Here is a 126528-nt window from a genome sequence, read left to right as displayed (position 1 = left end):
TCAAGTGATCCTCCTGTCTCAGCCTCCCAAGTAGCTGGGATTACAGGCATGTGCCACCTGTCCAGCTACTTTTTTGTATTTTTAATAGAGACGGGGTTTCACCATACTGGCCAGGGTGGTCTCAATCTCTTGACTTCATGATCCACCCACCTCAGCCTCCCAAAGTGCTGGGATTACAGGCGAGAGCCACTGCACCCGACTCTAGTCTGCTGATTTCTAAAAGCAGGTATGATGAGGTTGGTTAGACTAAGCAGAGAGTTGACTGTTGAATAATTCAGTCCGTAACTAGCTCCCAGGTTAGCCGTGGGCCCATTTCATTAACAGAAGTGGCAATGTTGACAAGGAAAAGCAGGATTTATGTTCTGAGTGTGAACCAGAAATAAATCGTCATTGGTCTGAATAGATATTAATTCAGTTTCAAGTCAGTTATACTTTTTTTCTAGTGATATTGTCATTTTTGTTTTTGTTTTCTTTGAATGGTGCCTCTCACAGAGCCAAGAGTTGGATTAGGCATTGGTGCCTGCTGCTTGGCTCTAGAAAACAGTCCTCCGGGCATCTACATTCACAGCCTTGCTCCAGGATCAGTGGCCAAGATGGAGAGCAACCTGAGGTTTGTTGTTTGCCTGACAGTGTAAGGTTCTGGAGTGTTATAAATATGAAATACACACACCTGTGATATTTGCCCTATTACTTTCCTTTGAGGGCTGGTTCAGCTTTGAATTCTTTCCAAGAGTGTAGCCAAGACTACAATTAAGAGCATCTCCAAAAATGTAAATGCTAATATACATGAAATTTGGTTGAATTTGAGAACTCTGGATCTAGGCTTCCCTACTTATTTTGTTCTATTTGGTCTCAGAGGTCCAGTTTCAGAAACTTGACAAGATACAACTCCGCAGATATCTATGGTTAGCTCAATATTTTCTTTCATTTTATGTTCTCATATGTAATATGCCTATGAAATACTGGAACTGCTCAAATGGTTCAGAATCCACTTGATGCCAAACAGTCCTGAAATCGTCCCCTTGAACTGGAGGCATTTCTTATTACGAATTCTCTCAAACTTTTTCTGTCATTTTCATTCCTTGTTGAATGGCCATGTCTAGGTGCCTATTTTCTGAAATCACTGAGTGTCTGATTTCTTAATCCAGATAGTTGAGTTGTAACATGGGCATTTTGTTCACGTAAGAAATAATCTAGGCATTCTATTATATAGTAATTGCAGTGGGTCAGTGCCTACATAAATGTCACAAGAACGTACATGTATTGCACAAAGCACTTTGTGCAAACAGTATCATCTTTCTCCCCTGTAAACCTCTAAGTCCTTTAGTGGTTAAGGGATTGTCAAAATGACATTCGTGGAGGTTCTCATTTTGGGGCCCTGTTAATAGCTTCTGTTATGTTTTTAGTTAATCATTAGAGTAAATTTCCATATGAAAAAAAAATTTAGCAAATCATCCAAAGTACATTAAAGAAAATATACTTTTAGAACCCAAGAAAAAAATCCTTTAATGACATCCCAAGATGATATTTGTTTCTTGAATGATTCCATGTGTCTGCTGCCTGCCAAATGAACGTTCTTCAAATCCCATATAAAGAGTCTTTGTTCTGTCCTACTGACATCTCTCCCTATAATTTCCAGTCAAAATGGGCAGCTTGTCCCCAATTTCTCATTTGTTCAAATTTGAAACGTTTTTACAAATTCTTGGGTAACCTTTGAGCTTCAGCTATTTCCTCCTTCGGTTATAGTAATCATTTCAAGATGGTAGGAAGAGAGATCTGCTGGTGGTCAGGGGGCTCTGTCGTGTGATGGTTGGGAGTCAGACAGATCCGAGTTATTTCAACAGTGTGTGACATCTGGGTGACCTCTCTGCGCCTGTGTTCCTATCTGCGTAATGGAAATAACTGTACTTACTCAAAGCATTGTTTTACAGCATGCTTCGTATAGTGCGTGGCATACAGCATATGCCCAAGAAATGATAGGTTTCATTGTTGTCTTTATTAATTTTATTTGACTTGGCTATTTCTGAAAATGCCAGTAAATATGCATAATGACCTTTGCCCACTTAAAATGGAACGTGTTTATATGTATGTGTTGCATTTTTACATGTATGCCAAGGGGAAGAAAGGATGTCATGTGCTGCTTTAAAGTAAAGAAAACGTTTCATGTAATAACCTCTCCCAGAAGGAAAGGTTTTTTTAGCTTTTAAGCAGCTGGCTGCTAACACAGAGTGTGGATTCTGTTGCCCTCCCTAGCCGTGGAGATCAAATCCTGGAAGTGAACTCCGTCAACGTCCGCCATGCTGCTTTAAGCAAAGTCCACGCCATCTTGAGCAAATGCCCTCCAGGACCTGTTCGCCTTGTCATCGGCCGGCACCCTAATCCAAAGGTGAGGTGGTTCACCCTGTTCTGAGCATGGGAAGATGATATACCTTCCTAGGATATTGTATACTCTTTGATGAGGTGGTTTTCCCAGCTGGGGATAGGCAGGCAGCCTACAGCTGATTCATGTGGGAAATGAACCTTTAATCTGGATTTCATCTTCTCAGCCTTAGAAAATCTTACTAGAAAGTTTTGACAATGTTATTTAGTAAATTTGAAACTTGTCTGGTGGGAGGTAAGAATGCTGAGTCCTGAGTAGTGGCTCTTTGCATTTTTGCAGCAAGAGAATCTGAGAGGCTTGGACTGGACATCTCTATGACCATGTCAGTTTCAAAATAAGAAGGCTTTTCTTACCACATCTTTTGCCTGGCCATATGTTGGGAATTCTCTCATCTTTAAGTTTAATGCTGAGTAATTAATTTATTTTTAAAACAGTTTCAGTGAATTTTAAACTTTCTTTGATTAAGAAATGAGGGCTGGTTGTGGTGACTCACACCTGTAATCCTAGCACCTTGGGACGCCGAGGCAGGAGAATCACTTGAGCTCAGAAATTTGACACCAGCCTGGGCAACACAGTGAGACTTTGTCTCTGTTTTTTAAAAATAAAAAATATGGGCCAGGCACAGTGGCTCATGCCTGTAATCCCAGCACTCTGGGAGGCCGACGCGGGCGGATCACGAGGTCAAGAGATAGAGACCATCCTAGCCAACATGGTGAAACCTCGTCTCTACTAAAAATAATACAAAAAAGAGATGTGGTGGTGTGTGCCTGTAGTTCCAGCTACTCGGGAGGCTGAGGTAGGAGAATTGCTTGAACCAGGGAGGCAGAGGTTACAGTGAGCCAAGATAGCATCATTGCACTCTAGTCTGCTGCCTGGCGACTGAGTGAGACTCTGTCTCAAAAAATAAATAAATAATAAATAAAATTCTTGATCAGATGGTGGAAGATTAAAAAAAAAGAATAAAAATTAAAAAAAGAAATGAGAAAGTGCCATAATTAAAATAGTATAAAAATTTTTCATAATAGTTGGAAAGATAACTAGAATTAACTTAAACTCAGGTAATATACTTAATTCACTTAAACTGTTTCTGCATTTCTATAGGATTTCTAGAGTACAAAGTTGTTCAGTTTACTTTAAAAAAAAAAAATTTACTTATTTTGAGACCGAGTTTTGCTCTTGTTGTCCAGGCTACAGTGCAATGGCACAATCTCGGCTCACTGCAACCTCTGCCTTCCGGATTCAAGCGATTCCCCCGCCTCGGCCTCCTGAGTAGCTGGGATTACAGGCATGCACCGCCATGCCCGGCTGCTTTTGTATTTTTAGTAGAGACAAGTTTTCTCCATGTTGGTCAGGCTGGTCTTGCACTCCTGATCTCAGGTGATCCCCCCTGCTGCCTCAGCCTCCCAAAAAGTGCTGGGATTACAGGTGTGAGCCACCATGCCGGGCCTAAAAAAATCTTAAAATAGAGATGGAGTCTTGCTGTGTTGCCCAGGCTGGTCTCAAACTCCTGTGCTCAAACAACCCACCTGCCTCAGGCTCCCAAAATGCTAGGATCACAGGTGTGAGCCACCACGCCCCATGTTAGATACTTTTAAAGGACAAATAAATGTCTTCAGATTTGTGGAGGAATGTTTCCTTCTTAATGTTCATTTAACTGTTGAGTCAGAAAAATACCTATTTATCTTATCAAATGATTATCTTGGAATTTAAATAAGTGAAAATAAGATGAAATCTGGCTTTGCAGACCAATTGCTTATTTGCAAATGTTACTTTGTATATTTTGCTTCCATCAAAGTTGAGGGAAATAATAAAGCCCAGCATTTCAAATAAACTATAATGGAAAAGTTATTTGTTAAGTTCATTCAAAATTATGAAGGATACTATTTTTCTGTCTGATAGATCAAGTCCTCAAGACTAAAAAAAATTTTTTTTTTTTGAGAGAGGGTCTCACTCTGTCACCCAGGCTGGAGTGCAGTGGCACAGTCATGGCTCACTGCAGCCTCAACTTTCTGGGTTCCAGCGATCCTCCCACCTCAGCCTCCTGAGTAGCTGGGACGATAGGCCTGTGCCATCACGCCTGACTAATTTTTGTATTTTTAGTAGAGACAGGGTTTCACCATGTTGCCCAGGCTGGTCTCAAACTCTTGAGGTCAAGGCATCCACCCACCTTGGCCTCCCAAAGTGCTGTGATTGAATTTTTAAGTTCATCCCAGGATCATTTTCATTAACTACTCTGTGCAAACAGTGTCTCACACAATTGTTCTGGAATCTACGTAAGCACCATAAATATGTATTAAAATTCTCCTGACCATAACATTTAACATATATTCGCATTTTCCAGTACTGATTTTGCTTGCTCTGCTAAAGACACATTCTGAAAGTGGGAGTTCTTTCTTGGTTTATCTAATAGATGGCGCCATGGGAGAGAAGAGGAACCACGTGGGACCTTGAGCCAATGGGACATAGCATATCACTGCAGCTCCTTACATTTTGTCTTTGTAAAGATACCCATATAGTCTTCCATTAAGAATGAATAATAATAATAATAATAACAATTATTATTATTATTACTGAGACAGAGTCTTGCTCTGTGACCCAGGTTGGAGTGCAATGGTGTGATCTCCACTCACTGCAACCTCTGCATCTTGGGTTTAAGCAATTCTTCTGCCTCAGCCTCCCAGGTAGCTGGGATTACAGGTGTGTGCCACCACACCTGGCTAATTTTTGTATTTTTAGTAGAGATGGGGGTTTTTCACCATGTTGGTTGGCCAGATTTGTCTGGAACTCCTGACCTCAAATGATCTGCCTATCTTGGCCTCCTAAGATGCTGGGCTTACATTTTAGGAGGTGTAATCCACTGTGCCCGGCCTGAGAATGAATTATTAAATGACCTTTTCTTACTTACAAATTGTACTTGGGAGTAGAGAGGGAAGATCCTTCAAGTCTAATGTTAGCTGCTCAGCCTAACCACCAGTCCACATGAACCTGGTACTGAACAGGAGGCAGAGGCGCCAAGGAGGCCCAGGGGGTGAACTGGGGTGTGTGTGGAGGTTGTGAAGCAGGCAGGCAGGCAGGCTGCCAGGCATCGACAGAGCGACTCTCCTTCCCTGTCTCCCTCCAGCCAGGGTGATTCAGATAATCAGTTCTCATCCTATATCATATTCATTACCTGAACATTTATTGAGCTTCCACTGGGTGCCAGGCGATGTCAGGGCTACATGAATGGAATGTATCTCAAGAAATTCACAGCCTACTCTGACCCTGAAGTTCATGGGACCCTTACCAGGACATTACAAACTACACAAATTTGTGAATATATTTGCAATGGTGGATGGAATCAATAGCTTATATCAAATTCTCAGTCATTCATGACCCCAAGAACATTAACCACCTTGTTAGGGTGAGGATATTGCTGTTGTTAGACGGATGAAAGACAAGAGCCGGTTTAAAGAGTGGCTTCTCCTCTGTCTAAACCAGCTGTGCCCTGAGCAGAACACTTCTGTAACTAACGCCTAAGAGCCCACTCGCGTTTTCTCAGCACCAGTGTCACACTTGACACGTACTGAGCTTGCAGATAATCAAAATCCCTACGTTGCTGGTCTTCACTGTTACTTGCTTATATCCCCTATATTGTACAGTTGTCTTTAATTTTTTGAAGCTAACCATAGGACACTTCAGCAAGTTTGTCTCATTCAACTCAACCCAATATTTTTTGTTTTTTGACATGCATGAGAAAGGAAGGAACCAGCTCAATTCACCTTTTTTTTTTTTCTTTTTTTCTTTTTTTTTTTTTTTTTTTTTTGAGACAGAGTCTCTCTCTGTCACCCAGGCTGGAGTGCAGTGGTGCAATCTCGGCTCACTGCAACTTCCACCTCCCAGGTTCAAGTGATTCTCCTGCCCCAGCCTCCTGAGTAGCTGGGATTATAGGCAGTGCTGCCATGCTCAATTAATTTTTTGTACTTTTCTAGAGATGTGGTTTCACCATGTTGTCCAGGCTAGTCTCAAACTCCTAACTTCAAGTGATCCTCCTGCCTCGGCCTCCCAAAGCAGTGGGATTATAGGTATGAGCCACCACGCCCGGCTTCAATCCACTTTTAACACTATTTTTTGTTATTTTGAGTACTTATTGTAAAAGTCTTTTTAAATTAGCTTATCTCTTATGTTGTGATTAAGTTGTATTTAACAAAATTCAGCCTTTCCTTTCAACAACTCAAAATATTCATTAAGGGCGGGTGTGGTGGTTTACTATCTGTAATCCCAGCACTTTGGGAGGCCAAAGTGGGTGGATCACTTGAGGTCAGGAGTTTGAGACCAGCCTGGCCAACATAGCAAAACCATGTCTTTACCAAAAATACAAAAATTAGCTGAGTGTGCTGGCTTCTGCCTGTAATCCCAGGTACTTTGGAGGAGGCTGTGGCATGAGAATCACTTGAACCCAGGAGGTAGAGATTGCAGTGAGCTGAGATTGCACCACTGCACTCTAGCCTGGACAAAAGAGCAAGGCTCTGTCTTAAGTCAGTCAGTCAATCAATCAATCCAATCAGACCAACCAACTCCTGCTTCCAGCTTTTTCTGTTTTTTCCTCCTTGTCACTTCCCTTTTTTTTTCTCCTTTCTATTCTGTGGTTCTGATACCTTCACTTAAAATCTGTTCTCTTTTGTTTCACTGCTGGCTTTCTTTGCCTGATGGTTGCATCTAAAGTGGTTCTCAGCTCCTTCTGCTGGAATCTCCAATTGGATTCTACCACCCACATCCCCTCCTTTCACCTTGGGGAGCAGTCCTGTCACCTGTGGCTGCCCTAATACATCCCTCAGCAATGTTACGGAAAACAAAAGTTTTCAGTGGTTTGCAGTCATTGGCTTCAAGGCATGTCTGACTTCAAAATAACAGCATAACATGGGTCATGATTTGTTCAGCGGTGCAGTTCATCTCAGCCCCAAACCCCCTGCCTGTTTTGCCAATACAATCAAACATCCAAATGGCATTTCAGGGCAAAGCATAGACTGGTGGCTGTGATCCCATTGACCATGCAGGTTCATCTGTGTTTCTAGCCACAGTAAAACGGTCTTCTATGATAGTCTTGGAGATAGGTCCAGCAAAACCAAATGCCAGTGCTTGTTTGACTGGATTTCACGTTTCTTCCTAGGTAAACATGGTGTTCTTAGTTGTAACCTCATGCTGTATTTTTCTTTTGGTCAAGATTCCATTTTATGTTGAATGTATTTTCGTACCACTTAGCCCAGCATTTCATGCCAATAGTACATTTTGATACTGAATGTATGTGCTTGCTTAGTTTTCTTGTCGTTCCAAGAGAAATACCACAGGGTTTCTTTTCTTCTGTTTCTCATAATGTCTGGAGCAGTGGCTGCCCAGTAGGGATATTTAAGCCTTCCAGGTCTAGTCAGCCTGAGATTTGGACTTGCTGGGACAGCAGCTCCTAGCTTATGTTAAATGGAAGAAAGTAATAGAAGTCCATTTTTCTCGTAGTCAAAAAAGAATTGCAAATATTGAAAGTCGAGTATTAAGAGAAACAGCAACCACTGTTTAAGCTGATATTTTCCCTAACTCATTTATAAAAAATTATTCTTTACCGTGTGGAGGGTGGTGTTTAAGTATATATGCCTGTGTGTGTGTAGGTGTACATATTTTCCTTTCCTGTAAAGCCTACCATAAAGCATTACATAAAGGCCACAATGTCATTATGATTTACCTGTGATGTTAAAATGTAATGCTGAATTCTATATAGAAATATTTATTAAGACATTGCTGTGCTTATTCAAACATTGCTTATGCCAAATATTATTTTAATACATAAAATTACCATTTTAAGTTTTAACCCCTCTTACCTTTAAAAAATAAACTCCACATTTTCTTTTTTTTGAGATGGAGTCTTGCTCTCTCACCAGGCTGGAGTGCAGTAGTGTGATCTCAGCTCACTGCAACCTCCGCCTCCTGGGTTCAAGTGATTCTCCTGCCTTGGCCTTCCAATTAGCTGGGGTTACAGGTGCACAGCACCACACCCAACTGATTTTTGTATTTTTAGTAGAGATGAGGTTTCACCATGTTGGCCAGGCTGGTCTCGAACTCCTGACCTCATGATCCGCCTGCCTTGGCCTCTCAAAGTGCTGGGATTACAGGTGTGAGCCACCGTGCCCGACCACAACATTTTCTTACCTTTTTTTTTTTTTTTTCCCTGAGACAGAGTCTCACTGTGTTGCCCAGGACAGAGTGTAGTAGTGCAATGTCAGCTCACTGCAACCTCCGCCTACTGGGTTCAAGCAATTCTCCTGCCTCATCCTCCTGAGTTAGCTGGACTACAGGCATGCACCACCACACCCTGCTAATTTGTATTGTTAGTAGAGATGGGGTTTCACCATGTTGGTCAGGCTGGTCTCAAACTCCTGACCTCGTGATCCGCTCACCTCATCCTCCCAGAGTGCTGGGATTACAGGCATGGGCCACTGCACCTGGCCCATTTTCTTACTGTTTTAATCAATATATTTCTCTATATGTCAGGCCTTTTAAAAGAAATCCTCCCATGAATAATGACAGTTAATGGATAGCACCTGAGAAAAACATTCATGAATCTGCCTTGATACTAATAAATATAGAGGGATTAGAAAATTTAAAGAGGCACTGTTTTGAAAGCTTCATAGTAATAATTGATTTAAGCAATAATAGTCAATGATGCTAAAACCATGGGGTAAAAATATATTGGAGAGTGGGATATTTACATAGTCTCAAACTATTTCTTCACAGATTACTCATTAATGACTGAAAAAATTCCAATGGAGAAATCTGGCAGATTCTATCCTAATCAAGAGATCAAAGTTATCGCCGATTCTAAGTCCCATTGACTCTTAATGCCTCTGAATGCACTGAGAAGCAGATCATTTTTGTACTTTCCCTGTCAAAAAAAAAAATTAGTAATCTGAATCTAAGCATGAGGAAACTATCAGACAGATTCTAATTGAAGGTTTGAATTGGCCTGGTTTCTTCCCAAAGTATCAGTGCCATGAAAGACCAAGGAGGGTTCGGGAGCTGTTTCAGATTAAAGGAGACTAAAGACATTACAACAACTAGATCCTAGATTGCCAAAAAAAATTTTTTTTTTTTTGAGATGGAGTTTTGCTCTGTTGCCCAGGCTGGAATGCAGCTGTGCGATCTCAACTCACTGCAACCTCCACGTCTCGGGTTCAAGAGATTCTCCTGCCTCAGCCTCCTGAGTAGCTACAGGCACACGCCACCACGCCTGGCCAATTTTTTGTATTTTTAGTAGAGATGTGATTTCATCTTGTTGGCCAGGATGGTCTTGATCTCCTGACCTCGTGATCCACCCTCCTCAGCTTCCCAAAGTGCTGGGATTACAGGCATGAGCCACTGCTCCTGGTCCACAATTTTTTTTTTTTTTTTTTTTTTTTTTTTTTTTTACAAAGCATCACTATGCAAAGATGTTGATCCATGCCAGTCTGCCTCAGGTCTGCAGCAAGATGTACTTGCACCAAAATGTAAACACTATCACTGTGCACACTATTATATAGTTGAGCTGACATTTTTTCCTTAGCATGATGTTGATGAAGGAAGCCGTATGCTACTTTGCATTCTGTAGTAAAGTTCTTATCTCATAACAGGCTGGCATTAAACTTTCTGTGAGTCCAGTCTACAGGCACACTTTGAGTAGTACTTGTAAAGAACAGTATTAGAAAAATACTTTGATATTCAGTATTTAGTCAAACTGGAATATGAAATGTATGATACGCAATTGTGAACGTTGCATTTCCTGCATTTGATAATAGTGTCATGGTTAGTTAAAAGAATGTTTTTGTTAGGGCTGGGCGTGGTGGCTCATGTCTGTAATCCCAGCACTTTGGGAGGCCGAGGCGGGTGGATCACGAGGTCAGGAGATCGAGACCATCCTGGTCAACATGGTGAAACCCCGTCTCTACTAAAAATACAAAAAATTAGCTGGGCATGGTGGCGCGTGCCTGTAATCCCAGTTACTCAGGAGGCTGAGGCAGGAGAATTGCCTGAACCCAGGAGGCAGAGGTTGCGGTGAGCCGAGATCGCGCCATTGCACTCCAGCCTGGGTAACGAGCGAAACTCCATCTCAAAAAAAACAAAAAAGAATGTATTTGTTTCTAAAAGATGCATGCTAAAATGTTTACGGGTTAAGGGTCATGATGTATGCAATTTAGTTGCAAATGGTTTAGCAAAAAGCTGTAATTTTGTGTGTGTGTGTGTGTAGGAAAGACATGCATGTAAATGTTGCAAAATGTTAAAAATTAGTGATTCTAGGTGAAGAATATACTACTCTTGCACTACTCTTACATGTTTTATGTAGGTTTAAAATTGTTTAAAGATTTTAAAAAAAGAAAGCCTGGGTGAAATGGATTATGCCTGTAATCCCAGCACTTTGGGAGGCCAAGGTGTGTGAATCACGAGGTCAGGAGTTCAAGACCAGCCTGACCAATATGTTGAAACCCTGTCTGTACTAAAAATACAAAAATTAGCCAGGTGTGGACTAAAAATACAAAAATTCGCCAGGTGTGGACTAAAAATACAAAAATTAGCCAGGCGTGGTAGTACATGCCCATAGTCCTAGCTACTCGGGAGGCTGAGGCAGGAGAATCACTTGAACCCGGGAGGTGCAGGTTGCAGTGAGCCGAGATCATACCACTGCATTCCAGCCTGGGCAACAGAGTGAGACTCCGTCTCAAAAAATAAAATTAGAAATGAATTTTCAATAAAAAAAATAAAAAACGAAAAAAAAAAGAAGTGAGTTTTCTAGAGAGGCAAATATTAGCCCTGTTGTTGGCAATCGTAGCACTGAATGCTTTGCTTAATGAACTTGGGTACCAGTTGAAAGTCTTGTTATGTGTGTGTTGCTGGACTTCTTACATGCTCTGAGTTACTGCTTCAGAGGATGGTCATAATCTTTGGCCCTGTGGTTTGCCTCTTTAACTACACTTGACTCTAACTGTGGTCCTAGGTACTTTTACTGGGAGAAATAAATAAGTAAATGAAGCCATCTAATCTTTGCTTTCTGCTGAAAATCAGGTTTCCGAGCAGGAAATGGATGAAGTGATAGCACGCAGCACTTATCAGGAGAGCAAAGAGGCCAATTCCTCTCCTGGCTTAGGTACTGTAATCACACATTTTCATTCAGCGTTCAGAAGAGTTTCTCATTAAGTTCACCCTGACGCACTCCCCAGTGTTGTATTATTGGATTCTTTGTAATTATCAGATTTGGCAAAAGTAGCTGTCAAAGACAGTCTGTGCTTTCTCTTAGCTGCTACTTTTGATTTCTGCAGTTATTTAATGTGCTTCGTTAAAGATCTAATTATGCATGCTTCTTATACTACTTTCAAATAATTTGCAAAGGTGAGTTAGAAGCATTTCATGTGTTTGTGCTTGATTCATCTGAAATACTAAAGATGAAAGGAAAACGATAACCAAAATGTCAGTAGTTTGGTAGATGCAGAGTATTCTCTACCAAAAAGCCTGAGATTTCTTTACATGAATTTAAAAGTTTTCATTCAAAGAGGGTAATAGAGGTAGCAAAAATCTTGATTTGTCTCTTAAGCGGAAAAATTCAGATAGAGAAGGCTTGAGATAGTAGGAATTTCATATAAATTTAAAATATGAAGCATTGTATCAAGTTTTAAAAGTAATGTTTCCTTTAGCATGGAAGCCTAAAGGGACTCTTCACACATTTCAGAGTTTGGGATTATACTGATGTTCAGATTGCTACCTGGGAGGAAAAAGAACTGAGACTTAAATTATTAGTTGTCAGAGGAAAAGGAAAGCATAGGATTTTTTTTGGCAATCATGAAATACCCTGGTTATTTACATTTGTAATTAACATATTTAAAGTGGACACTGCCATCATAGGCACTTTATGCAACCAGTTCATCATCCCGACCTGCCCGAAAGCTGTGCTGTCATGATTCTAGCATTTCCACTTGATCATTTATAAAAGAGTTTATGAAGCCATAATCCTCATGCCCAAAGTTCCTTCTGCTTCATGGCATATAGTTTAAATCCTGAGCGTTTTCACCCTGCAGTTAAAAACTAAAATAGATATTCAGTCCTCTCCTCAGTTCTTTCCTGGGTTTCTTGGGTGATGTTCATTTGTTCATTCATCCTTCAATCCATTCAGCAATTTATTACCAAAAACTTAATAGATACGAAGTACAGTGTCCAGCTCCATGGGATCAGACCAGTCAACATTTTTGCTTTGTAGATTGAAGGAGAGAGAGAAGACACATCTACTCATACATGATATGATGTGTATGAAAGTTGATGTGTGGGTAGGATACAACACTGGAAATTCAGAAGAAATTTGAAGTGGGATCATTATGCAGGCAGTAGCATCTGAGATAGGGCTTGAAGCTTCCTGGCAGATGGGCTGGGTGTGAGGATTGGATACCCAGGTAGACTGCATGCATGCCTACACCTGTGCATGGAGCCCATCGCCGGCAAAGGGAGTTTTGTTGACTGTGTTTGCCCCCTCCTTTTCTAGTTTAGGATGTGAGCCTATTTGTGACTTGAGCTTTATTGTTTTGTCAATATGTGAATTTTCTCTCCAACAGGTACCCCCTTGAAGAGTCCCTCTCTTGCAAAAAAGGTGAGTCAAGGTGCACTGCTGCCTACCTCTCTGAGCTGGACCACAAGCTAGTTCCTGGAGCCCACAAGTCAAGCCTGAAGGCCCAGTCCCTGTTCCTGCCCATGAGTCGTGTTTGCCGCTTTATACATGAAATCACAACAATGCTCACTTGAGAACAGAGGCCAAAAATGTGTGTTTCTTTTGTTAAACACTTATCCAGGAAAAGAATAGAGCAACAAAATAAAATAACTAGGTTTTTTTTTGCTTTTTTTTTTTTTTTTTTTTTTTGAGATGCAGCTTAGCTCTTGTTGCCCAGGCTGGAGTGCAATGGCATGATCTCGGCCCACTGCAACCTCTGCCTCCCGGGTTCAAGTGATTCTCCTGCCTCAGCCTCCTGAGTACTGGGGACTACAGGTGCCTGCCATCACGCCTGGATAATTTTTGTATATTTGGTAGAGATGGGGTTTCACTGTGTTGGCCAGGCTGGTCTCTAACTCCTGACCTCATGATCTGCCCACCTCGGCCTCCCTAAGTACGGAGATTACAGGCGTGAGCCACAACGCCTGGCCTTACAGTTTTCAACATAACTTTTCAAACTGCTCTATAATAAAGCAGGCTGAGCCGGGACTCGGGACTTTAAGGAGGATGTGGAATCATCCTCAGCCAGGCTCTTGCGGAGTCTCAGTACATTGGGGTGCAGGATTCAGACTCCCCTGATTTTTGTTCACCACTTGGCTAGACTGGTTGGCTTGAATCACATTTGGCTTTCCCATTGCATCCCCGCAGTGTTTTTCCTGGGATGCTGGATATTCTGCTGCTGTGGCTTTTCTGATCATTGCCAAAAATTTAGCCGAAAACAACAAAAAGTCTCTAAATACGTTGTCTGGCGTCAGTCACCTTTTTATTCATTAGTTGTCAATTTTGCCGTCCTGAAGTAAATGGAAGTTGATGTTTACTATCACAGCTGTTTCAAATGGCCGTGGATTAGAACGAAGTGTTCTTGGAAAGATAAGACGTAATTACCCTTTAAAATCTGCTTCTGGTGCATTTTCTTGGTCATTGGCCGTTTCCTTCTTCAACAGGACTCCCTGATTTCTGAATCTGAACTCTCGCAGTACTTTGTTCACGATGTTCCTGGCCCCTTGTCGGACTTCATGGTGGCCGGCTCTGAGGACGAGGATCACCCAGGAAGTGGCTGCAGCACATCAGAGGATGGCAGCCTGCCTCCCAGCACCTCCAGTAAGCAGGGGCACCCCAGGGGCTGGGCTCTGCATTCCAGGCAGCAGTGACTGCTTTCCACTTCTGTGCCGGCGGCTACAGTGGTTTAACTACCCTGCTGCTGTGATAAGAGAAAAGAGCTGGAGACCAGGCTGGGCGCGGTGGCTCATGCCTGTAATCCCAGCACTTTGGGAGGCCGAGGCGGGTGGATTACCTGCGGTCAGGAGTTTGAGACCAGCCTGGCTAACATGGCGAAACTTCATCTCTACTAAAAATACAAAAATTAGCCGGGCATGCGCTTGTAATCCCAGCTACTTGAGAGGCTGAGGCAGTAGAATCGTCTGAACCCAGGAGGCGGAGGTTGCAGTGAGCTGAGGTCGCGCCATTGCACTCTAGCCCGGGTGACAAAAATGAAATTTCGTCTCAAAAAAAAAAAAAAGAACTGGAGACAATGCTGTCCCCTGAGAGTTTACTCTTGGAAAATGCAGCCACTGTTAGCGACTGGCCACTGAGTTACTCACTAAACAGGTTGGATGCATGTTCTGTAGCAGGGGTGGGTGGTGGCTAAACCAGACCTGCTTTCACTGCCATTTACATAACGTATTCTTGAATTTTATGGCATCAAATCAGGATGGGCAACCTGATGTCCTTACATTTTTACATTTTAGGGAATCCAGCCCAATTCCAGGTCCCTTCCTTCACTAGCCCTAGCTTCATTCTTTATAGGAGGCAGTGAATTAAAGATTGAGAACTGATAAGAGACATATCATCAAAAGTTTTTTTTTAATCTCATTGGTACAGCTATCCAAGATAATATGATAATCTGATGTGATTCATACCAGTTTCTCAGACTTCTTTCTGCTGGTGAGGTTTCCTGTTAATTTCTGACATCTGAAGAACATCCCCATGTTTTAGGAGAGGCAGGCAATGGTCACTCTATTTGGAGCTATTGACAAGCTTGCTCTGTTCTTATAGAAACATTTCAGGCCGGGCGCGGTGGCTCACACCTGTAATCCCAGCACTTTGGGAGGCCGAGGCGGGTGGATCACGAGGTCAGGAAATCGAGACCATCCTGGTCAACATGGTGAAACCCCGTCTCTACTAAAAATACAAAAATTAGCTGGGCATGGTGGCGCGTGCCTGTAATCCCAGCTACTCAGGAGGCTGAGGCAGGAGAATTGCCTGAACCCGGGAGGCGGAGGTTGCGGTGAGCCGAGATCGTGCCATTGCACTCCAGCCTGGGTAACAAGAGCGAAACTCCGTCTCAAAAAAAAACAATGCCGGATGTAAAAAAAAGAAACATTTCAAGGTGCAAACACATACCATTTTTTCACTACATTTAGCAAGATATAAAAACTTTGCAGATTTAGGTTGGCATTGTTCTAGAGTACCTTTGAGACATAGGACGGTTCAGGCTTTGCTGTACCGCACTACAAGCTCTCATGTGCCTGTCAATCAAGCGTCCCTTTCTGCAGATAAAGGAAAGACCTCAAGGGGCTAAGAAGGCAGCCCAGGTGTGTGGGACATTCCGTCAGTCCTCGGGAGGACTTCTACAGAGGAATTCTCAGCAGCATTTAGGTTGAACCCTAACAATGTGTTAGATATCATGGAGGTGGAAGAATTAAGCTTCTGTCTTCTGACAGCACATGTCTGAGTTAATCCATAGGTTGGCGTTTAAGAAAAAAAGGGGCTGGGTAGGTCAGTAGGGAAAAGAGAAAGGCAGGCTATCCACTCGGTATAGCCTCCAGGAAACCGTGTTGCCTAAGCTTTGTATCCAGTGGCTGGAGGTTGTGTGTCTGGTGGTTTTTGTTTGTTTTTGAGACAGAGTCTTGCTCTGTTGCCAGGCTGGAGTGCAGTGGCGCGATCACAGCTCACTGCAACCTCTGTCTCCCAGGTTAAAGCGATTTTCCTGCCTCAGCTTCCCAAGTAGCTGGAACTTCAGGTGTGCCCCACCACACCTGGCTAATTTTTGTATTTTTAGTAAAGACAGGGTTTCTCCATGTTGGCCAGGATGGTCTCGATCTCTTGACCTCATGATCCACCCACCTCGGCCTCCCAAAGTGCCGGATTACAGGCATGAGCCACTGCACCCGCCTGTATGTCTGGTGTTAGCAAATGTGGAAATGCTTACGTGTTAATGAAGGGGTCAGATGATAAGACAGGGCCAAGTGGGAAGCTCAGTTTCACTTGACTTTTCTGTGCCCACCTCCAACAGCTCACAAGGAGCCTGGAAAAGCCAGAGCCAACAGCCTTGTGACTCTTGGGAGCCAGCGGACCTCTGGGCTTTTCCACAAGCAGGTGACAGTGGCCAGACAAGCCAGTCTCCCCGGAAGCCCGCAGGCCCTCCGCAACCCTCTCCTCCGCCAGAGGAAGGTAGGCTGCTACGATGCCAACGATGCCAGTGATGAGGAAGAGTTTGACGGAGAAGGGGACTGCATTTCACTCCCAGGGGCCCTCCTGGGTCCCAGCAGGCCTCTGGCAGAGGATGACTCGAGGTGTGTCTTGATCTCTTCCAAGGGCGTGGACATCATCAACCAAGAGGAACGACCCCAGAAAACACTGGTCAGCAAAGCTGTCTCAGCGCCTCTTCTTGGCAGCTCAGTGGACTTAGAGGAGAGTGTCCCAGAGGGCATGGTGGTTGCTCCTTCCCATGCAGCCAACCTCACAGACTCTGCAGAGGCCCCGAAGGGGAGCCCTGGAAGCTGGTGGAGGAAGGAACTGCCAGGATCAAGTAGTGCACCCAAATTGGAATACACAGTCCATACAGACACCCAGAGTCCAGTGAACACTGGGAGCCCCAGTTCCCCCCAGCAGAAGAATGAAGGCCTGGCCTCCAAGCACAGACCAGTGGCCAGGGTCAGCCCGCAGTGCAAGAGATCCGAGGCTGAGGTCAGGCCCAGTGGCTCAGAGACAGTGAACCTGACTGGCAGAGCCAGTGATCCACACGACCTGGACTCGGGAGTCCAGGCCACTTGCATCAAAGTGACTGTCACTGGCTTTCGGCCAGGTGGAGCTGTGGAGAAGGTAACTGATTTTTTCTTAGGTTACTTGGTGTGGAAGTGCATGCATATGTGTGAGTGACGATGGAGTCTGTTGGAAAGCATGGGTAAGCTGCCAGTGGGAAAGGATGACGGCTGGAGAATTTTCTTCAACAGGGTCATTCACTTAAATACCTGGACTGCTTGGGAGGCTTTTTTTGTTGTTGTTGTTTTGTTTTTGAGATGGAGTCTCCCTCTATCACCCAGTGGAGTGCAGTGGCGCGATCTCAGCACACTGCAATCTGTGCCTCCCAGCTTCAAGCGATTCTCCTGTCTCAGCTTCCCAAGTAGCTGGGACTTAGGCACACACCACCATGCCCAGCTAATTGTTGTACTTTTTAGTAGAGACAGGGTTTCACCACATTGGTCAGGCTGGTCTCGAACTCCTGACCTCAGGTGATCCACTTGCTTCGGCCTCCCAAAGTGCTAGGATTACAAATGTGAGCTGAGGGAGCTTATTAATACATCAGCAGGTTGTGAGTCATGAGATAATTTGGCTAAAAGATATTATAGAATCGCTACCTTACCTGTATATAGGGCCTATGGCTGACAATGGCAAGGCAGTGTAGCACAGGGATAGTAAAACCCTGGGCCTGGCATGGGCTTCACCGCTGACTAGTTGGCACTGGTCAAGTGACAACTTGGGCAAGTTATTGAACATTTTGGAGCTTAGTTCTCTGGGCTGGTGCTCTCTGCCTTGGTCATCTCCCAGAGTTTGTGGTGGGGGAGGGCATCAAATATTTGTTAACAGTGATTCCCTCCAGCTGATAAGGTTATGAGTGATACTTATGTTTTCCCAAATTTGTACAGTGGTTATATATCATTATGGCCACTCATAACCTTGCTGTGGTATCATATGAAATAACTGGAGTGCATTCACTTAGAAATTTATAATGCACCACATTAAATGCACGTCAGTATTGTTTATGTTACTACGTGGTTACAAGTATGTTAGAATTATCAAATGGTTCATTTTTTAAATATTTCAATACACCTCTACTTCAGCAAGGAGAAAGTACGAGAAATCAATGTTGTTTATAATCTCAACATAAATAACCTCTCTGTCTCTGAGCAAAGAATCTAAGATGACTTATAAGGCCATATTTTTAAAGATGTGTGTTCAAGTGGTTTATATAAAAATATATGTAAATAGACCCAGAAAGTGTTAAGTCATAAAAACTATACCAGGCAAAAGTCTTTTTTTAAGCTTAATTTTTCATAAGTAGAAATGCACATCTTTCTTTCTCCTCCAAAATCATATTTTACCTGCAACCACTACCTGTGTTTTAAAATATAATGTTTGGCCAATGGGTAAATTCTACTTTTAAACAGTATCAGCTGGTCACAGTGGCTCATGCCTATAATCTCAGCATTTTGGGAGGCCGAGGCGGGGGGATCATCTGAGGTCAGGAGTTCAAGACCAGCCTGGTCAACATGGCAAAACCCCATCTCTACTAAAAAATACAAAAATCAGCCAGGTGTGGTGGTGTGCACCAGTAATCCCAGCTACTCGATGGGCTGAGGCAGGAGAATTGCTTGAACCCAGAAGATGGAGGTTGCACTGAGCTGAGATCGTGCCACTGCACTCCAGCCTGGGTGACAGAGCAAGACTCCATCTCAAAAAAAAAAAAGTATCAACAAGTTTTGGATAACTGTATAAAGCCAAATTAGGATTTTTATTCATAATAATTTATATTTATTAAGAGCTTTTGTAGTTCTGAATTCATACTCAGAAATTTTGAGCAGCATTTAAAACTTGTACACAAGACTAATGTTTCTCATAAAAATTTTAGTTACAAAATTTGATTTTACTTACATCTGAGAAAGAAAATAGAATGGATTGCTATAAAGTATATATCCTCAAATATTGGAAGAAAAGAACTTTCCTCTTTTGGTAAGTGGGTTATATTCTACTGTTTTTATTTACTACTTGATTTAAATTGAGGTGAAATTCATATAACATGAAATTAATCATTTTGAAATGTACAACTCAATGGCACTTAGTACATTCACAATGTAATGTGACCCACTGCCTCTGTCTAGTTCTGAAATTCCTCTACTGTTTTATGTTATATTTGTGTTATTAATAAATAGAAAATTAACTGAGTTAAACCCTGAGTAGGTTTCTCTCAGCGGGCAACTGATATTTTATGAAATGATTTCTTACCAAAGCTGCTGAAAAATACGTCATCCCTTTCACTTCTGTGCTCTGCTGCCACCTTTGGGCGACTTTATGACTCTCAATGGATAAATTTCACATGAATCTGATTGAACTATTAAAGTTTTAGAATTTCATTGCATTGGATGTTAGATAGAAGAAAGGAAGAGAAAGTAATGGACACTTAGCCAAAGTGAAGTCTTGAAATATGAAATGTCAATTTCCTGTATCCAGGTTCATTCATTCCCTCACTACCAAACTAATGAGTTAGTTTTATAGTCTTGAATATCTCTGTGCAGTATAATAACAATATCTTACATCTGTTTAGCCTTTTATGTGCTGTTTTTGTAACTGTTCTCTTTTAATCATCTTTTAAACTCTATGAGTAAGACTGAGAATGTTTTATCCTCCTCATTTTAGAGTTGAAAAAATGGAGGCTTGGGGAAGAATGATGAGCCCATTCAATTCCTAGCAGACCTTAAACCCACAGTCTGGATCTGCTGGCTTCTAGTCCAGGGCTCTTCTGACTTTTCCCAAACTAGCTCTGCTCTCTCTATATGATCTTGTCGTACGATGTGGAAAGCCTGAAATCTATTTCAACTGGCTTGTGGTTGTCATTGTGCCAGGAATCTCTGGGAAAGCTGACCACTGGAGATGCTTATGTCCCTACCGACTGTGAACTAGCCAGTGCTCTGTCCCACCCAGATGCCAGCCACCTCATAGAGAACCTGCCCAAAGCTGCACCAGAGCTGGGGCAACAACTCATGACTGGTAAGATTATTTTATCATTTGTTAAACTTAAAGATAGATCGGGAATACCCTAATAAAAGCATTATACAGGCCAGGCACAGTGGCTCATGCCTGTAATCCCAGCACTCTGGGAGGCCAAGGCGGGCGGATCACTTGAGGTCAGGAGTTTGAGACCAGGCTTGCCAACATGGTGAAACCCCATCTCTACTAAAAATACAAACATTAGCTGGGCGTGGTGGTGGGTGCCTGTAATCCCAGCTACTTGGCGGCTGAGGCAGGAGATTTGCTTGAACCGGGGAGGCAAATGATGCAGTGAGCCAAGATGGTGCCATTGCACTCCAGCCTGGGCAAAAAGAGCAAGACTCAATATTTTAAAAAAAAAAAAAAAAAAAAAAAAGCATTATATATGGATCATTTTGCAGGGAAAAATCTTTTATGCAAATTAATATGGAAATACTGCCTGCATTTAGCACCTTCACGAGATCATTGTGCCTGATTCAACTCAGAGTTTTCATGCCGGGCTGAATACATCCATTCTCAGTCAGTTGACCCTTTCTACCCTTTTGAGACACCAACAAGACGCAAGATGAATCAAAAGGATTTCCCACCCATCATAATCTCAGCACTCTGCTTATGGAAATCAAATGCACTGAGAAATGGCAGCGAAAACCTCCATCAAGGACAAGTGAAATAAAAGTGAAAAACTACACATAAGTGTTGATGAGAGATTAAGTAACATCATGAAGGCAGAAATCATCTCAGTATTTATTGAGGGGCCAGGCACAGTGGCTCGTGCCTGTAATCCCAGCACTTTGGAAGGCCAAGGCAAGAAGATTGCTTGAGGCCAGGAGTTCAAGACCAATCTGGGCAATGTAGTTAGACCGTATCCCTACTCAAAAAAGCAAATTGGCCAGGTGCAGTGGCTAATGCCTCTCATCCCAGCACTTTGGGAGTCTGAGGCAGGTGGATCAATAGGTCAGGAGTTTGAGACCAGCCAGGCCAACATGATGAAACTCCGTCTCTACTAAAAATACAAAAAAAATTAGCCAGGTATGGTGGTATGCACTTGTAATTCAAGCTATTCGAGAGGCTGAAGCTGGAGAATCGCTCAAACCCAGGAAGTGGAGGTTGCAGTGAGCCAAAATCATACCATTGCACTCTAGCCTGGGCAACAGAGCAAGATTCCATCTCCAAAAAAGAAAAAGGAAGTTAGGTGTGGTAGCATGTGCCTGTAATTGGTGGCTAAGACAGGATGGTTGCCTGAACCTAGGAGTTTGAGACTGCAGTGAGCTAGGATTATGCCACTACACTCCAGCCTGGGTGACAGATCTAGACCCTATCTCTAAGGAAAAAAAAATGTGTGTGTGTATGCGTGCGTGTGTGTGCGCGTGTGCGTCTGCGTGTGTGTGCAAGCGCATGCATGCATGTGTGTGTGTGTGTGTAGAGAGATATAAAATTTGACTACCCATCATCTAGTAGTTGTGCAAAATAATGCTGTAAAACATGATTTCTTAAAATCAAGCGGAATTAAGTGACTTTGCTTCCTTGTTAGTGGAGACCTTTATTGAAATTTTGAATTGGTCGGGCACGGTGGCTCATGCCTGTAAGCTCAGCACTTTGGGATACCAAAGTGGGCATATCACTTGAGGTCAGGAGTTCAAGACCAGCTTGGCCAAAATAGTGAAACCTCGCCTCTATGAAACATAAAAAAAATTAGCAGGTGTGGTGGCACGTGCCTGTAATCCTAGCTACTCAGGAGGTTGAGACATGAGAATTGGCTGAACCCGGAAGGCTGAGGTTGGTCCAGCTTGGGGGACAGAGTGAGACTCAAAAAAAGAGAGAAGGAAAATTCTATTCTAAATTTGCACTCTGTGGTTAGGGGACACTTTCTCAGTGGCTGGTGGTGACTGTGGTCCCACTTGTCGAGCTCTGTGGGCGTCCCGGCAGTCCTCCGCAGCTGTCAGCTGGTGGTTACTGTCACAGCACCTGCCTTCTGATTGGTTAGCAAACTACGTTGCTACGGAGAAACGAGATAGCCTCACTTGATAGGGCTGTCCTATAAAATAAAAAGGTGAAACCCCAGAATATCTACCCCATACCTGGATGGTTGCTCACAGAAAAAATACAGGCCCCTGATGTCTTTGTTCTGCTATCCGAGGCTCTTTGTTCCTCGGTCAGTGATGAGGCTGTTACCTGTACTGTGGTTTCTGATTTGTCTTTCGGGTTCAGGTTCACTTGCTGAACAAACACAAGTATTTTTTGGTTAGCAATTTGACTTTACTGCAAAGTGCATTAAAAAGGGTTTTATTTGAGGGAGATGAAGTTACATTGAGGCAGTCTTCAGTGTCACCTTTCAAAGTAAGGCTCCATTTGAGGCCAGCATCTTCATACATTTGAAGAGTGCTTGCTCTACATAATGGGCCTCCGGGAGTTTTCTTGGAATCCAGATTTGCTTTGGAATGGAAGAGGGACAGCACAGGGTTGGTTTTTGTTCACTAAGACCAATGTTTCCTGTTTGCAACCTCATGCAGAAAATTCTTTCCTTTCTTGCCTCTGAGGAATTTCTTATTCTAGGTAGGCCAGGTTTTGTCAATACTGCGAGGTTCATCAATGACAGAAAATGTGGTACATGTGCCAGGCGTGGTGGCTTACGCCTGTAATCCCAGCACTTTGGAAGGCCGAGGCAGGTGGATCACCTGAGGTCAGGAGCTCAAGATATCCTAGCCAACATGGTAAAACCCCATCTCTAAAGTTAGCTGGTTGTGGTGGCGAGCACCTGTAGCCCCAGCTATTCAGGAGGCTGAGGCAGGAGAATCGATTGAACCTGGGAGGCGGAGGTTGCAGTAAGCTGAGATTGCACCAGTGCATTCCAGCCTGTGTGCCAAAGTGAGACTCTGTCTCAAAGAAAGAAAGAAAATATGGCACATACCCACCATGGAATACTATGCAGCCATAAAAAGAAATGAGATCCTGTCCTTTGCAGGGACAAGGATGGAGCTGGAAGCCATTCTCCTCAGCAAACTAACAGAGGAACAGAAAACCAAACACTGCATGTTCTTACTTATAAGTGGAAGCTAAACAATGAGAACACATGGCCACAGGGAAAGGAACAACACACACTGGAGCCTGTTGGGAGTGAGGTAGTGGGGGAAGGGAGAGCATCAGGATAAATAGCAAATGCATGCCAGGCTTAATACCTAGGTGATGGGTTGATAGGTACAGCAAACCACCATGGCACACATTTACCTATGCAACAAACCTGCGCATCCTGCACGTGTGTCTTAGAACTTAAAAAATATATATATACTGAGGGTTTATACCTTAAGTAAGTGGGTTTCTACCTTAAGTAAGTGGGTTTCTGCATGTAAGTTTCTCTTGTGTTCTAGTTAGTGTGGAGATAATTTCATCTCCCAGCCTGTGCTCCCTGGAGCTTTGTGCACCTCTGTGACTGTACTGACCCCAGTGGGTGCTGGTGGGTGCTTTTCTGCCTTGCCTTCTCTGGATTTCCCGCAGATAATGAGCCTTGAGAAAGGTGCAACTGTGTGTCCCTTACACCCACTCAGCAGCCAGGGAGTGCTAGACCAGGAATTGATTATACTTAACAGGTAATAATAGATGAGCTGTATTTAATTAGCATGTTGAAACATAATGTATTAGTTACCATTTAATTCTTTAAGGGTCATCAGAATTGATGGCGTTACAGTGACACACTGGTGCCCTCTAGGGCTTTTGAGATGTATCTGAAATATTCAATTACCTGATCTTTAAGAGTTTACAGCTTCTGTCTCCTTTTTGGAGACAGACTATTTGGTAGATATTTCTCTCTCTATCCCAATAAAAGGCTGTCTGTGACCAGTTGGTCCTGCTGAGTACTTGAGTGCTGGTAGCAGCTCTTCTTCCAATGTTGTTAGAAATAGCTACTTTCCAATATGTAAGAAGGATGTTCTTCAAAACATATCTTTTTTTTTTTCCCTTGAGACAGAGTCTTCCTCTTTCACTGAGGCTGGAGTGCAGTGGCGCAATCTCAGCTCACTGCAACCTCTGCCTCCAGTGTTCAAGCGATTCTCCTGCCACAGCCTCCTGAGTAGCTGGGATTACAGGCGCCTGCCACCATGCCCGGCCAATCTTCGTGTGTGTGTGTGTGTGTGTGTGTGTGTGTGCATTTTTTTTTTTTAAGGTGGAGTCTTGCTGTTGTTGCCAGGCTGGTCCCGAACTCCTGACCTCAAGTGATCTGCCCACCTCGGCCTCCCAAAGTGCAAAACATATCTTTTTAAATTGAAATATCCAAAAATGCATAAGTGATAAAAAAAAAAGAATACCTTATCATTAAAGAAAAAAAATCCAACCTGAGGAAGCTGAAAAAAAAAAAACAACAAAAAAAAGGAAAATCCTCTTTAATATTCCAAAATGACCCATACACCACACGGTGGTTAAGCACACGGGTGCACACACAGGCTGCCGGGGCTCAGATCTGAGCTCCAACATCTGACCAGGGAAGGGACCTTGGATTTGTCACTGTTGTCCTAAGTTACTCACCTCATGGGGTTGTTGAGGAAGAATCAGTGACATTTTCATGTGTAGTATTTGGAAGACAATTCACTACCTAATATGTTGAATAACTTATATTATGTGTGTATGTGATTTTCCTTAGAGAAACACATATGCATGTCTATATTTTCCTAGTTTATAATACGCATTCAGTAAGATGTGTGTGTGTGTGTATATATATGTGTGTGTGTGTGTATACCTACACACATGATTTTCCTAAGAAAGTTTTAGAAAGGAATACAAATCGACTTGCTGTTTACACAGGAACAAATGGCCGACCAAGACGTGTTGACTGTGAGGTCTGATTTTTACAGCCTGTTCAGCTTCCTGGCAGCAACTGACTCTGTCTGTTAAAGGGTGGCTCTTGGAAACCAGGACGAGAGGAGGTGGGAGCTGTTGGAAAAGCTGTCAAAGCTGTTGTGAGAGACTGAAGCAGTGTGGGGAATCCAGGGCCCTTGTTTGTCACTAAATGTTTCACTCTGTTATGAAAGGGATACACGTTTATTCTAGAAATGTAAGAAACTGTAAGTGAGAGCAAAGTTTTGAAAGATGGCATAAAAATCACCTAAGCCCAAGAGAAAACCTCTATTAACATTTTGGCCTGTATTATTTGAGTCTTGCGTGTATATGAGTGTATAGAATAAGTACATCAGTCCTGTGGTTTTTTAAATCTTTTTGCCAAAAAAAAAAAAAAAAAGACTGTGGTTGGTAGTCACCAGTAAGTACCTAACAACCTTTTTAAACTCATACATCCACAGAAAATAATATTTGAGCAGCCTGCTGGGGTCAGCGAGACTGCTGCTCAGCCCGTGTGCCTGCCCTAGCAGACTGTCCCTTGCATTGACAATGATGGTGTCAGCACACCTGTAGCCTGCTCTAGGAAACCACACAGCAATCCTGCAGGCCCTTCCACACCCAGCATCATGTGGAGAGGCTGCTGGGCCTTCCAGCCCACAGATGTGCCATAACGGAGTCAACTTACCTCCTATGACTGGGCATTTTGAAGGTGTTTCCAGAGGAAAGGTGGTTTTGAAAGGTGACAACCAAAGGCTGCCTCAGTGTGACCTCATCTCCCTTAAATAAAGGCGTTTTAAGTTACAGACTTTGCAATAAAGTCCAATTGCTAACATGAATTGCCTGTTCAGGTTTATTCAGTGAACAAATAGGAATTTTATTTATTTGTTTATTTATTTTTAAGATGGAGTCTCCCTCTGTCACCAGGCCGGAGTGCAGTGGCTCGATCTCAGCTCACTACAACCTCTGCCTCCCAGGTTGAGGCGATTCTCATGCCTCGGCCTCCCAAGCGGCTGGGATTACAGGCGTGCACCATCACACCAGGCTAATTTTTGTGTTTTTAGTAGAGATGGGATTTCATCATGTTGGCCAGGCCGGTTTCGAACTCCTGACCTCAAGTGATCCGCCTGCCCCAGCTGATTACAGGCATGAGCCACCGCCCCCGGCCTGAATACGAAATTTAAAAACAGACTTTAAATTCCCTCCTTTTGTGTCATTGCTACTGCCCCCAGTCCCCTGCCACCACTCATATTTGGTATCAGCAGAAGGAGGACCATTATGCTTAAGGGGGAGTTCAAAAAAGATTGAGCAGAGAAGGAAAAGAGCACGTGGGTTTGAGTCTTGGCAGGCCCCTGGCCTTCTGCAGGGGGCTGGAAAGCAGGTACAGTCTCCATGGGGATGGGGGTGTCTCGATGATCCAACCTTGTTATGGCCAAGGGCTCTCCACGCAGAGGCCAGAAAGTCAGGGTTTAGGCAGAAGCATTCACTGTGGAACAGGCTTCCTGGGGCAACCGCTGGCCCTGCCACCTGTGAACTCTGTGACCTCAGACACACTGCTTAACCATGCTGTTCCTGTGTCCTCATCCTTCTGATGCAGATGGTCACAGGACATACCTCAATGTCAGGAGGAAAATTAAACGTATGCAAAACTCAGCACAGTGGTAGTTCCTTAATTATTGGAAAATCTCTTAGCACAGTGCTGAGTCCTAATAATTAGTTTTTAATTATTCACATAGCAACTTCGGGAGGTAAAAAAAAAAAATCAGATAAGATGATTTAATGTGAGAGATGTGAAAGGAACATAATATTTGGGGTAGAGTGGGTTTGACTTCTCAAACCACGAGCTTTCATGGAACTTCATTTTTCAATCCAACCTCAGACCCATCGTTCCTAAGAAAATAGCTTTGTTCTTTTTGATGCCAGATTTTTTTCCCTCTTGGAGATGCTGTGTGTCTGAGGTGGAAGATTAGCCCAAAACTATGCAGGGCCTTACAAAAAGGCACTTTCAGGAGTGAGTGGCTCTTGGAACCCACCTTTTAGATGACTTCCCACTGTCTGCTGGCACACAACCCTTGCCCTGCCACCTCCAAGATTTTTTTTTTTTTTTTTTCTTGAGACAGAGTTTCGCTCTTGTTACCCAGGCTGGAGTGCAATGGCGCGATCTCGGCTCACCGCAACCTCCGCCTCCTGGGTTCAGGCAATTCTCCTGCCTCAGCCTCCTGAGTAGCTGGGATTACAGGCACGTGCCATCATGCCCAGCTAATTTTTTGTATTTTTAGTAGAGACGGGGTTTCACCATGTTGACCAGGATGGTCTCGATCTCTTGACCTCATGATCCACCCGCGTCGGCCTCCCAAAGCGCTGGGATTACAGGCGTGAGCCACCGCGCCCAGCCCCCACCTCCAAGATTTCATGGTCTTTCTTGCCTCTCTGCTTTTCATTCTGTTGCTTTTATTTATTTATTTATTTTTTTGAGATGGAGTCTTCCTCACCTTCCTCCTCCTCACTCTCTGGCCGAACTCCCCTTGTCAACCCCACTCAAGCACCCACCTCCTCTGTGAAGGCTTCTCAGGGTAATCTGGCTTCTCCCACTCCTCTGAATTCATCAAGACAGCCAAAGCTCCATGTAGACCTGCATCCTGGCTTTTGTGTTCTGTGTGTTTTCCCCAGTTAGCCTCATCCCTGCACTAAAAAGGAAGCCTCTTGAGTTCAGCACTTAAGACTGTTTTACAGTGAGGTACATCATTCACATCCCCCAGTGTGAGCCAGACCCACACACGATTGGCCATAGAGAGAGCCATGAGGGCCCTGCGGCATCGGTACAGAAGGGTAGGGAACCAGCTAGAACAGCAGCTCACGTCTGTGGCTTTGCCATCAGAGGCTGAATGGTGTAGAGAGACCAAGCGAGGGATATCTGGTGTCTGCCGTCATAGAAATAACCAAAAGAGAGAAAAATGGGCAGATGCAAACGTTTCTTCTGCTGGCTAGTCTGACTTCTCTTACAGCATCTAAAGCGGGGTGTTTTTTGTTAGATGTGAGTACTCCATGATTTTAGAGACAAAACGAGAAAGACAAGAAGGGCCTCCATTCAGGCTACAGAATGCCTTTATTTTAGTATTTTTTTCTTTTTGAGACAGGGTTTCTCTCTTTCTGCCCAGGCTGGAGTGCAATGGGGCGATCTTGGCTCACTGCAAGCTCCACCTCCTGGGTTCAAGCGATTCCCCTGCCTCAGCCTCCTAAGTAGCTGGGATTATAGGCATCCACCACCATACCACCATACCTGGCTAATTTTTTTGCGATGTATTATTTTACCTTTTTTTTTTTTTGTGGAGGCAAGATTTCACCATGTTGGCCAGGCTGGTTTCAAACTCCTGACCTCGAGTGCTGCCCACCTCAGCCTCCCAAAGTGCTGGGATTACAGGCGTGAGCCACCCCCTGCCTGGCTTTCTGAAAAAGAAGAAAATATTTGAGATAGTTTCCAGTTTTTAACAATTGAGAGGCTGCTTTCTCATATTTTCCCTTTTATCTCCTCTACAACGTCTCTTGTGAACCTTCTGTTTACATTCTCTACACAGGACTGGACAGCAGCTCAGACCTCATCCCTTCCCCAGGGAAGAAGGGGGCCACTCATCCTGACCCCGGCAAGACCTCTGTAGACACAGGGCGAGTCAGTCGGCCCGAGACCCCCAGCCAGCCTGCATTGCCCAGGGTCTCCGAGCGCAAGGCCAGGTCTCCAGTCAGGCTCCCCCATGAGGGCAGCCACTCCCAGGGGGAGAAGGCAGCAGCTCCCACCGACTGCAGTAAGACCCGATCAGCATCAGAAGCCAGCACACCTCTCAATATCATGAGGGTGGCTGCCCTGAGGGGAGCGGGGCCCGGGGCAGACGGAGCGACACCAGCTGGTGCTGTCCTGCCACGAGACTGCCTCGCATCCCAGGAGCAGAGACAAGGAGCTCCAGGGAACCACAGCAAGGCTTTGGAAATGACAGGAACCCACACACCTGAGAGCTCCTGGGAGCCTTCCCTGTTGGAGGGAACAGATTCTGTGTCCTCAAGGGCACCTCAGGCCAGCCTCTCCCTGCTGCCATCCACTGACAACACCAAAGAAGCATGTGGCAGTGTCGCAGGGCACTGCTGCCCATCGGGGAGTAGAGAGAGCCCTGTGACGGACATTGACAGCTTCATTAAGGAGCTGGATGCTTCTGCAGTGAAGTCTCCGTCTTCCCAGATGGGGGACAGTAGCTGTCAGGAGGGCAGCGCTCAAGGCCACCCGCCAGCCAGGGCTGGAGGTGGGAGCTCCCGCCGTGCTGAACCAGTCCCGGGGGGTCAGACCTCCTCCCCGAGGAGGACCTGGGCTGCTGGTGCTCCCCCTCACCCACAGTGGACCTCCCAGCCTTCGGTTTTAGATTCCATTAATCCTGACAAACATTTTACTGTGAACAAAAACTTCCTGAGCAACTACTCTAGAAATTTTAGCAGTTTTCATGAAGACAGCACCTCCCTATCAGGCCTGGGCGACAGCACGGAGCCATCTCTGTCATCCATGTATGGCGATGCTGAGGATTCGTCTTCTGAACCTGAGTCACTCACTGAACCCCCACGAGCCTCCACCAGGGACAGCTGGTCCCCTCCTCGTTCCCAGGGGTCTTTGCACAAGGAAGATCCTTTGGAGTCAGAGGAGGAGCAGATTGAAATTTGTTCCACAAATGGCTGCCCCGATCCACCCTCAAGTCCTGCTCATCTTCCCAGCCAGGCTGCCATCTGTCCTGCCCCGGCCAATGTTCTGCCATTAAAATATGGCACTCTGAGCGGGTCAGTGGCTGGTCCCCGTGAGAAGGCCGCTGGCCTGCCAGACTCATGCAGTCCAGGCCCAAACTCTTCCCAGCCGTCTTCACTCTTGGATATGAGCTCTCAGGAGCCTGAAACTCAAGCGGACTTAAGCACTTCCCAGAACCACAGGCCCTTGTGTGCAGAAGAAACTACGGAAGTCACCAGCGCTAGCTCAGCCATGGAAAAGAGTCAGACTTCTAAAGTGGCTAGGCATTTTCACAGCCCACCCATCATTCTTCGCTCCCCTCACATGGTAAATGGTTTGGAACATGACCTGCTAGATGACCAAACGCTGAATAAATACGAAACAAACCTTACTGTGGCTGCAAATCTGTCCTTAAGTGTGGACGTCCCTAAGAATGGAGAATCTGTATTGGAAAACCTACACATCTCTGAAAGTCAAGACCTGGATGACTTGCTACAGAAACCAAAAGTGATCACCAGGAGGCCCATCATGGCCTGGTTTAAAGAAATAAACAAGCATAACCAAGGCACCCATTTGCAGAGCAAAACCGAGAAGGAGCACTCCCTGATGCCTGCCGGAAGTCCCCACTCCAAGATTCAGATGGCAAGTTCAAGCCAAAAAAAAAAGGGTGTTGCTATGCCCCATAGCCCTCCGCCGCCCAAAACAAATCTGGAAAATAAGGACCCGTCTAAGAAGAGTCCAGCGGAAATGATTCTGACTAATGGTCAGAAGCCAAAGTGTGGTCCAAAGCTGAAGAGGCTCAGCCTCAAGGGCAAGGCCAAAGTCAGCTACGAGGTTCCTGGTGCAAATGCCGTGAAGGCCGGGGGGTTGGACCACAGGAAACCCTTGATCTCACCCCAGACCTCCCACAAAACACTCTCTAAGGTGGTATCACAGCGGCTCCACGTAGCGGAGTGCGAGGAGCCCGACAGAAACCCCACAGCCCCTGCCAGACCCCCCCAGGGTGTACTGGAGACCAAGCCACCTCTTGCCACCTCCGGGCCACTGAAGCCCTCGGTGTCTGACACGAGCATCAGGACATTCGTCTCGCCCCTGACCTTCCCCAAGTCTCTTCCGGAGCAAGGCACGTGGAGCAGGTTCCACGTGGCTGTCCTCTCCGAGCCTGACAGAGGTAGCCCAGCCCCCCCTAAGTCTCCTAAGTGTGGAGCGGACGGCAAGGTGCCCCGGGCTGACTCTGGGCGGGCGAGTCCTGCGGCATCCAGGAACAGTGTGTCCGTGGTAGGGAACAGACAGAGCGAGCAGTGCCTGACCAGCCATGTAGATTCGGCGGCAGGCATAGCCCAACCCAGGCTGACAGGCGAAAAAGGAGGCAGCATCATGGCCAGAGATCGCCTCGAAATAACAAACCAGCTGAGAATTGTGGAGATTTCTGCTGAAGCGGTGCCAAGGACTGCATGTGGAAACAAGCCAGGTGAAAGTGACAGATGGGGAGGGTCCTCGGCCCAGGGCAACTGTCAGGAGAAGAGTGAAATCAGCCTGTGTCACCCGATCGTGGAATCGTCCACAAGTCATCTGTCCTCAGTCCCGTCTCATGCCTCCCAGGTGGAGCAGGAAATGCCAGGATCATTTAGCATGGCCAAGCTGGCGTCCTCCTCCTCCTCCCCTCAACTGCCCGTTAGAAAGGCAGATTCCTCACAGGGAAAGTCAAGTCTGATGTCAGACTCCCTAGGGGTGCCCAGAAACGGCACTCCAGGGGGTCCCTCGGGGAAGGACCATCCCTATTTCACCCCAAGGCCAGCGACCCGGACCTACTCCATGCCAGCCCAGTTCTCAAGCCATTTTGGGCGGGAGGCTCACTCCCCATACAGCCTGGGTCGCTCTCCTCGGGACAGCCAGGTCCCTGTGACAAGCAGTAATGTCACCGAGGCAAAGGCATCCAGGGCGGGTCCTCCTGGCCTGGCTACCGGACAGGGCATATATAGTGTCAAGCCGCTGGTGGAATCATTGAGGAATCTTCCAGCCACAGATGAAGGGGATCTCATTTCAGTCCAGGAGACGAGCCGCCTAGTCACAGACAAAATCAAAGTCACCAGAAGACACTACTGCTATGAGCAGAACTGGCCCCACGAATCTACCTCATTTTTCTCTGTGAAGCAGCGGATCAAGTCTTTCGAGAACCTGGCCAATGCTGACCGGCCGGTAGCCAAGTCTGGGGCTTCCCCGTTTTTGTCAGTGAGCTCCAAGCCTCCCATCGGGAGGCGGTCTTCCGGCAGCATTGTTTCAGGGAGCCCAGGCCACCCAGGTGATGCCGCTGTGAGGTTGTTGAGACGCAGCTTGAGTTCCTGCAGCGAAAGCCAAAGTGAAGCTGGTGTCCTCCTCCCCCAGATGGCCAAGTCTCCCTCGAGCATGACACTGACCATCTCCCGGCAGAACCCTCCAGAGACCAGTACCAAGGGCTCTGATTCGGACCTTAAGAAATCACTTGGTTCTTTGGGAATCCCCACCCCAGTGATGACCCCAGCCTCTCCCGTTAAGAGGAACAAGTCCTCGGTGCGTCACGTGCAGCCCTCGCCCGTGTCCCGCTCCAAGCTCCAGGAGCTGAGAGCCTTGAGCATGCCTGACCTTGACAAGCTCTGCAGCGAGGATTACTCGGCGGGCCCAAACACCGTGCTCTTCAAAACCGAGCTGGAGATCACCCCCAGGAGGTCACCAAGCTCCCCTGCTGGAGGCATTTCGGGTCCCGAGAAGGGCGGGAACAGGGCCTGTCCAGGAGGAAGTGGCCCTAAAACCAGTGCTTCTGAGACACCCAGTTCAGCCAGTGATGTGGGCGAAATTGCTCAGGATCTGCCTTTTAGGAAAAGCTGGTCAGTTAAGTAAGTATCTGCTCCCAACTTTTATCTCAGATAAACTTGTTTTGTTTTGGAATCGTTTCATATTTATAGAAAAGTTACAGAGATAATGCAGAGTTCCCACTTACTTCTTACCCACTCTTCCTGATGTTCACATCTCTCATACCACAGTCCGTGGGTCAAAAGTTAGAAATTAATGTTAATTTCTTACTTTAACAGAATAATACCATTCGCTAAACTACAGACTTTTTCCTTCAGATTTTGCTGAATAAATTCTGCTAATATCCTTTTTCTGTTCCAGGATCCGGGATCCCACATTGCATTTTAGCCCCTTGGTTTGCAGGGAAATGTGTTTACCAAAGAGTTGCTCTGCGGAGAGGCTGCTAAAGGACACGGCACTTAAGCAAAAGCAACATAAGAGGGGTGTGGGGGGAAGAGAGAGTGCAGCGCAGGGGGGACTTTGGGCCTTTGCAGGTGGCTGGAGTTAAAATGGAGAATTTCTAACATATTTTTAAATATTTCACTTGAGGCCAGGCATGGTGACTCACACCTGTAATCCCAGCAGTTTGGGAGGCTGAGGTGGGCAGATCACTTGAGGTGAGGAGTTCAAAACCAGCCTGGCCAACATGGTGAGACCCTGTCTCTACTGAAAATACAAAAATTGGCTGGACGTGGTGGCAGGTGCCTGTTATCCCAGCTACTCAGGAGGCTGAGGCAGGAGAATCGCTTGAAACCGCAAGATGAAGGTTGCAGTGAGCTGAGATTGCACCACTGCACTCCAACCTGGGCAACAGAGCTGGACTCCATCTCAAAAACAATAGAAATTTAAAAATTCACTTGAACCTATGTATTGAATATTTTTAAATATGTCAGAAGTGTCCAATTAAGCTCTGGCATGGGTCCCACAACTTCTTTGGGGATCTCTGAATTCATAGCAATTCCCCTTCCCATTGGCAGTGAATGACATTCCGGTTCAGCACTCAGGATTTATTCTTCCATTAGTTTGGAAGTTGTGACCAAAAGAGAGTATGATGATCAGAAAATACCTGCAATATAGTAGAATGGAGATCATTTTAAATGCATCCTTATAAAATGAAGAAATTGCTTTTTTCTTTAGTGTTCTTTAAATATGTTTATGTTATTTAGTTTGGATCAACTTCTGGTCTCTGCGGGGGACCAGCAAAGATTACAGACTGTTTTATCGTCAGTGGGGTCGAAGTCTACCATCCTAACTCTCATTCAGGAAGCGAAAGCACAATCAGAGGTGAGTGAAACACAGAAAGCTCTGGAACATGAACTGCGGCCACGTGAGTGCCCAGGTGTATGTCCCCCACCCCAAGTCCTGGAGAAGGAAGACTGCTTTGGGTTGCGAGTTTCACAGCTCAGTCTGACTTGGGCCTCACATGCCACTAGCCAGCTTCAGAAGCTAGACTTTACCATGGATGTCCAGGTGCCAGATGGGTGTCACTGCTGTTTTAATCCCCCAGTAGCAACTAGTTACCATTCTCCCAACTCCTACGTTTGGGGTTTGTTCGCAGAGAGTCCTCAAAGCAGAGCTAGGCATCTCGGAAGTATTGCAGAATGACCTCAAGTACCTCTGTCCACCTAATTGTGGATGTAAACTAGTCAAGGGAGCCCCCTGCTGGTGAGAGAAGAGTTACATTGCTGTAGTCCTGCCCTTTTCCTGAAATAACATGAAGGTAGGGGCACTGACCTTGCAGTCGAAAATCTGCGTATAAGTTTTAACTCCCTATAGAACTTAACTACTAACAACCTACTGTTGACTGGAAGCCTTACTGATAACATAAACAGTCAATTAACATATCATATACTGTCAGTATATCATATATATCGTATCATATCATATATACTGTCAGTATATCATATACTGACTTCTTACAACAACGTAAGTTAGAGATAATAGAATGTTATTAAGAAAATCCTAAGAGGCCAGGTGCAGTGGCTCACACCTGTGATCTCTTTGGGAGGCTGAGGTGGGCAGATCACTTGAGGTCAGGAGTTCAAAACCAGCCTGGCCAAGATGGTGAAACCCTGTCTTTACTAAAAATACAAAAATTAGCTGGGCATGGTGGTGGGTAGTAGGTACTACAGGTACATGCCTGTACTCCCAGCTACTCAGGAGGCTAAGGCAAGAGGATTGCTTGAACTTGGGAGGCGGAGGTTGCTGTGATCTGAGATTGCACCACTGCACTTCAGCCTGGGCGGCAGGCTTCCTTCACTAATATATGTTCACAGTTAGGTTATTTTATTTTTTTTTTAATTGAAAAAAGAACTGCACACACACAGAAAAAGATTAAATTTAAAAAGTTAGCCAGGAGTGATTTTTTTTTTCAATTAAGAGAGTATGATTTTTAATTGAAAAAAATAAGAGAGTATATTTACTATTTATTAAGTGGAAACAGCTCGTGATAAAGGGCTTCATCCTCATCTTCACATTGAGTAGGCTGAGAAGGGGGGAGGGTTGGTCTTGCTGTCTCAAGGATGACAGAGGCAGAAGAAACCCCCAGTGTGAGTGGACCTGTGCAGTTTGAGCCCATATTGTTCAAAGGTCACCTGTAGAAGAGCATCTGAACCCTGGAGTACAAGGAATTATAAATAAAATCTTTCAGTAAATCAGTTATGACAGTAAACACTGACAGAAGAAACCACAGGTTCACGTCTAAGATACTAATCTGAAGATTAATTTCTCGGGCTCTATATAGAGATTTGAACCTTAATAAATGAATATTTTCTATTTAGAGAAATAAATATGAAAAATGTTTCTTTAATGGTAGTATACCTGGGTCACTAAGTCATCTAAGAATGCTGTTCCATAAATTCAGATATTACCCAGAGGGGCTGTGTGGTTTCTCAGCCAATGACCAGCCTTGACACCTAGTAAGGAATTGGCTGGGAGGTAAGGAGAGAGGTTGGAATAAAGGAGACCATTCCCTTCAGCTTCCACTTCCTTCTGATTCTCAGCCGCTGGTTTGGGTCTGTGCAGTTAAAAAAATGCCTTGACAGGAGGATCATTTGAGGCCAGGAGTTTGAGACCAGCCTCGTCAACACAGTGAGACCCCTGTGTCAACAACAACAACAAAGATTAAAAATTTAGCCAGGTTCGGTGGCATATGCCTTTAGTCCTAGCTTCGTGGGAGTCTGAAGCAGGAGAATCACCTGGGCCCAGTAGTTTGAGGCTCAGTGAGCTATGATCGCGCCACCGCACTCCAGCCAGGGTGACAGAGCAAGACCCTCTCTCTAGAATAAAAACAAAACGCCTTGAGATGCTAAGCACTTTCGATTTCAGTAAAAGAGGATAGCCCCTTGTCTCCCTTCCACCTCCCACTTGTTATTACGATAAGGAAGGGGTTTCACATGTGAAAGTCTCACTCTGAGACCACCAGTCAGCGGGGCACAGGTGGGGTCACACTTTGCCAGGCCCCCTTTGCTCCAGAAATTTTACAGTGTGAAATGAAATGTCACAGGAGAAGACCAGACTGTCCAACCAACCACGAGCAAGATGTACATCTTCAGGGACCTCAAGGCACTGTGGATGGCATGCCGAGCGTGCCCTTGGGGGCACATTCTGGGGCCTCCCTCACCTCCCTCCTCACGTTCGCCACGAGGCAGGGGATGTGGTTTGGTGTGAAGATCATTCCTACTTTCATCAGAACCCAGCATTCTTTTCCCTTTCTTATTTGCTCACTGTCTTCAGAGGAGCAGTGAGCAAGGCTTCCTCTGCCATCTTCAGTCTAGAAGCTTCCTGCCTTGCTTTTCCCAAGGAGTATGGTTTGCAGGTACTAAGAATAGAACTGCACAAAACTATTTTCTGTGGCCTTGGCAGTGCTGTGAGAGATTAGAGGCTGAAAACAAACCCTGATCTCCTGCCTTCAACTCACCCAAGCCTTGGAGAGCTCCTGATAGTTGATCTGGCCGCCCTGAGACTGCACTGAGGCTCTCAGAGGCAAAATTTGGCCTGATGATCAGCTTCTAGCATATCTATATCTTTAAATACTGCTGCAAAAAATGTGAATACATTGAAAATTTTGTGATTTAACTTGTCCTGGAATGCAGGAGGGCCTCATTTTCAAATATTGTCTCTTTGCTCCAGTAAGACATTTAATATCTGAGAAGTGGGCTGGGTGTGGTGGCTCACGACTGTAATCCCAGCACTTTGGAAGGCCAAGGCGGGCCACTCATGAGGTCAGGAGTTCAAGAGGCTGGCCAACATGGTGAAACACTGTCTCTACTAAAAATACAAAAAATTATCTGGGTGTGGTGGTGTGCGCCTGTAATTCCAACTACTCGGGAGGCTGAGGCAGGAGAATCATGTGAACCTGGGAGGTGGAGGTTGCAGTGGGCCAGCATCGTGCCATTGTACTCCTGCCTGGGCGACAGTGCGAGATTGTCTCAAAAATAATAATCTGAGAAGTGTTTCTATTTTCAGCATCAGCGTTACCTCCCAGAAGCTGGACAAAGACCATGTACTGGGCCCCGTATTCCCATTTTTGTTTGGAAAGCTTAGCATCTTTCTCCCTGTCCATCCATGTGTGAGCACATACATGGTTGAAGGTGCCCCTGAAGTCAACCTCCCAACTCCCCCAAAAGTTTTCTGCAGGTCATTCTAGGTTTTGGTTTGAATGAACTTTGGGGTTTTTTAAAGACACAGTCTCACTCCATCACCCAGGCTGGAGTGCAGTGGCGTGATCTCCACTCACAGCAACCTCAGCCTGCCAGGTTCCAGCAATTCTCAGACCTCAGCCTCCCAAGTAGCTGGGATTACAGGTGCCCGCCACCATGCCCAGCTAATTTTTGTATTTTTAGTAGAGATGGGGTTTCACCATGTTGGCCAGACGGGTCTCAAGCTCCTGAGGCTGAAGTGATCCACCTGCCTCAGTTTCCCAAAGTACATGGATTACAGGTGTGATTCCCCCATGCCTGGCCTGAATGAACTTCTTTAGAGAGGTATAAAATGTTTAGAATTAGTCCCTGTCACATACTACTGGGAGTAAATGCTGTTTAACCTTGTGTCCCTCGCCAGCACGTTACAGAAGTGGTTTCTCTGTCAACATTTTCATTTTCTCTCATCAAATCAATGCTTAAGAATTATTACTGATTTTTTTTCTATTGCTGGTTTACGGATTCCTGGAAGTGATGGATTATAGATCACTTCATGTGACACCAGCAGTGCAGATCTTTATAATGTTACCAAATCATATCTAGGGTGTGGGTGAATGGAAGTCAAAATTCAGAACAATTAGCCCAGTTAATTTTTTATTTGAAAACCCTTTATTCCAAGATATTGTTTGATTGACGCTTGAAACATTAGACAGTCTTTATTACTTAACCCTAGGGCACTATTAAGAATATTCTAGCCAGGTGTGGTGGCTCACGCCTGTAATCCCAGCACTTTGAGAGGTCAAGGTAGGGGGATCACCTGAGGTCAGGAGTTGGAGACCAGCTTGGCCAACATGGTGAAATCCCATCTCTATTAAAACAATACGAAAATTGGCCAGGCGTGATGGCGGGTGCCTGTAATCCTAGCTACTGTGGAGGCTGAGGCAGGAGAATCACTTGAACCTGGGAGGCGGAGGTTGCACTGAGTCGAGATCACGCCACTGGACTCTAGCCTGGGCAACAGAAAATTCTAATCTCAATATGGGTTGACAATTAGTTTTAACCTTTTTTCTTTTTCTTTTTCTTTTTTTTTTTGAGACAGAGTCTTACTCTGTCACCCAGGCTAGAGTGCAGTGATTCTCCTGCCTCCGCCTCCCCGGTAGCTGGTATTACAGGCGCCGACTACCATGCCCAGCTAATTTTTGCATTTTTTAGTAGAGACAGGGTTTTGCCACCTTGGCCAGGCTGGTCTCCAACTCCTGACCTCCGGTGTTGGTCTCCAACTCCTAACCACCCCTGCGTCTCAAAGTGCTGGGATTACAGGTGTGAGCCACTGCACCCAGCTCTACTTTCTAGTTTATGATGTCAGTTAATTAATTGCACCTGAAATCCAATGACCTGAACATGGGGAGGGCGATGTAGAAAACATGGCCTCCATGTGCTCTCATCCTGCCTTTTTGCACTGACGCTTATCTTTCTGCTGTTGCTGGGACTGGCTTTGCTAAATTGTAGACGTAAAGAATTGTAGAGTAAAAAATAAAGGATTCCCATCATGATCAAATTCTGTGCTATGATCATATTTGGGAAGACAGAGTCTAGTGCCTCAAATGGCTTGAAGACTCGGGAATTCTCAGTTGTCCCCTGCCCCCATCCTGGTTCCTGTCTACCTTCCCCACTGCTCTACAGCTACAAGGTGGGCCCTCAGAATTTGCCATTTAAGTACCATCTAGACGGGATGCTGCATGATGGGCAAGACAGGGCTGTGAGGGCTGAAGAACCTTTTTTTTTTTTTTTTTGAGACAAGGTTTCACTCACTCTGTTGCCCAGGCTGAAGTGCAGTGGCGTGATCATGGCTCACTGCAGCTGTGACCTCCCAGGCTCAGGTGATCATCCCACCTCAGCCTCCTGAGTAGCTGGGACTACAGGTGTGCACCACCACACCTGGAATTTTTGTATTTTTGATAGAGACAGGGTTTTGCCACATTCCCCAGGTTGGTCTCCAACTCCTGGGCTCAAGAGATCTGCCCACCTTGGCTTCCCAGAGTGTTGGGATTACAGGCATCAGCCACCACACCTGGCTGAGAGCCGAAGAGTCTTGAGTGTCCACCGTGAAAACTGCTTCCAAGAGGATTTACATCAGAGCTTCCTTACTTTTGGCACAAGGACATATGTTTTTGTTTCTCTCATTAATTTTATGCAGCTCCAGCTCAAAGGATAATTTTTGTTTGTTTTCACTAGAATAAAGAAGATGTTTGCTTCATAGTCTTGAATAAAAAAGAAGGCTCAGGTCTGGGATTCAGTGTGGCAGGAGGGACAGATGTGGAGCCAAAATCAATCACGGTAAGTGACAAAGTCACGAGGCTCTCAGGAAAATCCCTCCTTAAGCAGCCTCAGAATGTGATCAGGGCGCAAATTCCAATCAGCAGGTTCACAGATTGCTGGGTTTCATTCCCTGCCACCAACATAAAAAGGGAAAGGTGAGAGACGTAGCACGTAAGGTTTTCGTTCACAAAGACAGGTTTTTTTTTTTTTTTGTTTGTTTTTTTTTTTTTTTTTTTTTTTGAGACAGAGTTTTGCTCTTGTTGCCCGGGCTGGAATGCAATGGCATGATACCGGCTTACTGCAACCTACGCTTCCCAGGTTCAAGCAATTCTCCTGCCTCAACCTCCCGAGTAGCTGGGATTACAAGCATGTGCCCCCATGCCCAGCTAATTTTTGTATTTTTAGTAGAGATGGGGTTTCGCTGTGTTGGTCAGGCTGGTCTTGAACTCCCGACCTCAGGTAATTCACCTGCCTCAGCCTCCCAAAGTGCTGGGATTACAGGCATGAGCCACTGCACCCGGCCAACAAGCATTTTTAACACAGAGCTGACACGATGTATAGGCCATTTCCAATATCTAGAAACACAATTTGCTATATCCTTATCATTTGCCTAAATATTTTTTTTTTGTTTTTTTTTTTGAGACGGAGTTTCACTCATGTTACCCAGGCTGGAGTGCAATGGCGCGATCTCGGCTCACCGCAACCTCCGCCTCCTGGGTTCAGGCAATTCTCCTGCCTCAGCCTCCTGAGTAGCTGGGATTACAGGCACGCGCCACCATGCCCAGCTAATTTTTTGTATTTTTGGTAGAGACGGGGTTTCACCATGTTGACCAGGATGGTCTCGATCTCTTGACCTTGTGATCCACCCACCTCGGCCTCCCAAAGTGCTGGGATTACAGGCTTGAGCCACCGCGCCCGGCTTGCCTAAATATTTTAAGCAGTAAAAAAAATTAGAATCAACTGGCCAAACTTGTGTTTGCTTATACAGTTATTCCTTTCTCAAAAACAGTCACTCATCATTCAAGAGCCTCCAGGACCATCTAGAGGGTCACCTTCACTGCATGAGCCCAGGCCTCGTTCATCTTCATATTCCCATTGCCTCCTGGATGCCAGACACATGTCAGACACTAATGAGAAGTTGAGTTTAAAAAAAAATGTGTGCAGTCACTGGCATTGATATTTGTGATCCATCCCCCACATTGAATTTTTTTTTAATAAAGCAGGTGTGTGTATGATTTAGAAAACTTGTCCCTAGAAAGTTCCTTTACTACAAGGCTGGGCGCAGTGGCTCACGCCTGTAATCCCAGCACCTTGGGAGGCCGAGGCCGGCAGATCACTTGAGGTCAGGAGTTCGAGACCAGCCTGGCACATGGTGAAACTCCATCTCTACTAACAATACAAAAATCAGCTGGGGGTGGTGGCACGTGACTGTAACCCCCGCTACTTGGGAGGCTGAGGCAGGAGAATCACTTGAACCTGGGAGGCGGAGGTTGCAGTGAGCTGAGGTTGTACCCCTGCACTCCAGCCTGGGTGACAGAGTGAGACTCCATCTCAAAAAAAAAAAGTTCCTTTACTACAGATATGCAATTAGTTACTTTCTCAATTTTACTGGAAATCATAAGTGGATCTGGCTTTTGTTCCCTTTTCCTTTCCTTGTCCTAGGTCCACAGGGTGTTTTCTCAGGGGGCAGCTTCTCAGGAAGGGACTATGAACCAAGGGGATTTCCTTCTGTCAGTCAACGGCACCTCATTGGCTGGCTTGGCCCATGGGAATGTCCTGAAGCTTCTGCACCAGGCTCAGCTGCACAAAGATGCCCTCGTGGTCATCAAGAAAGGGACGGATCAGCCCAGGCCCTCTGCCCGGCAGGAGCCTCCCACAGCCAATGGGAAGGGTTTACTGTCCAGAAAGACCATCCCCCTGGAGCCTGGTGTTGGTAAGATAATCATTTCAACAACCCACAGGGTGTGAGCTACTGCGGAAAGAGGAGGTTCTGCTTGAACGTGAAGGAAAATAATGGCTAAATTCTAGACTCGAAAAATTAAATGTAGCGAAGTCTAATGTGTTTGGATGCCTCTTGTAAAAGCAGCATTATAAATTAGAAAAATCCCCCAGTAGTTCAAGCTAGACTGTGGAAGATTTCAAACGACTACTTAGCAGTTTCCCTAAGGGTCCTAAGAATCTGTTTCCTATTCACACCCTCTTGTTAGGACTGGTAAGAAAAGCAGGAAACTATTGTGATGGGGGAATGAATCAGTGTTGAGGGAGAAGTTCCAGAACCAAGATTTATCCTTGGGAAACAGCAAGGTTGTATTCTTTCCTGGTTTAGAAGAACAGAAGGAAATGAAGGGGCAAGAGTATTTTGTGTCTGAAAACAGACACTGCAGCCTCAGTCAACAAGGGCTTACTGGAAGAGGTTTGGAAACACATTTTCTATGTACCATCCAGATTCAGAGCCTCAGAATCACGTGCAGCGTCTGTTTCTCCGGTGCTGGCCGTTTAATGCCCTGTTAAGTACCGCAGACATGTGGAGTACCATTCACTTTGGCGTTCAGGGGTAATGTCTTTTTTTAATCGAGAGGGCAAAGCAGAGCGTATGGGTCAGGCATTGCCTTTAGGGAAGGGCCTTTTGTTCTTTCTCCACATCTCTCTCTGATAAAGTCGGGGGTTACTGGATTCCTTTCTACAGCTTGGCTTCCTTGTGGCCTGAGCTGTTTATAGTCCTTGCTGAAAATGGCTCCGATTTCATGGAACAGATGAGGAACGCTTCTTGTCCAGATGCGTCCGCAGTCATGCCCCAGTCTGTGTCATTTCACTTTCCCTCTTCCAGAGGGCTGATGCTGTCCCCACTACAGGGAAACACCTTGGTCATCAGACCTTATCATGCTTGCCTTTCCCCTGGAACTGTCTCGACTGCTTGGTGGATTTTCAGTGGCATCCTAGTAAACTGTCAAAGGAAACCACTTGGCACTTAATCCTCACAGCTGCCAGTTTTGAAGCCTCCTGAACTCAGAACTGGATGGTCCTCCTGTCATTTATAGTCACTCAGTATTTCTGCAGCAACTTCAGGGCCTCTGGCCTCAAAGCAGACCCTGCAGAGCTATGAAATGCTGAGCACCTGGAGGCTTCACCTCGCTCAGATTCCTCTTCTTCAGTCTTCCTAAGCCAGGTCTACCTGGGCCTAGCAGTTATTCCTCACCATACAGTGACAGCGTCCAACTAGGGGCCTGGTGCAGTAGGCTGCACAGTAGAGACGCTGGAGTGCTTTCAAAGCCTTGATGCCCAGGAAATTCCCCAGCTCAATTAAATCAGAAATGCTGAGCGGTGGGAGCCATGCACCTTTTCACGATCCCAGGTGACTGCAGTATGCAGCCAGAGTCGAGCCACTGCAGTAGACCGTCTTCCTGTTGAAAAAGCATGCTGCTCCCAGCATTAGTCAGTGTCCTTCAGACCCTGTGGAGTGGCTGTCTTTAAACCACGACAATGGACTGGTTTTTATGTCCAAAGAAGACAATGCTAGCTTGGCCTCAGCCCTAGTGAACGCATGTGGTCCTTCCTCTGCATCCCAGTCAACTAAGTGTGCCTTTGCAGTCAGCTCTGATGTCCTTGGCTGATATGGCAGGTGAGGGAGGGAAGTACAAGCAAGTTTACAATCCTGATTCAAACCCAGCCCACCTTCCCCCAACCAGCACACACAGCAGGCATCACCATGGAAACGCATCTCCCCACCATGCAGCAAGATGCCAGTGGAGCCAGTGTGTCTGTGAAGACAGCCATAGCCTGAGGCAGGGTTTCCCTTTGCAGGAGCAGGAGTGGCAGGAGCCAGGGAGGCAGGAAGCTCAGGGTTCCTGGGGGCTTGGGGTCCATTCTAACAGTCTCACATGAGGCTAGGCATTTGTACCAGAGAGTGATGTTCTGCTGCCAGGGTTGGCAGAAAATCAAATTTGGAGTCCCCAGGTGTGACTTCAGTCCTCACTGACAAGTGCATTGCCAGTGTGGAGGTTTAACAAGAACACTTTGCCTTCTGGGGATTTCTGCTTGGGTATAAAAGCCTTTGCCAGTACTTGCAGAAAACACACAGAACAAAGGATGCAAGCACAGCAGTAACACAGCCAGGAGGGCAGCTCCAAAGCCGGGAGGCCAGCAGTGCTACTGGGCTCAAATGCTGTTAGAAGCACCTCAAGATAGATGGGACTCGAGGGTGCCAGGAGCACATGGGGCTCAAGGCAATGCCTCCAGGGGGACTGGGACAGGTGGCATGATGAACAACCTGTCATTTTTGTCTTGACACATGGCTGCTGCTGCAGGGAGAAGCGTGGCTGTACATGATGCCGTGTGTGTGGAAGTGCTGAAGACCTCAGCTGGGCTGGGACTGAGTCTGGATGCGGGAAAATCGTCTGTGATGGGAGACGGGCCCTTGGTCATTAAAAGAGTGTACAAAGGTAACATCCTAGAAAACCCAGTCAGCCTTTTATCACCCGTCATGTTTCCATGGATGTCTCAGTGAAAAAATCCATGCCTTCCATTTAGAAATCAAATTTGTTTTTAAAAGTCTGAACTGTTTTTAATGCTTTGTGACACATAAGGTTTATTCTGTATTGACACGTATCAACTCATGCCATCCACATGGCAACCCTATCAGGTGGGTGCCATCATTATCCGCATTTTACAAAAGGGGAAACCGAGCCACGTAGGTCACACAGTTGTAAGTGGGAACCAGGCTACAGCGCAGGCAGTCTGGCGCCAGAGCCTCTCTGGGTCCCTCTCTCTCATGTGAACACACCACACTAAGTAACACCATTAGACTTCCCAGTTAGGAGTACTGAATAATGGCCAAGATCTCATTGACTTAAAACTTGTAAATGCTAGACTGCAAGAAAGTAATATAGTCCAAGCATAGTCTTTGTGGGAAAAAAAGCAAGATGGGAGGTATTATTGACATGGTTGGTAAATACACATCTCTCTGTCAACTTGTATAATTCATTTTATGGTCTTGGGCAGTTTTCAAAATCTTAGATTAACTCATATGATTGTACTAATATTAAAAAGTATAATTGTATGGACAATATATGTAATTATACTTGCAAATAAATCAGAAACCATTTAAAGTTACAGAATGTGACAAAGTAAGTCAGCAAGTAACAAGGCTAATTCTTGGCTAAGGATTGTTGTTTCTTTAAATGACCATCTAGTTAGTTAATGAACTTGAGACATTTCTGCAATTGCATAGGAATCCCAAAGCCTCTCTCCACTCTTGACATGTGTTAATAGGAAAAAAAAAAACAACTTTATGGATCAAAAGTGGAAATGAAGCTTCTCTGGTCAGCAGGCTGCATCCTTGGGGTGCAGAGGAAGCAGAGGATGAGAAAGAACTCTGCACTGAAGGCTGGGGCTTCATGCCCACCCAGGAGCAGGGGCTGAGCACCCACGGTAGCCTGGGACTCGCTCTTTTGCCAGTGGACTGTGATCACTACAGGTCTGCTTTACTTGAGTGGCAGCCGGGACTTCTGCTGCTCCCCGCTCCTGGGGCAAGCAGAAGACAGGCATACATCTGGAGTCAGGTCTCTGTTATGTGTGATATGTGAACAAATAGTACCAGGGCAGGGTAAAGAGAAAACCTCAGACTCATCAAATTGACTGTTCAAGTTAGAACAGCAGCAGGAGGAGAACCAGGCTCAGGCAAGCACATGGCAACTCGACTGTAAGAGCCCTCGCAAGAGATGGCTCTTAGACTAAGGGGTACAGGGCAACATCCACTGCCACCAGACCTAACAAACAGGATGGCCCATTCACGATGGAGGCAGGAATGTTACCCATCAAACAAGACCAAGAGGGTATTCAGAAGGAGCAAGCAGATACGTTTAAAAAAAAAAAAAAGCTGGGCGTGGTAATGCATGCCTACAGTCTCAGCTCCTTGGACTGCTTGAGCCCCAGGAGTTCAGTACCACCCTGAACAGCAGAGCAAGACCCTACCTCTTATGCACACATCCCCTCATTAGTGAAAATGGAGTTAAATATATTTTTAAATTAATGAATAGTAAAAAGGAGACTAAATCCATGTGAAGACAATTTGTAAACACAGAAGAAACCATTAAAAAATGTAGTGTAGGGAAATAAAGAGATGATTACAAAAAGGTAATTGAGAGCGTTCCAGAAGGAAAAAATAGGATGAGAGGAAATATTTGAAGAAGTCGTGACAAAGACTTTTCCAGAAGTGAAAAAGTGACAAGACTATGCAGACTGAAAAACTCAACAGTCTGAATTTATTTAAAAAAAAAAAAAAAAAACCCAAGCCTTGTTAGCCAGGCAAATCACAAGGTCAAGATTGAGACTGTCCCAGCCAACATGGTGAAATCCTGGCTCTATTAAAAATACAAAAATTAGCCGGGTGTGGTGGCACATGCCTATAATGCTAGCTACTCAGGACGCTGAGGCAGGAGAATAGCTTGAACCAGGGAGTCAGAGGTTGCATTGAGCTGAGATCATGCCCCTGCACTCCAGCCTGGTGACAGAGTGAGACTCCATCTCAAAAAAATACACACAGCCAGGTGCGGTGACTCATGAATCATGGATTTCATGCCAGTATTTTGGGAGGCTGAGGTGGGCAGATCACCTGAGGTCAGAAGTTCAAGACCAGCCTAGCCAACATGGTGAAACCCATTTCTAGTAAAAATGTAAAAATTAGCTGCGCATTGTGGCGCATGCCTGTAATCCCAGCTACTCAGGAGGCTGAGGCAGGAGAATCGCTCGAACCCAGAAGGAGACTTATGTCTAAAAATATATATGTATAAAATGTCTGTTATATGGCAAAATGTATAAGCAAATATAAAAATAAGTGATTAGAAGATATTTGCAGTATATTTAATCAACAAAGGGTTGATATCCAGAATAGGCAGGGCACTGTGACTCATACCTATAGTCCCAGCACTTTGGGGACCAAGGTGGGCAGATCACTTGAGCCCAGGAGTTCAAGACCAGTCTGGGCCCCATGGCAAGACTCCATCTCTACAAAAAATACAGAAATTACCCAGGTGTTGTGGCACGCACCTATAGTCCCAGCTACTCAGTAGGCTGAGGTGGGAGAATCGCTTGAGCCAGGAAGTCGAGGCTGCCATGAGCCACGATTGTGCCACAGCACTCCAGCCTGAGTGACAGAGGGAGATTTTGTCTCAAAAAAAAAAAAGCGGAATATGTAAAGAACTATATAATTCAGTAAAAAAAATACAAAAGAAAATTTGGGTAAAGAAAACAAGAGAAAATTGACAGAAGTTAAAACCTAGGTGGCCAAGAAACACAGGAAGATGCTCAAACTTACATGTATCAAATGAAAAGTATAAATATGCTGGGTGAGGTGATCACACCTGTAATCCCAGCACTTTGGGAGGCCGAGGCAGGCGGGTCATGAGGTCAGGAGTTTGAGACCAACATGGTAAACCTCGTCTCTACTAAAAATACAAAAATTAGCCAGGCTTGGTGTCACATACCTGTAATCCCAGCCACTTGGGAGGCTGAGGCAGGAGAATCACTTGAACCCAGGAGGTGGAGGCTGCAGTGAGCCGAGATCAAGCCACTATACTCTAGCTGACAGAGCGAGACTCTGTCTCAAAATAATACATTAGAAATCATTCTTTTAATCTATCAAGTTGGCCAAAAATAAAAATCTCATACTATGATGTGTTGGCAAGGATGTGGAGAAAGGAAAGCACTCATTTTTTTTCTTATGCAAGTATATACTGGCTAATCTCTAAGGAAAATTTTAGCAGTGCTTATGAAAATGGAAGCTAAGAAACAATTTAAATTTCTATCTGCAGCTGAATAAAATATATTCATAAAAAGGAAAGCTAAATAGCAGTTGAAAAAATACATCTCTCTCTCTCTCATATATATATATATATATATATATATATAAGAACTGGGACCAGCTCAAAAACAGTGTTGAATGAAAAAAAAGCCAAATGCAGATTCTGCACTGTGTGACACCAATTCTCCATTAAGATTTAGTTTGGCCTCATGTAATAGGAAATCCAAAATAACAGTGGTTTAAATGAGAGAATTTATTTATCTCTTGTGTAAAAAGTCCAAACGCTGGCAAACGTTTGCTTTGTACAACACTGAATGTTTCCTAAAGGAGCAGTCCCCAACCTTTTTGGCACCAGGGACTGGTTTTGTGAAAGACAGTTTTTCCACAGTGAGGGGTCGGGCGGGGGATAGTTTTAGGATGATTCTGGTGCATCACATTTGTGTACTTTATTATTACATTGTAATATATAATGAAATAATTATACAAATCACCATCATGTAGAATCCGTGGGGGTCCTGAACTTGTTTTCCTGCAACTAGACATCCCACCTGGGGGTGGCAGGAGACAGTGACAGATCATCAGGCATTAGATTCTCATAAGGAAAATGCAACCTACATTCCTCGCATGCGCAGCTCACAATAGGGTTCATGCTCTCGTGAGAATCTAATGCCGCTGCTGATCTGACAGGTGGCAGAGCTCAGGTGGTAATGTGAGCGATGGAGACAGACAGGCTGTAAATACAGAGGAAGCTTCACTCCCTCACCCACTGCTATGCAGCCCGCCTGCTACCAGTCTGTGGCCCAGGGGTTGAGGAGCCCTGTCCTAGGGGGGTTCCCCTACTTCATCTCTTTCAGTCCTTCTAACAGCCTAGCAAGATAACAAGACCGATATCATCATTTTGCAGATGAGAAAATTGAAGTTTAGTGAGATTTGTAGCTTGCCTAAAGTTACAGATTTGAGACCAAAACCTAGTCCCATTGCTCCCTTGGTGTGTGTCACACTATTCTGGTTGGCTGGAACCCCCCCATGCCCTGAGGCCCACGTGAACACTCAAAATTCATTTGTTTCACCTAACCTGCTTGGGGCCTTTAGTTAATATGCTAGAACAGGGCAGTGGGTACATATATTAACACAAGTATAACTGGTTCTTTGGTCCTTCCAATAACATATCTCAAGAAAAGCAGTGACCGGGACCAAATCATTCTCCTGGGGCCCACTACGGGGCTGATATTGGCGAGATCTCTCTTCTACTATATCTGTCTCTATCATTAACCACGGAAAATGTTTTTGTCCTTGGGTGGGTTGGATTTCTTCCAAGCTGTATTTTAATTTTATCACATAATACTTGATTTCAACAGTGATTTTCAGTAATTTAGGATGAAATTGGCCAGGCGCAATGGCTCACGCTTATAATCCCAGCACTGTGGGAGGCCATGGCCGGCAGATCACCTGAGGTCAGGAGATGGAGACCATCCTGGCTAACACAGTGAAACTCCGTCTCTACTAAAAATACAAAATAATAATAATAATAATTAGTCTGGTGTGGTGGCAATCACCTGTAGACCCAGCTACTGGGGAGGCTGAGGCAGGAGAATCGCTTGAGCCCGGGAGGCGAAGGTTGCAGTGAGCCAAGCTCATGCCACCGCACTCCAGTCTGGGAGCCAGTGCAATACTCCATCTCAAAAAAAAAAAAAAAAAAAAGGGACGAAATCAATACATCTGCTCAGTCTTTTGAGGTCTAATCAAAATTTCTGAGATAATTTTTATTTTCACACTTGGGAATTTTTCTTTCAATGCTGATTTTTCCCCACGATGCCTCTGTAGCTGGTGTACCTTTCTTCTTCAGTGTCATTGTTCAGAAGTTTATGTGTGAAAACATAAATGGAGGGCTTCCACTTGCATTTTTTCAAAGCTCATACAAAGCTACACAAAGGTATAATGTGAAGATGCTGAGCTCTGTAAGTAGTCTCCAGGGTCACTGATGAGCACGTAAGCAATCACTGATTCTCAGAACTTGCATGTATCAGCCAAAATCTGTTAACAATTAGAAGCTGACAGCCTGGGCAACATAATGAGACTCCATCTCTACCAAAAATATTAAAAAGTAGCCAGGTATGGTGGTGTGTGCCCGTGGTCACAGCTACTCTGGAGGCTGAGGTGAGAGGATCACTTGAACCCAGCAAGGCGGAGGCTGCAGTGAGCTGAGACGGAACCACTCCACTCCAGCCTGGGTGACAGAGTGAGACACTGTCTCAAAAAAAACAAAAAAAGTTGAGCCTCTTTTTCTGTGTTTACTGGCTGTTTGGATTTTAGCTGTTGATTTCCTTTGCCCAACTTTGTGTTGTTGACTTGCAGTTTTTTAGTCTGGATATTAACCATTTGTTGATTAAATACATTGAAAATATCTTCCTTTTCTCGGTTGCTTATTTTTATCTTGCTTATGTTTGTGGGGGGAAGAGCTAGAGTTGAATTGTTTTATGTAGACCAGTTTTATGGATTTTTTTTGTGTTCTAAGAAACACTTCTCTATTCAACAATAATATATTTAGAGATTTTTCTCATTAAGTTTACTTAGGATTTTTGAATACTGTGAAACTGTCAAGCCATTATTCTGTGTTTATTCTCACAGGAGGTGCAGCTGAACAAGCTGGAATAATAGAGGCTGGAGATGAAATTCTTGCTATTAATGGAAAACCTCTGGTCGGGCTCATGCACTTCGATGCCTGGAATATTATGAAGTCTGTCCCAGAAGGACCTGTGCAGTTATTAATTAGAAAGCATAGGAATTCTTCATGAATTTTAACAAGAACCTTTTTCTCAGTTTTTTTTTCTTTAGCAAATCAGAGTGACTTCTTTAAACTACAGGTTCTTGAAATGGCCAACGCTGGTATAGACAAGAACTATAAAAATCTGCAAGCTTGTGCTTACAACACATGAAGTCTGACTTTCTATATGTGCAGCAGCAATGACATGAACTCCAGAAGCCGCCTACCTGGATCACCCAGGCCAGGAGGGTCCCTTTGTTCCAGTGCCTGTTCCCTACCATTATGTTTACTGATGGAGATACGAGATGTGACATACCCTTCTTTATTTGAAATACTTAGCTAGACCTTTGATTCCTTCTTCCCAACATACCCAATCCTGGTGATTAGGTAACTAAGAGTCTGAGGGGGACACAAATGTCACACCTAAGAGGACTATCATTTTATATGATTTTGTAAGTAAATGACAGAATGCTTTTAGGCACATTCAATGGAAGGAGGAGCTGCAGGTCTGTATATGTTACCCTGAAAAGAGAAAGAGACTTAAAAAAAAAAAAAATGAATTATGACCTGTTAGGCTGAGCTCAGGAATTATTCAAAAACGAAAAAGCAAAATAGAGTATTTTTTAGAGAGTGTAATGTATAACGTACGTATGCAGAGTTCAAGTCAATAGGTTACTGATCACCATGAAGTATTGATCATTTTCTATCTATCTCTAAAAGTGTAAGCCATAAGGCTGTTTTACAGAATAGCACTTCTGATAAACTGTATTAAATAGCCATGAGCTTCACTGCTTAGAGGCAGCAGAAAGGTCAGCATCTGAAAGCACCTTATAAGTAATTTTTGAACCTGTCTTGGTTAAGTTCTTGAATTCAAGACTGGTCAGTACAAGAGCAGGCAAAAATACCACAGTCACTGGGTTTCCATTTCTGTATTTGATGTACTCCAACCACAAATTTAAATTTTTAGAAATCAAGTATCTTTCTAAGTGTCCTTGGCTTTATAAACATAGACATTATATTTACAATCCAAATAGGGGAGCTTAATGGAATCCTTTGAGGAGACTGGTTCTTCTCTTTCCCAACATGTTTAGGAAATTCTAAGTATTGGATCTCTTTTCTTGACCTAGTATAATGGCAACTGCAGTGACTTAAGTTTTTGCTGTTTTCATTTTCCTGTTTTGCGATGTCCTCCTTTTGCCAAAAAATATTTTCCTGCAGAAGACTTGTGACTCACGCTGCTCGTGAAACTCACCCTGGCCACTCCTCCTCTGGCGGCATGAGCTGCTCCCCAGTAGCTATTCTCATTTGATGTTCTGTTCGTCGTCAGAGTTGGCTCTTTTCCTCTCATACTGTACCTTATTTTCTTAAATTCCAAACCCTCATCAGGTCATCAAGAGGAGGAACAACATGGAGAAACAGGGTGAGTCAAGGTAAGGGGGCAGAACTATGTAGTTACAAGCCAGATCTTTAGCGGCACAAAGCAACCCATTGAGTACTGAGAATATGAGTGGAGAATGCATTTGCCGTACCTGTATGCATGACACGAAAATTTTATGTTGGAGATACTTCTTTAAATAACTTGCAGTCTGGGTCTATGGCTATGACCCCAGATTCATGGAGGGGCTTTAGCTTTCAGCTTTGTAACATTTTTCTGAGTGATTAATCCCACTAAACATCTTTGAAGTTGGCCTGGAGAGGTCCTTCAGATGAGTGAAATATCTGGCTTGTCTGAGTCCAGATTTCTCATCAACCGGCAATACAAAGGAAAATATAGTACCGTAGTTAGTTAGAACGGTCTGATTGATTTAACTTCTACTTTTCACTACAGTTACAGGTAGGATACTGTAGGAAGTCAGTGCAAGGTGCATGCTTGATTGTTTTTTAAGTCTCTGGGGTCAGTTTTGTGGTTTCTGCTTTCTTGCCTTAAGACTATTTCAAGTCAACACTGAAAACTGCTTTTCGTCTCCACTCTTATAGCTGTGCCTAATAATAAGAAATGCACAGCCCTATGTGAACAAACAGGAACTTCTTGCGCAATGTGGAGCGAATGGAATGGCCTCCTTCTGAGAGTCCTTAATCCTCATCTCTGGAGTACACGGGCCGACCTCTGGCTTATTACATACATACACTATGCTAAAGTCATCAGTCACTTTATTACATCTTGCCAGAAGGTTTCCCCGGCCAGCAGTTGAAATTTAAGGGAAGAAGCAAAAGCTAAACTGTCTTTGACCCTAAGATAGAAAGCTATTTATTTGTCTTCAGTGTTCAAGGCATGACTAGTATTTCTAATTAGCCTAATTAATTCCCACACTTCCTAAAGTGAACACTAATGGTATTGTCCTACTAAAACTGTCATTGTTTTTTTTTTAAACTGGTCAGTCATTCACAATAAGCTATGAGGGTAAATATGTGTTATAACAAGTAAATCGTAGTTGCAAGAATATACCATGAAGATTAAAGTAGGTTGGGTTTCATTTCCATCTTCCCACACACATCTCATTGAATTTGATGGTTGACTTAATTGGCACCATAACTTTGTATGATATTATACATTATCCTTTATTTATGTAAAGTAAAATGCCTTATATATTAAAGAGTACGTGCAATAATATGAAATAGCCTGTACATTTAAAACATGTTGTCGCCAAGTTATATAAATCCACATCTCTGTAAACAACTTTTTAAAGTAATTTTAAAAAAATAAACACTCTGCTTACTACTTGATTTTTTTTTTCTATTTTGGCCATTATAGAGTATTATCGAGATAAGAAATGTGCATTGTCACCTAAATGAGTCAGGGGTACAAAGGCACTAGAACTCAAATTAGCCGTCCTTTTCCATGCCACACTCACAATCTTAACACAATCTAAAACTTTTCCACCTCAAAATCTTACAATTGAACGTCTTACTCTTTACTGTTTTGAGAGGGAGTCTCGCTCTGCCACCCAGGCTGGAGTACTGGAGTGCAGTGGCGAGATCTCTGCTCACTGCAACCCCCACCTACCAGGTTCAAATGATTCTCCTGCCTCCGCCTCTGGAGTAGCTGGGACTACAGGCGCACACCACCACATGCAGCTAATTTTTGTATTTTCATTAGAGATGGGGTTTCACCATGTTGGCCAGGATGGTCTTGATCCCTTGACCTCGTGATCCGCCTGCCTTGGCCTCCCAAAATTCTAGGATTACAGGTGTGAGCCACTGCGCCAGGCCAAATGTCCTACGCTTACCGCAAGCTCCCAGCCTTCTGGTCACTTCTCCCACTTCACTTTCAACAAGCCCCTGACGGTTTTCTCCCTGTCAGAACTCCACCCTTCCATTCCCTTCTCAGACTAGAACCCTAGCATAGCACAGCAATCTCTGCCCAGCGTACAGGCTTAGATCCCTTGCCCCACTGTTCTACCAGGCGATCCTGGATCTTTCCAAATAGCCAGCATCTTGGTGCCTATAACCCTAGAGAAAAATCCCACAACTAGACAGAATGCTGCTGCTGTAAATTCATGGATTCCAGCCTTAACTGGATCCTTGCTGCCACTCAGCACTTCTCGCCTTTTCAGTTTTTTCTCACATTTTTCACAATGACTAATGTTTGTTTTCTCAAAAACCATACCCATTCACCTTCCCCCTCCTACCTGGGATGATCTGGGATCCTACTTCACAGAGCCAAATAAAAAGCATCTATTTAGGTGCGTGTGTGTTTGATATGGAGTCTTGCTCTGTCACCAAAGCTGGAGTGTAGTGGCGTGATCTCAGTTCACTGCAACCTCCACCTCCCGGGTTCAAGGGATTCTCCTTCCTCAGCCTCCTAAGTAGCTGGGATTATAAGCACGCGCCACCTCGCCCAGCTAATTTTTGTATTTTTAGTGGAGACAGAGTTTTGACATGTTGGTCAGGCTGGTCTCGAACTCCTGACCTCGTGATCTGCCCGCCTCAGCTTCCCAAAGTGCTGGAATTACAGGTGTGAGCCACCGCACCCAGACTAGGTGCCCTGGTTTTAAGATGGAGATATTAACCTACAGTAGCCCACAGAAAAAGGCAAGATTGCATCTTGCAGAAATCCCAGAACAGGACCCAGCATGTGACCTGGCCTCAGACTGGAGGAACTCTGGGATTCATGGGTTCTCACCCAGCACCCTCCCCAATTCAGGTTTGTTTCTGCTGGTCACAGTATCCTAATCCCCAGTCCTCACCTGTTCTTTACCTAGAAATCGCCTATGAAGGTCATTTGTCCTCATTTCGGCCCCATTCAATATCACAAAGTTTCTCTGGACATACAAGATATTGCCTGCCTGATTTTCTATATACATCCTGAAATCAAAATTCTGATTGGTTCCCTCCTGCCTCTACTTGGGTAGAGCTTTTTCCTAGGAGACAGAGTTCTTGTTTGCATAACTCACCTCCGTGAAACTCAATGAAATGAACAAATACAGAGGGAAACTCTAGTAGTTTTAAATGGAAAATAGCCACAAACCCATTATATGAAATGGAAAACTACATACCAAGTATAAGATCTAAAACCAGGCCAGGGATGGTGGCCCACTCCTATAATCCCAGCACTTGGGGAGGCCAAGGCAGGCAGATCACTTGAAGTCAGGAGTTTGAGACCAGCCTGGCCAACATGGTGAAACCCCATCTATACTAAAAATACAAAAAATTAGCTGGGCATGGTGGCAGATGTCTGTAATCCCAGCTACTCAGGAGGCTGACGCAGGAGAATAGTTTGAACCAGGGAGGCAGAGGTTGCAGTGAGCCAAGAATTGGCAACTGTACTCCAAGCCTGGGCAACGGAGTGAAACTCCATTTCCAAAAAAAAGCTAAGATCAAACTGAAGGAGAACAATGAAATGAAATACAATTCTTGCTGAATGAGAGAGCATAGGTGGCATGAATGAGAGTTCTGAAGACCACCACCAAAATCCTTAACTTGGAGAAAGGGGACTACTGAGGTTGAGCCCTTTAAGAAGCAGGCTGAAGGCCAGGTGTGGTAGCTCACACCTGTAGTCCCAGCACTTTGGGAGGCTGAGGCAGGTTGATCACCTCAGGTCAGGAGTTCAAGACCAGCCTGGCCAAGATGGCGGAACCCCATGTCTACTAAAAATAAAAAAATGAGCTGGGTGTAGTGTGTGCCTATAATCCCAGGTACTTGGGAGGCTAAGGCAGGAGAATCGCTTGAATGTGGGAAGCAGAGGTTGCGGTGAGCCGAGATCGCACCACTGTGTTACAGCCTGGGTGGCAGAGTAAGACTCTGACTCCCCCCACCCACCAAAAAAAACCAGGCTGAAGCTGAACCGGAGTCATCTTCATGCCTCAGAATGGCAGGGAAGGTGAGATTGAAGAAGGGGAATCATTTTCATCTTCCCAGACACCTAGTGGTCAGTCTAAGCAGGCCAAAGGAGTAACAGGAAAGGAAATGGCCAGATTTGAGGGGAGCTCCCACCAGATAGGACCCTGATTCAGTAAGAGATTGGCTGCCCCAGCTCACCCTTGCTCCATAAATTCCATGGCCACTATCACTCCACATACCCTCCTGATCCCTTCAAAACAGCTGAATATCTCAAAGACTAAAATCAGCTAGTACCCAGTTTCCTTCTTTTGTCCTAAGAGATGATTTGAACAATGCTTAAACACAGAGAGCTATAAAGGATCCACCACTGACCGATCTTGAGCAAATGGCAGGCTTAGTAGAATTCACTTACCCCCATTAAATAATCAAAGTCAGCAAGGGTCCTACTTATGAATTCAGAACAGGTAAAGACAAGGGAGGAGAAGACAGGGAGTGAAACACAATTATGTGAAAGGCAGATTAAAAAAATATAACTTTGATCATGACTCAGAAAAAGAATTCTAAATACAAACTTTTGTCTTCTCAACGTACTTAAGTAAATGTGGCTTCTAAGAATCACAAGATTAAAAGAGCAGTAAGAAAACTTGATGAAAACAGATCTGGTAAACCAAACCAATCACCTTACCAAAAAGCCACATTAGAAGCAACAAGTCAAATCAAATTGTAGACATCTAAGTGACATTGAAGATTAACTTGAAAAATCCTGATTAAATGTTAGCTAATAGAATTCTGCAGTACATTAAAGAAAATATGCACAACTGATGTTAATTCCAGGAATATGTGAACAGTTTGAATTTAAGAAGCTATAGACATTACATTAACAAGACAAAAGAGAAAAAGAATCATCATGAAAGATGTTCACAGGCCGGGCACAGTGGCTCACACCTGCAACCCCAGCACTTTGGGAGGCTGAGGCAGATGGATCACCTGAGGTCAGGAGTTCAAGACCAGCCTGGCCAATGTGGTGAAACCCCATCTCTACTACAAATATAAAAATTAGCCAGACATGGTGGCACACACCTGTAACCCCAGCTACTTGGGAGGCTGAGGCAGGAAAATCACTTGAACCTGGGAGGTGGAGGTTGCAGTGAGCCGAAATCGTGCCACTGCATTCCAGCCTGGGCGACAAGAGCGAAACTCCATGTCAATAAATGAAAGAGGGAAAAGGGAAGGGACAGGGGAAGGGGGAAGAGGAAGGGGAGGGGGGTGAGGGGAAGGAAGATGTCAACAGACATGTTAAAGCCTACATCATGCTCTAATGGAGGAACTCCAGAAACATTCCCATTAGTCAGGAATACACATGCCCACGAAAAGTATTACTGTTGAAAAGCAATGTTCTGGAGGTATAAGTCAATATAATCAGGTAAAATTTTATTTTTTGTAGAGACAGGGCTGGTCTCAAACTCCTCTCAAGTGATCCCCCCACCTCAGCCTCCCAAAGTTCTGGGATTACAAGTGTGAGCCACTGTACCAGGTCCAATTATGTAAAATTCTAAAAACAGATATAAATAACAAAAGTATTATTATTTGCACATGACAAAACTTGCGTACACATAAACACAAAAGTTGCAACAGAAAAACTACTAAAATAGAATTCAGTATGGTGGCTACAAAAATTAACATCCAGCAAAACAATAGTTTTTCTATAAATAATAACCAGTTAGAATATATCATGGGAGAAATATTCCATTATTAATGCCAGCAACTGAAAACACAAATTTATTCTTAGCAAGAACTGGCAAGACCTAAAAATATTATAAAACTCTATTAAGGGACATAAGAGATAACTTAAAAGGGGGGAGGGGTAAATGTACAGCTTATTTTTTTGCGGTGGGGACATAGTCTTGCTCTGTCACCCAGGTCGGAGTGCACAATCTCAGCTCACTGCAACCTCCACCTCTCGGGTTCAAGTGATTTTTCTGCCTCAGCCTCCTGAGTAGCTGGGATTACAGGTACACACCATTGCACCCAGCTAATATTTTTTGCATTTTCAGTAGAGACGGAGTATCATGATGTTGGCCAGGCAGGTCTTCAACTCCTGACCACAGGTGATCCGCCCACCTCGGCCTCCCAAAGTGCTGGGATTACAGGTGTGAGCCTCCACACCTGGCCATGTGTATAGCTTATTCTTGGACAGGATGACTCAATACTATAAAGATCTTAAATAAGTCCAATCATAATCTCAAATTTTTTAACTTGACAAAATTATCCTGAAGTCCATCTGGTAGGATAAATATGTAAAAATAGCCAGAAAAGAATTTGAAAATGCAGAATAAGAGGGGAACTGGCCCTATTAAAATATTATCAGAAATTTATTATGATTAAAATGGTGGCTCCTGTGCTCTAGAACTAGACAGGCAAACCACTAGAACACAAACCCAAATATATAATAATTCCCAATTCAGTAAAAAAGTGGCATTTAAAATCAGCAGCAACAAAACACCACACATACACCAATTATTCAATATATTCAATAACTGGTGTTGAAAAAATTGGCTAGGTATTTTGGAGAGAGGAAAAAGCTAGCTCATTTGCAGCAAAATCCCTGACATCAAAATAAAATTCCCAAAAGGTCAAAGATTTAAAAGCAAGAAAGGAAACAAAAACATTCCAAAAAAAACCCTAAATATATTGCTTTAATCATAAAGTGAATAAGCTCTTCTAAGCAGGAAGCTAAATTCCGAATCTACAAAGCAACAGACTCACTATTTAACCAGACTACATACAAACTAAAAACTACTGGGGGCTATCCCAGTGGATTCGAACAAGATGGCGGGAACACTGGCATAGTTTTCTATTCTTCCCATATCCTCACTGACACACCCAGGACACACACACACACACACACACACACACGCGCACACACAAGATAGAAAAACACAGTAAACATCCACAACAAAACTAGATACAAAGGTATCCCCACAAACTCCAAAATATACAAGTGGATAAGGATATGACTACCAAGACCAATTTGATATCACCGTCTGTGCAAGAGTAGAAGAAAGCAACACAGCAAGTGATGGCCCCATGACCCCACAAAATCACCAGGAAAGCTCAGAGGACCAGCGGGACAGCAGCAGCTGGGTGTGGAAGAGTTTTCATCCTCTCCTAGTGGGCAAGTGTGTGAAGTCTGCGATGGTGAAGGAAAGGGCTGATATAGGCTATGAACTCTCAAAACCCCACGCTGAGGAAAAACTATGGGAAACAGAATCCAAATTGAGCAGGACAAGAGCAAGGATCAAAAACAAAATTCAGTTAAAAGTATGTGAGGGGAGCAGATCCAGGTCTTTTCACTCCACCAAACAGAAGAGGGAGAGGCTAAAGTTAAGCTACTCCAACTCAAGTCTCTCTTGTAAAGTAACAGGAAAGGCAATTTCACGTAAAAAGGAGTAATAGAAGATAATCTTAGGTTAGATCCCATACAAAGTAGTTATAAGAAGAAAGAGGCTGAGTGCAATGGCTCACACCTGTAATCCCAGCACTTTGCAAGACTGAGGCAGGTGGATCACTTAAGCCCAGGTGTTCGAGACCAGCCTGGGTAACATGGCAAGATCCCTACTCTGCAAGAAATACTAAAAAATTAGCCAAGCAAGCTGGTACACTCCCGTGGTCCCAGCTACTCAAGAGGCTAAGGTGGGAGGATCGCTGGAACCCAGGAAGTCAAGCCTGCAGTGAGCCACGATCATGCCACTCACTACACTCTAGCCTGGGCAACGGAGTGAGACCCCCATCTTAAAAAAAAAAAAAAAAAAAAAAAAAAGTATAAGGAACAAATATAATCCCTACAGACAACAAAAGCACACCAGAAAGCTCTGCCCACAAAAATCAATGAGAAATATAACTCAATACCTCAGAATGAGCTAAAATAAAATATATCAAGATAATGACCTGGAATGTGAATACTATAAACTGAAACCAGAAAGACTCAGAAATCAGGTATTAAAACTCAGGAAAAAATTTAAGATAATTTCAGAAAAGATGAGTCCTTTGGAAAGATCATTCCCCGTGAATAAACCACAATAATGCCATAAGAGAAAGAGAAGAAATAAAAGGACAAGTACTTAAAGATCGGTAAGAAACAGAAGGAAAAAAACAGCAAAACAAACATGGAAGATGAGTCCCCCAAAAGGAAAACCTGAACAAGTGAACAGAAGACTAAAAATTTTTATTTTACTGAAATTGAGAATTAAAAAACGGTCAGCACTACATGTTGAAAGAACACACAATGTACTTGGGAATACTGGTCCAGAATAACCAAGAAGAAAACACATTCTAGTAACATTGGAAAAATACCGAGGAGAAAATATCCCATGAGCATCCAGGCAAAAACAACAAGGCAATTATGAGAGAAAGAAAATCATGATCATATAATAATCCCAGTACTATGTGACAGCAATGCTTTATGCTCAGAAAGAACATACTTTGGTTACTCAAAGAAAATGTGACTTAAGAACTTTATTGGCCAGGCACACTGGCTCACGCCTGTAATACCAGTATTTTGGGAGGCCAAGGTGGGCAGATCACAAGGTCAGGCATTCAAGACCAGCCTGACCAATACAGCAAAACCCCATCTCCACTAAAAATAAAAAAAATTAGCCAGGCATGGTGGTGGACACCTGTAATCCCAGCTACTCAGGCTGAGGCAGAAGAATGGCTTGAACCCAGAAGGCAGAGGTTGCAGTGGGCAGAGATCGCGCCACTGCACTCCAGCCTGGGCGACATAGTGAGACTTCATCTCAAAAAAAAAAAAAAAAAAAAAAAGAATTTATCCAAACATACCGACTTTCAAGTCAAAGGCTGCAGAAACTGCCATCAGCATACACAAATTCAGAACTGTTATTCTCACAAGCCCTTTCTGAAGAAACTAACAACAAATGAGCAAGGCAACCAAAATAACTGGACAGGCAGTGACACTGGAAATGGTGACGAGCATTAAATATGTATTTACTTGAAGAGCTGAGACTAAAGAAGTGTTAGAAGGGAAAGATTATATAATGACTAATGTTCTTCCAATGCAGACGTAGCCCAGCTACAAAAAGGGTAGTGGGGGAGGCGAGTGGGCCAAGCATATAAAAAAGATTTATTAAAAACTCATTTTTAAGTAATAATATTGCTGGGATAGTACTGACACTATTATTTTGAGAATGTGTGGAAACAAATGAACAACTGTGTGGTATCTTATCACTCATTTCCATCATTCTTGGTATGGAAAAGGAGAAGACAGAAACACCCCATAAATTCTAAATTTGAAGCTGAGTGTTGAGTGGGGTGGCTCACACCTATAATCCTAGCACTTTGGAAAGCTAAGACAGGAGGATCACTTGAGGCCAGGAGATCAAGACCAGCCTGGGAAATATAGCGAGACTCAATATCTACAAAAAATTTAAAAATTACCCAGGCATGGTGTCACATGCTTGTAGTCCTAGCTACTTGAGAGGCTAAGGCAGGAGGATCACTTGAGCCCAGGAGTTTGAGGCTGCAATGAGCCATATCAGGCCTGGGCAAAAGAGTGAGATCTTGTTCTTTAAAAAAAAAAGAAAGAAAAAAGAAATTTCCATCTGAATTATCAATGTAAACTCAGAAGTCACTTTAATTTTCATTTTTTTTTTTATTGTGGCAAAATATACATGAAGTTCATCATCTTAACCATTTTGAAGTACACAGTTCCGTGACACTAAGTCAGTACTGACATTGTGTAATCATCACCCTCATTCTATCCCTGCAACTTTATCTTCTTCCCACACTGAAACTCTGTGAGGTACTTTTTATAAACACATACATACACCACACAAACACACATACACAAAATTTTCCATCAGAAGCAATGATCAAGGCAGTAGTAACAAGTATTCTGAAAGCCCAAATTACGTTCTTGAAATACCATCATGCTAAAAGAAACCATGGCTTGTTGGAAAAAGACATGATTCCAGATACAGGGTAGAAAATATGGAAAATGAACATGAAACACCTTGGCATACCAGAAAGTTATCAAAGACTACTAAAACTATCAAAAGGACTCCAGATCCTTGAAGAGACTTCCACTGGCTAAAGACAGGACATGTTAAGCATTAACAGAGCTAATAACTGTAGTAGATCAAAACATATAAAAGAATGATTGTTCTATTATGTTAAGTGAAATAAGGCACAAAAAAGACAAATACTGTATGATCTCATTTACATGTGTAGTCTAAAAAAGCCAAGCTCATAGAAAAAGAGTAGAAAAATGGTTACCAGAAGCTGAGGGGGGAGAGAGAGAGAGAGAGAGACAGGAACGGTAACAAACGTTGTTTAAAAGATACAACGTCTCAGACTGGAGGAATTAAGTTTTAGTGATCTATTGCACTGCATGGTGACAACAGTTAATGTATTGTGTGCTTCCAAATTGCCAAAAAGAACTATTTTTAGTATTCTTACCACAAAAAAATAAGTTGGTAAGGTGATGGTTATTTTAATTAGCTTGAATCTCCAGTGTGTACAAAGACTGAAATATTACATTATATCCATAAATACATAATTTGTCAATTAAAAATAAATAGAATGTGTTTCCATAAGTTCACAATATTTTAAAAATTAAATAGTTATTTTTTGGAGGATGCCAGGGAACCAGCTGTATTTTGAAAACAGGTAAATAAACTGTAAGAATCATTCTACCTTCCCTCTATGAATTATACTAAAATGTAATGTAAATAACATTTCTCCTTATAGAAATATTCTAACTAATAAAGAAAAAGAATTAAAATATCATCACTTTGGCCAGGCACGGTGGCTCTCGCCTGTAATCCCAGCACTTTTGGAGGCTGAGGCGGGCGGATCACAAGGTCAGGAGTTCAAGACCAGCCTGACCAAAATGGTGAAACTCTGTCTCTACTAAAAATGCAAAAAAAAATTAGCTGGGCGTGTGCGTGTAATCCCAGCTACTCTGGAGGCTGAGGCAGTGGAATTGCTTGATCCAGGAAAGTGGAGGTTGCAGTGAGCCGAGATGGCACCACTGCACTCCAACCTAGGTGACAGAGCGAAGACTCCATTTCAAAAAGAAAAAAACAAATAAATAAAATATCATCATTTTGCAAGTCTAATAAATCACAGGATCTAAGAATTGAACAGAAAGGCTGCTAACATTACGAAAGGAGCATATGAGACATGATGTGCTTCCTGGTAGAAGCATACACCACCACAGATTAAACAGCGTCACCTACACAAAGAAAGCTGAATCTGACTAAGCCTCTAGACTCAATTATCAATTCTTGGGAAATGCAGTGTGGCAGTCAAAGAAACACCTTAAATCACACCATGTGGAAACCATCAACAAAATCCAAACTTTGGAAAACTCTACAGGACAAATGATCCAATTCCATCAACAAATATTTTGCAAAGGAAAAATAAGAGGGAAAGGAAAGAAACCTACAGATTTAAAAAAAACTTAGAAGACCTATCAAAGAAACAATAAAACAATACTATTATTAAAGATGCACACTGGATCAGGACAGTGCTGACTCTTAGGAAGACTGTAATTGGGAGAAAGAACTGAACAGCTTCTGGGTACGGCCGGCAAGGTTCTATCTCCTGACCTGAGTGATGGCTGTAAGCATGTGTACTTTAGATTAATTCATTAATGTAAACATTTATGAGATTTTCCATTTGTATTTTAATCATAAAAACTTTTAATGAAATGCTTATATATATTTCATATTTGTAACTTACACATTTCATTTTCTTCATTTGTTAATTTGATCATACCCTCTCAAAGTTAATTAATATATATCAAATCTGACCACCAGACAAACCTCTTTAGAAGAAAGACGATGTCCACAAATTGCATTCTCAAGCAGTACACCTTACACTTTTCTGAATGTTAAAGAAATCGAAAGCAAAACTTACCATATGCCAGCTCCTAAGACTGGGAAAACCAATTGCATCATAGATACAGGCTTAAGTCAGGTGAATCAATACATAGCAAGATCAATGGCCTTTAGAAAAATGAATAAAGAACACAAACAGGTAATTCACAGAAAAAATACAAATTACTAAAAGGCAGTAAATGACAACCCCTCAATAGTTAAGATTAGGAGTGATGACACCCTCCAGAGAGGGGTCCCCAACCCCCAGGCCACGGACCAGTAACGATGGCCTGTAAGAACCAAACCATGCAGCAGAAGATGAGTGGCGGGCAAGCGAGCATTACCACCTGAGCTCCACCTCCTGTCAGATCAGTGGCCACATCAGATTCTCACAGGAACTCAAACCCTATTGTGCACTGAATCGAACCAACGCTTGATGATCTGAGGTGGAGCAGTTTCATCCTGAAACCACTCCCCAACCTCCTAATCGTCTGACACAAAACTCGTCCCTGGTGCCAAAAAGGGTGGGGACCACTGCTCTACAGTAATGGCTAGGGTATAGGAAAGCCGGCATTCACATTATTGTCAGGCGTATAAGTTAACATAAACTTTAGAAACCAATTTGGCTTGTCTTTTACATTCTGAAGGTATATTATTTGAGCAAATCCATTTCTATCAAATCCCTCTACAGAAATAAGAAATAAAGACATAAAGTATGCTACAATACTGTAACAATGTAAAATAGGAGAATCATCCAAATGTCCATTAATGGGAAATTTAAGCTATACGACAAAGCCACTCAAAAGAATGATGTGTACTTTCCCCGAAATCTCTCCACAACAAAAGTGCAAAAAGTAAAATGCAGATCAGTGTATAAAGATACTAATGGGAGCCACACTACACCCACTGTTCTATCAGGAGTAAATATCTATATAATTCTAGCATTGGGCTGAGAAAGTATGGATGCCAATTTAACTAAACCACGTTACTGTCCATACCCCTTTGAAGGCTAGCCTGCAACGTTAGTTATCGCCATTTACTGGTGCTGTTACAGAATACACGACATCTGTGCGGAACTTACAACAGTCAAGCATATCATCCTGGGACCCGATGGGCTGAGATGAATTGGAACTACTTCCGTTTGTCAGTCATCTTAATCTGGACAAAAGTGAAATGGAGCAGTATTATTCCACAAGACATAAGTAAATACAAGATAGAGAAGCTACAGAGTTGGAAATTAAACACACTTCATAAATACCTCACATAAACTTGTGACTGCTGGGTGAGAATAGCCACACCTGGCAGCCATGGACCCTTGACAGTATCAAGCAGGGTGTCGCTACTTACTGATCCCATGTGCCACTGAACCAACCAGGCTCTAAACCCTTTCTTTCTTTTGGGAGATGAACAAATTCAAGGATTTACTACACTTACAAAGAGTATTTTATCTATCTGTTCACGAACAATAGGAAGGGTTGAGTGGTGGAATGTGTCAGAGCTTTCTGCTACAAAATTATTAATCATCTGGGTTGTAATCATTACTTGTAATCAACCTTGCTTCAGGAGGCCAGGGACTTTCCTGGCCATTTGACAATTCTGCTTTCTTTTGAGAACACACAGAATTAATCAACTTTTTCATCCCCAAAAGATAATCTATGTAAGTTGTATCGAGATATTAGAATGGAGATGTTCCTTAATCTTTTTATTTTACACCACCATGGAAGTATTTTGCATGCCTATTCTGTCTTGGTTAGAGAAAAGCAGGCCCCTCCCAGTGCCAAAATAAGAAAGGAACAATACAGACCCCTCCCAGTGCAGAAATAAGAAAGGAACAATTGCAGCTGAATGCCATCACTGTTGCTCAATCACCTTGGGATTAAGAGCTCGAACAGTTAGTAGATAATATGACACTGAGCAAATCCTCCTCTCTGAGCTGCTTCTTCACAAAGTGAAGATAGTAACTGGAATCTGGGGCGGGCAAACTGAGATATAAAATAGCATGTACTTAGTAAGCTTCTGTTAGCACATTGTACCAATCACGTTATTTTAAGGAACAATCAATTAATTACAAAAAGCCACCAAAAAAGAAACAGAAACTACGAGTTATCTGCACATAGATATCTATGTAAAAGGCTTTTAATCAAAGAGGCATAAACCTGTGGAAGTACTACTCTTAACACGTGGAGTCACATCATTCCTGCTTTCAAGAGGACTGTAAGCAACAATATTTCACAGGACAGTTCTCGATTACACCGTTACTGCCACCCCCAGATGTTACTGTACTTCCTCTCCTCTGGATATAGAAACGTACTGAAGTTGGGGCCACACACAGGTAGAGATAAGCGTGCACTCTGGTCTAAAGCAAACACTGACAGTTCAGGCAAGGCCCTTGCTTGGGGAATACTGATGCTGCTGCTGAAGTATCTCAGAAACACCTATTACCTCGCCTCTAACATCTTCTCAAGTGAAAAACAGGAACTTTTCACTCAATAAGAAATTCCAGTATACCAGTATCAGTTTCCAGTATCTACTTTGCCGGAAGAAGCTTTAAGTTAATAGTTTCTACATGTAGTTATCACCAGCAGTGTCATTATAGGTAAAGAAGGTGATTTCAATGGATAGAAAAATGTGTTTTTTCCATGCATTAAAACTGAGGCCTGACAAGCTATAGTCCATGCCAGCCCAATTTTTTGCAAATAAAGTTTTACTGGAACACAACCTAACCAATTTATTTGTATTATCTATGACAGCTTTCATTCAGTAACGTTCAGCAGTTGCAACTGACAGAACAGGTGGCTCACAAAGCCTAAAATATCTCCTATCTGGCCCTTGAAGAAACTCAACCCTTGCATTAAAATATTATAATGCTAGAGTAAGTAAAACTTCATTTGAAAAAAAATTAGAATACAAAAATACAAATGACATGCTTGCTCTGATTCAGGCACTTTCAAGATCATTGTTTATTTATTACTTCAGGTAAAAAGATAGTATACATATTAAGGAATCCATTAAAATTCAACTCTAGAGTTATATACCATCTAGTACTTTTGCAATGAATGTTAACAACAACAAAAGAAATCTCTAAACACCTGAAAGCCCCACTATTAACATGGACTATGGTAATAAAAAAATTTGACATTTAATTTGTTCGATATATAGTATTTACATTATGAAACCAATGGTGATACAATGAACAGTGATAAAGAAATAGTAAAAATAAACTTTAAAAAGCAAAGATTTATTGTCTGACAATGCTAATTATAATTGTATATAAAAAAACATAGCAGAGCTTTCTGTTACAAAATTCTTAATCATCTGGGTTGTAATCATTACTTGCTACCAATTTACATGCAATCTGCTAGGACATTTGATTTTTTTCCCCCAAGAACATGTGAGTAGATAAATGACATTTCAGAGCAGACATTAATTTACTTGTGGACAGAAAAAGAAAAAACTGTACTCAAGATTGGTACTGGTCACAAGCCTCTTCTTGATAGAAATTATAAAAACAGTAAGATAAAATTTAAAAAAATCTAAAAAGGGGATGCATAGGCAAAGAGTACCATAAATGGCACAGCTCGAAAATCCCAGGACCAATCAGACATACATCTCTCTCTCTCTCTCTCTCCTTCAGCGATGAGAGGTTGATTTTGCCATCAAGTAACCATGACTGAATCAAGTGAGGGGCACCAGGTGTACAAACTCATTAAATCTTGCAAAATACTAAGATGGGGGCAGGGGTGGCCAGAAGAAGGGGCAATTTATAGATAATTCAAACTATATACAGCATGAATGGAATGCAGCCCATCCCAAACTGGCTCTGTGAAACAACTGGACCTTTATACTTAAAATTATAACAAGTGTAATAATACAATAGATTTACATGGGAAGCAAAATCCGAGGGGCATTTTATATTAAGTATTTACTGTGCTGTTTCAATTTAAAAATAATTTTGCTAAGTATACATCTCAACTGAAGTCTATGTATAAAATGTCCTAATAGATACAGATATTACCTTTGGTGAGTTGAAGGCCTTTTTGTGACTTCTGTCTGAACTGTAGGCAGAATGCTAGATGTACATGCACATCTGGAGAAACTCAAGCTGAGGTCATCCAAAAGCTGTGCATATGAGGAGGCTGGAGGTACTTTGAAAGTCAAAGTAGACCAGAAACTCAAAAAGAGGATGGCAACAGGGAATGGAATGCCAATATGGCAGGAAAACTTTTTTTAAAAACAGAAAAAGGCCTCTCGTACCAGCAGAATCCTGTATACATACAAAAAAGAAAACGCCACCCACCATTTTGTAAAACAAAAGCCAATTATAGTGTGGGAAAGTACAAATTACAGAAAACCAGAAGTCAACAGAAGAAAAACTACTGGTTTACTTGAGAGAAGGAGAATGATTCACCCCGAGCAGTTACTTGGTGAACGCTGCCACCACCGCCCACAGAACCTCGTTGGTGTTGGCCTTCAGACATTCCACTTCAGGGTCTAAGTCGAGAAGCTGCCGCACTCTCTTGGTAGCCAAATCATACTGCTCATCCAGAAGAGGAGCAAAAGCATTCTCCAGGACGTCCGAGGCATGAGCCAGGTAAATGAGGGCCAGCAAGCGCCTGTCCATGCGGTGAGGGTCATTCACCCATTTGTCAAGAACGGCTTCCTGTACTTTCTTGATGAGGCGCTGCTTAATGTTATTGTTGGTGAGGGGATGTGTTGTCATGTCAAAAAGTAGGAAGTTCTGTTTCTCTGTTGTCAATACACCCTTTTCTACCAGGTTTTTAGCTAATCGTTCCCGTACGTTTCTTAACTGATAATGCAGTTTTAATGGGTTCCATGTCTCACCTAAACAAAAGATTTCAGAAGTTAGAAATGATGAGTATTATCTGCTAATTTTGCAAAAATTTTGTACTATTAAAATAAACAGTAAAATCTGATTTCCCCCTCAAGAGAAACAAGAAAATCGGCCATGTTTTTCTCCCTAACTAGACCATGAACTCCCTAAGGCCAGTGAGACCTTTGGATTCTAAGCACCTGGCAAATCCTCAGGCACAGGAGTCTCTCAGATGACTAAACTGCAAGCAGTCTTCAGACCACAGTCACCCTTAGTCTTAAGTAGAAATAAGCCAAATATTATGTCTGAGCCTCCCTCCAGCTGCTGGTCAAAAAGCAGCCAGTAGCCAAATAAGAAATTTTCTTCTATTAAACACCACTCTGCAACTAATAGACCAAAAAAAAAAAAAAAAAAAAAAAAAGGATTCCAGATTAATATGTTACTCCTGAAACAGCTATACATATGTGACCTATAAAGGTAGGAAAGCCTGTTTAGGTCATGCTATTATTTGATGACAATATAAAGCTAATTCTGAAAAAACACAAATTTTCACAATTGTAACCTGCCATCTATACACATTTCCTTTTGAGACAGAAATATTTAAAATAAAACCAAACAATTTTTCTCTAAAGTGGGTTATTCTTTATAGAAATATGGAAGGAAATACACCAAAATATTAATCATACTTATATTTGGGATGTGTGCTAAATTTCTTTTGTGCGTTCTGTATTTTCCAAATGATCTCCAATGAACATGCAACTATTTTTATAATTTAAAAAAAATGTAACATTTTTCTAAATTAGAACACATTAAAGATCAACCACAGGCATCTTTTTTAAATGCAAAAGTTGTAAGGCTGAGATTCTATAATACTCAGAGAAAACCTTCAACTACACTGTCCATTACAGGTGCCATTACCCACATAGAGCTATTTAAATTAATTAAAAAATTCAGCTCTGGCCGGGTGTGGTGTCTCACGCCTGTAATCCAACACTTTGGGAGGCCAAGGTGGGTGGATAATGAGGTCAAGAGATCAAGACCATCCTGGCCACCATGATGAAATCCCGTCTCTACTAAAAATACAAAAATTAACCAGGTGTGGTGGCATGCACCTGTAGTCCCAGCTACTCAGGAGGCTGAGACAGGAGAATCACTTGAACCCGGGAGGCAGAGGTTGCAGGTTGCAGTGAGCTGAAATTGCGCCATTGTACTCCAGCCTAGCAACAGAGCAAGACTCCATCTCAAAAAAAAAAAAAAAAAAAAAATCAGCTCTTCAGTGGCACCAGCCACATTTTACGTATACAATAGTGACAAGTGGCCAGTGGCTACTGGCTGGACAGCACAGGAATGGAACATTTTCATCAACGTAGAAAGTTTTAGCAGACTATCTTAAAATTTCAAGTTGCTGTCTTAAAATATATTACCATTCAACTGGACACAGACAAAATTATTTTCCTATACTTAATACTAAAGAACATAGGCCTATGATGAAGTAATCAATCAGTCCTAAAACTGCCCTCTCACTGTAATTAGAATGCTGGATAAAATCTATGAAAAAACTGTTTTCTGACATTAGTCAAAAGAAGCCCAGAAATGTGACACAGAGTGAGAGTAAGTGAGCCCCACAACTGCCTAAGCTTACCACCTGGAGGCACGTCCCAGGCAGCAGGGCACAGCAGTCACATCATGTTAAGGTGGCAGAAATCAGGGTTCAGAGTAGCTAAGGCAGCTGCAATGTGCAAAGCAGACTACTGGAGAAGGGGGAGCTACGCCGATAAACAGGTCTAGAAATCTGCCAGGTGTTCCTTGAGTCTTTGGCTGAAAGCTAAGCTACACATGTTAGGGTAAGAAATTCCACAAAGCTAGGTAAAGAACAACTACCAGAAAGTAAACAATTCTAAGAGTTCAGTAGAGCTGGGAAAAATATGATTGCCAACTAGCTAGAGAGCAAAGACCTCACTAAAAACCAAGGACATTCAGAAGGAATCCCAGAAAAATCACACCTTAGTAGTAGTGCTAAACTAGCCCTAAAGACCAACCTAGATCTGCCCTAATAAAGATTAAAAGCAAGCTGATCCGGCCGGGCGCGGTGGCTCAAGCCTGTAATCCCAGTACTTTGGGAGGCCGAGGCGGGTGGATCACGAGGTCAAGAGATCGAGACCATCCTGGTCAACATGGTGAAACCCCGTCTCTACTAAAAATACAAAAAATTAGCTGGGCATGGTGGCGCGTGCCTGTAATCCCAGCTACTCAGGAGGCTGAGGCAGGAGAATTGCTTGTACCTAGGAGGCGGAGGTTGTGGTGAGCCGAGATCGCGCCATTGCACTCCAGCCTGGGTAACAAGAGTGAAACTCTGTCTCCAAAAAAAAAAAAAAAAAAAAGCAAGCTGATCCACAAGTAACTTAGCTGTCTCCCAAGACAAAGCTCAACACTCTTTAAAGAAAGACCATCAAATTCATCACTTAACATCCACCATGTCAAGCATCCAAGTTTAAAAATAAAAAAACCTTGCAAAGCAGCAAGAAACTGACCTAAAACTAGGAGTAGCAGGGAAGTCAACAGAAACAGTCCCAACCTGCGCAACATGGTAAAACCCCATCTCTACAATAAATACAAAAGTTAGCCAGAGCTGGGCGCGCAGTGGGGTGAGAGGGTGTCACACTTGTAATCCCAGCACTTTGACAGGTGAAGGGGAGCAGATCACTTGAGGTCAGGAGTTCAAGACCAGCCTGGCTAACATGGTAAAACCCTGTCTCTACTAAAAATACAAAAATTAGCTGGGCATGGTGGCAGGCACCTGTAATCTCAGCTACTCTGTGGGCTGAGGTAGGAGAATCGCTTGAACCTGGAAGGCGGAGGTTATAGTGAGCTGGGATTGCACTCCAGCCTGGGCTACCAGAAGAAGATTCTGTCTCAAAAACACAAACAAACATACAGAAAACAAACAAAAAAACCTAGTGACCTAGTGCAAGTGTCCTTAATCTACTTCTCCATTTACTCATCTATAAAGTAACAGTTACAAATTTATTAAGCTCATAGGGCTATTATGAGGATTAAATGGTATATCAAGTTCTTAGAACAAAGCCTCATTAAATATTAGCTGTTATTTGCCTACGTGCAGAATAAACAATGTGGCAGAATTTATAGTACTTGTAATGTTCTAAGAATCCTGTTAGGTAATGAGAGTACAAACATCAGGATGTAGTTTTAACTTCCTGTAGTAATTTAAAATCAAGTGAAAGAAACATTCATATTACATATTAGAACTATACTGGCCAGAATAAAATGGGAATAGGGCCATAAGAACAATGTGAACAAAGTGCCTAGAGGAGTAAGAAATGACTCTGGTTTGACATTACAAGTTATCACATAGGAAAGTTACAGAAAAAAAGAAACTTTATACTAAACCTCGAAATCCAGCAGGATTCACCACATCCTATGAAAGGGAGAGAAGCCTGAATCCCAGGCAAAAGAAACAAAGTCCACAGGCAGCAGGATAGAATAAGCCCTGAAGCAGAGGCACACATCTTTCAAAAGTGTGTAACTTCCATCTTTTTATAATCGTATAAACTCAATGTCTCACCAATAAATAACTGCTACATCTTTCACTAGTATGAGTTTTGCTTTTATGTTTTCTAACGTCAATGGCAGGTGTCAGGCAGCTGAAGACACTAGGCTAGAACTGGGTAACTGTGTTGTGTTAAATGACTTATGAAATTTAAACTAATACAACAAAATAACGAACAGCCAAACTTACATAAAAGCCTATTTTAAAAAACTACAGTTCAATTCTAAGATTATGTAAATAATTTGTAAGTTATGAAAGAAGTATCTCCCCTAGCAACTCTAATTTGACATCACTGACTTAACATGTTTATGTTGTCACAAAACCAAAGTATAGTGGAAAAAATGACTCCCAAGCCATCCATTTTTTTTTTAAACCTTCCAAAGTCAAATAGGAAGGAATTCTACGCTCCAGAGACATCTTAGCCAAACAACATCTACTGCCAAACAACAGGGAGGAAAAAAAATCAAGAAGTGAATTATTTTGAGATCTACAGTAAATTTCTCTTTGCAGTCCCCTACTCCCCGAAAAAGCACTCCCTCACCCCCATACATCCCTCTACTGATGCTCTACATTGTTTTTTCTCATGGGAAATAAGTGGAGTTAACAGTTTATGACTACTGTCTCTTATACTGAAATTATGCTAAGGTTTATTATCCTGACTACATCCTTAATTAAAACTTACATATTGCAACCAGTGAAAATTTATGCTTAGTAAATTTTACTAAAGTTCCTAGGGAAATTTCCCAATTCTAAGGTATGCTAACTTACAGTTTAATGTTTCTACTAAAAATGTGAATAGCCTAAACACAAAGCCACCTTTCAAATAAAGTATTTCACTTTTTTTTTTTTTGAAGTGAGAATGCTGCTTATATTTTTAATTTTTTTTTTTTTAATTTATTTTATTGCATTTTAGGTTTTGGGGTACATGTGAAGGACATGCAAGATTGTTGCATAGGTACACACAAGACAGTGTGATTTGCTGCCTTCCTCTCTATCACCTGTATCTGGCATTTCTCCCAATGATATCTCTCCCCAACTCCCCACCCCCCACTGTCCCTCCCCTATTTCCCACCAACAGACCCAAGTGTGTAGTGCTCCCCTTCCCTGTGTCCATGTGTTCTCATTGTTCAACACCTGCCTATGAGTGAGAACATGCAGTGTTTGATCTTCTGCTCTTATGTCAGTTTGCTGAGAATGATGGTTTCCAGGTTCATCCATGTCCCTACAAAGGACACAAACTCATCGTTTTTGATGGCTGCATAATATTCCACTGTGTATATGTGCCACATTTTCCCTGTCCAATCTATCATCGATGGGCAATTTGGGTTGGTTCCAGGACTTTGCTATTGTAAACAGTACTGCAATGAACATTCATGTGCACATGTCCTTATAGTAGAACGGTTTATAATCCTTTGGATATATACCCAGTAATGGGATTGCTGGGTCAAATGGAATTTCTATTTCTAGGTCCTTTAGGAATCGCCACACTGTCTTCCACAATGGTTGAACTAATAATCTACACTCCCACCAACAGTGTAAAAGTGTTCCTATTTCTCCACATCCTCTCCAGCATCTGTTGTCTCTAGATTTTTTAATGATCGCCATTCTAACTGGCCTGAGATGGTATCTCAATGTGGTTTTGATTTGCATTTCTCTGACGACCAGTGGTGAGCATTTTTTCATATGTTTGTTGGCCTCATGTATGTCTTCTTTTGTAAAGTATCTGTTCATATCCTTTGCCCACTTTTGAATGGGCTTGTTTGTTTTTTTCTTGTAAATCTGTTTTAGTTCTTTGTAAATTCTGAATATCAGCCCTTTGTCAGATGGGTAAACTGCAAAAATTTTTTCCCCATTCTGTGACAAACCTGACAAAAACAAGCAATGGGGAAAGGATTCCCTGTTTAATAAATGGTGTTGGGAAAACTGGCTAGCCATGTGCAGAAAGCAGAAACTGGACCCCTTCCTGACACCTTACACTAAAATTAACTCCAGTTGGATTAAAGACTTAAACATAAGACCTAACACCATAAAAACCCTAGAAGAAAATCTAGGCAAAACCATTCAGGACATAGGCATAGGCAAGGACTTCACGACCAAAACACCAAAAGCATTGGCAACAAAAGCCAAAATAGACAAATGGGACCTAATCAAACTCCACAGCTTCTGCACAGCAAAAGAAACAGTGAGTATTTCACTTATGACTGGACCTTCCTACTGGCAATCATTTCTGCCTCAAAGGAAGCAATAAAAAGGGACCCAGCCATCTTGTAGCAATTCCCTGGGAAGAGGGTAAACCCCATGTGCTCACTCCAACAAATACAGAGGTATTCAGATCTCCTCAGATATTATAAAAGAATGAAGAAATCTCATGAGCAGAAGGCTAAAACTGTGTAGGAAATATCCCAAATGTTGTTTAATAGTATTTGTCGTACAGAAAATAGGCACAAAGTAATAACCATGTCGTCAAAATATCTTAGTATCCTGAATTTCTGCCTTTTATTTTCCAAAAATTAAATTAAGCTAAATTAAAAGAATGAAGTCACACCTGAGTGTTAGCATTATTAAAACATCAGTAGGCCGGGCGCGCTGGCTCACGCCTGTAATCCCAGCACTTTGGGAGGCAGAGGCAGGCAGATCATGAGGTCAGGAGATTGAGAACCATCCTGGCCAATATGATGAAACCCCTTCTCTACTAAAAATATAAAAACTAACCGGGTGTCGTGTGGTGCACCTGTAGTCCCAGCTACTCAGGAGCAGGAGAATTGCTTGAACCCAGGAGGCGGAGGCTGCAGGGAGCTGAGATCACGCCACTGCATTCCAGCCTGGGCAAAAGAACAAGACTCTGTCCCCAGCCCTCGCCCCCAAAAAAAAAGACATCAGTTTAAGTGGGATGGGAAGAGAATAGATGGATCAGTGAACAGAAGATGCAATAAAAGTTTAATCTAGCTAGCTTCTAAAGATTAAGCTGCTTCAATTTTTAAAACAGTGAATACTTTTAAAATAATTTGAAATAAATACTTGACAAACAGTTCTTAAATTCCTAGGTTAAAAGATGTTACTGTGATCCAAGCTGTTAGTCCTCAGTCCCTAAATTATTCACCAGATATGTGAAAAGACTACAAGTTATACAAGCAAATTTAAAATATAATGACTCTATTCATAGTTTCCTTTTTTTGTAAAGGAAACTGTGAGAAGTAAATATGGGGAGGAAAAGTTCTTCAAAGATTATTCATGTTCATTGCCCAACGATCACTTCGGTGGAGAATGACATGCTGACAGGTACCTAAATCATTCCACTGCAAAGAACACTTATCTTCCTTGACATAAAACTAAAAGCAGCTTAGGCCATAAATTTGGCAGTGTAGTGATACCTTGTGAACAAACTAACTAATGATGCCTTAAGATTTCAGAAGCTAAAAACTATTCTTAAACGGTAGTCTTAGCCTGGGCAACATGATGAAAGCCCATCTCTACAAAAAAAAAAAAAAAAAAAAAAAAAAAAAAAGAAAGAAAAATTAGCTGAGCATGGTGACATGTGCCTGTAGTCCCAGGCTACCTGGGAGGCTGAAGCAGGACGATCAATGGAGCCTGGGAGGTCAAGACTGCAGTGAGCTATGATTGCACCACTGCACTACAGCCTGGGTGACGGTGAGAGCTTGTCTCAAAAACAAAACAAAATACAGTAGTCTCTCAACTTGCCTCAAACATATGTATACTAATTTTAAATTATTAGAAAGTGTTTAAAATTTATCAAGAGTTTTAACATGCATACATGTACAGTATAAATAATAATAATTTTTAAATAAAGAGCCCCTGGGTATTTCCACCCCAGGTAAAGAAACTGTTGTTTCTTTATTAAGACATTCCTTGGCTTCACTGCAAGGAACCCCTCTGAACAAGTAAATTCCTTTCTTTGCATCTCTTTCTTATCCTTCAAAGGCCTAATCTAAGTTCCACTTCCTCTTGTAACTACTGAAGTTATCAAGGATTTTTCCTTTCTCTGAACTACTGAACTTTCAGGTTACCATACTGTCAAACACTCATCTGTTATATCACATTATTAGATGTAGAAAACTGTTCCCCAAATGGACTTTAAGATACTTTCAGTCTGGAAGCACCTTTTAAGTTTCATAGCACATATGTCATTATTGGTACAATAATTAGTGTTTGATACCATATAATACATTGAAGCAACAGAACATTTTTAAAAATCTAAAAATCAGCATGCTAGCCAAAGAACCATATGCTTAAAAATGGTTTAAAAAAAAAGTTACTCAGTGATGGGCATTAAATGGTAACAAAAAAAAAATCTTTTTTATGTTACATATATTTTACAATTAAAATATATTTTTAAAATATATTCTTTTTAAATCAGCAAGCAACTCATACTCAATTAGGTGATAATTAGATATTTTTTCTTTTCTTCTTTTTACATGTTATTTGCCAGGAGATACTTTCTTATTTTCTTCACTTTAAAAAAATGTTTTTTCTTCTTCTCCCACTCTGGATCCCCTTCCCTAATGCTGAAATGGAAGCATTCCCAGTGTATGTCAAGAGCAAGAAACTAAAATGCCACAGGCAATGTTCTGGCATTGACAGCCAACCTAAAACTCACAGGACATTGTTTTTGAAAAAAACTTGCTAAGTATTTTAGTTTCACATTTTACCCAAATTTCTAATCCAAATAGACACTGTTTTACAGAATCTGAACTGTATGTACATACTCGTGAGAAAAGCTTTTAGACCTATCTTTTCACTGCTCTAATCAAGTGGGAACAGTGAACAGCAGTCAAAGGTGAGAACCAAGTTCAGTTACCATGTATATTATAAAATTCATTCACAAAATGTTACTTAACAGGTAAGTGGATTTCAGTAAAAGGAAAGTGACAGCAAACACTCTACCTTCCATAAAAATAATCTTTAGCACTGTAAAACATCTGCCAAAAAAGGTCACCACAACTTTGAGAAGCCCTTCTTTTGGTCAGTTGGGAACCAAATTACAAATTCTAGTTTACACCACCAGAAGCAGTTATAGGCCAACACTGACAGTACAACATGAGAAAGACCCAAAGAGTGGTTAAGCCAATGACCTCTAGACAGTAACACCATGTTATACAAAATGATCCACCAGAGTATAGTTAAACGTTACTGGCAGTTCTATTTCTATCTTAAAACATTATGTTAGCTAATATTTAAGGAGTTGATATTAATGCCCTCACTGAGTCTCTGTTAGATGGCTGCATGTCACTGACAAGCATACATGGGAGGCTAACTCAGAGAGCACTGACAATGTGATGGGTTATTTGTGATGATTAAGTGAATATGCAGATAATATAATGTAGTTTTAACCAAACAAGCCCTCATCAAATTCGTAAAGAAACTTTAAAAGATTCTTGCAAAAGAAATTACAATTGAAGAAAACTCTAACAAGCACAAAGGGGGGAAAAGTGTAAGTCAAGAGTTTCTCAGTGAGATAAAAAGGACACTTATCAGAGCTACAAGAGGGTTGTCCAACAAAAATGTAAATTTATCAAGAATACGTTTATGTTCTCTACCAATAAGAAGAATGAAACTTGCCCTAAGTGTAAAGTGTCTATTATTGCCCTATTAGCTAAAAATTGAGTGTATATACTTAATTTTTAAATAAATAAATAAATACAGGCTGAGCGTGGTGACTCATGCCTGCAGTCCCAGTGCTTTGGGAGGCCTAGATGGAGAGCATCACTTGAGGCCAGGAGCTCAAGACCAGCCTGAGCAACACAGCAAACTCCTATCTCTTAAAAAAAATTTTTTTAAGATGGGGTCTCACTCTGTCACCCAGGCTGGAGTGCAGTGGCATGATCCTGGCTCACTGCAACCTCCATCTCCTAGGCTCATACAATCCTTCCACCTCAGCTTCCCAAGTAGCTGGGACCACAGGCATGTGCCACTACGTCTGGCTAATTTTTTGTATTTTTTGGTAGAAACAGGGTTTCACTGTGTTGCCCAGGCTGGTCTTCAACTCCTGAGCTCAGGAGATTCACCTGCCTCAGCTTCCAAAGGTACTAGGATTACAGGCATGAGCCACCATGCCTGGCCAAAAAATAAAATGTATAAAAACTTAGCCAGACATAGTGACACACACCTGTAGTCTTAGCTACTCCAGAGGCTGACGCAGAAGCTGTGGATCACTCAAGGTCAGGATTTAGTTCAAGGTTACAGTGAGTTAGGATCATGCCACTTCACTCCAGCCTGGGCAACAGTGAGACCCTGTCTCTTATATCTATACATGAACAAAATCAGCTAGTCGAAGTGCAGCAGTTATTCACAGCTAACTGATCACAATTAGATTTCTTTATTCCCTCTCCACTCCCACTGTTTCACTTGACTAGTCCCCCAGCCCCTTAAAAAACCTCTTTTACTAACAGAAGAATATCCTCATAACAGGACTTTCAGAAATTCTGCTTTTCTATAAGAAAACTTATATCATGTTAATATACAAATTACTTTAATATAAATGTCAGTCCTCCAAGCTATCAACCAAATTTTTCAGATTTTCCTCCCTAAGGTTGCACACTTCCCTGTCTCCCTGAAGTTAGAGGAGACTGTGTGATTTGCTCTGATCAATGAAATGTGTACCACATGTCATCTCTAAGCAGAAACATAAGAGCCAGAGTAATCTGCTATCTCATTCCTCCCTTTCTGATAGTGACTGATACTGCTCCAGGTGGTGGTGGCTCCATGTGCCTGACTGCCAGAGTGAGGACGAAGTAGACTGTAACTGATTTACAGCTTGAATAAGAAATCAACAGTTGTTTTAATCCATTGAGGTTTTGAGGTTTATTACCACCACAGCTTAACCTAGCCTATTCAGATTAAGGTAGCATGTGGTAATTTTGATAAAGAACATGGGACCGCTAAGAAAAGAATATTACCTTCTCATTCTATATCTGTTCAGTATTGTTAAAGAGGATGAAATTTTATAAAAACCGTTACTTTCCAACTCTATGACTGATAATTTTCAAGTCTGCCTAAATAACAAAACAAGCTTCTGGCTATTTTGTTTAGGTTCCTTTCAAAATGACTTAAACTTTTACATAATCTTTTCAACTGAAATTGGTTTTTGGTTTCTTCAAAGCAGCTTACCACTAAGTAATTCAATCCAGTTCTGGACCGTTTCTGGAGGCTGAGTTTCCTTAACATGCTTCAGAGCTTCATCAAGAAGAACATCCCCTGTTGGAGCATCTGACTTACAGATTACCTAAAAAGAAAGTAAAAAGAATGATCCACTGATGTCTTTTCAGACTTGATCTCATTAAATGAAAAACATAAATAATTCATTATGCTTAAAGCCCCAAGTGTTCATGTAGTATCAAAGTTCAGACTTTAAATTACTTTTATGTTAAGGAAATCCAATATTTAACCTAACCAGGTTAGTTATAATAATGAATGAAAATTGGCTGGACACAGTGGCTCATGGCTGAATCCCAGGGGGAGGCTGAGGCAAGTGGATCACTTGAAGCCAGGAGTTTGATACCAGCCTGGCCCCCAGGGTGAAACCCTGTCTCTACGAAAAATACAAAAATTAGCCGGGTATGGTGGTGCATGCCTGCAATCCCAGCTACTCGGGCTGAGGCGGCATAATCACCTTAACCCAGGTTGCTCACTACAACTTCAAAAAAGAAAACAAAAATTCTATAGTATCAAAATTAAATCTATTGTATTATTTTATAATGTTAGCTATTTAAATGTTATAAAATTTAACATTATTATTATTCTTTTTGAGACAGAGTCTGGCTCTGTTGCCCAGGCTGGAGTGCAATAGCGCAATCTCAGCTCACTGAAACCTCCACCGCCCGCATTCAGGTGATTCTCCTGCTTCAGCCTCCTGAGTAGCTGGGATTAGAGGTGGCTGCCACCATGCCTGGCTACTTTTTGTATTTTTAGTAGAAATGGGGTTTCACCAAATTGGCCAGGCTGGTCTTGAACTCCTGAACTTGTGATCCGCCCACCTCGGCCTCTCAAAGTGCTGGGATTACAGGTGTGAGCCAATTTAACATTACTTTTAAAATGCAACAGTCTGGCCAATTTAACATTACTTTTAAAATGTGACAGTCTTCATTTAAATTTGTCCTCAAAGAGTCCTTTGCTTTTTTGTTCAATCTTATAAAAAAATTTAAAATACACATACATTATCTATCTCTATGACATCATGACCAGTAGAAATAAAAGAATCACAATATAAACCACAATCTATTCTTAAACTATCTAGTAGCTATATTTTAAAAGGAAAAAGGTTAAAATTAATTTTAATATTTTGATTTAACCAAATATAAACAAAATATTAACATGTAATAAATATTTTTAAATTGAGGTACTTAATATATTTTTCCATACCAAGACCAAAAATCCAGTGTATCCAGTATATGTTTTATTAACATCATGTGTCAATGTGCAGCAGCCAAATTTCAAGTGCTTAACTCTGTGGCTCATACACATATGTAGCTAGTAGCCAACATATTGAACAGTACAGATACATACCATTTTCATCATCAAACAAAGTTCCAATCAAACAGTGCTATTCTACACCATGCTTTCAGTGAAGGGTGAGAGAGCACAAGAAAATAAAGAAAAGAGAGCCTCAGGAGAAAAAGTTACATCTAAATATTGTGGCCATGCCACCGCTTCTTACATCCCACTCACTCCTTATATTTATTGCAATTTGGCGTCAAAGCTCGCCCACACACATGCCTTTGCAATGGATCTTATGTCAGGGACACCACAGCCTGGGTGCAGGTGAATCACTTTTTCTTATGAAGTTCTATCCCCTAATTGTCAAATGTATCACTTTTTCCATCATCCTGACATTACAGTCGGCCTTCCATATCTACAGATTGAGCCAACGGAGGATCAAAAATATTAAGAAAAAAATAATACGAATTTTAAAATGCAGTATAACAATTATTTACACAGCATTTACACTGTGTTCGGTACTGTAAAGTAATCTGGGGGTGATACAAAGCATAGAAGAGGATGTGCATAGGTTATACGCAAACACTACAACATCTTATATAAGAAACTTGAGCATCCACAGATTTTGATATTTGAGAGGAGTCCTAGAACCAATCCGCCACAGATACTAAGAGACAACTATATTCTAGTTGCCTAATCTGGTTGTTTTTCACCTGGATTAATTTAAGCCTCTTAATTTCCCTAAACTAGTTTTAATCTTTTCAATCCATTCTTCTCAGTGATCTTTCTAACAGGCAAATCTTACTATGGCATTCCACTGCTTCTGCTTAAAACTTTTCAATGACTCGAGTAAGTTCTAAATTCCTTTTAAAAATTCAGTAGTAAGTGTGGTTCACAAAGAAATATTTTCTATCCAAACATATAATTTGTATTTAGCTTGTTGGTGTTTTATTTTTGGGGAAGGGCAGGGCCATTCCTAAATATAAATAGATAATCAATGATAACATGTGAAAAAAAGCTTCCAACACAGAAGAGACCAAAAAGAGAAAATAAGAACTCTAAAGAAACAAAGATAATACAGATGAAGGAAATTTTCAAAAGAGGTGTGATATCCTCAGAAGTCTAAAAGAAGGTATTAACATCCATAAAACAAACTACAATTTTTAAAAAGGAGGCTCATGGAAATAAAAAACATAGAGCCACAATAAAAAACTCAACAGAAAGGTCAGAGGACAACTCTTTAACAGCAGCCAAGAAGTCCATATCCAATTTACAGAGTTCTAGAAAAAGAGGGGGCAAAAGACATAAGAAATACAAGTTTTTAAAACCAAAATATATACATTTCCATATTGAAAAAATTAATGTATAATGAATTTTAAAATGACCCATTAAGGCATCTTTCTTTTTTTTTTTTTTAATTAAGGCATATTGTGCAATTTCAGAACACCAACAAAGATAACAGAAGATCCCAACTGCTTCTAGAAGTGGGGGGGAAAAAAAAAAAAAAAAAGAACAAGGAAGATTGAAAATCAGAAGGAGGCCCAGCACCACGGCTCACGCCTATAGTCCCAGCCCTTTGGGAAGTCAAAGCACGAAGATCACTTGAGCCCAAGCATTCAAGACCAGCCTGGGCAATAAAGACCTTATCTCTAATAAAAATTTTTTTAAAAAAAATTAGCCAGGAGGCCAGGCGAAGTGGCTTACTCCCATAATCCTAGCACTTTGGGAGGCCAAGGTGGGCGGATCATTTGAGGTCAGGAGTTCGAGACCAGCCTGACCAACATGGTGAAATCCTGTCTCTACTAAAAATACCAAAAAAAAAAAAAAAAAAAAAAAAATTAGCCAGGTGTGGTGGTGCATGCCTGTAATCCTAACTACTAGGGAGGCTGAGGCAGGAGAATCACTTAAACCCAGGAGGTGGAGGCTGCAGTGAGCTGAGATGGCACCACTGCATTGTGGACTGGGTAACAGAGTGACACTCCGTCTCAAAAAAAAAAAAAAAAAAAAAAAATTAGCCAAACACGGTGGCACATACCTATAGTCCCAGCTACTTGGAAAGCAGAGGTTGCAGAGAACCAAGATCATACCACTGCCCTCTAGCCCAAGCGATGGAGGCTCTATCTCAAAAACAAAAAATAAAAGGAAAAGAAAATCAGAAGGGTACCAGACTTTAACAGCAACTCTGTATTCTAGAAAATGATGGGCTGGATGTGGTAGCTCATGCCTGTCATCTTAGCACTTTGGAAAGCCCAAGGCAGATGGATCGCTTGAGCCCAGGAGTTTGAGACCAGCCCAGGCAACATGGAAAAACCCCATCTCTATAAAACATACAAAAATTAGCTGGGAGTGGTGGCACACGCCTGTAGTCCCAACTACTTGGAAGGCTGAGGCAAGAAAATCACTTGAACCAGGAAGGCAGAGGTTGCAGCGTGTGGAGATCACATCATTGCACTCCAGCGTGGGTGACAGAGTGAGACTGTCTCAAAAAAAATAAAAAAGAAAGAAAAAGAAAAATGCATGAATGGTGTTCTTTCCTACAGAACTTATTCTTGATAGCTTATCAATCAAAAACTTTCATTTCTGACCTAAAACTTTTAGACTCATTAGGACATCAATTTAGGGAAAAAAACTAATAGCTTTGAAACACCATGCCCAAGAAACACAATGACAAACTGGAAGAAAAACAGTCTTGAATATTTGAGGTTGAGGCTGAGTTTAATTTCTAAAACTAGCCAATATTACCTCTATTATACCAGAGAAGCACCTACACAGACCTTCAGACAGGTATCTGAAAAGTATTCATAATCTAATGAAAAAAATCAATAGCCTATGCGTAAATTGCACAGTAACATGTTTGAGTTTTTAATGTCAAGTCTTTCAAAATTATGGCTTTTAAAAACATCAAATGAAGTCTGGAATCTTTCTGAAGATGTAAGATCCAGTGGCCGGTTACCCTAACAATGAATTACATTATTCATTATATGTGCAAAGAACCAGAAAACCAAGGATGCAAAAAAGATATGGACATACAATTGAATAAAGATAACTTTAAAATCAACTTTTAATTTTTGAAGGCTATTAGTAAAAACATACATTTTAAGCAGCACAAACTCTTTAAAAAGAATGGTACTCAGCACTCCTCTTACCTTTCTTGTTAATAGACTTTTACGTCTCATTCCACAAGCCTCTAGTTGTAACCTTCCTCTCAATGCTAATTCAATTAACATACAGCCACGTAATCCAGATGATATACAGTCATTCCAAAATGATGTGTAACCCTATTTAAAAAAAAAAAAAAAAAAGAAGAAAGAAAACAAAATAGCTAATTTACCTTGAATTTAGAGTGAAAACAGAAATATTCTCAGCCAAAGTCAAGTTTGGTGCCTTTTACCTTTCCTTTCAATAATATACTGAAAAATATACAATTAACATAAATTACTCATGGAGAATTTTCAGGGGCTTATCTTTCCACCATTTATTCTTACATACAGATAAACAACAAATAACTTTAGAGGTTAGAGGTTTAGAAATATAATTCATATTTCACTAAGCTATGTTTATTACATTCTTTCAGAACTCTGCAAACTCCAAGGAATATTCAGTTAACCTCAGATTATAGTGATTGATTATATGTGGACAAGTTAAAAGGCTCAGGGAAAGACAACCTAGCGAAATTTAGCTTCACAGAGAATCAGAATACCATTCCTTCATTGCTGTTTAAGATAAAAACACAAGGTTAATCCGAGCGCTTTGGGAGACTGAGCTGAGAGGGTGGCTTGAGCCCAGGAGTTTGAGACCAGCCTGGACAACATAGTGAGATCCTGTTTCTACCAAAAAAAATTTAATTAGCTAGGTATGGCACTGCACACCTGTAGTCCCAGCTACTCGGGAGGCTAAGGTGGGAGGACCACTTGTGTCTAAGAGTTCAAGGCTACAATGAGCAATGATTACACCAACACACTGTAGCCTGGGCAAAACAGTGAGACATTGTCTCTTAAATACACAAACAGTTAATTCTGTAAGAATATATTAGAAAAACACATATGCGCCCACGAACAAAGGGCTGGCTATATGCCTAAAATTCTGAAAAATAAACAGTGTAACAATCAGATTGGCCCCAAGAGAGAATGTAGAATAGCCAGACACAAGGAGGTTGACAGACATCTAGAGATCCGGGACACCGGTCAAGCAGGCATCACCAGATGAGGTCAGGGTACTCTAACAGCAAATAACTGGGTTGTTCAAATTATAAAGCCACAAATCTTGCCAGCAGGATTGCCAGCTATCAATTTAAGATACCCAGTTCTCATGAGACAGCAGAAGCTATAAATAATTCTCATTAAGGTTCAGAACAGGATAACATAATTTTGGTAGGAGAGCAGGCCAACTGAATCTCTCAAGAATGGAGGGCCCAGGATTAGGAAGGCCTGGCCCTCACCTCTGGTGCTTTACCCGGTCAATCCTAGCACTTTGCTAGGCCAGAGCAGTGAGTTTGTATTTCAGAAAATGACTGACCACTGAGGTCCATCAAACTTCATTTTTGATACAAGGAGTTAAATTTGTTTCATGAAGCTACCACTTCTGAGAAAGTGACCTTTGGGGAAATAATAATTTAGATTAAAGGAGGCACAAGGAGATAAACAAAAACATCAGTGTTAAGAGATCAATTTAAATGTGAAGTAGAAGCAGCTGACACTGACTGGATTTTAGGGAATCATTTTAAATCAGTGTTAGGGTCAATTAAGTGAAGATTACCAGATCAAATGAAGATTACCAGACATTTAGCAAAGTGACTAATACCAGTTTATAGAGGCTAGATAAAATGCATGGCTTCTGTGTCCATGAAATTAAAGCCCTACGAATCCTGAGAATGAATTCTACATGAAATTAAAGTTACAGATATCTGGCTTTGACTGGCCTGGACAAATAGACAAGAGTTTATAAGTGAACCTCTACAAACTGTAAACCACAGAACACCTTATGAAGCAACACTGGACGTGAACAGCTCTACAACCTGCAATTCCAGCTGAACAGTACCTGGAAGCTTACATCTGATGGCAGAGAACTAAAATGTATCTCAATCTCAATTGCTCCTAGACTAATGGCATAACCAGAGATGTCAGCAAAATGGAGTCTTTAATATCAGACTTTAGAGATCTAAATTTAGTAAACGGTTTTAGGCATTACCATGAAAGACACATGCTTAAACAGAATTGGATTCACATGGGAAAGCAGACGAATGCACATGGACAGTTCTGGGACTCACCAGCAAGATTTCAAAGACAAATGAAGCCAGCAAAGACATACTAAGCAACAGAAAAGTCCTGTATATTGACACCTTCCTGCTAAAACCCACATCATAAAAGCAGGATCAAAAATTAACCAGAGGGTGGCCGGGCACAGTGGCATATACCTGCAATCCCAGCACTTTGGGAGGCAAAGGTGGGTGGACTGCTTGAGCCCAGAAATTCCAGACCAACCTGGGCAACATGGTGAAACCCCATCTCTACAAAAAATACAAAAATTAGTCAGGTATGGTGATGCATGTCTGTGCTCCCAGATACTTGAGGTGGGAGAATCACCTGAGCTCAGGAAGCTGAGTCTTCAGTGAGCCGTGATAATGCCACTACACTCCAGCCTGGGTGACAGGAGTGAGACCCTATCTCAAAAGAAAAAAAGAAAGATAAAGTATGTGGGGAAAATTAGTAACTGGCAATATCAAGCAGCTTATGATCGTAGTCATAAATTAGTTCCTATGTTCTAAAATATAAGGATGGCAGAGGGCAGAAACATCTCAAGTAGGGTTGGGTCTCCATCTGCCTGATTTCCTTTTATCTTTCAAGTACCTCAAGTTGAATGGTAGAAAAGGGTATTGTTTATTAAGTCCCCTAAAACTGCAAACACTGAGAAGAGTTCTCACCACTAGAGTTAAGAGATGCTGTTCTCCTCTTAAGTGCCTACTTACCCAGAAGCTTTTTGTCAAGAAGAAACTCAACCAGCCTGGCCAACACAGTAAAATCCCGTATCTACTAAATATATAAAAATTAGCTGGGCGTGGTGGCACCCGCCTGTAGTCCCAGCTACTCAGGAGGCTGAGGCAGAATTGCTTGAAACCAGGAGGCGGAGGTTGCAGTAAGCCAAGATTGCGACACTGCACTATAGCCTGGGTAACAGAGCGAGACTGTGTCTCAAAAAAAGAAGGAAGTCAAAAGGTTGGTGACCCAAAATGAAATGCAATAAAAAGTCTATATTAATATCATAAGAGGGATATAACCAGAAGCATAAGATTTTCGTCCTATGTTATTAAAAACATTTACAACATGGGAAAATGCTCATAATATATATCCTACATGAGAAAGAGATACAAAATTATATTATCTAAAGCAGAAACGTCCGGTCTTTGGGATTCCCTGGGCCACACTGGAAGAATTGTCTTGAGCCACACTTAAAATATACTAACACTAATGACAGCTGATTAGCTAAAGAAAAAAATAATCTCATGTTTTAAGAAAGCTTACAAATATGTGTTGGACCAGATTCAAAGCCGTGGGCCACCTGTGGCCCACAGGCCGTGGGTTGGACAGGTTTGATCTAAAGCATAATCTTATTTTGAAATTATGTAAATATTAATACATATACACATTATACGTTTATATTTACAAAAAACTTTAAAATGTTCATATCCTTTGACACAATTCTTACGGGCCTTTAGTTAGAAAATACTGTGCACAAAAATATATGTACAAATATACTGATCACAAAATTACCATAGTAAAACACAAAAACAACCAAAAAGTTAAAAGGGAATAAATTCAGTGCTTCCCAAACTTTCCTGACCTTGAAACATCTTAATTTACAGTATACTTTTAACAGCTTGCAGAATATTACAATTCTATGAAAATCAGTTTAAAAATCCTGGTGCAGGAGGCAGAGGTTGCAGTGACCCAAGATTGCACCACTGCACTCCAGCCTAGCAACAGTCACACACACACACACACAAAAATCCTGGTGCAGAAGGTTATTATAAAACATAAAAAAAAATTATAAAATTGTGTGTGTGTGTGTGTGTGTGTGTGTGTGTGTGTGTGTGTAGAGAGAGAGAGAAAGAGATAGAATAGTCTCTTTTTTTAGGGAGATCAGAAGAAAGGTTTTAGCAGTAGTAATGCCTGGTGATTATAGGGATCTTTATTTTCTTTAGGCTTTTCTGCATATATTAAAGGAAAACTGGAAGCAAGAAGATCAGTAAGGAAAAGGCTCTAGTTATAGCTGTTCAGGCTTTAAAAGCAATAGTTAGGACAGTGGCAGTAATTTAAGAAAGGCAAAATACTAGAAGAACTAATAACTTTCCACAAAAATAACTATGAACCACAAAGTAAAGCATAGTTGCGATGTAGTAAAAAACAGTGCTCAAGAACCCAGACTGCACAACACACACCTGGCAATTCAAATCAACTCCAGCTCTACCACATACTATGCAGTTAAATTTCTGAGACTAGTGTTCTTAATATAAAACAGAAGTTGTGAAGATTAAATAACATCTATAAAGCACAACTCCTGGCAAATAGTAATTATTTAATAATGAAAAATATGTACAATTAGAATGGAATGGGGAAGGAGGATTGCAAATTCAGTTACTTAGAATGTATAAAGAACATGACTGAATAAAGAGACCCAGGTATGGAATGCAGCAAGCTGGACAATGTCCTCTTTCATCTATCTGGGGAGGACAACTTAGCCCTTATCAACCGTTGTCATGTGTAAAACATGGGCCTACTCTTGCCACATCTTTTTCAAAAGAGGGCAGAAAAGAACATTTCTGTGTGTTATTTCCCATCTTTGAAAGGATCACAACTCAAGGTTTACTAAACAAAACATACCTGGCAAACCAGTAGGCAACCTCTTAAACTAAACATTTTACAAAACATACTACGTTATATAAACGTTCAGTTACTAGTCAAAATATGCATAAAGTACTCAAAATAGTTTTCATTTTGTTCTTATGCACAAAATATTTCAAATGAAATCACTAAAGCACAACACGGTATTTTCTATATAATGTTGAATTCTGGTGTGGCCAACGTTTTGGAAATGGCTTTCTAATAGGAATACAGGCCAGGTCTACATGGTGGCTCACACCTGTAATTCCAATACTTTGGGTGCCTGAGGCAGTTGGATCATCTGGGTCAGGAGTTCAAGACCAGCCTGACCAACATGGTGAAACTCCATCTGTACTAAAAATACAAAATCAGCTGGCTGTAGTGCACATGCCTGCAATCCTAGATATTTGGGAGGCTGAGGCAGGAGAATCACTTAAACCCAGGAGGCAGAGGTTGGAGTCAGCCAAGATTACGCCATTGCAGTCCAGCCTGTGCAACAAGAGTGAATCTCCATCTCAAAAAAATTAAAAAAAAATTTAAAAAAAAAAGTGATTGTACTAGCCAAATCTAACTGGACCAGGTTGAGGAAATTAAGTCCTCCTCCTGAGTATCTAAACTTGCCATACTGAATCAGTTATATGGGCATGGCACTAGAGCTGTACTGGTTGTGTGGATTCAGAAGCTACTGGCCACTGGGTACAAATGCAGAGAATAAAGGTGACAGAAAGGAAAACAGAAGACATATGCAAAGAAGAAATGAGAGAGAATGCAATGTGAGGCAAACCAAGACATACAGAGAGAGACAGAAAGACACATACACAGAATAGCATGTTTGTTGTTTTAAGCTGCTGTTTTGTTATGCAGTAAGATAATTAATATAGTGGGCGTCCAGGGCTGGCGGAATGGGGGAAGGGAGAGGTAATGGCTAAAGGGTATAAGTTTTCTTTTGGAAGAGATAAAAATATTCTAAAATTGATTATGGTGATGGTTGTACAAATCTGTAAATATATTAAAAATCTTGAATTGTATACTTCAAATGGCTGAATTATATGGCATATGAATTGTATCTCAAAGCTGCTACAAAAAAAGAAATTGTATAAAGTCACTTCTGAAGTCTTACATGAAATTCTGATTATCATAAAAAATTAAGCATCAAAAAGTTCTTGACAAAAATAACTAATGGAGCAGATTAAAAAGACTGGACAAGAAAAAGCATTTACAGGCCGGGCGCGGTGACTGACGCCTGTAATCCCAGCACTTTGGGAGGCAGAGGCGGGTGGATCACGAGGTCAACAGATCGAGACCATCCTGGTCAACACGGTGAAACCCCGTCTCTACTAAAAATACAAAAAATTAGCTGGGCATGGTGGCGCGTGCCTGTAATCCCAGCTACTCAGGAGGCTGAGGCAGGAGAATTGCCTGAACCCAGGAGGCGGAGGTTGCGGTGAGCCGAGATCGCGCCATTGCACTCCAGCCTGGGTAACAAGAGCAAAACTCCGTCTCAAAAAAAAAAAAAAAGAAAAGAAAAAGCATTTACAGATATGAGACTCCTGTTAAAGAAGTAGTAAATCTAGGTTCGATGGCTCAAGCCTGTAATCTCAACACTTTGGGAGGTCAAGCTTGGCAGCTCACCTGAAGTCAGGAGTTTGAGATCAGCCTGGCCAACACGGCAAAACCCCATCTTTACTAAAAATACAAAAATTAGCCAGGCGTGGTGGCATGTGCCTGTAATAATTAGCTACTCAGGAGGCAGAGGCAGGAGAATCGCTTGAACCCAGGAGGCAGAGGTTGCAGTGAGCCACTACACTTCAGCCTAGGCAACAGAGTGAGACTCTGTCTCAAGAAGCAGCAAAAAAAGTAGTAGTAAAACTGCATTTGCTGGTGATATTGCTGGATACCTATAAAAACTGGAGAGTAAATGGAAAAATTATTACAGATACGAGTTTACTAAAGTAGCCAGATTATATAAAATTAAGCATCAGCTTGTCATATGCAAACAAAATATAAATGCTGAAATACTAAAAAGTTAAAATATAACTGAAAAGATCTTTACAATAGCAACAAAAATATCAAGGCAAAACCTATGTGAAAAGTTTAAACCCTCTTGAAAGACTTAAAAATAGACTTGAATAATGGAAAGCTATTTCATTCTTAGATACCAAGTCTCAGCATTATCAATTCTTCCTAACTTAACTTACAAATTTAATATCCCAATAAAAATAGCGACAGACTTTTCCTCGAGCTATACAAGTTAAAAATAAAAGTTCCTAAAGAAAAATAAAAAAGAATAACCAGGAAAATTTGGGAGATAGCAATATGTAGGGAATAGAAATGAAAGCCGTCCTACTAGACACTAAAATAGATTTAAAAGTCTCTAAAATTAAAATGATGTTACACTGGCACGTGAAGAGACAGACCAACAAAATAAAGTCCGGAAACAGACCCAAGAACACGCTGAAATGAAATACGGGTTGAGTATCCCTTATCCAAAATGCTTGTAACTGGAGGTGTTGTAGAGTTAAATTTTTTTTTCACATTTTGGAATATTTGCATTATACCTAAATCCAAAAATCTGAAATCCAAAATGTTTCAATGGGCATTTTCTTTGATTGTCACATTGGTGCTGAAAACGTTTTGGATACTGGAGCACTTCCAATTTCAGATTTTCGGATTTGGGATTCTCAATCTGTATATGATAAAAATGTCATCACAAATCAATGTAACAGGGACAGATGAACATTTTAATCAAACGAGTTGGGACAACTGGAGAGCCATTAGGAAAAACACAAACGGATCAATTCCTCATTATAAATCAATAGAAACTCCAAATGGATCAGAGGCTGAAATGTAAAGTGAAATAATGTAAGTACTGTTAGAGGAAATAGGAGTGTAAACCTTTATAATCTGGGAGTGGAAGAAAAAACTTCCCAGCTAGGGAAATCTAGGAGCAATAAAAGGGACCACATATATTTTTGGTAAAGTTTGCAAGGCAAAATCATATGCAAAATCAGAGGACAAATGACAATTCAGAAAAAGATATTTACAACTTATATCTCAGATAAATCTCTAGTATATACTTAGTTCCTAAAAATTAAGGTTTTTTTTTTGTTTGTTTTTTATTATTATTTTGAGGCCAGGCACAGTGGTGTATACCTGTAATCCCAGCACTTTGGGAGGCCAAGGCAGGAGGATCACCTGGGCCAGGAGTTTCAGACCACTCTGGTAACACAGTGAGAGCCCGTCTCTACAAAAGATGTTTTAAAATGAGCTGGGTGTGATAGCACATGCCTGTAGCAGCTAGAGGCCTCGAGCCTGGGAGGTTGAGGCTGCAATGAGCTATGATTGCACTAACGCACTCTAACCTGACCTGTCTCCAAAAATATATATATTTTTGAAATATTCAATTTTTAAAAAGGTAACAGATAACAAAGTTCATGAAAGAAATGGAAATTACCAAAACATAACAAAAGATGCTTTGTCATTCTTAATAAAAACAATACACATTTAAAATACATGAGACCTAGCAAAAAGAACCCCACCTAATTAAAAAAGACAAAACATATACATATCAACAATGAATTTAAATAAAATGTAGCATATGCATACAAGAAAACATTATTCAGCCTTAAAAATGAAAATTCTGATACAAAGATCTACATAAAATTCTATTACATAGCAACAAAACATAGATGAACTCTGAAGACATCAGGCTAAGTGAAATTTGCCAGTCACAAATAGACAAAATATTCTATGGTTCCACATATATGAAGTACCTAGAATAGTCAAATTCATAGAGACAGTGGTTCCCAGGGGTTGTGGAGAGAAGAGAATAGTAGTTACTATTTAATGGGTAGAGTTTCGGTATGAAATTATAGAGAAGTTCTGCAGAGGGACAGTGTTGCTGACTGCACAATGTGAATCTACTTAATGCCACGAAACTGTACACTTAAAAATGTTTTAAGTGGTAAATTTTATGTTACACATATCTTATCTTTTTTTTTTTTTTTAACTACATGAAATCATACATATCAGGCTGGCAAAAATCCAAAAGCTTGGCTGGATGCAGTGGCTCATGTCTGTAATCCCAACACTTAGGGAGGTCAAAGTGGAGGGATCACTTGAGGTCAGAAGTTCGAGACCAGCCTGGCCAACACGGTGAAACCCTGTGTCTACTGAAAAAAAAAAAAAAAAAAAAAAAAAACTAGCTGGGCATGGTGGCACGTGCCTGTAATCCCAGCTATTTAGGAAGCCGAGGCAGGAGAATCACTTGAATCCAGGATGCCAAGGCTGCAGTGAAATGAGATCACACCATTGCACTCCAACCTGGGCGACAGAGCAAGACTCAGTCTCAAAAAAAAAAAAAAATCCAAATGTTTGACAGCATAGTTAGCAAAGATAAGGGAAACACGCACTTTCATACATTATGATGGGAATGTCAACATGACACTACTTTTACTGAGGGGAATTTGGGGATCTAGAAAAATCACACATACATTTATCCTTTAACTTGACAATTCTACTGCTAAGGTATCTACTCTGAAGAAACAGCTCCATAAATATAAAACAGTATATGCTTATGGTTATTGTGACATTATCTGTAGAAGCAAAAGTCTGAAAACAACCCATAAATCCATCAATAAGTGACTGGATGAATATATTAAGATATATCTACTACAAATGAAATACGATAGAACCATAAAAGATATTTAAGTAATAGTGACAGAGAACAATCTTTAGGATATAACATGTAAAAAGCAAGGTGCAAACAGTGTGCATAGTCCACTACCTTGCGTATGAAGGAGAGGGGCAAGAATATGAAAAAAAAAAATATATATATATATATACACACACACACACATACACACACATGTATAGTTTAGCTAAGAAAATACTGGAAAGATAAACTCCAAACTAACTTTTCAAGGACTACTAACAGGAGGAAGGAAATAACAAGATAGACGAAACAAAGATGGAAATGAAACTTCTGATTATAACTTGCAGTATAATTATATGCACCGAAAAAAAAAAAAAAACTCCTGATTGCACCATTGCACTCCGGCCTAGATGACAAGGGCAAAACTCTGTCTCAAAAAAATACACACACACACACACACACACACACACACACACACACACGAGGGCAAATCCATCTGTTTCCCTGCTCAGAGCTCACGACTGTCCATATCAGATATTTCAAAAACCCATTCTCCCCAAACCTCTGAATGCAGGTCATTTTCAGCTGATGACTTTACAAAAGCAACAAACCAACTAAATAAACTCTATTTCATACATACCCGCTCTTTTGTCTGGCTGGAGTACACAGTCTGCCTAAAGCTAACCCTACCCATTCTCTACTTCCAGATTTACCTTTGCTCACAACTCCTGCCCTCCTAAAATATCTTAAATCTCTAACATATATACTAGCACCTGCCTATTGGCCTTCAAATATTCTCACATTTACAAAAGAGACAGACCCAGACCAACCCTGCCCTATCTCCTTTCCATTCACAGCAGACTCCCTGAAGGTACAGTCAACAAGTCTGTCTCCACTCCTCTTCCCTCCTCCTCCTGCTGTCTCCATAACCTCCCTCCCCTGGCTTCGCTCTGGCAGCTCCTGTTCCAGCTCTGTCACTTTCCTCTTCTGCTATCTGTTCCTTCGCTTCGACAGATTGCTCAGTGGTTTCTTGGCCACTTACACAGATTTCCCAGGTACTTTCACTTGTTTTCAAAAAAGATTCATATAGAAATACATGACAGATAATTAAAAGTCTCCACCTTCTTTTCCCCTTCCATCCCTCACACATTCCCTCTTCAAGATAATCTCCACTAACATTTGGAACGTATCCTTCCAAATCCTTTTTCAAAGTGCACACAGTCAGACTCTGCCATACACTGAGTATCTAGTCTGTTAAAACTGTGCTAAGTATTCAGTGTACATTCTTTCTAATTCTTAGAAAACCTTGTAAAGTAGGCACTATTCTTCCAATTTCACAAGATAATGGAACTGAGGCTCAGGGGACCTGCCACACACTGAGTGGCAAAGCAGGAAATGAAATTAGTCCACCTAGCTCCAAAGCCCTGGCTCTCTTTTTTCTGTCTTACCTTTAAAGCCTGTTTATCTATTTATTTATTTTATTTTTTTTGAGAGAGTCTCGCTCTGTCGCCAGGCTGGAGTGCAGTGGCACGATCTCAACTCACTGTGACTCCCTGGTTCAAGCGATTCTCCTGCCTCAGCCTACCAAGTAGCTGGGATTACAGACAACGCACCACTATGCCCAGCTAATTTTTGTATTTTTAGTACAGACAGGGTTTCACCATGTTGGCCAGAATGCTCTCAATCTCCTGACCTCCTTACTAAAAAAGTAATTATGTGATCCACTGCCCCAGCCCCGAGACCTGTTTGTTTAATTCATGATCTAGGTGTACTTCCTTTCAGCCCCTTGAAAACAGAAGAGGGTACAGGTTGAGTATCCCTGTAATTGGAACCAGAGTGTTTCAGATCCAAGATTTTGGAATATTTGCATATACATAATGAGATACTTTAGGGATGGGACCTGAGTCTAAATACAAAATTCATTTATGTTTCACATATACCTTATACACACAGCCAAAGGTAATTTTATACAATATTTTTTATACAATATTTTAACTAGTCCTGAGCATGAAACAAAGTGTGTCAGGTATGTAATCTTCCACTTGTGACATCATGACAGCACTGAAAAAGTTTCAAATTTTAGAACCATTTAGAATTTCAGATTTTCAGAATGGGGTGCTTGACTGGTATCCTTTTTCTTTCCACACCTGCCGCAGATCACTTCAGAGCAGAACGCACAAAACAAAGTGTGAGCAGACACTCCCTTTCAAGCAAATGAATTTTTAAGGGCTTTTCACTAGTGAAGTTTTTAAAAGTATATTTAACAGCATCTTGTTAGTAAGACCTAACTATAAGTCGTAGTTTTAATTCTTAATGTAAGAAACATGAAGGTTTTATTTAATACGAGAATAACAATTCAGTTTACAAAGCCATTTACCATCTAGGTTCCACAATAACCTAGTAAAATATTATCACCTTTTTACATTTGAAAAATCTGAGGTTTAGAGAAAGAAGCAATGATACCACAAGCCCCAGAGCTGTGACTCTAGATACAGCACTTTTACCACTGCATCACATCGTAAGCATTTTACGTTGAGGACATTTTGACAAGTCCCTATAGAAGTACATAAAATTAAAGCATGTAAGTTTTATATCAACTCACTATAACATTTATTAGATACTGGCCTCTGCATTATTTTCTAAAAGCAAAAAATCATTCCCACTTGGAAGGCTGAGGCACAATGCTGCATAAAGTAAAATCAGTATTTTTTAAATTCTCAAAATAGACTGCGGTTGGAGGATCACTTGAGCCCAGGAGTTCAAGGCTGCAGTAAGCTATGACTGTACAACTGCACTCTAGCCTGGGTGGCACAGTGAGACTCTGGGAAAAAAAAAAATTCTTGGAAGTAATAATTTTTTTTTTTGAGACAGAGTTTTGCTCTGTCGCCAGGTGCCAGGCTAGAGTGCAGTGGTGTGATCTCGGCTCACTGCAACCTCTATCTCTTGGGTTCAAGCAATTCTCCTGCCTCAGCCTCCCGAGTAGCTAGGACTACAGGTGCGCGCCACCACACCCAGCTATATTTGTATTTTTTAGTAGAGAGGGGATTTCACCATGTTGGCCAGGATGGTTTCAATCTCTCAACCTCACGATCCGCCCGCCTCGGCCTCCCAAAGTGCTGGGATTACAGGTGTGAGCCACCACACCACCGCACCTGGCCATAAATATTTTTTAATATATATTTTTATTATTAAAATAAAGACAGGGTCTTGCTGTGTTCCCCAGGCTGGTCTCAAACTCCTGAGCTCAAGCAATCCTTCTGCCTTGGCCTCCCAAAGTGCTGGGATTACAGGCATGAGCCACCAGGCACAGCTGGAAATAATATATTTCAAGAATAATTTTAACTCAATAAATTCTATTGAGTGCCAAAACATTATTAACAAAGTTGATAAAGATGACTAAGATACAAAGGCACAGAATGAAAAGGAAGAAAATAATTACAATTCAATGCGATTATCATAATACTGATATAAATAAAATGGCATTCCCTCACTCATTCTAAAAATATACACAAATACCTGTGCCATGCTAGGCACTGTGCTAGGTGCTAGAGACACAATGTTAAGCAAAAAGGGCATTAAAGCAACTAAGAAGTTAGATCAGGGCCAGGCGTGGTGGCTCACACCTGTAATCCCAGCACTTTAGGAGGCAGAGGTGGGCAGATCAGGAGATCGAGGCCATCCTGGCCAATGTGGTAAAACCTCGTCTCTACTAAAAATACAAAAATTAGCTGGGGGTGGTGGTGCGTGCCTGCAATCCCAGCTACTTGGGAGGCTGAGACAGGAGAATCACTTGACCCAGGGAATTGGAGGTTGCAGTAGGCCAAGATGACGCCACTGTACTCCAGCTGGCAACAGTGAGAACCTGTCTCAAAAAAAAAAAAAAAAAAAAAAAAAAGAAGCTAGATTAAGGTGTTAAGGTGAAGAATCTCACTACACATTAAGAAATAAGTAAGGGGCTGGGTGAGGTGGCTCAAGCCTATAATCTGAGCACTTTGGGAGACCTTTGGGAGGCCAAAGCAGGTGGATCACAAGGTCAAGAGACCAAGAACATCCTGGTCAACATGGTGAAACCCCCTCTCTACTAAAAATACAAAAATTAGCAGCTGGACACGGTGGCGCATGCCTGTAGTTCCAGCTACTCGGGAGGTTGAGGCAGGAGAATTGCCTGAACCCAGGAGGCAGAGGTTGCGGTGAGCCAAGATCCCGCCATTGCACTCCAGCCTGGGTAACAAGAGTGAAACTTCATCTCAAAAAAATAAAAAAAAATAAGGGGATGGACGTGGTGGCTCATACCTGTAATCTCAGCACTTTGGGAGGCCGAGGCAGGCAGATCATGAGATCAGGAGATCAAGACCATACTGGCTAACACGGTGAAATCCCGTCTCTAATAAAAATACAAAAATTAGCAAGACACGGTGGTGCGTGCCTGTAATCCCAGTTATTCGGGAGGCTGAGCCAGGAGAATCGCCTGAATCCGGGAGGCAGAGGTTGCAATGAGCCAAGATCACACCACTGAACTCCAGCCTGGGTGACAGAATAAGTCAGTCTAAAAAAAAAAAAAGAAAGAAAGAAAGAATTGGCAGCCAGGTAGAAAAAGGCAGAGTCTTACCTACAAAGGTCTGCTAACACAAACATGAAGACCTAAAAAAGTAATTATGTTGATTTCCAGACCATTAAAGAGAAAAGTAATGAAGATCCACAATATAACATTTTATAATACATATGGGTCTAATAAGATTATATAACATGTTCTATAATGCAGTCACTACAAATGAGACATCATTCTTCTGATTCCGTCATTTCAATTTTTTTCTATGAGCACATACCACGTAAATCTGTTATTTACTGACTTGGGAAGGTGGTCATTATACGTCAGTAAGAGAAAAAGGGCTACAATTGCAGTCTTAAGATCCTTCCCCCAACCCTCTTTTTAAGTAAAAATGAACAAGGACAAACTCATTTAAAACAAGACTGGAAGAATAATATACCAAGATGTTACTTCCCAGCTTCCTTCACTTGCCTTTCTTCAATCCATTCAGGAGTTGTTGAGACAGGTTCTCACTTTGTCACCCAGGCTAGATGCAGTGGCATGATCACGGCCCACTGCAGACTCGCCCTCCTGAGCTCAAGTGATCATCCCACCTTAGCCTCTGAAGTACCTGGGACTACAAGGATGTACCACCACACTTCGCTTATTTTTTACTTTTTTGTAAAAAACACAGGCTGGTCTCAAAGCCATCTTCCCGCCTCAGCCTCCCATAGTGTTAGAATTATAGGCGTGAGCTACCGCACCTGGCTTTTTTTTAAATGAAAATTGATTGTATTATCTCCAAAAATCCATCAATGGTTTCCCAATGGCACTCAGTATAAAAATACAAAACCCTTAGCCTGACTGGTAAGGCCTGTGCGGTCTGGCCCTCCCTAACACTATCTCATGCCTTTCTCCCAGTCATCCCACTCCTGCCACCTGGACCACCTTTCCATTCCTCAAACAAAAACAAGCTCTTTCTTGCTTCAGGGCATTCAGTATTCAAGACCTACTGCACTCCAGACCTACTGTACTAGGTCTGTCTTCACTGGACTTGGTTCCTACTCATCCTGTGGGTCTCTGCTTAAATACCCTTTCTTTAAACTGTCACTGTGCCCTCCCCAACATACCCCTTCTCACATAGTACCTTCTAATTTTTCTTCATAACTATTACAGTTTGTAATTATGCAAATACATACATACATACATCTATGTTTATATATGCATCTGTCTTCCATAGCACAGTGCCTAGGATATAGCAGACAACAGATGAATGAAAGTAAAATTCTGAAAGAATACAAGTAGAACTATGGGTTTTATTTTATTTTGTAATCTATATTTTCTAAATCTTCTTCTACAATTAGCACAGAGAGCTTGCTAATAATTAAGACAGGATTTCTACCCTACCGGTTCCTCAAACTCAAACTAATAATCTTCTCTCCTAAGTTTCAATGATTGTGATATCCTAATAATTCTTTTTTTTTTTTTTTTTCGAGACAGAATCTCGTTGTGTTGCCCAGGCTGGAGGGCAGCTCACTGCAACCTCCGCCTCCTGGGTTCACGCGATTCTCCTGCCTCAGCCTCTTGAGTAGCTGGGACTACAGGTATGTGACACCATGGCTGGCTAATTTTTGTATTTTTAGTATGAATGGGGTTTCACTATGTTGGCCAGGCTGGTCTCGAACTCCTGACCTTGTGATCCGCCCACCTCAGCCTCCCAAAGTGCTGGGATTACAGGCGTGAGCCACCACGCCCAGCTGAAGTTTTAATAATTCTATTAAAAAATTATCCTTCTGATCAACCCTGTTTGCTCTATCCAAGATCAGGCACCAAATATTACAAGTTCTAACAACCTCAAGCCTACTAACAGCCTTCCTGTCTCCAGTTTTTCCATCTACCAATCCTTTCTACACGCAAAATAGTTTTCTAAGCCAGGGCACAGTGGTTCACATCTGTAATCCCAGCACTTTGAGAGACCAAAACAGTCAAACTGCTTGAGCCCAGGAGTTTGAGACCATCCTGGGCAACATGATGAAGCCCCGTCTCTGCAAAAAAAACACAAAAATTAGCCAAGCATGATGGTACATGCCTGTAGTCCCACTATTCAGAGGCTGAGACGGGAGGACCGTTTGAGCCTGGGAAGCAGAGGCTGCAGGGATGGTGCCACTGCACTCCAGCCTGGGGTGACAGAGTGAGATCCTGTCTCAAAAAAAAATAAATAAATAAAAAATAAGCCGGGCACGGTGGCTCACACCTGTACTCCCAGCACTTTGGGACGATAAGGCAGATGGATCACTTGAGCTCGAGAGCTCGAGACCAGCCTGACCAACATGGAGAAACTCCATCACTACTAAAAATACAAAATTAGCCGGAAGTGGTGTTGCATGCCTGTAACCCCAGCTCCTAGGGAGGATGAGGCAAGAGAATCACTAAACCTGGGAGGCAGAGGATGTGGTGAGCTGAGATCACGCCATTGCACTCCAGCCTGGGCAACAAGAGCAAAACTCCATCTCAAAAAAATAAACTTACAGCTTTCCTTCTATTCTTTTATATGTACCCATCATGATTAAGACTATAGAGACTGCAAAAGGAAGCCATACTTGTATAATGTTTCTAGCCCAGTACTCTGACACTGCCCAGATCATAAAGGACCCTCAACTATTTGAGTACAAGCAGATGAAGAAGAAATGAATGGATAGGTGGGTGGATGGATAAGCAGAACATCGTTAAGTCCAAATTTTATAAATTTCTAAATGTTTCCCGTATCTTGTGAAAATCATTAAAATGTATGTAAAAACAATTTTATAATTCAAAATTCATAGAAGCCCCTTAAAAGAATATTTGTGATAATCAAATAGAAGTTAATCCTGAAACTAATTTCTAGTCAGCTTCAAAACTGCCTTGTGATTAGAATTCCCCGGCAGGTTCTGTTCCAAGCCCTGGCTCCCCTACTCCCCTAGAATAGAATGCCCACACTTACATAAATTTTGCAATGTCCAGCTCCACTGCCCTCTGCTCCTTTTCCTCCCTGGAAAAGTCTCAGCCTAAATTACTACTTCCTCTGAACTGAACATTTAAGTTTCTACTCCCTACCTGGCTCTTAAGACAGTACTACTGGATACTGTAATTCTAATTCTCACTTCTCATCTCCCCACCATTGGACTATAAACTTGAGGAGGCTAGGGCTTTACATGTTACTTTTTATTTCTAAACTCATTGAACAAAAAGCTCTGCACAAGGTATAATCTTACAGTTCAAGGCAATTTTGCTAATTATTGTTCCCACATCTTTCCCTACTCTCAAGCCCCTTGGGGATGAGGCCTTAGTAGTCAAAGGACCCTACAGTGAGGGGGAAATGAAAAGTGATCAAAGTAATAGAGAGGCAAGAGGAAAAAAAACTTAAAAGAAATTTTTAAAAAAGGAAAGGGTCAGGAGTTACTGACTTCTCCAAGAGACCCAGTCCTATCACCTTCAGTGAAGATCCTGGCCGTGAAGTCAGGTAGCGTCCCTTCCCCTTAAAAATAGGGAACCATCAGAAAGAGGAGGTGAGGCTGGGCGCAGTGCCTCAAGCCTGTAATCCCAGCACTTTGGGAGGCCAAGGTGGGAGGATCGCTTAAGTCCGGGAGTTTGAGACCAACTTGGCCAATACAGCAAAACCCTATCTCTACAAAAAATACAAAAATTAGCCAGGTGCGGTGGTGCACGCCTGTAGTCCTGGCTACTTGGGAGGCGAAGGTGGGAGGATCACCTGAGCCCAGCAAGTTTGAGGCTGCAGTGAGCAGAGATCATACCACTGGACTCCAGCCTGGGTGACGGAACAGATTTTTTAAAAAAAAAAAAAAAAAAAAAAAAAAAGGAAGGGGGTGAGAATATGGAAAGGTGGAGAGAACAGGTGATCACCAGAGCTGGAAGAGGTCAAGGTCTTTCAAGTTTTCTAACTTGGAGGATCAAGGTGTAATGAAACTTAATACTTATTGTGTACCAATTACCAGGCACTTTATATGTGCTATTTTATTTGTCACTAGAGTCATTTATCATTTTGGCGGCTTGAAGGCTACTGGTATCTCTGGAGGCTAAGCAGTAAAAGAGGAATCAATCATGGAATCAACCCCAAGAATTCTTTAAGGAAGACTCTAGGCTTGACCTAAAAATCAGAAGTCAAGTGGTACTTCAGGTTTCCAGATTTCCCAAACCAGTTTGGCTAGGAATTACAAAGAGAAAACTGACCAGAGGTTCAGAACAAAGGCAGAGATAAACACAGCTACTATGGGCCCATACAAATTTTTAAAAATAATTTTTTTTTTTGAGACGGTGTCTTGTCCATCAACCCAGGCTGGAGTGCAGTGGCGTGATCTCGGCTCACTGCAACCTCCGCTTCCCGGGTTCAAGCGATTCTCCTGCCTTAGCCTCCTGAGTAGATAGGACTACAGGTGTATACCACAATGCCCAGCTAATTTTTGTATTTTTAGTAGAGATGGGGTTTCACCATATTGGTCAGGCTGGTCTTGAACTCCTGACCTTGTGATCCGCCCACCTTGGCCTCACAGTGTGAGCCACCGCACCTGGTCAAAAATTTAAATTAAAAAAAAAAAAAGGCATAGATGAGCATCTGAATTTGAGTAAAATGTTCAGTAAGTCCAGCATATAAAGTGCAAGAGAGTCAAGAAATAGTAAAAATAATGGAAATATTAAATACTTGTCAAGACCACTATAAACTTTAATTTACTTCTCTAGGCTAGGTAAATTACCCATTTACTAAAAATACAAAAATTAGCTGGGCATAGTGGCATGTGCCTATAATCCCAGCTACTTGGGAGGCTGAGACACAAGGATTGCTTGAACCTCGAAGGTGGAGGTTGCAGTAAGCTGAGATCATGCCACTGCACACCAGCTTATGCAACAGAGGGAGACTTAGTCTGGAAAAAAAAAAATGTATTATTTTTAGTTTGTAACCCCAGCATCTAGCAAAGGGAATGGCACAGAGAAGGTCTTCAATACTTGGATTAAACGTAACATATGAATACTAAATAACCTCTGCTTTTATTTTAGCTAACACAGTACAGACAAAAATTAAATGGCATATTCCATTCAGTGACTGAACTGAAAATTAAGTTCTTAAGTGTTATTTCTGAGGTTATTTTGTTAATATGGTATAAAACTGTTTAGCATTTCGGGTTAAGAAACTGGAACTAGAAAAATGAAACCAGAGTAAAAATAACCATTAGCAACGTTTATATACAGTTCCTTAATTTCTAGTCTGTCCCAGATGGTAGTGGTGGAGGAATACAAAGTTTGCCTATATATTATCAACAAAAATAACTTTTACCTTAAAATTTTAACTCATAAGTTCCTACATGCAGTTTAGTATGCTAAAATTGTTCCCCTTCCTACTGAACTACAAGCCAAATTCTACTGCAATAAAAATTCCTATCAAAGAAAAAGATTTTTGGCTGGGCGCTGTGGCTCACGCCTATAATCTACCGCACTTTGGGAGGTCGAGGCGGGCGAATCACCTGAGGTCGGGGGTTTGAGACCAGCCTGACCAACATGGCAAAACCTGTCTTTACTAAAAATACAAAATAAGCCAGGCATGGTGGCACATGCCTGTAATCCCAGCTACTAGGGAGGCTGAGGCATGGGAATTGCTTCAACCCAGGAGGCAGAGGTTGTGGTAAGTCGAGATCTCGACATTGCACTCCAGCCTGGACAACAAGAGTAAACTCCATCTCAAAAAAAAAAAAAAAAAAAAAATTTCAACCTCAACTAAGCATAAGTTTAGAATTTTCTTTTTTTTTTGAGACGGAGTTTCACTCTTGTTACCCAGGCTGGAGTGCAATGGCGCGATCTCGGCTCACCGCAACCTCCGCCTCCTGGGTTCAGGCAATTCTCCTGCCTCAGCCTCCTGAGTAGCTGGGATTACAGGCAGGCACCACCATGCCCAGCTAATTTTTTTTTTGTATTTTTAGTAGAGACGGGGTTTCACCGTGTTGACCAGGATGGTCTCAATCTCTTGACCTCGTGATCCACCCGCCTCGGCCTCCCAAAGTGCTGGGATTACAGGCTTGAGCCACCGCGCCCAGCCTAGTTTAGAATTTTCAATAGTGACTTATTTCGATGTTTCTCACCCTTTATTTCATCACTGTTCCCTTAAGAAGTATTTTCAGATTTTTTTCAATTACCTTTTCCCCCATGAAATCTTAATATGATGGAATATACTATACATTTGTTTGTACACTGTAAGTGTACCTTTTTATACATAAAAATCACTTAAGTAAATTTATTAAGTAAATTTAATAAGTAAAGCTACTTTAATAATATTAATTTACTTAATAAAGTAAATTATGTTTTTTGTTTTCTCAGACAGTCTTGCTCTGTTGCCCAGGCTGGAGTACGGTGGCGTGATCTATGCTCACTGCAACCTCCACCTCCTGGGTTGATGCGATTTCCCTGCCTCAACCCTCCTGAGTGCATTTCAGGTGCATACCACCCCACCTGGCTAATTTCTGTATTTTTAGTAGAGCCAGGTTTTCACCATGTTGCCCAAGCTGGTTGTGAACTCCTAGCCTGAGATGATCCACCGGCCTCAGCCTCCCAAAGTGTTTGGATTACAGGTGGGAGTCTCTGTGCCCCGCCAGGGTTAAGTAAGTTACATATTCTTAATGTGAATAATGTCAATGTACTGAGTGACTGCCAAATGCCAGGCTGAAATATTTGACATCAAAAAATTATACAACAGGCCAGGCGCTGTGGCTCTTGCCTGTAATCCCAGCACTTTGGGAGGCTGAGGCAGGCAGATCACCTGAGGTCCTGAGTTTGAGACCGGCCTGGACAACATGGTGAAACCCTGCCTCTACTAAAAATACAGAAAGTATCCGTGCATAGTGGTGAACACCTGTCATCCCAGCTACTCAGAAGGTTGAGGCAGGAGAATCGCTTGAACACAGGTGGCGAAGGTTGCAGTGAACATAGATGGCACCACTGCACTTCAGCCTGGGGTCAGAACGAGACTCTGAAAAATTCTAGAACAGCAACATAATTTAAGTTTTGTAGTTTACTACATAAGCTTTGATACACAGAACTAAAATGACATGAACTTGAAGACAGACACATTCTTCAAAGCATCTGTACTTAGTAAAGGGCCTCTCACAGAGCATGTGCTCAATAAACATTTGATGAATAGATGGAAACTTAGAATCCTAGATGTGTGGTAATCTTACACTGCTTCTAAAAGTCATTTAGCAAGATGAGTGCCTCTAGCCAGGTCACCGAATTGTGGACTTCGTATCTCAAATCACTTAAAATTCAACTTGCTACAACCCTGGAAACCTGGAATTTTCTGTAGTTTATTTTCAGGAAGAAAAAAAAAAAAAGATGAACACGTCAAGCTAAAACAAACAGTTCCTGTTCAATAATTTTTAATCTTCCTGATTCACTAAATGCTTTGAGTATCTAATGAAAGCTCAGCCCTCTTTCCCCAAGCACACACACATACAACTGCAGAGTATTCACAGAGTTTCTAAGCTCCATCTGTTGACTCCAATTTAAGAACTTTTCCATTAAAGGAATATGTAAACCAAATACAATGCATTCAGTTTAAAAATAAATTATTTTTTTGTTTAAAATGTTATTCTTAAAAGTTACCAGAAACATCCTTTCTGGCAATACACTGTACTTTAACATTAGTTGTGCTTTTTTTTTTTTTTTTTTTTTTTTTTTCCAGATGAGAAGTTTACCAAACAGGAAGAGAAACAGCCTATCTTCTAAATATATCTGTAATACCTAAGTCAAAAAACCCAAAATGTACTGGATTACATTGTAATACTGCATAATGCAACTGAAACAGGTTGCAGTCTTCCCAGCTTTGGTAAGAGAAACCCAAAGTCACAAACACCAATTTTAAAATAAAGCCAGGTTTCCACCTTTGGCACTTGTCAGCACACTTAATAAAAAGCAGAAGCATGGCGGGGCATAGTGGTCATGGCTGTAATCCCTGCACTCTGGGAGGCCAAGGCAGGCAGATCACTTTAGGTCAGGAGGTCGAGACCAGCCTGACCAACATGGTGAAACCCCTCCTTTACTAAAAATGCAAAAATTGGCCAGGCATGGTAGTGGACGCCACCCATGAGGCAGGAGAATTGCTTGAACCCCGGAGGCAGAGGTTGCAGTGAGCCAAGCACTCCAGCCTGGGCAACAAGAGCAAGACTCCGTCTCACAACAATGACGATAAAATCCTCTAAACAAAGACTATGGCATACTTTGATACTATATAATCTGATTAACGGCATTAGAAAAGTTATACTGTCAGAAAGTGGGGGAGATTTGCAAAGATATAAAATAGTGTACAGCCAAGAGTTTAACATGACATACATAACAGAACAAGCATAATGCCTGATGCCTCCAAGGTCTTTAAGATTTACATGTAAGCTGATGTTATAAAAGTGTATTTCTTTAAATATCAGAAATATCGCCCAACTATTTCAAAATCTCATCAAAATAACTTCAAAATACAATTAGTTTTGTTTTGTTTTGTTTTGTTTTCAGACGGAGTTTTGCCCTTGTCTCCCAGGCTGGAGTGTAGTGGCGAGATCTTGGCTCACTGCAACCTCCGCCTTTCAGGTTCAAGTGATTCTCCTGCCTCAGCCTCCCAAGTAGCTGGGATTACAGGTGCTTGCCACCACACTCAGCTAATTTTTGTATTTTTAGTACAGACCAGGCTTCACCATGTTGGCCAGGCTGGTCTGGAACTCCTGACCTAGGTGATCCAGCCACCACAGCCTCCCAAAGCACTGAGATTACAGGCATGAGCCACCGCGCCCCGCCCTCAAAATACAGTTCCAAAAGGTAAATTCAAATGCTTCATACAAGAACTCTCAGGTAGTCCAAAATTAATAAATATTAATATAACTTATGAGTTAGAGAATATTTTGACCATATTGTAAACGAATCCCAAAGCACTGAAAAATAATTTTAACAGTATAAAATCTTGTTGAAAAGGTATCAGCAGGCCAGGTGTGGTGGCTCACACCTAAAACCCCAGCACTTTGGGAAGTCAAGGCAGGAAGATTGCTTGAAGCCAGAAGTTCAAGACTGGGCAACATACTGAGATCTACAAAAAATTTTTTTTAATTAGCTGGGCATGATAATGTGTGCCTATCGTCCTAGCTACTCAGGAGACTGAGGAGGGAGGACTGCTTGAGCTCAGGTGGTTGAAGCTGCCTTGAGCCATGATCACACCACTACACTCCAGGCTGGATGACAAAGCTAGGCTGTTTCAAAAGAAAAAAAGTACAATAAAATGGTCTAATGAACTTCAAAAACTAATGTTTGAGATCCTGTGTAATTTCATACCTGTGTTTAAACATCTGAAAAAAATAGATAAAAATTTACTTTTCGGCTGGGCACAGTGGCTCACACCTGTAATTCCAGCACTTTGGGAGACTGAGGCAGGAGGATCACAAGGTCAGGAGATCGAGATCATGTTGGCCAACATGGGGAATTCCCGACTCTACTAAAAATACAAAAATCAGCTGGATGTTGTGGTGCATGCCTATAATCCCAGCTACTCGAAGGCTGAGGCAGGAGAATCACTTGAACCTGGGAGTAGGAGGTTGCAGTGAGCCGAAATCATGCCACTGCACTCCAGCCTGCTGACAAGAGTGAGATTCCATCTAAAAAAAAAAGAAAAAAAAAAAAAAATTCAAACCTTTCAAAAATAAGAAGGGAATATTTGTATTAGAAATCACAAAATTCATTAAAAACTCAGAAGCCTTCATAATATTTTAAATTACTAAAACTCAGCACATCTGTAAATTCAGAATACTTGTTGAATGAATTACTCATTTACATATTTGATATGTAAAGATGGTGGACATCACTGCATGTATATAAAGGAAAATAGGCTGGGTGCGGTGGCTCAAACCTGTAATCCCAGCACTTTGGGAGGCCAAAGTGGGTGGATCACGAGGTCAGGAATTCAAGACCAGCCTGACCAATATGGTGAAACCCCATCTCTAATAAAAATACAAAAATTAGCTGGGCATTGTGGTACACACCTGTAGTCCTATCTACTCAGGAGGCTGAGGCAGGAGAATCACTTGAACCCGGAAAGCAGAGGCTGTCGTGAGCCAAGATCATGCCAATGCACTCCAGCCTGGGTGACAGAGCGGGACTCCATCTCAAAAAAAGTGTTAAGTTATACATCTTGATCAGTATTATACTTCAAAATAGTGACCTTGAGAACCTTATTCCAAAAATGGAACACATCTTTGGAGCCTGTGTAAAAGTCACATGAAAGTCAGTTCCATCATTTTATTTAAACTTAATTATTTTACCCCATTACATGTTATTTACCTCATGCACCTACCTATTTTTCAAGATGTAGAGTTAAGTTACTGTATTACAGTTCTTGTCTATAAGCATTAGAAACATTAGTAACTGACTCTATCTTTAAAAAGCAACTTTACTGGAAGGCTGCTGAAACTCGCAAAACTGAAAGATGACTGGAAAATCAGGCTGGAAAAAAACAGTGCCCACCGACCAGAGAAAGCAGCTCAAAGAACCATGCCAAAGAACAGTCTGATCCACACACTGACATTATTCTGGAAAGGTCTCCAAAAAACCCTACATCTTAGAGAAAACATTTGATTGGACAAGTCTGGCTGCACAACAAAACAGTAAGGGAGTAATATGCTTCAAGAGTGCATCGTGGTAATCACAACACTTTGGGAGGCTGAGGAGGGAGGATCACTTGAGGCCAGGAGTTCGAGGCTACAGTGAGCTATTATCTCACCACTGTACTCCATCCTAGCAACAGAGCAAAATCTGTCTTCTGGGGGGAAAAAAAAAGACCAGGCACAGTGGCTCATGCCTGTAATACCAGCACTTTGAGAGGCTGAAGCAGGAAGATAACTTGAGCACAGGAGTTCAAGACCAGCCTGAGCAATGTGGCTAAACCCTTGTCTTTACAAAAAATAAAAAAAATTAGCCAGGCGTGGTGGTGTGTGCCTGTGGTCCTAGTTCCTCAGGAGGCTGAGGCAGGAGGAGGATCACTTGAGCCAAGGAGGTTGAGGCTGCAGTGGGCCGAGATCACAGTACTGCACTCCAGCCCGGATAACAGAGCAAGACCCTGTCTCCAAATTATACTTGGCCACTGAAAATAATTAAATCTAACCTTAAAAAACTAAGATTTGCCAGCAATGAAGACATTCAAACATATATCAGTTATTTCTGGTAATTCTCAATAAAGCATCCTGAAAATATTCTACTGAAGGCATCTATGGAATAAACACATACTGAAAGGGAAATACCTGCACTTTGCTGCCCCTCTCCCTCAAACACAGGGGCAATTAGAGAAATACTGCTAATTATTTGGCAGTTGAATTTAGGTGTAAAGTATATGCCATCCTTTCTGCCACCTTTGAAGAATTACTTAAATACCTATGCACTAGTTCTCTGCCCAAGTGAGCATCAAAATCCTCTGAGGGGCCTAGGCATCCCTGTTTTATAAACACAAAAATAAATATCATCGGTTAAAAAAAAAAAAAAATCTGAAATGTGTAAAGAGAAAAAAAAAAAATCAATCACAATGACTTTAGACTCACCCTTAACAGGTAATCTGAAGCCAGACCATCTGTTTATTCGAAAACTGAAAGTTCTGTTCAGTAAAAAGAAGAGGGGGACTTGACTCAGAATATGTCAATTTTTAAAATATTATAAACATGTTAAAAATACACTGGCAAGACAATAAGAACAAAGAACAACCTCACACAATATGGATGAATCTCATGTTTAACAAAAATCAGAAACAAAGTACAAAAAATGAGGAAAAATTAATCTATGCTGAATTCTAATATTAAGCCAGTGGTTACCCTTGAGGAATGGGTAGTGACTGGAAAGAAATTCAAGCAGAGGGCTAGAGCTTCTGTGTCTTGCCCTAGACGCTGGTTTAACAGGTATATTTGGTTTGTGAAACTTCATCACCTTTTATGTACACTTTTCTCCTGGTTTATTATTCTCCAACAGAAAAATTTTTTAAAGCCAACACATGTAAATTACTAAGTCTGTTTTTTCTTTCAAAAATCAAAGAAAGGTCGGGCACAGCAGCTGAGGCCTGTAATCCCAGCACTTTGGGAGGCAGAGGTGGGCGGATTACTTGAGCTCAGGAGTTCAAGACAAGCCTGGCCAACGTGGTGAAACCTCATCTCTACTAAAAATACAAAATTCAGCTGGGTATGGTGGTGCACCTGTAATCCCAGCTACTGAATCCCAGTTATTCGGGAGGCTAGGGAATCACTTGAACCTGGGAGTGGGAGGTTGCAGTGAGCCGAGATCGAGCCACTGCTGTCCAGCCTGGATGACAGAGCGAGACTCAGTCTCAAAAAAAAAAAAAGTAAATTAATTTCACCATTTAGCAATTTCTTAAAATTTTTTTATTGTTTTGATTTCAGATAAGGTTATTAGCTCACATATATATATATATTAAATATTTACAACATTAATGACTTGCCTGAAATCAGGAAGAAATGCTCACGATCAGCTAGCAAACGTTGGACCTAAGCCATGACTAGCAAACTATAGTGAGTGACTCTTGACGCAAAATAAACAGGACACATGGTTTCAATTACCTTCCAAAGAACTTTAAATTGTCTCAATTATGTGAGTACTGTTAAACTTCAACAAATTATTTAGATTATCTTCCTGAAAATCAATCACTGAAAAACATGTTAATAATAGGATTTAGCTTAAACATTTAGAGCAAGGGTATCCAATCATTTGGCTTCCCTGGGCCACAATGGAAGAACTGTCTTAGGCCACACATAAAATACACTAACACTAGCAATAGTTGATGAGCTTTAAAAAAAAATTGCAAAAAAACCTCAATGTTTTAAAAAAGTTTATCGATTTGTGTTGGGCCACGTTCAAAGCCATCCTGGGTCACATGTGACCCACGGATTGGACAAGCTTGATTTAGAGTAACATGAACTTGAAAAAACAAATAGGTACTTTCTCACTCTAATTTCAGTGTGACTCGGAACACCAAAAGCTAGTTTTTTTTTTAAGTTTTTGTTTTCCATCAAGTTTTATCCACACAGAAAAGTCTCAAAAACTGTAAACCAAAATGTTCACTCAGGAATATGTTTTAATTGTGTTTTTGTATTTTCTAAATGTCTACAATAATGTTACTTTTGTCCAAAAAAAATCTTTATGGCCCGCGTAGTGGCTCACACCTGTAATCCCAGCACTTTGGGAGGCCAAGGCAAGTGGATCACTTGAGGTCAGGAGTTGGAGAGCAGCCTGACAAGGTGAAACCCCCTCTGTACTCAAAATACAAAAATTAGCTGGGTGTGGTAGCGCGCGCCTGTAATCCAAGCTACCCCGAAGGGTGAGGCAGAAGAATCGCTTGAACCCAGGAAGGGTAGACTGAAGTGAGCCCAGATGGCGTCATGGCACTCCAGCCTGGGCAACAGAGCGAGACAAAGAAAGAAAAGAAAAAAAAAGACAAATGTTTATAATTAAGATTCCAAATTGTGAAGCCTAAAGTTGAATATTTTCTAAAAATTACATTACTAGGACACTATACACCTAGTTTACTTTTTCATCCAAAGAACAAGGAATTTCACATACAGCCTGCTTTAACATCACAACTCAATCATTAAACAGGTTCAGCGCCCCTTTCAGTCAAAGGAACCATCAACCTTTTTCAAGATTACTGTTATTAAAACCTCAGAAATGGGAAACAAAGACACAGCAGATGCCCTAGACATAACAAACTAACCTTCAGTTCATCAGATTTTTAAACATGAAGGGTCCATAAACAGTCCATATAAACTCGCCTATACCTAATAAGTTTCAGCGACGTAGAAAGATTACGTTGTTTTGTAAAACTTTTTTTGCCCACCTTCCTGAATTTAGAAAACTTTCTTAAACTCAAAACACAACACCGTATCCGACTCTAAAAACGTGCTATAATTTCCAAGCAGAGATAAAACAAGCTCTGGGAACACCTCATCATACATAATTCAGAGAATATTCATTTATCTGACGGTATTGCAGGTGTCTGTCTAAAAAAATCATTTTTGTAGACAAATATAACAAATGTAGCAAAACATTAATTATAAAATCTAGAAAGAGTATGTATGTGTATGTATCTAGCACTTTTTCAACTTTTCTGTGTGTGAAAATTTTGGATACTCAAGTGAAAACAAACGCTTTCAAAGTCAGAATACAAAGAAATATTTATTGCAACTTCAACACACCTGAAGCTTCGAGGGCTTCCATCAACTCACAAACCTACATTTCAAGCACACCATGAAAAAGCCCTTTCTAAAGACGGCAAAACTTTGAGATTAATCAACTGATAAAATATAAAAGCGATACTAAAAATAATCTCTCACCCAATGCAAGTTCACCTAGAAAATCATTTACCAGGAGGTTTCAGGAGAATTTTGATTTAACTTTACTTAGTAAGAGCTTTTCCATTACCACTTTGCCTACATTTTTCGTAATTCCCAACAGCACACTTTAACTCAAGAAGAAAAAATTCCCCAGCAAGCAGATCCGGGCACTCCTCCCAGGTCCTAAAACCTGCAAAAATCCGAGAGTTCGTGGCGCTAGCGGCTCCAAGTGTTTCGGTTTCCCGGGCCGTCTCCGGGTTGGATTTGCACCCTGGGGTCTACATGGGTTAAAAACGCGGAAAAAGGCGACGGAGAAATACAAACTGCCAGGGTGTCGAAATGAAAGGAGCGACTGTAAGGAGAAATCCCAGGCCCCTCTACTGGGAAGATCTGGAAAGCACCCGCCGCGCAGGGGGCCAACTAACTCCTACACTGCTCGGGGTCAGCTGAGAGCCACCGCGCGCGGGCTCCGGAGCTAGGAGGGCAAGTGCGCGGGCCGGAAGCGTCGGGCGCTCACCTGGCACCTACCTGGAGCTCACCTGGCGCCCGGGCCCCGCGCCGCTGCCCCCCGCCCTGCCCGCCGCGCCCGCACCTCGCGGTCCTTGAGGCCCAGCAGGAGCACCTCCTCCATCAGGGTCAGCCGCGTTTCCTTGGAGTCGCCCTTGTCGTCGTCGTCCTGCTCGTCGCGACGGCTCTGAGCGTCGTCCTCGCCGCTGCTGGCGCCGCCGCCTGCCGCCCGCTCCTTGTCGGCAGCGTTGCGGGAGGCCTCGGTGCGTCGCTGCACCAGGCCCGAGCTGCGCTGGGTCAGCGAGGTCATGGCTCCGGCCGAGGCGCCAAGCCGGGCCGAGAGGGACGCGGGACCGACCGGGTCGCCCTCCTCCTTCCCCCGCGGCCTCCGACCCGGGTTTCCGGGTTAAATTCGGACACCCGGGCGACGTCCGTCGGCAGCGGGACCGGGGCCAGTCATGAGGAGACAGGTCAGGGCGAAGAGGGCTGACTGAGCGTCGGCGGGGCAGGAAAGGGCGCCTGTCTGCCAGCGGCTGCGGCCCCCGAAACAGCCCGAGCTCCGAAGCGGAGGCGGCGACGGCGCCTTTCCAATATGGCGGCCCCGGCTGACGTCACCGGAGGATGTGGCAGAGTCGGCGCGGCAGCGGGGTGGGCAGGAGGCGCCGGAAGCGGCGGGAGGGGACCCGGCGGCCGGAGATCCGCCGCTGCTGCGGCTGCCGCCTACACCCTTGCCGGCCCTCGGTGCTTGTCTTTTCCTCAGCGTTCCTGCGCCCCCTGACCTGCAGTTTTGCTCCCGCGACTTGCCCTCTCTCCTTCCGCTCCCCGTTTCCCCCTCACTATCCGGGGCTGGAATCTGAACCTGGCGGGTCCCCCACCCCCACGAGTCGGAGGAGCAGAGACCACGCGAAGGTGGACCCCGCTCAGCCTTCAGCTGCCCTCCGCGCCCCAGACACCGCTGTCTTCGGAGGCGGCAGCGTGACCGGGTCCCGTTCGGACTCGGGTCCGCACGACCGGCGGGAAGTACTTGGCCCGCCACTGCTGGGCGAGGAGGGGCGCGCTCTCTGCGGGGACTCCCTAACCCTTTAGAAGGAGCAACTGCGTCCAAATGGTTTGAAAGTGGGCCTTTAGTGTTTTCCAGGAGTAAGAAGGTAGAACAAATAGACCAGTTTTGTTTGTAAAACTTGTTTCTTTGCCTCGAACTTGTGCTGTAAACTGACCAGGGCGCAGTGAGTACAGTTAGTACCGCACACGTTAGCACGCTCGACCTTAAGGATCTTTTTACAGAGACAATAAACTTGAAGGGTTTCACACCACGTCTTTGTACGCATCAGATCTCTCTCCGTGTAATTATCCTGGCGTGCGCAAATTACGTTGAAGAATAGCCGTCGAACCTGAGAGAGGAGTTGAAAGAGTGGAGGGTGGCGCTTGTAAGTGAAACATTAACCAGGAATGGCATTGCGTACCATCCTGTTTTAAAATAAACAGTGTATGGACAGACTGGAACAACAGCAAAGCAAAAAATTAAATTAAAAAAAAAACCGATCATGGACTGTGGTTAAAGAGTCCTTTTAGATGGGTTATTCTCCCTCCACAAATCCATTATCCAGTACTGATGCCTATCCAATGTCTGAAAAGTGACAATGCTAAATGAGGGGAAGAGAAGGTGCAGGGGGAGCACCACGTAGACCTTCCCTTTTTCCCACCCGTCTGGGCAAAGGTCGATTTCACCTCAACCAATTTCTCCCATTCACACCCTCTTTGCCTTTCCACCCCTTCTCTCTCTTCTGATTTTACCAAATATTGTAGCTTGAAATGTTTCTTTGTAAAGGAAATGTGATTTATTATTTGAAAAGAGTTAGCCAGGAGTGGTGGCCCACATCTGTAATCCCATCTCCTCGGGAGGCTGAGGCAGGAGAACCGTTTGAGCCCAGAATTTGAGGCTGCCATGCGGGTGATCACGCCACTGCACAGCAGCCTGGGAGACAGAGCAATACCCTGTCTCAAAAAAAAAGTTATACTTGACTAATATAGTCAAGTGCATAGTTCAAAGAGTACAAAGATGTGTGTAGTGAAAATCTCCCTCCCAGCTCTGCCCCTGTTCACCCAGTTGTTCTCCTTTCTCTCCTGAAGGTTTTAATGCCAACAAATCATCTGATACTCCTTCCCTCAAAATCTGAACCCTAATTTCCCTCCCATTGAGTGTGGGCCAGACTTAGTGACTCGCTTCAAATAACTAGAATGTGACCAACATGACTGACTGTGTCACTTCTGAGATTAGGCCATAAATGTCTTTGCAGCTTCTCTCTCTCCCCAGCTGCCCTCCACCCCACCCATCGTTCACTCTGGGGGAAGCCAGCTGCTATATCTTGAGGACATTCAGGCAACCTTAAGGATTGCTCCAGGAAGGGAGGAAGCAAAGCCTCCTGCCAGCAGACATGCGTGACCTATCTTGGAAGCAGGTCTGTCCCCAGTCAAGCCTTCCATTGACTGCAACCCTGGTCAACTTGTTGTCTAAAACCTAGTGAAAGAGGCCAGGCATAGTGGCTCACGCCTGTAATCCCAGCACTTTGGGAGGCCAAGATGGGTGGATCATGAGGGCAGGAGTTCAAGACCAGCCTGACCCACATGGTGAAACTCTGTCTCTACTAAAGATACAAAAATTAGTCGGGAGTGGTGGTGTGCTCCTGTAGTCCCAGCTACTTGGGAGGCTGAAGCAGGAGAATCACTTGAACCCGGGAGGCACGGTTGCCGTGAGCTGAGATCACGCCATTGCACTCCAGCTTGGGTGACAGAATAAGACTCCGTGTCCAAAAAAAAAAAAAACAGAAAAAAAACCTAGTGAAAGATTCTGAGCCAGCGCCACCCGGTTAAGCTGTTCAAGTTCCTTACCTACGACGTTGTTAGTTAATAAATATTTGTTGTTTTAAGCTGTTAAATTTGGAGTCATTTGTTATATAGTAATAGATACTAAAATACTTGCATGTATACATGTCACGCATGTGCATCACACATACATATATAGGTAACCACTGATAGTACTTTGATGGTTATCCTTCCAGAGATTTTTAACATATATTTAAGCAAATACAAAAATGTTTTTCTTACCTTTTCTATAAAAGCACATTATATATAGGTTTTTTCCCACCTGTGCTTGTGTTGGGAAGCATTTTTTTTCCCACTTAATTATGTTGGACAGCATTCTAGATTCATACTTAAAAGTGTCATCGGCTGGGCACAGTAGCTCATGCCTGTAATCCTAACACTTTGGGAGGCTGAGGCAGGCTGATCACCTGAGTTTAGGAGTTCAAGACCAGCCTGGCGGACATGGTGAAACCCCATCTCTACTAAAACTACAAAAAAATAGCTGGACGTGGTGGCGTGTGTCTGTAATCTCAGCTACTGGGGTCAGGGAGCGGGGCTGAGACAGAAGAATCGCTTGAACCCTGGAGGCAGAGGTTGCAGTGAGCAGAGATGCACTGTACTCCACCCTGGGCAACAGAGTGAGACTTCATCTCAAAAAAAAAAGTCTCGGCAGGGCACGGTGGCTCACTCCTGTAATCCTAGCACTTTGGGAGGCCAAAGCAGGTGGATCACCCGAGGTCGGGAGTTCAAGACCAGCCTGGCCAACATGGTGAAATCCCGTCTCTACTAAAAATACAAAAATTAGCTGAGCATGGTGGTGCACGCCTGTAATCCCAGCTACCAGGAGGCCGAGCAAGGAGAATTACTTGAACCTGGGAGGTGGAGGTTGCAGTGAGCCAAAATCATGTCACCGCACTCAAACCTGTGTGACAGGAGCAAGACTCCATCTAAAAAAAATTAGCGAGGCATGGAGTGAGACTCCATCTAAAAAAATTAGCCGGGCATGGTGGTGATGCCTGTAGTCCCAGCTATTCAGAAGGTTGAGGCAGGAGGATCACTTGAGCACAGGAGTTCGAAGCTATAGTGAGCTCTGATTGTGCCACTGCTTTCCAGCCTGGGCAACAAAGTGATATCCTGTCTCTAAAAAAATATAAATAAATAAATAATTAAAAACATACAAAATTGCTCTATCATAACAAAGATCCCTCATGCTGCCCCTTTACAGTCATGGTGGTCCAGCTCCTCCCCCGACTCTATCTCCTACTCCTGGTAACCACTACTCTGTTCTCCATCTCTATAATTTTGTCATTTGAGAATGTTATATAAATGGAATTGTACATTATGAAGCCTTTTGAGATTTTCTTTTTTCACTCTGCATAATTTCCTTGAGATCCGTCCAAATTGCATATATCAATAGTTTGTTCCTTTTTATTGCTGAGTGGTAATTCATGGGATTCATGTACCATATTTGTTTACCACAGATCCACCGAAGGACTTTCAGTTTGTTTCTAATTTGGGGCTATCACAAATAAAACTTCTATGAATGTTCATGTACATGTTTTTATTTGTTTTTTTGTTTGTTTGTTTTTGAGACTGAGTCTTGCTGTGTCGCTCAGGCTGGAGTGCAGTGGCACAATCTTGGCTCACTGCAACCTCCGCCTCCAGGGTTCACGCAGTTCTCTTGCCTCAGCCTCCTGAATAGCTAGAATTACAGTCATGTGCCACCAAGCCTGGCTAATTTTTATATTTTTTGTAGAGACAGGTTTTCACCAGGCTGGTCTCGAACTCCTGACCTCAAGAGATCCACCTGCCTCAGCCTCCCAAAGAGCTGGGATTACAGGTGTGAGCCACTGCGTCTGGCCTGTTTTTATTTGGATGTAGTTTTCATTTATCTGAGATAAACGCCCAGGAGTGCAATTGGATCATACTGTTAGTATATATATTTAGTTTGTTTGTTTGTTTGCTTGTTTCAAGAGACTGAGATCCAGTCTTTCCCTGGATCTAAAACAGAGGCAAAAAAAGGAAACTGGGAAACTGTTTAACTGAAATTACTCAATCTCAGGTGTCGCATTGAGTTCATCAAAAGAGAAACTCTCCTGGGTGCTGTAGCTTGAAAGTTTGTCCCCTCCAAGTCTCATGTTGAAATTTGATCTCTGACTGGGCACGGTGGCTCATGCCTATAAATCCCAGCACTTTGGGAGGCTGAGGTGGGCGGATCACTTGAGCCAAGGAGTTTGAGACTAGCTTGGGCAACATGGCGAAACCCTCCCTCTACCAAAAAATAGAACAATTAGCCAGGCTTGGTGGTATGTGACTGTAGTTCCAGCTACTTGGGAGGCTGAGGTGGGAGGATCACCCGAGCCCAGGGACGTCAAGGCTGCGGTGAGCCATAATCATTCCACCACAGTCCACTCCAGCCTGGGCAACAGAGTGAGACCCTGTCTCAAAAAAAAAAAAAAAAAAAGAAAGAAAAGAAAAGAAATTTGAAATTTGATCCTGAATTGGAGGTGGGGCCTAATGCCCTCTGTGGTAGGGCAGAGCAAGTGAGTTCTCACTCTGTTAGTGCCCATGAGACCTGGTTGTTAAAAACAGCCTGGCACCTCCCCCTCACTGGCTCTTGCCTCCGGTCTCACTACGTGATTTCTTCACCCACCAGCTCCCCTTTGCCTCCCACCATGAATGCAAGTAGCCTGAGGCCCTCATCAGATGCTTGGTCTTCCTGCCAGCAGAATCAGTCATGAGCCAAATAAACCTTTTTCCTTTGCAAATTACCCAGTCTCAGGTGTTCGCTTACAGCAACACAAAATGAGCTAAGACGTTAAATGAGCCTGACATAACCAGGTGAGCCCTTAAAAAAGGCTCTAACCCTTCCCTAAGGAGGGATACTTGAGTCAGCTGAGACCCTCTCCAGATGGCCTTTAAGAAGAAAACAGCCATGTGTGAACTGCCTGTGGAGAAAGGTGGCCACTAAGAGCTGATGGTCTGGTCTTATAATCACAAGCATCGGAAATCTGCCGACCGCATGATGAGCTTGGAAGAGAACCTTTAGGTGAAGACAGGAATGTAACCCCGCCAACACCTTGACTACAACCTCGTGAGACCCTAAGCGGAGAATCCAATAAGCTGCCCCAAACTCCTGTCCTGTGGAAGTGAGACCATAAACATGAGTTGTTTTAAGCCACTAAACGTATAGTAATTTGTTACGCTCTAAATACAAATAAGTTGAAAACAAAAAACTGGTAAAATGTATATCATCAAGCAGCAGCTACAAAATACCTGGAGTGACTATACTAATATCAAAATAGACTTTAAAACAACAAAAAAAAGTTAAGAGAAATACATGCTTACATTATGCTTCACTGGCTTTGAACAAAGGTACCAACTGAATGGGGGAAAGAACGGTCTTTGCAACCAACAGTGCAGGGAGAACTATTTATCCACACACGAAAGAATGAAGTTGAATGCCTACCTCATACTATACACAAAAATTGACTCAAAATGGATCAAAGATCTAAATGTAAGGGTTAAAAATATAAAACACTCAGAAGAAAACATAGATGTAAATCTTCATGATTAGCTATGGTTTCTTTTTTTTTTTTTTTTTTGAGATAAAGCCTTGCCCTGCCACCCAGGCTAGAGTGTAGTGACGTAATCTTGGCTTGCTGCACCCTCCTTCGCCCAGGTTCAAGTGATTCTCGTGTCTCAGCCTCCTGAGAAGCTGGGATTATAGGCACGTGGCATCGCACCAACTAATGTTTGTATTTTTAGTAGAGATGGGGGTTTCACTATGTTGACCAGGTTGATCTCAAACTCCTGACCTTAAGTAATCCACCCACTTCGGCCTACCAAAGTGCTGAGATTACACTGTGAGCCACTGCACCCAGTCTAGCTATGGTTTATTATATATGACACTAAAAGCACAAGCAACAGGAGAAAAAAAGAGATAAACCTGACATCATTAAAGGAACTCCATCAAAAAAATGTGTCTTAAGTCCAGGTGTGGTGACTTACACCTGTCATCCCAGCACTTTGGGAGGCCAAGCCAGGCAGATCACTCTAGGTCAGGGGTTCGAGACCAGCCGGGCCAAAATGGTGAAACCCCATCTCTACTGTAAGTACAAAAAGTAGCTGGGCATGGTGGTATATGCCTGTAATCCCAGCTAGTCATGAGGCTGAGGCAGGAGCATTGCTTGAACCCAGGAGGCAGATGTTGCAGTGAGTAAAGATTGCACCACTGCACTCCAGCCTGGGTGACAGAGCGAGACTCCATCTCAAAAAAAAGGAAAAGAAATGGCCGGGCGCGGTGGCTCATGCCTGTAATCCCAGCACTTTGGGAGGCCAAGGCGGGTGGATCACGAGGTCAAGAGATCGAGACCATCCTGGTCAACATGGTGAAACCCCGTCTCTACTAAAAATACAAAACATTAGCGGGGCATGGTGGTGCGTGCCTGTAATCCCAGCTACTCAGGAGGCTGAGGCAGGAGAATTGCCTGAACCCAGGAAGCGGAGGTTGCGGTGAGCCGAGATCGCGCCATTGCACTCCAGCCTGGGTAACATGAGTGAAACTCCGTCTCAAAAAAAAAAAAAAAGGAAAAGAAAATGTACTTCAAAGGATACCCTCAAGAAAATGAAAAGATAGCACATGCGATGAAGAAAACTTTTATAAATCATCTGTTTAATAAAGGACTTTGTATGGTTTGCATGTTTGTCCACTCCAAATCCCATGTTAAAATTTGATTCCCAGTGTTAGAGGCGGGGCCTGGTGGGAGGGATGCCATTGGATCCCAGGGGTTGGGAGCGATCCTTCACAAATGGTTTAGCACCGTTCCCTTGGTGATAAGTGTGTTCCTGCTCAGTTGGTTCATGAGAAATACATTGTTTAAAAAAGGCTGGGGCCTCCCCCTTCCCCCACTCCTGCTCCCACTTGCACCATGTGATACTCTGGCTACCCCCTTCACCTTCCACCATGATTGTAAGCTTCCTGAAGTCCTCTCCAAAAGTCCAGCAGTCACCAGGCTGGAGCACAGTGGCACGATCTCATCTCACTGCAACCTCCACCTCCTGGGTTCAAGTGATTCTTGTGCCTCAGCCTCCTGAGTAGCTGGGATTACAGGCATGCACTGCTATGTCAGGCTAATTTTTGTATTTTTAGGAGAGAGGGGTTTTTGCTGTGTTGGCCAGGCTAGTCTCAAGCTCCTGGCCTCAAGCAATCCACCAGCCTGGGCCTCCCGAAGTTCTGGGATTACATGTCTGAGCCATTGTGCCTGGGCCTGATGAATGAAATTAAAGACACAGATAAATGGAAAGACATTAGATGTTTATAGATTGGAAAAATTCATATTGTTAAAATATCCATAATGCCCAAAGTGATCTACAGATTCAATGCAATCTTTACCCAAATCCCAATATCATTATTTACAGAAATGGAAAAAAAATTCTGAAATTCATATGGAGCCAAAAGCACTTCTCAAACAACCCCAAATAGTCAAAGCAATCTTGAACAAAAAGAAAAAAGCTGGAGTTATCACACTTTCTGGTTTCAAGTATATTACAAAGCTACAGTAAGTAAAACAGTATGGTACTGACATAAAAACAGACATAGACCAATAGAACAAAGTAAGAGAGTCCACAAATAAATCTGTGCATTTACGGTCAACTGATTTTTGACAACGGTGCCAAGAACATACAATGGAGATAGGATGGTATTTTCAATAAATGGTGTTGGGAAAAACTAGATAATCACATGGAAAAAAATTGAATTAGAACTTTATCTCACACCATATACAAAAATCAACTCAAAATGAATTAAGGACTTAGAAACTGAATTCTATATAGGGGTAAATCTTATGATATGTAAATTATATTTTAATCTATTATTAATAATTATGAATCTTTGAATTAGGTTTGGTTAGAAGTATGTCCCAAGATAATATATTATTGAGAAAAAAGATTTGGACTAAAAATATACTTTTTGTAATATGTGCTTTTCATTTTTAGGTTATAATATTTTGAACAAGATTTGCTCATAAGGAGGTGATAAACAAAAATACTTTCAGGATAATAAACTATACTTTTTTTAACCAATAAGTTTGTACAATAATTTAAAATTTGAGAGAAATATAGAACATGACATCTTTATTTACCCTCACTGAGCATTAGAGAGAGGAAACAAATGACTATCAAAGGAATGTACAGACTAGATGAACTACAAAAATTATTTTAGTTATTTGTTTACATAGCAGTCTGTCACACAAATCCCAAAATTACATAGTTTAAGGAACCCTCAAGAGATCAGTTTACAACTCTGAAACTTTTCTAACTTTTCATTATTCGTAGAAATCTAGAGACAAGATTTTATGATTTTACTAGGTAAATTTTAAATTTTCCACCATGATCATCAAGAAGTTTTCTAAACTTCTAAGCTACCTCCTTAATTATTAGTCTCTAAAAGGCAGAATATGGAATGCAATTGACCCAAAGATCAGGGATCTTCCAACTTATTTGTAAGGGTCTGTCCTGTGATCCAGAAGTTTTAGCCCAAAGTTATCTTCTTGAAGTTTCATTCGGGTTTATGTATGATCCTCTGCTTTCTGTTGTACTTGACAACCCCTTTTTCTCAGCTCCGTGGAAATGGAAATGGAATCACTTATTCATTGTTATCTGCAAAAAAGCTCCTAACATATGTATATACTATTTTATTTTATTTTATATTTTATTTTGAGACAGAGTCTCACTTTGTTGTCCAGGCTGGAGTGCAGTGGCGCAATCTCGGCTCACTGCAACCTCCACCTTCCAGATTCAAGCAATTCTCCCACCTCAGCCTCCCCAGTAGCTGGGATTACAGGCACGCACCACCATACCTGGCTAATTTTTCATATTTTTAGTAGAGACAGGATTTCACCATGTTGGCCAGGCTGGTCTCAAACTCCGGACCTCAGGTGATCTGCCTGCCTTGGCATCCCAAAATGCTGGGATTACAGATGGGAGCCACCGCGCCAAGCCTGTATACACATTTAATTTGTCTTCTGCTTCATTTTCTCTAAGTAAATTATCCTCAGTTCCTTGAGTCAACTATGAAAATAAATGCTCTCTTATCCTGGATTTTAAATAAATCAGGGTGTGATAGGAAAGAAATGACCTTCTAAAGCTATAGAATGCCTTCGTCTTTTCACAAAGCACACATTTTTCTTCTGGGAATAAAGGTTGCCTTCCTGTAAAAGGATTGAATGCTGAAGCATCCTGGGCAGCTGTATTAGTTTTCAATGTTACATAACAAATAGCATGTATTTCCGATCTCACCATGTCTGTGGGCCAGGTGTCCAGGCACAGCGTAGCTGGACCCTCAGCCAGTTACGAGGCTGCAAACCAAGTGTCAGCTGAGTTACATCTCATCTTGCGGCTCCACTGGGAAAGAACTGGCTTCTGAGCTTGCTTTGGTAATTGGCAGAATTCATCTCCTTGTGGCGGGGTTGTGTTTCTTGTTGACGCTGGGCTGGAGGCCGCACTCAGCTTCTAGAGGCTGCCTATTGTTTTTTGCCATGTGGGCTTCTTCAGCATGGTCACCTACTCACTCAAGCCAGCAAGCAGAATCCCTAGTGTGAATCTGCTGGCACAGTGGAGTTTTATATAACGCAACAAAATCACAGGAATGACATCTCATCACTGTTGCCGTATTCTGTAGGTTAGAAACCTGTCATCCCATACTCAAGAACAGTGAACACCAGAAGGCAGGTATCATTAACGGCAGTCACCCTAGGGTCTATCCGCCAGAGCAGCCTTTAATCCTTTCTGCATGGAGATGGAGCGTATGTGATTAAACAAATTAATGAACAAAAGCCAACCTATCTTTTATTACTTTATTTATTTATTTATTTTGAGACAGAGTCTCACTCTGTCACCCAGGCTGGAGTGCAGTGTTTTGATCTCGGCTCACTGCAACCTCTGCCTCCCAGGTTCAAGCGATTCTCCTGCTTCAGCCTCCTGAGTAGCTGGGACTACAGGCATGCACCACCATGTCCAGCTAACTTTTGTATTTTTGTAGAGACTGGGTTTTACCATGCTGGCCAGGCTGATCTCGAACTCCTGACTTCAAATGACCTGCTCACCTCAGCCTCTCAAAGTGCTGGGATTATAGGTGTACGCCACTGCACCCAGCCTTCATTATTTTACATTATCTTTTTCTCTACTCATAGCTCCTCCCCAAAACAGTTTTATCATTATTTATTGCCATATAACAAACCATCCCCCCCAAATATAACAGCAACTATTTTATTTGCTTCTTAAGCTGTGGTTCAGCAATTTGAGCTGTGCTTAGCCGGGCTATTCCTCTGGTCTCTCATGGGGTCACTCATATGCCTGTAGTCAAACTGCAGGTTGACTTGAGCTAGTTGGTTTAATGTAACTTCACTGACAGATAAGGAATTGGTGCTGGCCATAGTCTATGCCACATGTCTTCAGCAGGATGGCCCAGTCTTTTTCAGATGGCATCTGGTTTCCAAGAGGAAGAGAAGATGCAGGGTTCAGAAGTGATACAGTATTACTTGTGCCACATTCTGTTGGTCAAAGTAAGCCCAAGCTATGGCCAGATTCAACGAGTGGACAAATAGACGCCATCTCTTTTCCTTTCTAGAATTATGCCAAGTTCAAACCTGAGAACACTTTGTGGCCTGATGACTATTACAAAGTATTAATCCTCATGTACAGAATGACATATTAACTACTTAGAAATATAATGGCATTTAATGTTTATTATTGTTAGAAGTAGTTCATTGATCTTTGCTTATGTGCAATCACCTGTTATCTACGAATGTCTTTGCATATTAGTCTTAAATATTGCTAGATTTATTCTCTTTTTTTTGCTTTTTTTTTTTTTTTTTTTAAACAGAGTGTCGATCTGTCACCCCGGTAGTTGTCAAGTAGTGTGATCTCAGCACACTACAACTTCCGCCTCTTGGGTTCAAGTGATTCTCGTGCCTCAGTCTCTGGAGTAGCTGGGACTACAGGGGCATGCCACCATGCCCAGCTAATTTTTGTATTTTTAGTAGAGATGGGGTTTCAGCATGTTGGCCAGGCTGATCTCGAACTTCTGACCTCAAGTGATCCACTCGCCTCAGCCTCCCAAAGTGCTGGGTTACAGGCATGAGCCACTGCACCCAGCTCATTTCTGCAATTACATTGACAAGTTTGGCATACAGCATGTTTTGCAAGTTTTGCCTATACCATGTAGGCAAAAGTATAGAGAAATCAGGACTGTTACATATTGCTGGTAGAAGTGCAAAATGGAGGGCAATTTGATAATATCAACTAAAATTATGAATGCATTTACCTTTTGAACTAACAATCTCACTTCTGTGAATTTATCTTCCAGACGGATCTGAAAGTGTATGGGATGACATATGTACATGATTGTTATAGCACTGTTTATAGACATAAAAGATTGAAAATAACCCAAAGGTTCATCAATAGCAGAGTGGTTAAGTAAGCTGTAGAACATCCACGCAGTGGAAGACCATGAACTCTGAAAATGAATGAGAAAGCTTTCTGTGTGCTAATGTGGAGCGATCTCTAACGTATACTGCATAGAAAAAGACAAAGAGCAGAGCAGTTTCTATAATTTGATGCCTTTCATGTAAGAATGAGAGGAACAAAAGATTACATATTCACATTTATTTATTTCATAGTCACATTTATTTAATATACATTATTTATTTCATATTCATATTTATTTACATATACTTTATTTATTTATTGACAGAGTCTCACTCTAGTGCCCTGGCTGGAGTGCAATGGCTCAGTCTCGGCTCACTGTAACCTCTGCCTCCCAGGCTCAAGCAATTCTCCTCCCTCCTGCCTCAGTTTCCCTAGTAGCTGGGATTACAGGCGCCTGCCACCATACCCGGCGAATTTTTGTATTTTTAGTAGAGACGGGTATCACCATGCTGGCCAGACTGGTCTCAAACTCCCAACCTCAGGTGATCCACCCTCCTCGGCCTCCCAAAGTGCTCAGATTACAGGCATGAGCCACCGGGCCTGGCCTATACATACATTTTTTAAAACCCTGGAAAGATACAAAAGAAACTAACCAAAGGAACTACCCAATTTTTTTTTATTTTTTCTTTTTATTTTTTTTCTTTTTCTTATTTCCCAGCAATGGCTATAAGCAAGGAACTACACAATTTGAGAGTAAGAATAGGGACACAGTAATGGACATGTAGAAGGATATTACTTTACTCCGTGCAGCATGAATTTTTTAAACATCTACACGTCTATGTATTTTTATTTGGATTCAAACTTAAATTGACTTTTCCAAAATATCAGCTGTTGATATTTAATTCATATATTGTATAGTTTACTTATGTAAATTGTACAAATGTTTTTAGTATACTCACAAAGTGGTGCCACCATTACATAATCAATTTTAGAACATTTCCCTCATTCCCTCAGCCCTCCAGAAGTGGGCAAACACTAATCTACTTTCTGTCTGTAGATTTGCCTATTTGCCTGCTCTGTGGCACGTGGCTTCCTCTTTTTTCTCCTCTGTGCACACATTTAATCTATTTCCTCACTCACTGCCACCTCTGCTCACTTTGCCCTGGTGCCAATAGAAACATTTCCCTCTCCAATTGCCACCATACTTTATTTAGCTTTGTTCCCATAAATGCTCTACGTCAGTAATGAGCGGCTCTCTGCCAGCTGCCCAAGGCCACTGTCCCTGGCCACCGTGGAACTTCCTAAGCAGTTTTCTGCTCCTGAATAAAGCCAGCACTGCTCTCCCCCTGCCTCTGCTTTACCTGACACAGGGCAGAAGAGGCCTCTCAAGGTATATCACTGGGACAGAAGACTTTCTGATCTCCCTCCATCTCCTGCTCAACTAAAAGACAAACAAAAAATTAAATTAAAAAAAAAGATAAAATTGTTGGCTGGACACAGTGGCTCATACCTGTAATCCCAGCACTTTGGGAGTCCAAGGCGTGATCTCCTGATCACGAGGTCAAGAGATCGAGACTATCCTGGCTAACATAGTGAAATTCCATCTCTACTAAAAATACGAAAAATTAGCTGAGCCTGCAGTCCCAGCTACTTGGGAGGCTGAGGCACAAGAATGGCTTGAACCCGGGAGGCGCAGGTTGCAGTGAGCCGAGATTTCGCCACTGCACTCCAGCCTGGGTGACAGAGTGACACTCTATCTCAAAAAAAAGCAAAATTGTTTTATAACTTTGCATTTGTATAGCCTCCTTCCTAGAAGCTCTTCAGGCCCCAGTGGCATGCTCGACCTCAGGCGATCCACCCTCCTTGGCCCCCCAAAGTGCTGGGATTTACAGGTGTGAGCCACATGCCTGTAACCTCCCGAAGTGCTGGGATTACAGATGTTCTCCTTCCACACTTATTCCCACTCTGTCACCTTCTCAGTGCCAACATCCTTCCCCATCAATTCACTAACAACATTCAGAAAGTATTTCAAACGAATTTTTAACTGAATAGCGAGAGATATTCTAAATAGAGTATATTTAAACCATACAAAAAAGCAGCAAGGTTTTACCAAAATACAATTTACTAAAAACATAAAATATAATTTCAACTG

At 42.3% G+C, this 126528-nt stretch overlaps 2 protein-coding genes and 1 long non-coding RNA gene across 12 annotated transcripts in view; 2 read left to right on the top strand and 1 right to left on the bottom strand.

Moving 5' to 3' along the window:
* PDZD2 (PDZ domain containing 2) overlaps positions 1 to 52822 on the top strand; it is a 466872-nt gene extending 414050 nt beyond the window's left edge. For 8 of the 9 annotated variants that reach the window (XM_032279027.1, XM_032279030.1, XM_032279029.1 and 5 more), the window contains 13 exons: positions 493 to 610; positions 2254 to 2386; positions 11438 to 11519; positions 12973 to 13007; positions 14069 to 14225; positions 16420 to 17228; positions 20027 to 20171; positions 28568 to 32621; positions 33744 to 33861; positions 39453 to 39554; positions 41199 to 41469; positions 43841 to 43975; positions 49963 to 52822. In XM_032279027.1, the coding sequence (XP_032134918.1) occupies positions 493 to 610; positions 2254 to 2386; positions 11438 to 11519; positions 12973 to 13007; positions 14069 to 14225; positions 16420 to 17228; positions 20027 to 20171; positions 28568 to 32621; positions 33744 to 33861; positions 39453 to 39554; positions 41199 to 41469; positions 43841 to 43975; positions 49963 to 50129 (6326 nt within the window). In that variant the 3' untranslated portion in view covers positions 50130 to 52822. The remainder of the gene's footprint in view (positions 1 to 492; positions 611 to 2253; positions 2387 to 11437; positions 11520 to 12972; positions 13008 to 14068; positions 14226 to 16419; positions 17229 to 20026; positions 20172 to 28567; positions 32622 to 33743; positions 33862 to 39452; positions 39555 to 41198; positions 41470 to 43840; positions 43976 to 49962) is intronic. The other variant, XM_032279028.1, reaches the window with a different exon arrangement.
* Positions 52823 to 66207: 13385 nt separating this feature from the next.
* GOLPH3 (golgi phosphoprotein 3) lies at positions 66208 to 112705 on the bottom strand. Of its 2 annotated transcripts, XM_032279025.1 has the most exons (4): positions 112171 to 112705; positions 83273 to 83404; positions 78801 to 78915; positions 66208 to 68118 (listed from the first exon to the last, which is right to left on the bottom strand). In XM_032279025.1, the coding sequence occupies exons 1-4, from the start codon at positions 112393 to 112395 to the stop codon at positions 67694 to 67696; spliced, it is 897 nt and encodes a 298-aa protein (XP_032134916.1). In that variant the 5' UTR covers positions 112396 to 112705; the 3' UTR covers positions 66208 to 67693. The 2 variants fall into 2 exon arrangements, with proteins under 2 accessions (XP_032134916.1, XP_032134917.1); XM_032279026.1 differs by lacking the exon at positions 83273 to 83404.
* LOC116552314 lies at positions 87152 to 87534 on the top strand. Its single transcript, XR_004269324.1, has 2 exons — positions 87152 to 87187; positions 87230 to 87534. It is a non-coding gene; the product is annotated as an uncharacterized LOC116552314 (long non-coding RNA).
* Positions 112706 to 126528: the final 13823 nt, after the last annotated feature.

Source organism: Sapajus apella, unplaced genomic scaffold (assembly GCF_009761245.1).
Source record: "Sapajus apella isolate SASKATOON/1434 unplaced genomic scaffold, GSC_monkey_1.0 scaffold11, whole genome shotgun sequence".
NCBI lineage: Eukaryota > Metazoa > Chordata > Mammalia > Primates > Cebidae > Sapajus > Sapajus apella.
The sequence above is the reverse complement of the archived record's forward strand: the minus strand, read 5'-3'. Positions and strand labels throughout refer to the sequence as shown.

Coding starts and splice junctions, on each gene's coding strand:
- GOLPH3 (XM_032279025.1), bottom strand. CDS start 112,395: ATGACCTCGCTGACCCAGCGCAGCTCGGGCCTGGTGCAGCGACGCACC. Junction 78,916..83,272: donor AAAGTCTATTAACAAGAAAG/GTAAGAGGAGTG, acceptor CTTTCTTTTTAG/GTAATCTGTAAGTCAGATGC. Junction 68,119..78,800: donor CTGGATTGAATTACTTAGTG/GTAAGCTGCTTT, acceptor TCTTTTGTTTAG/GTGAGACATGGAACCCATTA.